General features: G+C 39.9%; 7 protein-coding genes across 8 annotated transcripts; 4 read left to right on the top strand and 3 right to left on the bottom strand.

Moving 5' to 3' along the window:
- Positions 1-39562: 39562 nt before the first annotated feature.
- On the bottom strand, positions 39563-41660 carry LOC138604978 (perforin-1-like). Its single transcript, XM_069677027.1, has 2 exons — positions 41125-41660; positions 39563-40987 (listed from the first exon to the last, which is right to left on the bottom strand). Exons 1-2 carry the CDS (start codon positions 41658-41660, stop codon positions 39814-39816), a joined length of 1710 nt encoding a protein of 569 aa, XP_069533128.1. The 3' UTR covers positions 39563-39813.
- Positions 41661-44840: 3180 nt separating this feature from the next.
- Positions 44841-46938, bottom strand: LOC138604947 (perforin-1-like). Its single transcript, XM_069676986.1, has 2 exons — positions 46403-46938; positions 44841-46265 (listed from the first exon to the last, which is right to left on the bottom strand). The coding sequence occupies exons 1-2, from the start codon at positions 46936-46938 to the stop codon at positions 45092-45094; spliced, it is 1710 nt and encodes a 569-aa protein (XP_069533087.1). The 3' UTR covers positions 44841-45091.
- Positions 46939-50117: 3179 nt separating this feature from the next.
- Positions 50118-53705, bottom strand: LOC138604943 (perforin-1-like). The gene is made up of 3 exons (XM_069676978.1): positions 53640-53705; positions 51680-52215; positions 50118-51542 (listed from the first exon to the last, which is right to left on the bottom strand). Exons 1-3 carry the CDS (start codon positions 53655-53657, stop codon positions 50369-50371), a joined length of 1728 nt encoding a protein of 575 aa, XP_069533079.1. The 5' UTR covers positions 53658-53705; the 3' UTR covers positions 50118-50368.
- A 3593-nt stretch (positions 53706-57298) lies between these two features.
- Positions 57299-58583, top strand: LOC138604990 (myeloid-associated differentiation marker homolog). Its single transcript, XM_069677044.1, has one exon. The coding sequence runs from the start codon at positions 57556-57558 to the stop codon at positions 58459-58461; it is 906 nt and encodes a 301-aa protein (XP_069533145.1). The 5' UTR covers positions 57299-57555; the 3' UTR covers positions 58462-58583.
- Positions 58584-59431: 848 nt separating this feature from the next.
- On the top strand, positions 59432-92522 carry LOC138604845 (testis-expressed protein 2-like). Of its 2 annotated transcripts, none has more exons than XM_069676868.1 (13): positions 59432-59578; positions 60121-60224; positions 76026-77583; positions 79045-79245; positions 79546-79876; positions 80310-80557; positions 80820-80987; positions 81661-81760; positions 87203-87329; positions 88404-88511; positions 88855-89064; positions 89526-89646; positions 90465-92522. In XM_069676868.1, the coding sequence occupies exons 3-13, from the start codon at positions 76051-76053 to the stop codon at positions 90612-90614; spliced, it is 3297 nt and encodes a 1098-aa protein (XP_069532969.1). In that variant the 5' UTR covers positions 59432-59578; positions 60121-60224; positions 76026-76050; the 3' UTR covers positions 90615-92522. The 2 variants fall into 2 exon arrangements, with proteins under 2 accessions (XP_069532969.1, XP_069532968.1); XM_069676867.1 differs by having other exon boundaries at positions 88398-88511.
- A 426-nt stretch (positions 92523-92948) lies between these two features.
- Positions 92949-112648, top strand: ccdc40 (coiled-coil domain 40 molecular ruler complex subunit). Its single transcript, XM_069676774.1, has 19 exons — positions 92949-92960; positions 93399-93556; positions 95797-95890; positions 96378-96550; positions 96880-96963; positions 97335-97554; positions 97978-98135; positions 98229-98351; positions 99390-99511; positions 99859-100102; positions 100465-100647; positions 101100-101345; positions 101476-101689; positions 108811-108980; positions 109068-109159; positions 109570-109690; positions 110498-110686; positions 110779-110937; positions 112190-112648. The coding sequence occupies exons 2-19, from the start codon at positions 93404-93406 to the stop codon at positions 112445-112447; spliced, it is 3003 nt and encodes a 1000-aa protein (XP_069532875.1). The 5' UTR covers positions 92949-92960; positions 93399-93403; the 3' UTR covers positions 112448-112648.
- A 3904-nt stretch (positions 112649-116552) lies between these two features.
- card14 (caspase recruitment domain family, member 14) lies at positions 116553-129813 on the top strand. Its single transcript, XM_069676741.1, has 20 exons — positions 116553-116873; positions 117388-117525; positions 117618-117943; positions 118921-119079; positions 119227-119346; positions 119758-119883; positions 120919-121068; positions 121163-121285; positions 122337-122437; positions 123096-123151; positions 123365-123425; positions 124226-124442; positions 124532-124658; positions 125675-125915; positions 126064-126127; positions 126212-126332; positions 126466-126630; positions 127085-127203; positions 128155-128270; positions 129404-129813. Exons 1-20 carry the CDS (start codon positions 116660-116662, stop codon positions 129609-129611), a joined length of 2952 nt encoding a protein of 983 aa, XP_069532842.1. The 5' UTR covers positions 116553-116659; the 3' UTR covers positions 129612-129813.
- Positions 129814-144179: the final 14366 nt, after the last annotated feature.

Raw genomic sequence — 144179 nt, 5'->3', positions numbered from 1 at the left:
CACACACATGAAGCACGCTAACAAGTAGCCCATCATATCTCTTTTATTAAAGAAATGGAGCCTCTGTTATAATCTTTTGTTTATCTAAAAGACACTTGCAGCAGCCAGCCTCTGCCAAAACAACAAAAAAAGTGCCTCCTGGTGCATCCCAGATTGTCTCATTTACATGCTGTAACTTCTTATGTCAATAGTCAGCCACTCCTCGTTCAGGAGTCACCGGGGTTTTCTTGATGTTGGACAGTGTGTGAGCTGCTGTGCAGTCACAGAGGCTAAGTTCTCTGTCATTAGCCAGTAAATACCAAGGACTGATATTCACCAGTATAGTCCACTCATAGTCAATACTGCTTATTAGGGAGACATAGATTATAAAATAAGATAAAACTTTATTAATCCCAAAGGACATGACAGTGCCAGATAGCTCCAAAAAATACAGTACAATACTAATAATACAAAATGCAAACAACAACACAAATGTAAGTGAATATATAAAATGTATAATATATGAGTTAATGCAAAAGAGACAGTGCCTAACAGAAAAAACAATATTACAATAGTAAGAGCTTATATTGCACAAGATTATGCATTCTATAAATATCAACATGAATACAAATCTAAATATGACCAGAAAAATATTATTGCACATAAGGAACACAATATAGCCAGATATAGAAAAGTATTATTGCACATGGTAAAAGATATAATATAGCCTACATAGAAAGTGTTATTGCACATGATATCAGAAGTTGCATATGGTGATAAAAAGTCCTTTCATGCTCCATTTTTCCTCCTGCTGAACGGGGAGGAGTTATAATAATATAACAGTATAGTTATAATATGTCTATCAAGTGTGTGAATGTTGACTGTTTCCTACGCGAACCCATCCAGCTAACTCCTTATCGTGTACTTGAATGCAGCATTTTTGACTGACAGGATTTCCAGGAGATGTTGACCTCTCCAAATCCTTTTCTGCTGACCTCATGCAACCATCAGGTGAAGCCTCTCTGTGCAGTTCTGTCACGTTTACAGAGACGTGCAGACTGTCTTTAGGAGGTTACTTCAGGTCACTGTTGAATCTGTTCTCTGTTTCTGTCATACAGAGGGTGTAAGAAGCTTGTGTGGTGACTCTTGGGATCCTTAAGAGCTGAAGTTATAAGCAATGTAAGCATTTACTTTAGCCGTTGAGGATTGTGTAAAGTAACATATAATATGTATATGTGTGTAAATGAAATGAGGTATTGATCACATTTTAAAGGACTGGAACTATCCTGGTGAATATTGTGCTGTGCGTGAATTTAATAACTCAACTTACAAACAAGTTATTTTGTTGGCATTAGCCACTTTAAAAGTTCTCTAAGTGTCACATAAAAAATAAGTCTTCTCTCTACCAAAAACATATTGTCCCAAGATTTTACCACACCCTTATTTTCCAAGACACTACCATAGTTTACTGTCAAATTGCTGCCTGTATCTGGTGGCATCTTCACCACATAACCCTAATGTGGTGTCCAAAAGTAAAAGTAGTATGTTTGCAACTGAAGGGAAAATCCTCTGAGATTTCCAAAACACAACAAAATGTTTTTTACATTTATGTAGTCATATTCCAAAATGAGAGAATTGTCTTTGTTGTTACGTTACCATACTAATAACAGATCATTTTTGTGTGACCCAGCAGAACTTTCCAAAGGAACCCACTCCCATTCACCCACAAACTGTGCCTTGGAGACGGTGTACAGTGGGTCCACTGTCAACCCGACTGTGGGTAGAGACTGTTTCACTTTTCAGTCGCTCACATCCTCCTATTGTATTCACACTTTCAGATTTTTGACCAAAATTTCCTGGCATGTTTACCATGTTTACTCTGCTTTCATCGCGCCACGATCAGGATGTGACACTGCCGTGACTCTGTTTCAAGGCGTCTCCTCAGCTTGAAACCGTCATCGTTGTCACACCCTGGCGATCTGTCGCTCAGCTGCACGCGCGCAGAGCTTGAAGATATTCTCTTCAGAGAGCAACGTGTATGGGTGTGTGTGTGTGTGAGAGTGTGTGTGTGTGTGTCTGAGAGACAGAAAAGGGGGTGCTGGGATATGAAGTAGAAGGGCTTTTATCAGCCTCTGAGTTGGAAGTCTTTGAGGGCCTGCTTAGAAGCTCAGCATTTCTTCCATTGTTCTATTTCCATCCCTCGCTTCGCTCCTGTCACATGTAGAATTACAAAAGGCCTCCTATACCCCCCTCTTACCCACCCATACCTCCCCCCTCACTCATATCCCCTTTTCCCCATGTTCCAACGTCAGAGAGGCATATAACCCACTTAGATTATTCTCAAAATACTTCACAACTTTACAGTGTTCCCGCCGCAAATTGGAGTTCAGGCAAAGAACTGGAACTGGAAAGCTGAGGTTGTGAACTTCTTTAGGTTTGAAGCCAAAAGTGGATCTTTTGATTTAACCCCTGTCGCTCCCTCATGCAGACACGCAACACTCCTGTATAGTGTCGGTACACTGTGCCGCACATTATGGGCAGTTATAAAACACCTCACATGCTCTCCATCTAACCTGAGGGGTGGGTGGAAGGATCCTACCTGGTGTCTGCATGTTATCCTCGGGCAAGACGCCGTGTTTACTGTACACGGTAAGGTGAAATCCTATCACAACCAGCGCTGCCTCCGTCTTTCTTTCACACACACACACACACACACACACACACACACACACACTGATATCTGAGACCTTGCCTGCAGGCCTGCACCCGCTAACAGGTGATGCCGATGTGACATCTCAGCAACAAGAGACGGAGTCCCTTCCTTTGCTCTTCTTTCTCTTCTTCTATTACCCCTTATTTTTTCCCTTTATCTTGTCTTAGCTCCTGTGCCTCGTCCTTCCCCCTCTTTTTTTTGCTTTTTTTCCCCTTCTGCCCCTCTTGTCATCGTCCCATCCCCCTCATTCTGCCCTGAGGTACACTGCAACTTCAGGTTTCAATAGTAGACACAGGAAAAAGAGGATTAGTTGGCCATTTCCCTAAACATAAACTGCAGCAGGTGCATTGGAAATCCCCCCTGTCTTGCTTTTGTGAAGAAGAGATCATCTTTGATTTTTGAGACACATCGCCTGAGAGCCTGTGAAACCAAGCTATGAGCCAGGGAATGCAAATGGAGTTATGTCTCCGTCATTGATACCTACTAAACATTAACTGAGAGTCGCCAATGGTGTAAAAAGCTCCTCCTTTCAGCTGATCCTCTGTCCGAGGTAATCAAATATGACACCAGCTTGTGCAAACAACGACGTGGCCATGTTATCCGTTTCATTTTCCTCCTCCTCTCCCTCCCCCGGCTACTTCTGTTTTTTCATCTCTCCACCCGAGATAACGAGAGGTGATTTCAGACCGTCCGCATTCAGATGCTGTCGGAGAGCTCGTTCCTCAGCGTGTCGGCGTGTCGTGTGAGAGTTCAGGTGTGTGTGCGTGTGTGATTATGTGTGTGTAAGGTGAATAAAGGTATCATTGTTGTTTGCAGGTGTGTGCTTGTGCCAGGCAGGCTTCAGCGGAGGATCCCGAGAACAATGACACTCTGTTTGAGGACACACCTGAGTCAGAGAGGGGAGGTGAGAGGGCGCGATCGCAGGAAGATTACACAAGAGCAGACTTCATTAAACCGGGGGGGGGCATTGGTGTGAGGGAGGGACAGAGGGAGGGGAGGGAGAGATAACAACTTGCAGGAACGTGGAGGGAGGGATGAAGGAGGGAGAGAGACAGAGGGGGTAAATACCAGGAGGAGTTTGAGACACAGGCTGGAGGGTTAGATTCTCAAAGTAAATCGAACTTTGACGGGAAACTTATCTAAGTGTATGAGGACAGAGACTTCAAGGTTACTGTGGATGCACAGCAGGTGCAACTTCGTACTGTCCTAAAGAATGTGAAGCCACAGTCGCTTGTTGTTGGGACATGGTGTAGCATGGTGCAGCAGCAATCTCAGATCCCAGTCTGATGACGATATAGCCTCTGGGGACAGCGGTGAACATGCCGGGCGGTTAGTGATTAACGACTTCCTTTTCCGTGTGCTGCATTGTTGACAAAGAAAAAATGATTTACTTGTAATTAAGGGGTCTTACCTTTGCAGATTTCAACATCATGACGCAGATTAGTAAAAAGTAGACTTTTAAAATGCTCGCTTGTTGATCGTCAGATAGCCGCTGCTGGGAGCCGGGGTCATTACGGCACATTATGTTCCGCCTGCTTTTGCTCTCCACACGGACTGTTTTTCCTGCATACCCTGCAACCTGCTGATACCTGGTCAATATTACTCGGACTACAAGTGTAGTTCAAACAGAAACCAGAACACTTGCCGTCCCGGAAATCAACATCCCTGCCTACAGACTCTACATTTCTTTGTAGAATCATAGAGATTAGTGCAGCAGTTGACAGAAGGAAGGAAGGAAGGGAGGGAGGGATGGATGGATGGAAATACTGTTGTTAAGGCAACCACCAAATCACAGCTGTCATTAACCTAACTGTTATATTGTCTACTGACAGAAGGCCCGCCTCTCCTTTCATCCGATTGGACAATGAGAAAAAAATGTCCATGACGTCGGGCGCTTTTCTGCTTTGAGTTGAAATTTTTTCAACTCGAGGCGCTCAGAGCGTTTCCTCAAAAACGTGAGGCGCACAGAGCGGAACAACGCGAGGCGCTCTGCAACGCCAAAGCAGCGTGCAAAAAGCGTCCCTCTCATTGAAAACAATGACAAAAAAGCTGCTAAAACACGTTCTGTCCGATCGAGCTTTTTTAAAAAAACACATCTACGGCCAAAATCTGCTTCTTTTTCTGCTGCATTGTAGATTTTTCTTCTTATCTAGTTCCACCAAGAGCAGGATGGGAAATAATCTCAGCACAAATGTAGTTGTAGTCGAGTAAATACAGTCAGAGAGTAAATAAGTGTTCACTGTGTTGACTGGCTACTTGTAGCTTTATGTTTCAAGGCTTTTTTAAACTCTTTTTATTCATAGTAAAATGAATTTCAAAAATCTGTTAAACAACTGGAAAAGAATGTCTCATAATTCTTAATGTTTTTGTGAGTCTCTGACAAGCTGTTCGTTGATACAGGCTTTCAGTGGTTACACCTGTAAACTGGAATGCACTCCAATTTATCCATTAATACCAGACACTGTCTTTACAAAGATAATGATGTGCAGTATTAATTGCATATAATCAAAATAAAATCTAAAAGAACAATCTGTATGTTTCTGTGTGTTCAGTATGTCTGTATAAGCCTGCATCACCCCCTCATTAAACTCAGGTAAAGCACATTTATGTAACAGCAAAGATGAACCCCACCACCTCATCTATCCGCACTGTGGCTCTGCTTATTCTATATTTATATAAGGTGAATGAGGACTGAAGGGAACTTCTGTGCAGGCGTCTGATGTTGGACGTCCATCCACAAACAGCTGCAGGGATGTAAACATGGAGAATGTAGAGCAGCAGCTCATAAATGACAGCTTTAAAATAAGAGCAGGACTGCTGGAGAGGAAGACGGGACGGAGGGAGATCGTATCAGAAGAGATGAGTCACGGTCTATAAGGGGACGCAGATATCTCCTGCTGAGCAGCTCTGATGATATGGAATCATAGAAAGTACTTCATCAGCAGTCTGTTACAGGGTTATTGATATTAAGCGGTGTTGACAATAAACATGTTGTTCACCACGACAGAAGTCTTACATGCTGCACATGCTTCGCTCAATGACAGGAGGTGACACTGTGTGAGAGGGATGAAACAAAAAAGAGATCATTTCTGCATTATGTACTATATGAAGAAAGTTCAACGTATCCAGGATACCTCCTTGTTATCTGCAACCACTCAGAGCAGTCACACAACAATGGTTATTTTGAGACAAGAGGCTGCGCTCCATCAGGACCAAAACGTCCCCCCCCCCCACATGACATGGACTCTCATCCTCACTTAACATTACAGTAATGTCAAGTCTTTATTCAGACTTATACTTTACATTAACGCACACTGGACTTATATACTGTATATTTACATTGTACTCTGTGTTTAATTTCATACTGGTAAATGTGGCGCCACCTTCAACTTGCACAAACATGTGCACAGGTGCATGTTTTGTATCATATTGCTTTTTTATATCTTGTTCTTGTTGTCTACATTTGATCTTATTCTACTTAAGTTCACTGACTGTTAAATAGCTTTTTACTCATTTTTATTCTACTTCTGTGTTTATTGTTCTGCCACCTAACACCAAGTTAAAATCCTTGTGTGTGTGTAAACCTGATTCTACAGGGTGAGTCAACCCAAGGTTTTCTGATCTAATAATGAATGTATTCATTTATAAGGGCAGTGTTTGCATAATGCAGGACAGCTGGCAAAAAGTCACTGACTGTGTGAGTGCATTAGTTATCAGGCTTATAAGTACCCCACAATTAAGGCAAGAGTAGATCTGACTTAAATCATCATATTTATGTGATTAAATCAGGTCGATAAATATATGTAACGGTGTGTTTGATTCTTTTATCCTTATTTTTTACGATCATCATTGTATTATAACAACTTGGAAGCACAAAAATCTGCATGATTTGATCTTATAAGTACAACAGGTACTTGGCTTGATTGCTAAAATCAATCTTAGGATAATATTTGTAAAAGCACAATAGCACTCACACATAAAGTCGTCAGGGAGAGCTGGAAGAAATGGTTTTGCTCATTTCTCTGCACAACAACTTCTGGTATCAGGCGAAATGACCGGTCAGTGCTTGTACACAGGTTGAGATGTAGTAGATAAGGTGTTCAGCATATGCTCACTTGCAGATGTACTATAATAATACAATAATAAATGAACCACAAGTAGCCCTGAAAAACCCAGAGTAGACCTGATGTTACCTCACCAACCCCAAATCTTGCTTCCATGTACAGGCCTGTGTTCTCTTTAAGATCATTTGAGACATCAGTCAGGCAGAGATGAATTCCCACGTGTCTTGTGGCATGTCGAGTAATAATAATAAGGTTCTTCAGAGTGTTTAGCACAGCTGGATTACAAACGATTAGAGAAAAAAGGCTTTTGTCACTAATTTATGACATGTTCACTGTAAAGTTTGATACGAAGGAGGAGAAGTGGTGACAAGACGACAAAAGAAAATTGCATTGAAAAACTTGTGTTGAGAGTAATTTTTTCTCCCCATCTCCCTTCCCTCCTCAACCTCCCTCCCTCCCTCCCTCCTCACCCTTCAATCATCCCTCCCTCGCTCCTGTCTCTCTTTCTGCAAAAGTTCAGAAAGTCAAAGCATCCGTACTTTCACACAGGATGAACGCTGTTTCTGTCTCAACTCCTCAAACATGAAACGCAAATGGTATGTAAATGTCGTCTTTGATTCTGTTTAATGTATCGGGGTTACAAGGTGCGGAGAATAAAAGAGCCTTCTCCTCTGTGCCTATAAAGCATTACGCTACACCTTTACAGGACAGAGGACCCCCTGCTGCGAGGATAATAGGAAAAAATTGTTTTGCTATGAGATGAAGTGATAAAGGGAAAAGTATGATTTTTCAAAGGCTTCGCCGCTCCTCTCCAACACCCTCCATGCGTTCCTTCTGGAGAGCATGAGAGAGAAATAGTCGAGCGCTAATTGAGTGATTGCTGATTGTTGAAGTGTTCATCTTTGATGTTTTTCTCTTTTTTCTGCTCATGTAAATGAAACATCAAGAAAGTGGCAGATGTTTTGCAAGGAATTAGGATGAAGTTGGAGTTTGAAGGAGGATAGTTTGAATGTCTGAGTGCGTTTCCATGGATGTGTGTGTATCAGTGGGCACGCTGCACCTAAATGAAGGTGTGTGTGTTAAAGAGGAAGCAACAGACAGTTGACCCATGTCAGCTAGAAGTTCTTAGCTTAGTTTACAGCAGCGCTGAAATAGTACACAGATCAGGATTAACTTAAAGGTACCAATAGATTATTTGATATGATAAACTTGTTAATTAAAGTCGAACAGAAGATTACTCATGAGTAATATTGTTAACACTGAAATTCATGACAGAGATGTACAAAACAATAATAAAAACATGTAAAGCTCCTGTGAGGAGTTTTTCACTGGTTAGGAAACAGACTGAAATTAATTTCCTCTCTATGAGCTACAAAAGCAAACCAAAGCATCAGCGACAAGAATGATTATTTCTAAATAGTTATTTAAAATCCCTGAAGCTGCTGGCGGGGGGTAGGTGTCAGACGAAGAGATTAACTGCATGCTGCTTTTGTTTACATTATCCAGGGCAGAAATGTAAAGTGAGTGATACATATGACTAGCCAGCGTGCTAATGAGAATGCTAACAGCAAAAGGGATAATGTCCATCCTTCGGTTCTCTGATCCGTGGTTGAGACTTCTTTTTAAGCTGATTCAGTTCACTTTAGCTAGCAGACAAAGCTAAAGGCTAATAGGGATGCATGATATTATCGGCATGTTATCGGTATCTGCAGATTATGGCTTAAAAATGACGTATCGGCATCTGCAGATACGTCATTTTTCTGCCGATATTTTCCGCCGATAAAACAATCAAAATTAAAAACTATCAAAATTGGCAAATACCAGCATATTGGATATCAGCAAAAAAATCCAATACCGTGCATCCCTACAAAATAATGAGACATTGTGGTAATATTGCATGAAACAGGTGCCTTATTCACTCAGTGCTGTAACACACCACATTGTCCATTTCCTTTTGGGACACTAATGCAACATTACAACACATGGAAAGCATCACTTTACGGTGTCTGCAGTACATCCTCACACTCTTTACTAACACACAGTAGAGACTCACTTCCACTAAACCTGCCAGAGATATCACATGTATATGTTACCGAAAAGGCTTTTTTCTTTAAGGGGAAGGCATGGCCGGTAAAGCTAAGCCCCTTTCACTCATGCACTCCTGACATTTTCCTGACAATTTCAGGGCCGTCTGACCCAGACATTACCCAGAGTTGCCCTTTCACACATGTCCCTCACAGCGGCAGTTTATTTGGCGACTAACACACTAACGTGTCTTTTTTTATCTGTCAAAAAGATCGTCATCCATGATACTTAACAACGCACCTCCATCGCACGCTGCTCACCTGCTGCTGTGGAAACGAGATCACGGGTGAAAAAGTAAAACGTGCAGCTCATGATGGATGTAAACAGAGCAGACGGGAAGGAAGAGAGAAACAGAGAGAGGTGCTTTGTGCAGGTACAGCAGGTGAAGGTGTGTGGGGAGAAAAAACTGAAGAGAAGCAAGGTGAGCAGATTAAAGTAAACACATGGTGGAGAGGAATGAAGCACAGTTATAAAGGAATTACAATATAACTTTTCTTTAAATAGGGTGACGTATTGTTCGCTGCAATAGGCCTACGCCCGCCCCCTCCCTTCCCCTGTCACTCACTCACTGTGAATGTTTCTGAGTATTTCCTGCTGCGTTCACACATCGACTTTCTCCCGACATGATACTAGGTCGCCGGCAGGAGAAAGTTTGCGTTCACACATGCAGCTCACCCGGGTAAAGTGCAAACATGTTCAGGAGTGCAGTGCATGTGTGAAAGGGGTTCTAGACCGACACAGACAACAGACACGGAGCAGCTGCAGGTGGAGTTTGAGTTTGCTTTCCGAGACTTCCCAACAGATAAAATTCTGGTTCTGTTCTCACAAATATTTTTTGAGCTCTTTTGTTGTTAAGATAAGTCGGGCAGTCGGCAGGTGTGAGTCAGATGGGTCAGGTCTGTGGCCAGCAGTGACTTCAACACTTCACTGTCATCAGTATCATCATTACCTGGGCCGGGATGGAAAGAGAGGTGGGAGTGAGTCACGCATGTGCAAGTCACAAGCAAGTCTCAAGTCCTACACTTCAAGTCACAAGTAAGTCCTACAGTCACTGGGGTGAGAATTAAGCAAGTCATGTCGAGTCATTGCTATAAGTCAAGAAAGTCAAGTCATTACTCAGCTCGAGTAAGTCACAAGTCAAGTCGTATGAAATTCTAATTATCTACACCAATCATTTCAAAGAGATTTGTCATGAAAAGTTGAGTTTATTTTCAACATAACTCCTCCTAAATAAACAATTAAAAACAAAACATCTTCAGTGATTCTCATTTGTCATTGTTGTCCATTTTAACCACTTCGATGCACAGACCCATGCAGTGACCATAATGCATTATAACGTTGAGGTTATGATTGCTCTTGTGTAACGTTAACATTAACAACACTGGCAGCAAAGGGATTGTAAACAGAGCGGGGACAAAATTAAAATGATTGTAATTGTGTATTAAAGAGTCGCTTAAAATGAGAGAAAGGGGTCAATGGCGTCACGAGAGGAGTCACGTTAACATTTCAGCTGTAACCATTTAGTCATGAGCATGCAGCTCTGTAGCCATAGCAACATGCCTGCATTACGTTAGTTTACCTGGTGATATGGCCCCGAATCAGACCCCCGACTGTCTTTTTCAAAAACATCTTCTCAATAAAATCCATAATTGAATCGAGGCTAGTCTAACACAGCTTAAACTTAATGTTAGCTTTCTAGCTCACGCTTGACCAGCTGATACATTTTCTAACAGACACAGGTACGTACCTTTTGAAGTGACGTATAAAGTTTGATGTGATGGCCGTCGTCAAATATTTTCGAAGCACATACCTTGCACACCGCCGTTCTTTTCTTTTTATAATCATCCATTACATACTCCTTAAATCCAAATGTAATGATTTGTGCTGTAGCGCCTCCTGCGCTGGCTCTGCTGCTTCCTGTAGGTTCCCAGGTTTGTGCACACTGCACTTAGAATCACCCAATCATGTTTTACAATGTAAAAATGCAAATATTTAATTGTTAAAAGATCATAAGAGGTCATGAAAAGTCAAGTCCTTACGAGTCATCTGTCTCAAGTCTAAGTCAAGTCTCAAGTCATTAATGCCAAGTCTAAGTCAAGTCAAGTCTTTTATCAATGTTAGTCAAGCAAGTCTCAAGTCCTCAGAGTCCCCCACCACTGGAAAGAGTACATAAACATAAAGATAGACTTAAATGCTCCATTATTGGGAGATATTCACTTGTTACAACAGCTCAAAGTAAAGGACAAGGGTAAAAAAGTGATAGATAAAAGGACAAAATACTGAAAGGGATAAAATACAATAATAATGACATTTATAATAAATATGTACACCTTTCACTTATTAATGGAAGGTTCTGTTTTTGCACAGAAAAAATGCACAGTGTGCAGCATGTTGATATGGTATATAATATCAGTAAAATACTGCGGAGTAAAATTACTGCACATGAAAAAGTAATTGCACAGTATGGATGAGGTGATAAATATGTAGAAATATGTACTAAACCATGAATATATGCTATATTATGCATAAAAATAATTCCAATGACAGTGAAATATATCATATATGTATTTCCTTTGTAGTTGGAAACCATGATTAACCTGAGAAACAGCTGCAATGTGACTGGTGGATGAGTTACAGAGAAGTATTGTGATTAGACAGTTCTGCTGCTGTTATAAAGTCTGACTGCAGGTGAGACGAATGATCTGCGGTAGCGCTCCTTCTTGCAGAGTGGTTGTAGCAGTCTGCTGCTGAAGGAGCTGCTTAAGGCCCCCACATTAAGCAGGGGGTGAGAGGGGTTGTCAATGATGGATGTTGGTTTTAATAACTTCCTCCTCTCACCCACCTCCTCCACGATGTCAAGGGTCAAGACCGTCCAGGACAGAACAGTCTGTCCTGTTTCTTCCCATCACTCTCAGAAGTAAAATGTCCCGAATTTACTGTGCTACATTTTTACGATAAAGGGCAGAGCTTATTAGCATTATTAAGCTACAAAATTAAATAACCCGTTTGTGATGAAGAGACAGTTTGAACTCAACAGCAGCTGATGTTACACATATAAAACACACACCATGAAAACATCATGTACTGCACAAACACACAAACACACCCACAACACTCTTCCTTGCAACACTGACATCCCTCTCTGGAGAGTTACACCCGTCACAGTGAGTTTGTTGTTGTTCTCACCTGTCTGAACATCATTCTGTGAATCTCGAGCTCTGCTAAGTCCTTCAAAATCTGCTCTTGGTTCAACTTCTCTGCTCATTCATTGTCAATGCATAAAATAACCGGTCCACTCAGCTTCTCAGTCCCACTGCACTCTTCCGAGTTCTAAAGCATTTTGAGCTGAAAGATGCTGTGCAGTCACAAAGCAGGGGTTACTGTCAGAAACATCAAAATCTCAGTGAAGATAGAAGTTCCTTAGTGACTGCAGGAAGCACCTGGAGGATCCGCTATCATCATGTTAGCGTTTAGCATGTTACCCACTGCCAGCATGTACCTGTTGGTCACAGCATCAAGTGGGTGTGTTCTTTGGGTCACTTGATATGCTCAGTGAGAGGTGCTTTGAAGTAATTAATTATTTAGATCAGCGGTTTTCAAAGTGTGAGGCGCGCCTCCCCTGGGGGGCGCCAGAGGACTTCAGGGGAGGCGCAGCGTGAGAAAAACGAAACCAGAAAAAATAACTTGAACTTAACATTTTCTGCTTCGTTATTTTTATGCGCAAAGTCTATTTCTCCCCGCTGCTGCGCGTCAGTGAAGCATAGAAAGCCTTTTAATGCTAAGTAAACACATGCCAACAACCAAGCGATCCATGTTAAACGATGTGATCGTTCCATTTCCACCAACTTCGCTTTCAGTTTCCTATTAAAGTTATTGATCGGCTCGATGAGCAGGCAAGATTCATTTAAAAGAGCAATCAATATGTACATTTCCTCAACATCTGGGTTAATCAATCCCATCAATTCATTCTCATTGAACTTCTACAGAATGTATGCACAGTTACGAAATAAGGGTAGTCGGTTGCAAAGTTGTCTTCTTCTACTGTGTCCAACCCCCCCCCCCCCCCCCCCCCCGGGAATTGCAACTACCATTGGCTAGTTACAATGTATGATTTTACTTTTTGAGCCTGTTCTCAGTTTATCTAATGAATTGTGAAGGAGTAATTAATAAAAAAATGTGAAGTAAGAGTGGGGGGGGGGCGCAGCTGCTTTTATGGTCTTTCTGGTGCTCCAGTGACACCAGCTGATGGAAAAGACTACACAGGGGAGGGGCTCTGATTTTCTCATCAGTGCTGCACTCCAATTCAAATAAAAAATATAGCTTCCTATCCAGCTGTGATTCTGGTTTAGTACAATACAATGCAACAGTAAACAGTAAAAGATGGCTGCCTGTGGAAAATATGAATATGCAGGTATTGAGAATGTGGCCTGTGCATTAGAAAGATGTATAAAAGCAACAAACAATTTCAACAAGTAATTTCTTTTCAGAAAAGGTATACTAATTATGATCACTTTATTTATACAGCACCTTTTACTAACATGAGTTTGCAGTGCTTTGAGCAACAAAGCAAAAACAGGAAACTCATTAGGCAGTGGAACAGAACCCAAACAACATTAGGTACTACATAATAATATATAGGTACAGTCAGTATGAAACTAAACCAAGAGGACAAAGGAAAAAAATTAAAGAAGAAATTAAAAAAAGAGATGGCATAAAATAAAAGCAAGTCTATAGTAATTGGCTTTAAGAAGTGATTTAAACATGTCACTGATTCTGCGGCTTTATCTCCTCTGGCAGGACGTTCCAACGCCGGGGGGCCCTGATGGCAACAGCACGGTCCCCTCTGAATCTAAGCCTCAACTTTGGGACGACCAGATCGGACCCACCTGAGGATCTAAGGCTGTGAGCTGGCTCATAAGGTGTCAACTATTCTTCTATGTAGCTTGGAGCCAGACTCAAACAAGCTTTAAAAGTTCAATTCTCAAACTAACTTGATGTTGTCTGTTAAAACTGGTGAGAAGCATTAAACACAAACAAAGTGGTACAGTTTTTAATGTCATAATTTGTAAGCATACTGTATACATACATGTCCACATATGAACAAATTCAGTGCATGATAAAACAAATAACTAGCAATGATGTACAGTTTAAATACAAAAACAGCTAAAACATTCAATGGACCACAGAAGGAAGTCATCAATGAAATCAGGAATCATTGTTTTAGGAAGTGGTCAGACAGGTATAAGAACATGCAGAACAAACTAAGCCAATGCAAACATCAGAATTAGTTGTTAGCTGTAGTTGACCTACGAATCAGCAAAATCAGCAAGAAGGAGGAGGACAGCAGCAGTCCAACCAACAGAAGCGTTTTTTCTGCATCAGCCTACGAAAAGAAGCTTCTCACTCACTTTTTAAGATAAATGATGCACTTTTTAACTTCAGAATCATTGATCACTCAGATATCTGACCTGTGTGCCCATTTCCAGAGAAAGAGAGAGGCAGAGATGTATTTCATCTCCCCAACAACCACATCATGCTCCATGAAGGTTACATGCATAGAAAATTGAGAATAGTACTGTAACCGCATCACACTGACAAAAACCTGTTCTATGGAAGTAACTATGCACTCTTTGATGTTCCTGTTCAACATAAACGCTAATGTCTCACAAAGACATAAAAGAGCTCGTAGAAGACACAAGATTTGCTGGTTTACCATCAGTAATTTAGCACCGCCTGTTTCCACACCAACAAAGACTGCATGTGACTCGACTGGCAGGCCTGATCCAGCTGGGCTTGACAGCAGAGCACACATGAAAGAAAAGGATGGAGGGATGGAGCGGTGAGAGCAGGGAGAAAAGCGAGGGATGAACAGAAACACACACTGGGATCCTGCTGTTCACAGCGGCAGGTGCAAAGGGAGGGGGGGGGGGGTACAGGCGGTTTTGTGGAGAGGAGAAAGAGAGCGTGTGAGGGGGGAGTGGGTGGGGGTGACATATGGGTAGCATTCACTGAATCAGACTCAGTGCCTATAAGCCAATGAGATGGAGTCCCTGCATGGGTTCCAATAGATGGAATCCCTGTTTGATTTTGCACTACCATGAGCCGTTTCATTATGATCCACTGAACTCTGGTGCTCTGATGACGCTCTGGACTGTCAGAGGCAGCAAAACCAACACTGACAACAGCAGGAAGGCACACACTTAATCGTCTGCTGCCCGCTGCGTGGAGGTAAAAAGCGGAGGCAGCAGCGAGTGGCTGTGGATTGCAAAGACACATCAAGAAATACCTTTTGACCGGGCTGAAGATTATAAGTGCAGCTTATTCACATAGCTTGCAATAAGTCTTTTAACGCTACCTGGAATATGTGATCCATGTGGCCACAGCAGTCCCCTCGATGCCTGCTTCCTCCTTTCTGCTGGCTGAGGCGGTCACACCCAATTCTGCATGCAAGGATCCAACAATTTTGGGAGAAAAATTGCTGTTGAATCCTTAAAATCATTCAAAGAAAGCTACACATTCCATCTTTAAAGCTGCTAGAAACCCAAATCCACAATAGTCTTCTAACTATGTAACTATGGGTCTTATGTACATGATAGTAAGCATCTTAAAAGTATTACAAACTAGTTCCAATGCAAACTTCGTACATTTTCATTGAAGTTTCTGTAAACTTTGCTGATGTTGGGTCTAGGCGTGGCTACTCATCGTATTTGTTACGTAATGAATTCCAGGATCCAATCACAAGAGAGGTCGCATGTATACAGCCAGCGCGAGCATATGTGAATTTTTGCTCGTGCATGGGTTCCCTCTTTGTGCTACGGCTTCCTCCCACAGTCCAAAGAAATGCTCGTCAGGTTAATTGGGGATTATCAATTTGACTTTGAAATGTTGTCTGTCTCCATGTGTCGGCCCTGTGATTGACTGGCAATCAGTCCAGGGTGTAACCCCGCCTCTCAAACATAACATGTGGGATAGGCTCTAGCCCCCCCATCACCCTGAACTGGACAGGTGGTATAGATAATGGATGGATGGACGGATATCAACGTTCAGCAGGTTATGTCAAGTGTCAGCAGTGAAGTAGTATGGCTTGGTAATAAAAAAGCACGACTGAGCCAACATTTAGCATCGCATAGCTTTGAGAACAAATAGGGGCATCTCAGCTAACTCATCATGCGTATACTTACGGGCTGCACTGCGCTTACTGTCACACGCCCAGTTGCTGTGCAGCCAAGCCAAGTAGATGTCAATCAAAGTCTGCTCGGCCACGCCCAGTCAGTCTGGAGAAATGCAAAGCTGTTTTATAAAGAAGGTGTTCCAATTGTCATACGGGTTTATTTCCAGCCGAGTTGTGTCGCTGCTTAATGTGACTTGAAACTTTAATTTGTGCATTTTTACAGTTTGAAGCCAGATTTGTGTGGATGCTCAGAGTGTTTGAACTCTAGTCTTCTTGTTTTTTCACATTCACATGAATGAGGTGCATGTAAAGTAACCAAGGGCAACCTTTTTCATTGCTTCCTGTTTTATTGTGCCGTAAAATAGCATAAGTAACTGACTGAACCAGTGCTAACATCTTCTGCTGCACTCCCCAGAGCTAGCTTGTGCCCTAACAAAGATTTTTCAAAAAAAAACCCAGAGTAGGGGAGATGGAGCGGGGGATATATCAAATTACAGTACATCAGTCTCGAGGAGAGGCATCTTTTTTGAAGACTGGGCGTTGACAGACAGCGAGAGAACAGGCAAGGGAGGATAGCTGAGGATCTCTGCCTTTGATGAGACATAACAATATCCAAATCCCCGACCGCCTCTTATTTAAGTTACTGAGGACTCTAAAAAAGGGAAGTTCTTCCAAAGTCGCTCAGAAGCTTGTGCGCTTTAGGTGAAGGGAGGGAATGGAGGGAGCAAGAAGTAGAAGGGTGGGGGAAAGAAGATAATGTTTATGCATTAGATTTTCAAAGCACTTTTTTCTGCAAGGAAATTCAGATTCAAAGGTGTACTTCTTGCAGGAAGATCTAAAGGATTCTTTCTCCCTCTCCCTGTTATTGCTTGAGTGACAAAGTCTCTCTGTAGCTTAGCCAGGACTTTGTATGCACATGGTAACTGAGCGTGAGTAGGCCCTACATAGCTACAGTACATCCACCAAGGGGATTGAGTGATGTGTAAGTGTGTATTTTATATATAATATTTTTTACGCTCAAACTACACATTTGACATCAAAGAGAACAGTAACGCTAAAGTAACACCTCGGCTAGGCAATCAAATGCTACTGTTGAAGTCGAGTCAAGCACCCTGCCGCCCACAAGCAATGCCTCTGTGCTCACAATGGAGCCTGAACTGTGTGCCCGCGCTTATCACTCCAAATTCAAACTCATCGGAACAATATTAGCTGAGACTTTTTCTAAGTGGAAGTTTGAACTCCAAAACTTCAGAGGCAGAGCACTTTGAAAGAGCTGAAGGAGCGGAGATGAGAATGCGAGGATGTGTGTATGTGTGTGTGTGCGCGCTCGTGTCGGATAGTTGCTGAGCGAAGCACTCGTACATACGTGTGATTAAAAATTCAAATGAGCGCCTTTAGAATCGATGGAAGGCTTTGAGGCTCCGTAATGAGGCTGATATATGAAGTTTAAACATTCGGAGCCGCTGGAAGTGCCACCGTGGAAAAAGAGACAGAGAAAGGGGAGGGAGGCAAAGAAAAGGGGAAGATTTGTGGCTTTGATGAAGGGATATCACCGTGGGGCATGGCTGGTTTGGCTGGCGCTGGATGGTGCTGGGATCCGGAGCGCTTTCAGAATGTTTGCAACGTTCCCCAAGACACCATTTCCAGCAATCCCCTCGCCAACAGTCCAGGACAAACTGGGAGGAAGGAGGGAGAGAAGCGGAAGAGATGCAGAAAGCGGAGAAATCATGCAGAGAAAGAAAAGTACATGGAAGCGGGGAGAGAGCGGTACGATGGGATAAGGAGGGAGGAGAGTGGGGATAAAGAAGGTGATCTCAGAGGAGGGGAACAATGAGAGTGCCTGCTATCCGTTCTCTGTATACACCTATCAATCAGATACACACACACGCACAGTGACACATGTACAAACACACACTATAGCACAACGGGGACAGAAGGAGAAAGGTAGTTCAGGTTACTTTGGGACCAAATTTGGATGTGGTCTCACACACACACACACACACACACACACACACACACACACTGTTCTCCTTCTATCTGTGGAAGCAGTGGGAGTCTAGTGCCACTTTGAACTTGCCTACCATTAAAAGCCTGACAGAGTTTTGAAGAGGCCTATTGAAAGGGAACCTGTGCATTTATGATGTAAATGTATTTTTTCCAACCCTTTCTTCTTTCCCCCCCTCTTTTTTTTATTTTGACAGCCTTTGAAATTTGTCATATGCACATCCAATTTAACAGCCAGAGGAGACTTCTTTGGCCCCCTTTCTTTCTTTTTCGCAACAATCCATTTTCATATCAACTTGAAAGGAATCGGCTGAATATTTTTGCTTGATTTTCTTTAATGTGATCATCACTGTTTCAGTCGCTCAATGTGTCGGAGTTAGATTCTTTTAGTAAGGTAATTTTCTGTCAGATTTACTCTCATAACCGACTCTTCAAAGGGGGGAAAACAAGAGAAGAACAACAACATCTGCGGCGCTTGTGTCTCGTCTCTCTCTCTCTCTCTCTTTTTAAACCGGACGTTTCGACCTTTCCTTTAATTTGTGGCACATGTCCCCTTTAACTGATCTGTACTGCAGGGTCAAAATAACATTTGAAGATAATCTTGTCTTTTATCCAACTTGCAGCCTCAGATAGAGGCGTTTCACTGTGTTAAACAGCATAGATGGTCTGTTAATTTGCCACAGGCTGTATGTTAAGATAATAACAGTGTATGTAGGATAACTTTAATGTCTGTGCTTGGGTAAACATCCACCAGTATCCATGCTATTTATATTTGTGTTCGATGATCCTGCACCTCATGATTTACGTCAAATGGTAATGTTCATGATGGAGGATGAAACATGTAGCACCTGTATGATCCTCATGTTTGTGATGAAAACTTCTTCCATCAGCATAAAGCAGAAAAATGTTGTTTTGACCCATCAACACAAAGCGATCTCTAGGCTTTAACCCTCTCCAACACGAGGATTTATGTACGTAGATGTAAGTGTGAGGAAGCTTCCAGCTGGACGCAGCAGTGGTTAGACCACAATTAAGGCATGAGAGTGAAGGGGGGGGGTTGAATGACTCGACGTGGGAGTATTTGGGAGGGGGTTCACGACAGCTGGAGGCCGACTGCTCCTCCGTGCTTTCCAACCTGACATCGAGTCCCCAACAAACAGCAACGCACACACTCGAGCCAAGTTTAATATGCATGTAAAATACATATGCAAAGGTGGCTCACTCACATACGTACACAATTATTAATTACAGGGCAGCTCAGAAAAGTTCAACATTTCTTAAGCTGCGTTCAAGTCATATTAGAGTATGTTGATATCACGTCAACACCCATGTATTAGCTCCGACTGGGAAACTATCTGACTTGGCATTTGATAATAAAAAATTTTTATCAAGGGATCATCGCCTAATATAATTAACCCTTAAAACTAATACACTGTAATTTATTCCTCACATGACCCACTCTGTAATGACACGTCATCCTTCTCATCCAACAGGACACAAACGCATCATTGTTCCAGTAAAACAAAAAATGTACCTAAAATTCAATATTTTAGCTTGTTTTTTATTTCCACCCTTCATATTCAGTGTTGTGTCAAAGGTCTACTTGTGTATGCCTTTTTGTAGTGATGTCAGCCCGTTTTGAAGTGAATGATATGATGTGTCCTGAGGTGTCTGTAAAATCTGTGGGTAAAATCTGGACAGAATGGGGGTTTTTTTCAGAGAAAAAGTTTTTCTTTTATTCCGTTGGGAACCCAAGTATACGATAAATAGGCCTACTGCATCAAAAATGTGAAACATTCAGTAAGACTTCGAGGATGCCATCATCTCAGATTGACGCCTGCTCCCTTATACATTGCATCAAGACAGCAGCACATAATGTATTTGTACAAGCAGGGCTGGCATATATAATAGTATAGTGAAGTGACATTCTCTGAACAAGTAGAGCGACACTTTTAGACATAAGATACCTATTAGGGCTGATGTGTATCTTACTTCACTGGGGACCACCTATAGGTTGAGAAAGACACTTCGTGCCATATCCTTCACTTATTCACTCACACACACCCACACGCTGTGTTGTTGTGCCCATTCGTGGTGTCTGAGTCTTAATAAAGCCTAATCCCCGCCGTGCATCCTCTCTCTGTTCCACAACTCCTGCTGGTCGTCTGTCTCAAGAGTGCCGTAATTTACTGTCACAGAACTCCTCAAACCGGCCACCACACAGCGCGCTGAGGGGGACGGGAGACGAGGTAACACAGATCAGTGTCAAAAAGAAGGGAAAAAAACATCCCTACTTCCCCCCCTCTGGAAAAAAAAGAATAAAGTGTTAAAAAATAATGGAGGTGGGGAAAGAAACTGTTTTTCACAGATTCAAACACACACAGCGGTTCGGCCAGCTTTGTTTAGGGTTTTTTTTCAGAGAAGAGAAAAGGAAGGGGGGAAAAATTGCGAGCTGGTTGTCAACAGTTGAAGCTGCAGCCGCACCTGGCATCGCGCAACTGGTCTTTGATCACTTGTCGAGTGAAATTCCGCCACTGGATTAAAGTGAAGGAGGGGGCACCCGAGGGTGGGAGGACTAGAAAAAGTGACAAAGAATCAAAATAAAGAGAGGACGACTTGTCTGAAACGCAGCTCCGTGTGTTTTGTGCCTTTAATGTTGCATTCACTGCCCTGTTGGCTGTAATTAAAATCAGCATGAATTGTTGAATTTGTCTAAAGCTAACTCGCTTAATTCAGGCTCTTCTTACTGCACACGCTTTGTGTTTGGACCTGCATGCAGAGATGTTAATGTCACCTTTAAGAATACAGAATGTTAGTGATGACTCAGGTAATGAAAGTTAAAATGTGCTCACCCACATAATAGAGAAGTTAGAAGCTGATAAAGAGAAAGATGGAGGCGATCAAATCCAGATACATCGAAACTTCCTCTTGAAAAGAAAGTAAAGCTGCTTTTCCACACAGCACAATATTGACTCTGTTACTAGTACATTCTGGACTCCCTTTTCCACTACAGTACCTTCTGGTTGTGGGGTGCTTAGCTGAGCATCATAGCGATGCCACATGAAATGACACGTTGAGATTTGTGTCACATGGGTTTGAGGTTTTTTTTAAGGTGACTCAAACAAAAGCAGGAACCTATACGATTAGTAACATTAATATGTGTTATCGAATCGGCAATCCAAAAGCAGAATGCAGCTCCTTAACAACCTCAATCCAGCCCTTTAATTGAAAATGATTAGGAGGAGGGGCTGCATATTCAAGCTGTCATTGGGCGAGAGGCGGGGTACACACTGGACAGGTCGCCAGTTAATCACAGGGCTGACACATAGAGAGAGTCAACCTTTCACGCTCACATTCACACCTACAGGAAATGTTAGCGTCACCAATGAACCTAACAAGCATGTCTTTGGACTGTGGGAGGAAGCTGGAGGACACAGAGGGAACCCACGCATGCACGGGGAGAACATGCGAACTCCACACAGAAAGGCCCCCTACGACCTAACCTGGATTCAAACCATATAGTAGCTCTGTACGCGACCATGCTAACCACTGCACCACCATGCAGCCCCATTGAACAAGTTTTCTTCCAATAAAAAACTCCCTCAGTGTTTATGCAGCCATTGTTCAAATTGAATGTTCTGATAGTAGAAGTATATAATATTGCCAGTTTCATCCATTAAGGGGTTTAGGTTAGGTCATTTTTTCCTGTATCAGCATGTAAAAATATATTACTTTGATTAAGAACTTAAAAATCTTTAACATTAGATTTTAGTTTATCCTGTCAGACCTGATCATGCTGCCATCATCAGCTCTACATTCCATATTAAAAACATCTGTATTCTTCAGGTTTTGCGATGTTTCCTTAAATTTAAATAGGCTCTGTATAGTTTGAATATTCCTCTGTCACAGTTGCCTACCCTGTGACCTCCCTTGTGACCTCCTCATAAAACACACTGTATTGTATGACAGGTGACGATCACACACTGTTGCCCTGCTGTGTGAATGTAAAGCACCAGTTAAGACCTTCTTTCAAACATGCCAGGACATCCAAGCTAAACTGTTAGCGATACCGAGTTAACACCTAGCGTGGGAGCCATGACAGAGCACCATTGCTTTGAATGGTGGGAGCGACCTTGAGCGAAGCACCAGGAATTCCCTCCACTTGACAGCTGGCTCTCACGTACGCCCTTGACTTAGCATGTGCTAATGCTGTCAGAGATGTTTGGGAAGAGGACTGCTGGCATGCTAATCTGCGCTATGTTTGCCACAAGGCTAAGCTGGGCTGTTCGTGGCATGTACAGGGAGGTGTTGACAGTAGTGCTACCAGTTGTTCATCCTGCACCGGGGTGGTACTGGGAGATGAAAGGGACCGAAGATTTCCCAGGTTGCAGTGGACAGCAACAGCAACTGGGTGAGCCGATGGTGGGAGGGGCAGTAGTCATGGCAGCTGTTACGATGGTGATATCACCATGGGGGTCCCCCAGCATAGTACATGCAAGCTGTCATATAGCTACACAGTTTCAGAATATGAGGGTTTGTGTGTAACAAAGTCTTGGCCTCTTTACAGCATTTTAATGAGGTTTTTTCACATTAAACTTTCAATGTGATGAAGAGCTTTATGAAAGGAGTCACAAAGTTGAGCTAAATCAATAACTCGCAGGTAATATTCAAGCAAAGGCACAAACAACACTTAATGCTATGTGAGGTCTGCAAACATGTTTTATTCTTTTGTTATTTTTAGACGTAATTCAACATTTAAAGATCCAAATAAAGATGGTAATTGGACCTAATTGATATCGCTACAGTTAATAGTCTACTGTGTTTCTTGACGAACATCTTTGATTACCAAATCTTGACACTTCATCTCTCCACTGGTCAGAATAACTTTATTTCTATCTTCAGCCGCTCAGCATTATAAACATCAGCCTAACACACTTACTAATCTGCTGTAATACTTTTAAACCAGACACTGATTATAAAGTTGTACAGCCTCTATTTCAGCTAATGCTAACATTTATTTAAACTAATAATCTTGAAAATTTGTATTTAAATAAATGTATGTTAAGTCACTATCTATCGCTGAAAGAGGTAACACAATGGTGATTAAGCCTATGGCCCACTGATGAAAGCCTTTGCATTTGCAGTGTATAGTTTGATTATGGACTGGGTGTCTGTGGCGACATTGGCGGAAAATAATCACAAGCGTTTTCTATCACCCAGCAGTGGTTGGTCTGCCAGAGAGGGTTGGCGGAGCTAAGCAGCCGCTTTTCCGGTCTCTGCTAGTGTTGCGAGTAAACTGTATTTTGTGTAACAGTACAAGGCACTAGATTAAATAGACACAAACCAGAAGTGTAAAATATTTTATTGTGTATTAATCTTGTGTGTCTTGCAGCTTCAGGTGGAGATGATTTGAGGTCAGCCTGTCAGGACGAGCAAACATTTAGTTTGCTAGTTTCATTTAGTCAAGTGGGGCATACTATTATTTTGACATCAACAAATGTCTGTTTGAAGTTAATGATTAACTATTATAGGATTGGGCAATAGAGTCAAGTGACTTGGTCAAATCACTTACCTCTTTGTTTCCTCTCCAGGCAGGGTTACCTCTTTAGACAATCATTTAAAGGTTCCGGGAGAGACCATTGAGGGAATTGGTGTAGGGGTGTTTTAATAACCTAAATATGTTGTTCAGGCTTTCTAGTCTTATATAGAAATGTGTAACTGAATTAAAGTATGCTGATTAATTGACGTTATTGTACAGAAATATATTTGTAGATATTTTTTTTGTACAACTTCTGTATAATTAATGCCAGTGGATCAGTATGTTACACTTTAAAGTGTAGTGGCTCAGGGGCGTACCCAGTAGCAGGCTATAAAAGGCTGCCATTTTCCAATCACGCTTGTTACTGTGAGGACCATGCTGCCTGGGTCCACAGTGTGAAGGATGTGTTGTCATGTATGCATTTCTTGTGTTGGTGGAATAAAACCCTGGGTTGGTCTGCACCTGAACCTCTGCCTCCACCTCCTGCTGTTGAAATCCAGCCACTACACGGCCATCACAACACTGAACAAACAAAGAAAAGATTGATGACTGGACATACAACTTAAAAAATGAGTGAAAATCCAAGTGTCAGCAAGGAAAATCAACCGTTACAACCGGAGCAGACCGTGGACGTCACACATGCGGGTTAGATTTAAAACATAACACTTAAATGCCACATTAAGCATGAATGGGGTGATATGCAGATGTGATGATGTTTTGCAGATTTCTGATCAGGTAATTTGCACATGATCAGCAAGAAAAATGATTTTTCTGTCCTGTAGAGGTGTGTCATTCCCTCTGCCTTAAGATTCATTTTCCAGGAAGACAATCAGCATAAAGACAACATTAAACGATGCCAGGACTAATTGAACCTCAAGGAGGAGGAGAGAGGAGAGAGAACTTTTATCAACTGTCTTCACAGTCACCAGACTGGACACCCACTAATCACATATTCAGTGACGATATAAGAGAGAAAATGTGAAAATGTGTTGCAAGAGGGCCTAGATGGAGGTAGAGAAGTAACTCACAAACATGTAAAATCAATAAAAGTTGTGTTACAGGCAGATAGTATTAACATATTTAGGGAGCTTTTTATGTCAACTTTAGCAAAGATTTGGGCTTTATTTAAAAACAACACGTTTTACTGTGAACAAAATTCACTGATAGTTAATGTTCAGACTGTGACTGTTCAGACTTACCAAATGTATTTGTATGGTCCAGCAGATGGCAGCATTCACCACTCATGAACCATCAGTGTGCTCTTATTGTGAACAGGTTGTGAATATGTAGAGCTGTGAATGTTAGAACCATGATGCTTGTAGGTACGAGTCATTCAGAAGAGCTCCTGGTTGTGACATTATGGTTAAGTAAGGTCTTGAATCGTGTTGCATTAGAGAGAGAGGTCATTGTGTTCCTGCCCTCAGTGTGGTGGACAACGGGGTGGACAAAATCATACAAGCACCTGTCAATATAATGTAGTCTGACAGCATCACAAACTGTAGACTCAAAAATGACCACACAGTTGAATAAACATCTCTCTTAAACAGAACATTATATGGTTAGATTTAATGCAGTGAGCGGTGATACATATGAGAAACATGAAGAGAGTGTAGGGTTTGCTACAGAGAATGTTCTGGAATTTCCACTGCTGTGACACTGTCTCATCCTATAGCGCACCAGCAGAGAGCTCCATCACTCTGTCCATTACCTATACCGCTTATCATCGCAGGGGGTGGGGCTGCAGCCACTTTCCAGCTGTCATTGGGTAAGAGGCGAGGTACATCCTGGACTGATCGCCAGTCAATTACAGGGCTGACACTGACAGACAGACAGACAACCTTTCACACTCACATTCACATCTACGGGCAATTTAGAGTCCACCCAATTAACCTGACAAGCATGTCTCTGGATTGTGAGAGGAAGCCGGAGAGCACGGGAAGAAAATGCAAACTCAAAAAACGCCACACCCCTACGTCTGAAACGGGACTCAAACAAGTAACCTTCTAGCTGAAAGGCAATAGCGCAAACCACTGCTCCACTGTACAGGCCATGCACTTTGATTAGTAACGTTCATCTGCATTTAGTACAGTCTAAATTACAGGCCCTTTTACACGTGGACATTTTGTTATAGAATGAAAAGCTTTGACTATTCCAGTGACCTAGACAGGACAAGGTGATGGTCATCCTTTTAGTTTAGAGAGCCCGCAATAACTTGTTCTACCTCCGCTGCCAGCTCAAAGGCAGAAAATCACTGTCCAAGCATTCCTTTCATACAAATAACAGAGGTTGACCCTTAAACTGAAGCAGCTTAATGATATTCAAACATCATGTATTTTATTATTTACACTTGTGATGTTCCTACTGTGAAATGTCAAAATGTCCCACTGAGATGTAAAACTCAAAACTGTGTGTTAGCCTCGGTCCTGTCACTCTGTTCAAGTTCTTCCTTCAAGACTGGTCTCTAATCTTGATCAAGTGTTCTCTTTCAGAAAGCATCTCACACACAACAAAGGCAAACAGGCCTCACAGACAGGACGAACTTATTCTGCAGGACAAACTGAAGCTGAAAGTGTATTTGAAATTTCAGCTTTTGTAAATTTGATTTTTGTACTTTGGCTTTGCCATAAATTAAACTGTCTGCAGTAGTTGAAGGTCTCATTAGTAACATTGAGTACACTTTCAGTTGTGCAAACCAGCCAACACATGTCCCACCTGTAGTCTTCTTGTTTCTCTGTCCGTGGTTATGTACTTTAAAAGCAGCTCATATAAATGTCTTCATGCGTGTGCAGTGGTGCATGGGTGTGGTAACCTCTGAAAGCCCTCTCCACCTCGCCTTGGTTCCATGGGAACCTGTGCGCAGCTAATCCTCCTTTTGGCTGGAGAGGGCTTCTCCAAACAAATCATCCAGCTCTAAGACCCACTGCTCCTCAAGTGGGCTCCTGGCTCTCTTTGCCAAGCCTCACCAAAAAACCTCTCTCCTTTCTTCTCTCCTTTCTCATATGCTTCACATAAAACAGCTACCTAGCGTGAGGCAAATCCCCTCGTCTCTGTCTCTTTTCTTCTAGGAGCGAGGGAAGGAGAGAGGAATGGGGTGTGGATAAGCCGGACCAGCAGGAGATTGTCAAGTTGAAGAACTAAGATGACCTGTTTTGGAAGAGCGGCTGATTCTGAATAATGGCTGCTGGTAAAGGGGTCATTGTTTGATCGCAGGCGGGAGGAAAGTGAGGATAAGGGGTCGGATCCCAATACTTTGATGTGGCTCCTTTTGGTGTCCTTAATTCACATCAAGAACCATCTATTTACTGTATCTATCTATCTATCTATCTATCTAATCGCACATCATGCTATATATTATATCTACTTTAACTGTTATTTATTAGAGGTAGCCTTTTCAGATCTTACTGCTAGTCTATGTCACAACTTGTGAACTGCAATAATAAAGCCATCCCTCTTTTACTTATCCTTTATGTTCAGGGTTGTTGTCTTGCTTGCAGTCTGCATTGTTTTCCTCCAGAATTTATTTGTACTTTGCTGTTGTATTTGATACTCCACCCTCACAAGCCCTCCAGGTACAGCTACAGAGGAGCTTCTAGACAGCTCTGTCAGGCTTCTCACAGCGAGTTGTGCTGAACAGCGTTCAGTATGTTTGGAAAGCTAAATTGTGGCCTCATCAAACCAAGGAACCACATGCCCAATTAGATGGCTTTATTTCCCAAAGTGTGGCCTTCTCTGGCCTCTCTGCCATGAAGCTTGGACTGTTACAGCACCACAGGAAGTAACACACATGTTGTATGAAAAGTGTCTCCTATCTCCTTCAAAGTTTCCACAGGTCTTAAAAGTATGGTATCTCCCATCAGTGCACTACATCAGGGCCGGCTTGAGGCATAGGTGATATAGGCAGTTGCCTTGGGTGGGTCACTTATCGTCATGGTCATGGTACTTGTTTTGTGGAGGGGGCACCAAATCCTAACCTCACCTAATGTCTGGCCCACATTAAAAGATTTTTCAAATCTTAACAGACGTTGAAAATGTGAGAGACCCCACACATGACGATATATAATCATAGATTTAACAGTTTTGTTCCTATAGTGTGTGGAGGGCAACAATTACGCCAAAAACACCACACAATAACAGATTCCATTCACCAACAACCAGAGTCCCGACTCTCACAACTGAATTCACTCACAAAACTCTCGCGGTCAAATGGGACAGAGTAAACAAACATGGCGGACAACGGGCAGGAAGAATTGATGAAGATATCCTTTTGACTTTTTACTGAAAATTCAGGAAGAAAAAAGAACAAACTGTGGATGAAGTGGGGGAGACGGCATGACCATGGGCTTAACATGTTACTTTATGCTCCCCGTTTGCTTTTGTCGCCATGGCTGCGGTTGTTGTGCTTCCTTCTTCAGTCAGCTTGCTCCCCCATGGGCTTGTTTGGTTCCATGTGACGATCCACAGACTGCGTGCTTGGCTGTCATCGAAGTTCCTCCCACACAACAGGATAACGAATCGTAAATATTGAACATGTTTAATATTTACGATTTGAAATTGGTGCGACCACGACGGCCTTCCAAGCAGATTGGGGAAAGTAAAATCACTCTTAACAGCCCTCACACCACAGGAACATCTGGCTTGATCATCTTTAAAACCATCAAAAAATCGGGACATTGCTTACGATTGACGGAGGGGGGGAATCGGGCCTGATTATCTTGTAGTGTGTATCCTGCTTAAGGCACCAAAATGGCTACAGCCAGCCCTGCTCCACACACACAGACTTAGTTTTGAGGCCTTCACTGGACAGATGTACTTCTTTGCAGTATTTTTTTATTCAGTCAATCCAAAACGGCACATGTCACTCCACTGCTCATATCCCTCCGATGGCTCCCAGTCGGCGTCGCATCAAATTCAAAACCCTGTTGCTTGCTTACAAAACAGCAACAAAAACGACTCCTGCCTACCTGAACGCCCTCATCCAGGTCTACACTCCGTCCCACACACTACGCTCTGCCAATGAAAGGCGCCTGGTACTCCCATCACAACAAGCCCTAAGTCGCTAACTAGACTCTTCTCCTCAGTAGTCCCCAGGTGGTGGAATGAGCTACCAAACTCCATTCGGTCCGCAGAGTCCCTTTCACCTTTAAGAAGAAGCTAAAGACCCAGCTCTTTATGAACACCTCTGACCTTAATGATATTGATGCTATTGTTGATGATGACATCAAGGATGTAGTTTATGCTGACTAGGATTTTCATGATGATGATGATGATGACTATACTGATCTTGTTGATGTTGCTGATGTTGATTATTATTTTTATTTTTTTTTAAATGCCCTATACACTGCCTGTTGGCACTGTGGTGGCAATTTTCTGATGACGATACCATTGAAGTTCTCAGGGAAACAAAGTTGTCTTTTGTTGTCATTTAATTGAAGAATATTAAAAGATGAGTAAAAGCATTTAACAACTCGAGCTGGGTCAGACCAGTACTACACAGAACACAGCTGTCTAGCTGACTGACACAAAATCAAGGTTCACAGAGTATGTTATACATTACAGAATGAACTCCTTCTCACAGAGACAAAGTAAGGTGTTATTGTTATGACTTTAGCTGAAGTGCCTGACTATCTAGAGTTTATCCCTTCCCCTGGAGCTCTCAGCCCAGACAAGGCCACCAACTATCTCTCTAAGACAGAAGGAGCAACAGTAAATTATGCACAAGACCCTGGAGAGGAGTAGACAATACATATCCTTAAAATTAACCTTAGCTGATTATACCATGATTATTGACTCTATAATATTAAAGAAATTTAAACATATGAGCAAACAGGTTAACATAAAAATGTCCTTCACAGGCACCAGTTTCTGATCGCACTTGAAGCTGTTTGTTGGCACTTACTCTCCCTCCTGTCTTGATCGTTGCTTGTGTTGGATTAACTCTCAGACGTACATCACTATGGACAAAAGCGTCTGCTAAATGAAATTGTAACATTAGGATGTTGCCACCATGGCCCAGACATAGAACATTGTCACTTTGAGGTCATACATTGCCTTGATATTACATTCTTAGTGTAGAATACCCCAACATTAACTGCAAACTGTTACTTTATTTCAGTCAAACTTTATTCATCAGTTGTCTGTGTTGGCTCCAAATCACTTGACATATTATTGAATATGGCACTTTTTAAACTTATTTATATCAATTTGAAGATATTTTTTAACCATAACATTAAAGATTCTTTATGTACATTGAAAATAACCTAATTATTTCCACAGGGATTTAGTGCATCACAGGAAAACATGAGAAACATGAGGAAGTGCTTTACAGTAAATGCCCAGTGGTCATCTGTCACACTTGATGATAGCTCTTATAGCAGTCACTGTAAATTGCAATCGTGGATTAAAATCAATGACAGCCATCTTCAGAGAGATTGCTACATGGCTCTACAATGATGGAACTCTGTTTCAACAACATAAGAACAGAAAAGGTAAAGATATGGTTATTTGTGCTGCTCTGAAAGGTTTCACATGGGCTTTATTTTGAAACCATTTCTTGAATATATTTAATGTGATAAATCATCACTCCAAAATCAGTATTGATATTGCATTTAACACGTCTGACTTTGTTTGAGTAATTTACCTTGAGATGCAACAAAAACCCAAATCTGTCAAACCACTCATCAGGCTTCGGTCGGTACAACAAAATGGATAAGATGTTAGCATGTATATATATGGTCACTTCATGTCCCGGTAAGTACATTAATGTGTTTTCTTGTAAATTATTATAAATTATGAGCTATTTGTGCTTTATATTGTGTGCTTCTTTCTACCTCTACTTAACAGAATTGTACAGGGTAATGTTCTTTTTCATCAAGCAGTCACAAGTTTCTCTCCACGTTACTCTCCATGCAGAATATATATATACGTATATATATTTGTTTTTGGTTTTTTTTGATTATTTATTTTCTGAAAGGTTTCAACGGAACAAGTTCTTTGAGGCAATTTTGCTGCAAACACATCTGTACGGTAGGACTTCCCTTTGTTATACGTATTTTTACCCTGTGGTGTTGAATATTTCTTCCACCTCAGCACCTATTGCACATAATACATATAACACATAGTGCATGTTTGCTACAGAAATGGTATTCTGCACATAAAAAGGGGGATTGATAACTTAATGACAAACAGATTTGGTGTCCTTGCACTTGCCTCTGAGTTCATAACATGAAAGTGTTCTCCCCCTGCTGCTGCTCATCCAGTACTGCAGGCAGGCTTCCATTTCTGCATGAATATTTTGTCTGGAAGTTGCAATTCATATTGTTGCCACAGAGGGGCACTAGCTTAATGCAGAAATGACTCGAAATGTGAGATGTTTTTGGAACAGCTGTTAAACATCAGTACTCTCTTTTGGCAAAAGACGTGTGAGATCAAAACTTTGAATGATTCAATGCTTAAGAATGCATTTTTAATTTATTTGTATTATCATTTTGAAGAAATAAGTTAAAATCATTATTTTTTATCATTGGTATTTTTTTATATTTCACTTTCAGATGCAGCCTCAATCACAAACCAGCAGACCAGCAGTTGGAAATGAATACAAACCCTCAATGCACACATTACAGCCATATTTCAGTAGTGGCAGGTTACCTCTGTTTATCAGCTCCGTCAGTCTTTGTAGAGTGTGTCTTCTCCCTTCTGTCAAAACTGAAGTTTTTGAAGTGAAGCTGTGTGACACGAGGGAATTGATGTATCCTCCGTCTATTTATAACAGACAGAGCAGGTGTGCGGGTACACAGAGGCAAAGTGATTGGTTTGGATCTTCAGAGGACTTGCCTGTGCCCTGTGAAATCATGAATGCACACAAACATACACACATACATTCATCCCACAGGACACTTTTTTACAGTGCAGCTGCATGCATGAACGCCTATATGTAGGCAATGCACTCCCATGCATGTCTACATTCAAAAAATATATGATGCAAAGGTTGCTGCTGACACCCACACAGATATCCAAACACTTATTTCAGTCCAAGCAAGTCAAACATATCTCCAAGTGTTCAAATAAAAAGTGAGAAAAGATGCTCGTCACAATATCAGCTTCTTCTCCCCTGAGGGTAAAACAGGTCCACACCCACAACCACTCAAAACATTCCACAACATCATCCCTTTATACAAATGCATTATAGTTTCCAACATCATGTTAACAACTTTTCAGACAACCTTGTGTGACCTTTAATGTCTCCAACAGTGAGGTCAGGAGAATCTGTAACCGTAACCGCTTATAACCAGAACATCAGACAAAAGAACAGCATTTCTTACGTTAAATGTGGGTGGAAGAAAACTTTTTATTGTGGTCATTTCAAGCTAACTCCAGAGAAACTGTTGCAGTCTCAAAAAGGAAGCAGACCTTTTGCAGCAAAAGCACTTCAAAGAGATTCTGATAAATGATAAGACAATACAGTTTCTCTAAGGACTGGTGTCATTGCTGGTTAATTTTCTTGTTTTCATGCCTGTGAGCTCTTCTGAAATGAAAAATTTCAGTCCTGAGCTATCATTAGATTAAAAAGAAGTCAAATGCATCACCCTCACCTGAAACTGGGTCCTTGTTTCTTACCAAATATTCAGTTCACTCCTGTTGCTTAATGCTTGTGCCTGGTAACAAACCACAAAAATTAATGTGTATGGACTCACGTGGTAATGTACAAAATCAATATCAGATCAGAATTGTTTAAGGCAGGATTTAAATAGCCCCAAGGGAAGAACATCAGAGCACCTGTCCCCCACACTTCTTAGTTGATAGACAGGAAATGTATTATTATACAGCACATTCTCAATCATAACACAACTTTGTCTGAGCAGCAATGTTTTAATTGATAAACAAGGTATATCACATTTCACAGACGTAACAAAGATTACAGAACACCCATTGGTTTGTGGACTATCAATGTGAAGCTTCAAGTTTGGAGTATGAGAGGAGCAAGGGGTTAGCAAATGCTAAGTCACGAAAGCTTAAGAATTATTCCTAAGGCTAATTCTTTATTCAGACAGTTACCAAGCTAAGCTAACAAGCCAGGTAGAGCCGGAGCAGACATTTTGTCAAGTGACATTTAAGGCAAAGTATTAAACACTTGTAACCATTTAATGCATTACAAAAATGTCGTCAGCACACTTGACAGTGACATGCTTGCTAGCATTGTGCGACCTGATGAATATAAGTCTGCTCTCAGTCTGAATCAACTCAACTCAAGTCTAAAGAAATATCTTTAGACTTTAGCATCTAAATGTTCTGCTTAGTTGATCAGTTGAACTTGTTTGGAGCTGATGTGATTTAGTACTTTGTAGTTTCTATCTGTGGAAAATAAACAAAACTATGAGCTTAACATTTGAGAACCTTCTTCAGTATTTATGCAGCCGTGTATGAAATCTAAACTTACATTTTTTCCATGTTGTCCTCTAAATTAAGATAAGGATTCTACTGTACTTTTAAAATAAACATTATTTCAGCTGTAAATTTGTCCTTCAACTTAATGAATGCTTGTCCTTTATCTTTGAATTATACAAACACAACCTGCAGCTCACTTTAACACACATGTATGGTAGGAAAAATCAATATCTCAAGCTTTTGGCTCCCAGTTTGTCCAGAAGATGGTGCCGTTGACTTGACTATAGATATGACATTTCCGATGGAGTCTCGGTTGTAGGAAAACAAACTTTCTCAGACTAACAAAACTGAAAAAAAAAACAAGCGAAAATGAAAGTGTGCACTTTATAACCAAAATGTAGGGTGAAATAAAAGACAGGGCCTGAAGGATTTATTTGCAGACTGAAAGTCATTAGCTCCACTTCTTCACTTTGCTTCACTTAGTTGAGTGAGAGTGGGAGGCTGGTGATCTTATCTGTAGACATTGAGCAGAAACTATGGTGGGAGCAGCTATAGTCGTCGTTGGTGGTCAGGTGGGATGAGTTGGGCTTATATATGAGGGGGTCAAAGGGGTTTTTAAGACTGAGGTTTGGCTCACCAGCTCTTTTATATGTAATGAACCTTTTACTTGATCATTACCACTGTTCCTTGATAATGGTGGCAAAGGAGTTATCACAAAATTGCATCCAGTGGGTGGTCAGGAGCTGAATTACCTTGCAGAGCAGAAATTTTCCAGAGAAGGAAAGACTCCACCTCCTCCCTCAGCCTGCAGCCATAGTATCACTTTTTATGGCAATGAAGACTTAAAACAGGTTTAAAACAAGGCAGGTAGGATTAAAAGATTAGACATTAAAAGTTTACTTTGTCTATAGGCAAAAAAAAACCATGTTTGTTCACTGCTGGTAGATAGTCAGCAAGAAAAACTAGTTAAATAGGGAGCAGCGAAACAATATTTTACTGAGAACAGGCAGAGGTCATAATAAGTGAACAAGCTAACAGGAAGGCAGTTGTTACTGGCTAAATGCTGAAGCAACATCACCATGGAAGCAAAGGAAGTGAGCTAGTGTGCGGTATTGACACTCTACTTGTGAAGCCACAATATGCGGGTAAGAAATGTTCCTGGCTGGCAGAATTCACATGAAAACTCTATTTATCTATGTAATGCATGAAGACGCATTACATAGATAAATGTAATGTTGCATGTTGGCAACATTCAAACATCGATAGCAGCATCGAGTGTAAAAACACATCTCTCTCATTCATTTCAGCGAGGTCAGACCTTTGCAAAGGAGGGGTGCAAGGCCACAGGGCTCTGAGGAGAACAATGCAGGTCATGAGTCTGAAAAGTTGAACCTGGCTAAACCTCTGATGCTATACAATGAGACATCCTTCCTGCATGCAAGTGCATATTCCATGTAATACAATATTAATTTATTTATTTTATGGTGCGTGCAGCCTTTTACAGAACCTGAATTTCCCCCTGGGGATTAATAAACTATTTCTGATTCTGATTTCTACTGTTAAGCTTTTTCTGACCCAAGCAAAGTTAAATTATAGCTGAAGATCATTTTCCAGTATTATGCACTCCTGTGTCAGAGTATTATAAACTGCTGCGCAGATCTGTTCCTCAACCTGGGCTTCCTGGATTAAACAGTTTCCTTGTCTGAGTGGTATACCTAAAGAAACACGTGCCGACAGTGAACCCCCTGCTGTGTCTTACCTCGGGGCTGATTTCAGCCTGGAGGCTAAGTACTGAGAAAAACATGTAGAGAATTGTGCAAACAAAACTCCATTGAGGCGAGATTTCTTTTTAAAAATGGGAAGCTCACAGTGTGGTCAAGTAGCTTTAGATTTAAATCATATTTATTTTGCAGGACTTCCTTTTTGCGGTGCAAAAGAAGTGTCAGTTGTGAGCATGGTTTGTGACAAGTCTTTAGCGAGTAGAATATGTAGATTGTGAGACTTCCTTTTTTTTGCAAAGAAGCCGTACCTTCTTGCAGGCCCAAACTATCTAGCCACTAAATTTTAGTTTTTATTTCCAATATCCAAAAACATGCAAGTAAGGTGAATAAAACTTTTTTTAAAATGTAGATGTAACTTCATCTTTTTGAAGTGTTATCCCTGTGACTTCTTAAGTGCCTTCAACACCATCCAGCCCAGGCTACTGAAGGAGAAGCTGGAGGACATGCTGGTGGAAGCTCCCTTGGTCTCATGGATCGTGGACTACCTGTAGTATGTCATTTACAAAAGTTCTCAGATGACACTGCCATCGTGAGATGTATTGAGGGTGTACAGGAGGAGGAGTATAAGGGCCATGGTGGGGCGGTTTGTGAGGTGGTGTGGGGAAAATCACCTGCAGCTTAACGTGGGGAAAACAAGGATGATGGTGGTGGACCTTGAGAGCAAAAATACCTCTTCTTCTCCAGTCTGCATCTGTGGGAATGACACGGAGATTGTCAAGTCCTACAGGAGCCTGCGTGTTTACCTGACAGGCTAGAGTTGTCCACCAACACAGACACTACAGGAAGGGCCTGAGCCGGCTTTACGTCCTGAGGAGGTTCAGTTTCCTGGGGTGCAGGCATTACAGCAAAGGACTCCAACAGACTGAATAAACTGATTAAGAAGGCTGAGTTTGTTGTGAGCCTGCAGCTCGTCAGGAAGACTGGAAGAGGTGGTTGAGGTCAGATTACTGGAGAAACGTATGACTATTTTGGACAATGATTCCCACCCTCTGTATAACATGCAATCTGAAGAGCAATTTTAGCCACAGACTCCTCCACCCCCGCTGTTCCACAGAAAGATATACGAGGTCTACGTACCTCAATCAGACTGTACATCACATCTGCACATGCCGAACCTATTTAGTACATCTGCCTTGACAACTTAAATGTGTTTATATATATTTATATCTATTAGGTTATGTTTGATATTATCATATTATATTATAATATATTCAATTGTGTTATATTTTATCTTGTATATCATATTATAACTATAAATATTAATGTTATCATTATTATTACTTAAAATTGACTTATCATTTATATATCTTTCTAGTGCCTTTTTGTAGATATACATACACTGAACAAAAATATAAACACAACACTTAGTTATTATCGCTGAACAATGTTATCAAGTTATTTTTTCTTAAAGTTCTTTAGAACTTTCAATTCACGGGCAACAGCTCTGGTGGACATGCCTGCAGTCAGCATGCCAATTGCACACTCCCTCAAAACTTGCGACATCTGTGGCATTGTGCTGCGTGATAAAACTGCACATTTTAGAGTGGCCTTTTATTGTGGCCAGCATAAGGCACACCTGTGCAATAATCATGCTGTCTAATCAGCATCTTGATATGCCACACCTGTGAGGTGGATGGATTATCTCGGCAAAGGAGAAGTGCTCACTAACACAGATTTAGACAAATTTGTGAACAACATTTGAGAGAAACAGGCTTTTTGTGTACATAGAAAAAGTCTTAGATCTTTGAGTTCAGCTCATGAAAAATGGGAGCAAAAACAAAAGTGTTGCGTTTATATTTTTGTTCAGTGTATGTATATATATATATATAGTATATGTATATATATATACTTCATCTATCCGATAGACTGGTGGGGGCTGCGTGCACAACCCTTGTCAATGCATGCTGGGATGGGCTCTGTGTTTAGGAATAGCACAGAGCCACAGTTCACACGTCCGACTTCACACTTCAGCCAGTTCTCAGCAGAAGTTGACCAACATTTACTCTGTAGTGACATTTGGTCAGTCTGTAGCTTCACAAACCAGTTGCAATGTTGGCTAAAAACACATTACAGCTGATGTAATTAACAAATTTCAGCACTGTGGTTTACTGGTACCGTGGTGTGAGAATAGCTGATAATCATGGGGACATGACTTCTTCTTACAGATAGTTGGTAAAAATTATTTAAAAAATATAAACCTCACTAATTTGTATGTGACTCAAAGTTTCTCTATTCAGTTCAACAAAAACGTTTAAAATACCAAATGCACTCAACAATATAATAAATCAACACATTATCTACTGAATATGACTTCTGATTCTGATAACTATGACTCAGAATATCTAGGTTATGACAAAACCATTTTGTTCATAGTTGAGAGTTGGCCTATTGATTGTACAGGCAGCGGTCCAAAAGAGAGATCTGTTCTCAAATTTGATGCTGGTGAACACAAATAAGTAATGAAAATAGAATCAGACGCTGCTTTATGATACAGTACATAATGACAATGCTGATGAATTAAACACCTCTGGCCCAATTTACTGGATACGACACAGTCCCAGAAGTCACAGAAGAAGGCGACTGAAGCCGCCTGCGACTGCCCCCGGCCACAGAAACTATGTGCTTTCAGTTAAGGACAAAGTAACCCTCAGACAGGCAGTTAAAATGCAATATTTTTTAATGGAGCCTGGAGTGAGGAGGATGAAACTCATCAGCTCATGTGTGACTGAATCGGTTATATTTCTTAGCAGCTCTTCAGTTGTTGATTTTATGTATTTTAGACCTTCAGCTCTCAGACGACAGAGCGGTTTCTGTCCTCTGAACGGAAGTTTGAGCAAACATCTGCTGCCAGCGAGCAGACTGATCTCAGTTTAAAACTTAAAGCAACTCAAATAAAGTTAGTTCCAACTCTAACTTTTGACTGAAAATTGTTTCAATGTTTTATATAGATATAGATATACCTCTACCATCCTTCATGTTAACTTCAAGTTCATGTGTTACTGGTTTCCTCAAGAACTAAGGCCCGACTTTGGTAAAAAAACAAAACAAAAAACAGTAATTAAATCAACTGTTTCTGAGGGTGGCACAAAGATGGTGGAATGGAATAATTTCAACACATCTTAGTGCTACATGACATCGTGCTGGTCTGCAACCCTTCAAAATCCCTGATGTTAGAGATTTGAAAGAGAGAATTTCAAATGTTAATCAAAATACAACTTTTAGAACTTGATTACGTTGTTCATAGATAATAACTAATGGGTTATTGATCACATTTTTGATGCAACATACTCAAATCTGATTATCATAAACACATTTCAAGTGATGACATGATAATATATTGTTTTTAGTTTTAATTAACATAAACTTTGATTGGATTTTATTACATGGGTTGTATCCTGTTTACACTCACCAAAGTTACGCCTCTATGACGGATCACAACACTTTTCTCTGGAGGGGTGCAGCTTTTGCTGGCAACACTGGATTTTGTCTGTCAACCTAAGGACGACACACTGTGCACACTTGGTGTAAGCTTCTCCTGTATACAGTGATAACAGCTTTGATGACCGGTTGATGTCACTCAAACACAGATGAATTGCCCCTCCTCCAACCTCAGCACATAAAACTTGTGTTGTTTTCAGTGAGCAGCACTGGAGCTATCTGCTCTTCAGACATGTAGCCGTTAGCCTTCACGATATAGATGTAAGTTCTGTGCTACATACAACACATATCATAGCTTATCTTTTCCAGTGAATCACAGCTAAATGTGTACGACTTGGAAAGGCCTACAAAAATAGCTGACTTTTTTATTGTCTTTTATTTTATTGTTTGTTTCTTTTGACTTGTTTTTCAACCCTTTTATTCAGATGTCTCTTCCTATATTTGGGTTTCTGTTCCTCATACTCGAGCACATTTTATGCATCTTGTGCATTTCCTTTAGATTGAACAATGTCACCTTGATGAAGAAGAGTTTTTCATTGCAATACACTGCAGATTGTATTTTTTATTGCATATCAGCCCTGTGCTGCGAGTTGCTCTGTATCCAACATGTTGAAGTGAAAGGTCAATTAAAAGTACACTTGTATTTGAAATACTTGATTGAAATATTTTTCAACCTCAGCCTACAGCTGGAACGTCCTTTAGACTTTCAATTCTTTTTACTGGTTTTACCAGATGACATCACCCCTCTCTGTCTCTCCATTGGCTTCCTGTTAGAATTCAGAACTGGTTTCAAGGTTTTTACTGATTTTACACTTTTAAAGCACATCTTTGTCAGGCCTCAATCTACATAGCAGATCTAGAACAATCTATAAAGCCTCCTTGCAGCCTCAGATCCTCAGACGGACCCTTCTGTTCGTTGTAAAGAGGAGGCTTAAATAACTTGTTATTTCTATAGACTTGTTTTTATGTCGCATTACAACATCATCCTTCTGTCCTTTCTTTTCTGTGTTTTTTTATCTTTCTTCTCATTTAAAATCTTCTCTGTACCCACATTTTTTCTTGCTCTTGTTTGGTCTTTCTGTTTGGGTTTTTTTGTTCTTGTTGTTGTTATATTTCCTTCTGAGAATCCTGCTTTTCATTTGTCTGTCAAAGCAACTTCAAATCAGTATTTCTCAAGTTGCTGTATAAATAAATGTAAACATTCTTATGTATCACAAATGATTAAAGAAAAAAATGTTCTAGGGAAAAATGTCCTAGGACACATACTCAAGTCTATCTCAATAGCAGCTGATTTGGAATTACTACCTACAATCTATGAGATCTTATGCATTTCCTTTTACGCAAAAACAACATCATTATACATCATAATTATTAGTAGTAATTAATAATAGAGAGACAGACACAGGGTTGTCTTTGCTGATGCTTTATTAGCCGAGAAAGAAAGAAGCAGAAGAAAAAATTGATTATTACAAACATCGCTCACAAACACAAATTTGCATTAAATGTGACAAATTAAAAACATATGTAATGAATTTTGCAAACAAATCAAAGAGAGATAAAAGTAACAGAGTAAAGATGCTTCTAACTACGTGCCAGTTCATTATAAAATCCGATCCTTGTTCTCTCATCAACCAGCCATGTCACAGCAGCACCTGACCTCAACCTGACTGACTCATCCATTTTGCGTACGTCTTCCCCATCTCTCCGCTGAGGACCCCGTTCCTGGTGTAGAAGACTTCGGCAAGAGAGGATCTCATAGGGGAGGGTGCGTACTCCTGACATTGGTCACCACTAAGACTTCCTGCACACTCTACTACGTAAGTGAAGAATAAGGTACCATGATTGAGCATGCAAGAGTCTCTCACCGTCCCGCTACGCAGATCAAGTGAACATTTGCCAAGCAGATCGCTGTTCCAGTAAGTGTCCGCATCGTAAACACTGAACATCAGTTTGTTTTTCATGTTGATGGTGATGGGCCCAAATTCAAATGTCTCCGGCCATTTAGGGTTGTCATTGTTACTTATGATGACTGTGCGCTTATTCTGATCGCCGTACTTCACCGTGACTGAACCATCAGTCCGAGTCCACCTATCACCATTCAGACTCTGTGCATAGAGCTCGAACACTTTTAATGTGGCGAGCCCTTTCCCAGCAGGACAGCAGTTTGACTTGATATTCTTATTACTGTTGCAAACACAAGCACAAGGATCCCTTTTATTGGATTTGTGCCCAATCTTACAGGTTTCTGAACATTTCTTCAACACTGCATTCTTTTTGATGTACATCTCCACCTCTCGCTTGAGCCCGGCCCTGGCAGGATGACCTATCTTCAGTATGGTGTGCAGAGGCTGTATGTTGTATTGGACCACATCAGGTATGCTTTTCAGTGATTCCACCCAGCTGTTATATACAGCAGGGTTTGATAACCCATCAAAGAGATCAGCTCCTTTAATGCTCCCCCCTACAATCTTTGTGTTGCGCTCACTAAACTGGCTGCTAAAACTCTGGCTATGGTCTAACTTCTTCTTCGCTGCCTGACAGTGTTCAGTCATAGCACTGACTTTGGCAGCGGATCCAAAGCAAACAGAGGCCTCGACTGATAAACAGTCACTGACTTCAGTTGCCGACAGTCCACTCATGGTTGCCTGGCAGGTTTTGACAGCAGTGGTTGATTTTACTTCCCCTCCAAGAGACACCATTGTGATGTAATGCGTGCCATACGTGTCGATAAGTTGCCGATACAATTGCTCTGTTTTAATTGAACAGGGTGGAAGTGAGTTCACAGCTGATTCAAAGTCATGACTTAAGGTAGGGTTCGTTGCAAGTCTGTAGCTGTGAAGCACAAGATGAACATTCATAAATTTCAGTCAATCCAATTTATCACCGTTCATATTAGTCGCTTTATGCAGAATTACTGTCTACTATCAAGAACACACAAAGCACACAAAGCAAGTTTAACCACTACTCACCGGTAGAAGCTACAGTCAACAGAATGGCTTACGAAGGTGTAGTGGTCCTGTTTGGACTTCTGCATGGCAAAGGTAGATTCTCTGGAGTGGGAACCTCCAAAGCCAACCCCAAGAGTGGCAGGGCCGGGCACCGGGAGTTTAAGGCCAATTTTCCAGTTATTGGACACTGATGATGTGGAATCATTGACAAGAGTTTCAACCGAGTCATAAACTGTACTGGAGACCTTTGAATTGCACTTGGGAAGGGCTCTCCAGTCCACCACGGTAGCTGGGACCTTCTGGGTCTCTCCCTTCATGTAGGTGTTTCTGTACAGCTTGCAGGTGCCATTGCCAAGCATCCATGTTTCAGTGTCGATGACAAAGGCACCTTTGCGCTCCATTGTGACGATGTCGAACCCTTCTCCGGCCAGGTTGTAACCAGGGACAAAGGGAGCCTTTTTACACTCCTGTGGTGTACCCAAGAAGCTCACACTGGATGCCAGACACAGAGGACTGCACGTGCAGCACAGGAGCATGAGCTGCCACAGCTCTGCCATCTGTCGTAAAGAGTTGGAAGAAGACAAAAGCAGGTGGACAAAGAATCAGCCAACAGTTTTAAACTAAAATGTCTGAGTGAACTACAAAGCACTAAGCTATAACCTGTTCATTTAAAAGATAGCTCTACTCAAATATTTTAAGAGAACTGCATTTTCTTTGCCAATTTTTTGTTTTTTCTTTTAAATAAATAAAATGTGACTTCACCCAGGGGGAGTGGAGAGAGTTGTATATTAATAGTATGATTGGTAGTTTGATTCTCACCTCCTTCAGTCCAAAATGACAAAGTGAACTTGGTCAAGCCAGCCAAAATTGCTTCCGAGGCATAGCTGTTGGTTTGTGAGGGAGTGTGTGAATGGCTCAAAGTAGATCCACCTCACACGGCTTCATCAGTGTTTCAATGTATGTGTGAATGGTTATGGCTGTAGTGTAAAGCACTATGATGGATCAAAATACCTAAAGGGCGCTACATAAGTGCAGTCAATTTATAATTTATCCACTGCTGCAGCAAAAAAAGAGCAAAACATGAACTCCAAGAGGGTGATTTTTTTTAGCGATTGAGTAATTATGAACAAAAATTGACATACGTACATCTCAAGAGGAGCATACCAACTTCCTGTGTCAGTTTGCAAATGCATTTCACTTCAACTCATGAGAAAACAGCCTCTAAATGTTGGCTTTTCAAATCTACACAAGATGCAAAATTTTAAGACATTTCTTTCTTTTTACTGTTTGACGACACTCTAGTACAGCAGCAGTGTGTGCCTGTTCCCACACCACATGAACGTCACACATTTGGTCTTCACGCTGACCCATTTCTCAGTCTCTTGTGGTCGAACTCATTAACTTGAATGAAGAAGTTGAGCTGAGTTGATGTACATTTATTAAATATGGAACTCTTGCAGTGAAATAAGAAGTTGGACCAAATATTTAATACCCATTGTTGTATTTAGATAAACGAGTTTGCAATTAGGTTACTTTCTTTACTGCAAACTATACATACCATGCTGGACCTTAAAGCTCCTGTGAGGAGTTTTTCACTGCTCTTCAAACAGATTGAAATTAATTCTGATTATTCTATATGACCTTAAAAAGCCAACCAGACCATCAGCGACAAGATTGATTACTTCTATAAAGTTGTTGTCGCTGGTGGGGGCTAGGTGTCGGACAAAGCTATTAACTGCACCTTGCCTTTGTTTACATTTTCCAGGGAAAAATTTAAAGTGAGTGATACATATGACTGTTAAAGAAGCAGGATGAGATTTTCTGTTAAAAAACAAAATCAGCAAAGAGATAAGAGGTACGGCTTTGTCCACAGGGGGTGACAAACACAAATAAATTACAAGGCATGAAGCTATAAACTAGGATGAGGTTTAATTTAAAAGATAACACAACTCAAATATTTTCAGAGAAGACGGTGTCTCACCGTGACTGTTGACAGCATGCTCTGCTCAGGAGCTCACAGTATCTGTCTGATGTTATAGTATCACTGTGGAGGTGGAGTCCTGATGACCCATGTGATTCTCACACATTTTATTTTTAACCATCACACCTGAAATTAAGGTGAGAGATTAGACGGGGAAACTGTTGAGTGAACGCATTAAAGTCTCAGTGAATAAAATATTAAAATAATAAAATAATTTACAATTTTCAAATCTGAATTATAAATGTAAACATAAAATGTAAGTTTTTCCACAGTGTTGTGATTAATGGTTAGAGCGTTTAATAATCTACTGCTACATTTCTGCATAAATTGGCTGCAAACAATATCACAAGATGACATTGTTTTTAAGGACTTTCAGGTGAGACTATGAAATGTTGTGAACAGACTCTTCCTACTACAACCAACCATTACTACTTGACATGTGCCTAAAGCCTTGTGTCCTAAATCCTGAAGTGTCAGTGTGTTAAACTAGAAGTATAAAATGAATCATTAAAAACATGTGTAGTACACTGGTGGTGCTTTAGTTAAAAAGAATGTTTGAGTGTTTTTTGTGCAGAAATGTTCAAAATACTGACATGGGAATATGCAAATATGTGAGACAGTAATTCAAAACATTTGCATTAATGTAAGGCACTGAGACAGATGTGTAACGTCTAATGGGGATATAAGAGTCAGTGTCAGGGGGCACTGGCCTTATTGTGTTGTAGTTATAGACAGTAGTTTGTATTTCTGGGTTACCATCCATCCCTCCCTGACACGAGAAGCGATGGAGTTGCCTGAAACTTTAAACTTGCTCTTGTGCATTTCCTTTAGATTGAACAATGTCACCTTGATGAAGAAGAGTTTTTCATTGCAATACACTGCAGACTGTAAAATGTGATTTTTTTTTATTGCATATCAGCCCTGTGCTGCGAGTTGCTCTGTATCCAACATGTTGAAGTGAAAGGTCAATTAAGAGTACACTTGTATTTGTATTTGAAATACTTGATTGAAATATTTTTCAACCTCAGCCTACAGCTGGAACGTCCTTTAGACTTTCAATTCTTTTTACTGGTTTTACCAGATGACATCACCCCTCTCTGTCTCTCCATTGGCTTCCTGTTAGAATTCAGAACTGGTTTCAAGGTTTTTACTGATTTTACACTTTTAAAGCACATCTTTGTCAGGCCTCAATCTACATAGCAGATCTAGAATAATCTATAAAGCCTCCTTGCAGCCTCAGATCCTCAGGTGGACCCTTCTGTTCGTTGTAAAGAGGAGGCTTAAATAAGTTGTTATTTTTATAGACTTGTTTTTATGTCGCATTACAACATCATCCTTCTGTCCTTTCTTTTCTGTGTTTTTTTATCTTTCTTCTCATTTAAAATCTTCTCTGTACCCACATTTTTTCTTGCTCTTGTTTGGTCTTTCTGTTTGGGTTTTTTTGTTCTTGTTGTTGTTATATTTCCTTCTGAGAATCCTGCTTTTCATTTGTCTGTCAAAGCAACTTCAAATCAGTATTTCTCAAGTTGCTGTATAAATAAATGTAAACATTCTTATGTATCACAAATGATTAAAGAAAAAAATGTTCTAGGGAAAAATGTCCTAGGAAACATACTCAAGTCTATCTCAATAGCAGCTGATTTGGAATTACTACCTACAATCTATAAGATCTTATGCACTTCCTTTTACGCAAAAACAACATCATTATACATCATAATTATTAGTAGTAATTAATAATAGAGAGACAGACACAGGGTTGTCTTTGCTGATGCTTTATTAGCCGAGAAAGAAAGAAGCAGAAGAAAAAATTGATTATTACAAACATCGCTCACAAACACAAATTTGCATTAAATGTGACAAATTAAAAACATATGTAATGAATTTTGCAAACAAATCAAAGAGAGATAAAAGTAACAGAGTAAAGATGCTTCTAACTACGTGCCAGTTCATTATAAAATCCGATCCTTATTCTCTCATCAACCAGCCATGTCACAGCAGCACCTGACCTCAACCTGACTGACTCATCCATTTTGCGTACGTCTTCCCCATCTCTCCGCTGAGGACCCCGTTCCTGGTGTAGAAGACTTCGGCAAGAGAGGAGCTCATAGGGGAGGGTGCGTACTCCTGACATTGGTCACCACTAAGACTTCCTGCACACTCTACTACGTAAGTGAAGAATAAGGTACCATGATTGAGCATGCAAGAGTCTCTCACCGTCCCGCTACGCAGATCAAGTGAACATTTGCCAAGCAGATCGCTGTTCCAGTAAGTGTCCTCATCGTAAACACTGAACATCAGTTTGTTTTTCATGTTGATGGTGATGGGCCCAAATTCAAATGTCTCCGGCCATTTAGGGTTGTCATTGTTACTTACGATGACTGTGCGCTTATTCTGATCGCCGTACTTCACCGTGACTGAACCATCAGTCTGACTCCACCTATCACCATTCAGACTCTGTGCATAGAGCTGGAACACTTTTAATGTGGCGAGCCCTTTCCCAGCAGGACAGCAGTTTGACTTGATATTCTTATTACTGTTGCAAACACAAGCACAAGGATCCCTTTTACTGGATTTGTGCCCAATCTTACAGGTTTCTGAACATTTCTTCAACACTGCATTCTTTTTGATGTACATCTCCACCTCTCGCTTGAGCCCGGCCCTGGCAGGATGACCTATCTTCAGTATGGTGTGCAGAGGCTGTATGTTGTATTGGACCACATCAGGTATGCTTTTCAGTGATTCCACCCAGCTGTTATATACAGCAGGGTTTGATAACCCATCAAAGAGATCAGCTCCTTGAATGCTCCCCCCTACAATCTTTGTGTTGCGCTCACTAAACTGGCTGCTAAAACTCTGGCTATGGCCTAACTTCTTCTTATCTGCCTGACAGTGTTCAGTCATAGCACTGACTTTGGCAGCGGATCCAAAGCAAGCAGAGGCCTCGACTGATAAACAGTCACTGACTTCAGTTGCCGACAGTCCACTCATGGTTGCCTGGCAGGTTTTGACAGCAGTGGTTGATTTTACTTCCCCTCCAAGAGACACCATTGTGATGTAATGCGTGCCATACGTGTCGATAAGTTGCCGATACAATTGCTCTGTTTTAATTGAACAGGGTGGAAGTGAGTTCACAGCTGATTCAAAGTCATGACTTAAGGTAGGGTTCGTTGCAAGTCTGTAGCTGTGAAGCACAAGATGAACATTCATAAATTTCAGTCAATCCAATTTATCACCGTTCATATTAGTCGCTTTATGCAGAATTACTGTCTACTATCAAGAACACACAAAGCACACAAAGCAAGTTTAACCACTACTCACCGGTAGAAGCTACAGTCAACAGAATGGCTTACAAAGGTGTAGTGGTCCTGTTTGGACTTCTGCATGGCAAAGGTAGATTCTCTGGAGTGGGAACCTCCTAAGCCAACCCCAAGAGTGGCAGGGCCGGGCACCGGGACATCAAGGCCAATTTTCCAGTTATTGGACACTGATGATGTGGAATCATTGACAAGAGTTTCAACCGAGTCATAAACTGTACTGGAGACCTTTGAATTGCACTTGGGAAGGGCTCTCCAGTCCACCACGGTAGCTGGGACCTTCTGGGTCTCTCCCTTCATGTAGGTGTTTCTGTACAGCTTGCAGGTGCCATTGCCAAGCATCCATGTTTCAGTGTCGATGACAAAGGCACCTTTGCGCTCCATTGTGACGATGTCGAACCCTTCTCCGGCCAGGTTGTAACCAGGGACAAAGGGAGCCTTTTTACACTCCTGTGGTGTACCCAAGAAGCTCACACTGGATGCCAGACACAGAGGACTGCACGTGCAGCACAGGAGCATGAGCTGCCACAGCTCTGCCATCTGTCGTAAAGAGTTGGAAGAAGACAAAAGCAGGTGGACAAAGAATCAGCCAACAGTTTTAAACTAAAATGTCTGAGTGAACTACAAAGCACTAAGCTATAACCTGTTCATTTAAAAGATAGCTCTACTCAAATATTTTAAGAGAACTGCATTTTCTTTGCCAATTTTTTGTTTTTTCTTTTAAATAAATAAAATGTGACTTCACCCAGGGGGAGTGGAGAGAGTTGTATATTAATAGTATGATTGGTAGTTTGATTCTCACCTCCTTCAGTCCAAAATGACAAAGTGAACTTGGGCAAGCCAGCCAAAATTGCTTCCGAGGCATAGCTGTTGGTTTGTGAGGGAGTGTGTGAATGGCTCAAAATAGATCCACCTCACACGGCTTCATCAGTGTTTCAATGTATGTGTGAATGGTTATGGCTGTAGTGTAAAGCACTATGATGGATCAAAATACCTAAAGGGCGCTACATAAGTGCAGTCAATTTATAATTTATCCACTGCTGCAGTAAAAAAAGAGCAAAACATGAACTCCAAGAGGGTGATTTTTTTTAGCGATTGAGTAATTATGAACAAAAATTGACATACGTACATCTCAAGAGGAGCATACCAACTTCCTGTGTCAGTTTGCAAATGCATTTCACTTCAACTCATGAGAAAACAGCCTCTAAATGTTGGCTTTTCAAATCTACACAAGATGCAAAATTTTAAGACATTTCTTTCTTTTTACTGTTTGACGACACTCTAGTACAGCAGCAGTGTGTGCCTGTTCCCACACCACATGAACGTCACACATTTGGTCTTCACGCTGACCCATTTCTCAGTCTCTTGTGGTCGAACTCATTAACTTGAATGAGGAAGTTGAGCTGAGTTGATGTACATTTATTAAATATGGAACTCTTGCAGTGAAATAAGAAGTTGGACCAAATATTTAATACCCATTGTTGTATTTAGATAAACGAGTTTGCAATTAGGTTACTTTCTTTACTGCAAACTATACATACCATGCTGGACCTTAAAGCTCCTGTGAGGAGTTTTTCACTGCTCTTCAAACAGATTGAAATTAATTCTGATTATTCTATATGACCTTAAAAAGCCAACCAGACCATCAGCGACAAGATTGATTACTTCTATAAAGTTGTTGTCGCTGGTGGGGGCTAGGTGTCGGACAAAGCTATTAACTGCACCTTGCCTTTGTTTACATTTTCCAGGGAAAAATTTAAAGTGAGTGATACATATGACTGTTAAAGAAGCAGGATGAGATTTTCTGTTAAAAAACAAAATCAGCAAAGAGATAAGAGGTACGGCTTTGTCCACAGGGGGCGACAAACACAAATAAATTACAAGGCATGAAGCTATAAACTAGGATGAGGTTTAATTTAAAAGATAACACAACTCAAATATTTTCAGAGAAGACGGTGTCTTACCGTGACTGTTGACAGCATGCTCTGCTCAGGAGCTCACAGTATCTGTCTGATGTTATAGTATCACTGTGGAGGTGGAGTCCTGATGACCCATGTGATTCTCACACATTTTATTTTTAACCATCACACCTTAAGTTAAGGTGAGAGATTAGACGGGGAAACTGTTGAGTGAACGCATTAAAGTCTCAGTGAATAAAATATTAAAATAATAAAATAATTTACAATTTTCGAATCTGAATTATAAATGTAAACATAAAATGTAAGTTTTTCCACAGTGTTGTGATTAATGGTTAGAGCGTTTAATAATCTACTGCTACATTTCTGCATAAATTGGCTGCAAACAATATCACAAGATGACATTGTTTTTAAGGACTTTCAGGTGAGACTATGAAATGTTGTGAACAGACTCTTCCTACTACAACCAACCATTACTACTTGACATGTGCCTAAAGCCTTGTGTCCTAAATCCTGAAGTGTCAGTGTGTTAAACTAGAAGTATAAAATGAATCATTAAAAACATGTGTAGTACACTGGTGGTGCTTTAGTTAAAAAGAATGTTTGAGTGTTTTTTGTGCAGAAATGTTCAAAATACTGACATGGGAATATGCAAATATGTGAGACAGTAATTCAAAACATTTGCATTAATGTAAGGCACTGAGACAGATGTGTAACGTCTAATGGGGATGTAAGAGTCAGTGTCAGGGGGCACTGGCCTTATTGTGTTGTAGTTATAGACAGTAGTTTGTATTTCTGGGTTACCATCCATCCCTCCCTGACACGAGAAGCGATGGAGTTGGCTGAACTTTAAACTTGCTCTTGTGCATTTCCTTTAGATTGAACAATGTCACCTTGATGAAGAAGAGTTTTTCATTGCAATACACTGCAGACTGTAAAATGTGATTTTTTTTTATTGCATATCAGCCCTGTGCTGCGAGTTGCTCTGTATCCAACATGTTGAAGTGAAAGGTCAATTAAGAGTACACTTGTATTTGTATTTGAAATACTTGATTGAAATATTTTTCAACCTCAGCCTACAGCTGGAACGTCCTTTAGACTTTCAATTCTTTTTACTGGTTTTACCAGATGACATCACCCCTCTCTGTCTCTCCATTGGCTTCCTGTTAGAATTCAGAACTGGTTTCAAGGTTTTTACTGATTTTACACTTTTAAAGCACATCTTTGTCAGGCCTCAATCTACATAGCAGATCTAGAACAATCTATAAAGCCTCCTTGCAGCCTCAGATCCTCAGGTGGACCCTTCTGTTCGTTGTAAAGAGGAGGCTTAAATAAGTTGTTATTTCTATAGACTTGTTTTTATGTCGCATTACAACATCATCCTTCTGTCCTTTCTTTTCTGTGTTTTTTTATCTTTCTTCTCATTTAAAATCTTCTCTGTACCCACATTTTTTCTTGCTCTTGTTTGGTCTTTCTGTTTGGGTTTTTTTGTTCTTGTTGTTGTTATATTTCCTTCTGAGAATCCTGCTTTTCATTTGTCTGTCAAAGCAACTTGAAATCAGTATTTCTCAAGTTGCTGTATAAATAAATGTAAACATTCTTATATATCACAAATGATTAAAGAAAAAAATGTTCTAGGGAAAAATGTCCTAGGAAACATACTCAAGTCTATCTCAATAGCAGCTGATTTGGAATTACTACCTACAATCTATAAGATCTTATGCACTTCCTTTTACGCAAAAACAACATCATTATACATCATAATTATTAGTAGTACTTAATAATAGAGAGACAGACACAGGGTTGTCTTTGCTGATGCTTTATTAGCCGAGAAAGAAAGAAGCAGAAGAAAAAATTGATTATTACAAACATCGCTCACAAACACAAATTTGCATTAAATGTGACAAATTAAAAACATATGTAATGAATTTTGCAAACAAATCAAAGAGAGATAAAAGTAACAGAGTAAAGATGCTTCTAACTACGTGCCAGTTCATTATAAAATCCGATCCTTATTCTCTCATCAACCAGCCATGTCACAGCAGCACCTGACCTCAACCTGACTGACTCATCCATTTTGCGTACGTCTTCCCCATCTCTCCGCTGAGGACCCCGTTCCTGGTGTAGAAGACTTCGGCAAGAGAGGAGCTCATAGGGGAGGGTGCGTACTCCTGACATTGGTCACCACTAAGACTTCCTGCACACTCTACTACGTAAGTGAAGAATAAGGTACCATGATTGAGCATGCAAGAGTCTCTCACCGTCCCGCTACGCAGATCAAGTGAACATTTGCCAAGCAGATCGCTGTTCCAGTAAGTGTCCTCATCGTAAACACTGACCATCAGTTTGTTTTTCATGTTGATGGTGATGGGCCCAAATTCAAATGTCTCCGGCCATTTAGGGTTGTCATTGTTACTTACGATGACTGTGCGCTTATTCTGATTGCCGTACTTCACCGTGACTGAACCATCAGTCCGACTCCACCTATCACCATTCAGACTCTGTGCATAGAGCTCGAACACTTTTAATGTGGCGAGCCCTTTCCCAGCAGGACAGCAGTTTGACTTGATATTCTTATTACTGTTGCAAACACAAGCACAAGGATCCCTTTTACTGGATTTGTGCCCAATCTTACAGGTTTCTGAACATTTCTTCAAAACTGCATTCTTTTTGATGTACATCTCCACCTCTCGCTTGAGCCCGGCCCTGGCAGGATGACCTATTTTCAGTATGGTGTGCAGAGGCTGTATGTTGTATTGGACCACATCAGGTATGCTTTTCAGTGATTCCACCCAGCTGTTATATACAGCAGGGTTTGATAACCCATCAAAGAGATCAGCTCCTTGAATGCTCCCCCCTACAATCTTTGTGTTGCGCTCACTAAACTGGCTGCTAAAACTCTGGCTATGGCCTAACTTCTTCTTATCTGCCTGACAGTGTTCAGTCATAGCACTGACTTTGGCAGCGGATCCCATGCAAGCAGAGGCCTCGACTGATAAACAGTCACTGACTTCAGTTGCCGACAGTCCACTCATGGTTGCCTGGCAGGTTTTGACAGCAGTGGTTGATTTTACTTCCCCTCCAAGAGACACCTTTGTGATGTAATGCGTGCCATACGTGTCGATAAGTTGCCGATACAATTGCTCTGTTTTAATTGAACAGGGTGGAAGTGAGTTCACAGCTGATTCAAAGTCATGACTTAAGGTAGGGTTCGTTGCAAGTCTGTAGCTGTGAAGCACAAGATGAACATTCATAAATTTCAGTCAATCCAATTTATCACCGTTCATATTAGTCGCTTTATGCAGAATTACTGTCTACTATCAAGAACACACAAAGCACACAAAGCAAGTTTAACCACTACTCACCGGTAGAAGCTACAGTCAACAGAATGGCTTACAAAGGTGTAGTGGTCCTGTTTGGACTTCTGCATGGCAAAGGTAGATTCTCTGGAGTGGGAACCTCCTAAGCCAACCCCAAGAGTGGCAGGGCCGGGCACCGGGACATCAAGGCCAATTTTCCAGTTATTGGACACTGATGATGTGGAATCATTGACAAGAGTTTCAACCGAGTCATAAACTGTACTGGAGACCTTTGAATTGCACTTGGGAAGGGCTCTCCAGTCCACCACGGTAGCTGGGACCTTCTGGGTCTCTCCCTTCATGTAGGTGTTTCTGTACAGCTTGCAGGTGCCATTGCCAAGCATCCATGTTTCAGTGTCGATGACAAAGGCACCTTTGCGCTCCATTGTGACGATGTCGAACCCTTCTCCGGCCAGGTTGTAACCAGGGACAAAGGGAGCCTTTTTACACTCCTGTGGTGTACCCAAGAAGCTCACACTGGATGCCAGACACAGAGGACTGCACGTGCAGCACAGGAGCATGAGCTGCCACAGCTCTGCCATCTGTCGTAAAGAGTTGGAAGAAGACAAAAGCAGGTGGACAAAGAATCAGCCAACAGTTTTAAACTAAAATGTCTGAGTGAACTACAAAGCACTAAGCTATAACCTGTTCATTTAAAAGATAGCTCTACTCAAATATTTTAAGAGAACTGCATTTTCTTTGCCAATTTTTTGTTTTTTCTTTTAAATAAATAAAATGTGACTTCACCCAGGGGGAGTGGAGAGAGTTGTATATTAATAGTATGATTGGTAGTTTGATTCTCACCTCCTTCAGTCCAAAATGACAAAGTGAACTTGGGCAAGCCAGCCAAAATTGCTTCCGAGGCATAGCTGTTGGTTTGTGAGGGAGTGTGTGAATGGCTCAAAATAGATCCACCTCACACGGCTTCATCAGTGTTTCAATGTATGTGTGAATGGTTATGGCTGTAGTGTAAAGCACTATGATGGATCAAAATACCTAAAGGGCGCTACATAAGTGCAGTCAATTTATAATTTATCCACTGCTGCAGCAAAAAAAGAGCAAAACATGAACTCCAAGAGGGTGATTTTTTTTAGCGATTGAGTAATTATGAACAAAAATTGACATACGTACATCTCAAGAGGAGCATACCAACTTCCTGTGTCAGTTTGCAAATGCATTTCACTTCAACTCATGAGAAAACAGCCTCTAAATGTTGGCTTTTCAAATCTACACAAGATGCAAAATTTTAAGACATTTCTTTCTTTTTACTGTTTGACGACACTCTAGTACAGCAGCAGTGTGTGCCTGTTCCCACACCACATGAACGTCACACATTTGGTCTTCACGCTGACCCATTTCTCAGTCTCTTGTGGTCGAACTCATTAACTTGAATGAGGAAGTTGAGCTGAGTTGATGTACATTTATTAAATATGGAACTCTTGCAGTGAAATAAGAAGTTGGACCAAATATTTAATACCCATTGTTGTATTTAGATAAACGAGTTTGCAATTAGGTTACTTTCTTTACTGCAAACTATACATACCATGCTGGACCTTAAAGCTCCTGTGAGGAGTTTTTCACTGCTCTTCAAACAGATTGAAATTAATTCTGATTATTCTATATGACCTTAAAAAGCCAACCAGACCATCAGCGACAAGATTGATTACTTCTATAAAGTTGTTGTCGCTGGTGGGGGCTAGGTGTCGGACAAAGCTATTAACTGCACCTTGCCTTTGTTTACATTTTCCAGGGAAAAATTTAAAGTGAGTGATACATATGACTGTTAAAGAAGCAGGATGAGATTTTCTGTTAAAAAACAAAATCAGCAAAGAGATAAGAGGTACGGCTTTGTCCACAGGGGGTGACAAACACAAATAAATTACAAGGCATGAAGCTATAAACTAGGATGAGGTTTAATTTAAAAGATAACACAACTCAAATATTTTCAGAGAAGACGGTGTCTTACCGTGACTGTTGACAGCATGCTCTGCTCAGGAGCTCACAGTATCTGTCTGATGTTACAGTATCACTGTGGACCCATGTGATTCTCACACATTTTATTTTTAACCATCACACCTTAAATTAATGTGAGAGATTAGACGGGGAAACTGTTGAGTGAACGCCTTAAAGTCTCAGTGAATAAAATATTAAAATAATAAAATAATTTACAATTTTCAAATCTGAATTATAAATGTAAACATAAAATGTAAGTTTTTCCACAGTGTTGTGATTAATGGTTAGAGCGTTTAATAATCTACTGCTACATTTCTGCATAAATTGGCTGCAAACAATATCACAAGATGACATTGTTTTTAAGGACTTTCAGGTGAGACTATGAAATGTTGTGAACAGACTCTTCCTACTACAACCAACCATTACTACTTGACATGTGCCTAAAGCCTTGTGTCCTAAATCCTGAAGTGTCAGTGTGTTAAACTAGAAGTATAAAATGAATCATTAAAAACATGTGTAGTACACTGGTGGTGCTTTAGTTAAAAAGAATGTTTGAGTGTTTTTTGTGCAGAAATGTTCAAAATACTGACATGGGAATATGCAAATATGTGAGACAGTAATTCAAAACATTTGCATTAATGTAAGGCACTGAGACAGATGTGTAACGTCTAATGGGGATGTAAGAGTCAGTGTCAGGGGGCACTGGCCTTATTGTGTTGTAGTTATAGACAGTAGTTTGTATTTCTGGGTTACCATCCATCCCTCCCTGACACGAGAAGCGATGGAGTTGGCTGAACTTTAAACTTGCTCTGTTAATTATTTATTATTTCAGCAGTAGTTTCTTTGTATGTCACTTGGTTGGTCCACAACTTTGGTTACCTGTAGAATATCGCAACAAATATTTAAAGGACTGTCATGGAATATTCAGAAGATTAATCTGAATGACTTTTCATCTAACACTGTCTGACGACCCTCCAGTACAGCAGCAGTTTGTGCCCTGTTCCCACACCGCATGAACCGAAATGTCACACATTTGGTCTTCACTCTGACTCATTTCTCAGTCTCTTGTGGTCGAACTCGTTAACTTGAATGAGGAAGTTGCGCTGAGTTGATGTACATCTATTAAATATAGAACTCTTGCATGCAGTGAAATAAGAAGTTGGACCAAATATTTAATACCCATTGTTGTATTTAGATAAACGAGTATGTCATTAGGTTACTTTCTTCTTGTGCTACAGTATGTATACCCAACATTAGCTGCAAAGAAATCATGATGGACCTTAAAGACACAGTACCAGTTTTATTGCTTGATTACACAGATCTTAATTCCAGTTGTTCTGACATTTTGTTTCATGTGGAATACAAACAGGAGAAACGTAAGTGAAGTAAATGTCAAACTAAATTTAAGTAAAAAACACAATTGACAAAGAGACTTCCTGTCACGTGATAGAACTGAGCTCTGTCCTAGATGCAAGTTTGCAGATGCACACCACCTAACAGACACAGTACAAGCTTTAAAAGGTTATGACAACCCTACGACAACACAACAACCAAGATGTTACATAACTGGTCTTTTTTCACACTGGGTCTCATGGGGTTGGACTCTTTTACTGGTTTCAGGCAGCTTGATTTTCATTACATTTTATTATTTATATATTTTAATAGAATTTTTATTAGGATTAAAATTCTATATTCCAATAAAATAGTAAAAAAACATACAGTAATCCCATGTAACACACAGCAATGAGAAGTTTGTAAAAGACAGCCTCATCCGTTTTATCCAAAGGTCCAAACTGCTTGTGCTTAGTAGTTATTATAGGCTGTCATTCTTTAAAGCTTCAGTGAGCTGATAGTATATTAAAGGCATTTCAAGCAACGCATGTCACTACTATCAGAGACTGATTCAAAAATGTGTGCCTCAACAAAATACAAATGGATTTTTTAAAATTAAAAATCCTACTTTATATCACAAAATATTCATTTTAGTTAGGTTAAAGTCTCGTTGAACAAGAAACTATTAGGGAAAACGCTATGTATGTTTATTCATGTACATTATGATGAAGATTTTTGTCACTATTGGAAGGTGTGTTCAGGGTACTCTGCAGATAAAGCAGTACAATTAGTTCAAAACATTTCACTGCCTGTGTTCCTAACTTGAAGATGTTCTCCCTCTGCTGCTGCTCACTCAGTACTACAGGCAGCCTTCCAGCTCTACTCAGATATTATGGGGGCCGTGAAAAGCTGTGATTTATATATTTACCACAGTGTGGCACTAGTTTCATGAAGAAAAATCCAGAGATGTGAGATGGTCACAACAGCTGCTTTACATACATACTTTTGTACAGCATATCTACTTAATTTCGAATGCCAGAAACCTTTTGTGTTTCTGTGCAAGAATTACGACATCTATATTTACATTTAAAGTTGATGGAATGACTGGAAAATGTAATTAAGTGACAAGGCTGCTGTCTGGCAATGAAATTAACATGGTGATGACGGTTGCTATATTGCATCCTCATCATCAGTCATGAACAATCTGTTCCCACGTTGTTGTTTTGTGGATTTTAAAATTAATTTTGACTGAAGGAATAAACAAGAGGAATACTTTATATATTTAAATATAAGATGATTGAATTGGAAAACTGACCCTTAACCATGGTGTTTTACTAACCATGATTGTTAGTAACACAGCCACAAATTACAGCCATTTTTCAGTAGTGGCAGGTTACCTCTGTTTATCAGCTCCATCAGTCTTTGTAGAGTGTGTCTTCTCCCTTCTGTCAAAACTGAAGTTTTTGAAGTGAAGCTGTGTGACACGAGGGAATTGATGTATCCACCATCTATTTATAACAGAGAGAGCAGGTGTGCAGATAGACAGAGGCAAAGTGATTGGTTTGGATCTTCAGAGGATTCTTTGTGCTTGTGTTGATACAGCACAGACATACAGACCACACACCAGCAACATGCTTGTCCCATGAAAACATGAATGCATGCAAACATACATTTATCCTACATAGGAAACAGTGCAGGTGCATACATACATGCACAGCCATATACATACACATGCATGAATACATTCAGACAATATATGATTCACTCACAGATATATCCAAACACTTATTTCAGTCCAAGTCAAACACATCTCCAAGTGTTTTCAAATGAAAGTGAGACAAGATGCTCCTCACAGCTTCTTCTCCCCTGAGGGTTAAGCAGGTCCACACCCACAACCAGACAGCAACACTTCACTCAAATCATCTACAGCACTCAACAACCCATCTTGCCTTTATACAAATGCTGCACAGAAAGTTTCGAACACCATGTGAACACAACCTCCGGTGACCTTATTTTATGCCTCCAGCAGTGAGGTCAAAGTAGTCAAGAAAACAGGCAGGAGGTGGCAAAGTAATGCCTGGCGAGTCTAAAGAACCTGTTCCTGCAGGAGTTTATTACTGGTAAATAAGAAAAGAAGGAACAACATTTCATGATGATCACAGGGGGGGGTGAAAGCAAGCATTGTTTGCACACGCTTTTTATATTGGCCATTTGCACCTACCTACAGGGAGATGGAAAGCACTGCTGCAACCTCAAAAAGGAAGTAGGCGAGGCTTATTTTGACGGCAGCAGTGCTGCAAAATATATTCCAGGAGACACTATTTTGAAGTTATGCTCTGTGTGAACAGGATGAAGCACTGGTGAACTCAGCAAAGAGAAAGCACGTGTTTGAGATAACTGTTACTTTGGACAGTGATGGACTGATCTTCAGAACCCAACATCCTAAATATTTTGGGAACAATACAAGCTGGCTAACAAGGCTATTAAATTGGAGGATTTAACTGAAGTAAATCCAAAGGAACTATAACCAAGGTATTGTTTGACACACCTAAGGACATCTCTTTGATACTGGATTACTCAGATACAACATTGTGACAATGCCTGTGATTGTACTTGAGGCCCGAGACTTCACCAGCGCTCTGTTTTTGGTGCGGACATGGGAAGTCTTATCTGGCTGTACCACCTTCAGTCTTGTGGCCTCGCTGGAAGATTCAGATTTAAACAATGATCTATCCAACTTCCACCCGAACACATTCAGGATCTTCTGCATGTTTACCTGGTGCTTCTTCTTCACCCTTTCACTCCTTATCCACTTCCTCAGTGTCATCCAGTTTCACAGCCTCATCCCAATATCCTGGAAGAACCTCACAGTGACTGTGGCAGTTTTAGGTGCATTGATGTGTTTAACTGCCTCTGTTTTTTTCCCTTGGATCATCATGGATAATCAAAGGGCATCACCGCGCCCTGTGGTGGCTGCAGTGGCCTCCTGCCTCACCTTCCTGGCCTACAGCTCCGAGTTCTACTTTCTACGCACCCAGGCTCATGAGCAAAGAGGCTACATGGGCAGCATGCCTGGCCTCCTTAAGATACTCCAACTTTGGGGAGGCTGTCAGATGATACCCCTGGTTGTGGAGGTGGTCCGTAGATTGCCAAGTGGAGTACACAGTTGGCAGATGTGGGTCTCTGGTGTGTCATACGGTATCTGTGTCTTCATATCCCTCGTCACACTGGTGGTGATATTAGGTGACTTTGCTGGCCGATGTTTTCTACCTTTTGACAGATTTCTGGCTGGCTTCAGTCTGATTGGGGTGTTGCTCTACATGTTGGCCACAGTGATTTGTTTTACCAAGATACTGCAGCTGAGAGACCATGGACAACAAATCCCCAATGACAGTGCAGGACTGATTATTATGGAAACAGTGGTTGCCAGTATTACATTGTTGGCTTATACAGTGGACCTTGCCTTCTCCATTAAACTGTTGTGTGACCGGAGTCACGCATGAAATTATTCTTTAAAGCTAATGTGAAGTTAAAAGTTAAATAGCTACTTTAAAATTAATGTGAAGTTTGTCATGTATAGCCATGAAAGGTTTTGGAGATAATAATGTCTTAATCAAGTGTGAAACTGAAGGGATGTTTTTACCATAAAAACATGAAACAAATGACTATGATGGCACTGTATTGTTTCAGTGAGTTCCCCAAAATGGGATTGGTTCAACTGATGCGTGAAGGAGTTATGAGACATTTATGGTGCACTTCACTTTGCCACACATACTGTAAAATCACTAGACCTAGGTTCTGTGACAGGTGCACTGACTCATAAATACTATCATAATGTGGTGCACATAGTGGCACCAGAACAGCAGTCATCACTGATAAAGGCTATAAAAATATGAACTGTTTACTTTGACGTATAATTTGGAAAAAAGGGCCACAAATTGCATGAAGAATGTATTGAAAATAGTTCACTAGAACTAAAGAGTTTTATTAGATTACATTGACGTAATAGATTTACTTCCCAAGAAGTAAAAAAAAAGTAACAAAACGACTTGATAAACTGAAAATAGCTTTTTCCCCCTCTTTTCTTGATAATGCTTTTCTTTTTTGTTGTTGTTGATTTCAAAAGCAAAGACATTTACTAAAAAGGAGCTCATCGCCACGCCTAATATTTACATCCATTATTAGAACAAAAATACCCAACTTTCTTTCATTTTTCTTGTTTCAGAAAATGATAAACCATAAATCACGATGAACCATTGAAATAACTTATTTACATTTTATACTGTTTACCTTCTCACATCTGCCTCAACTGATCTAGGCATTTAAAGTAGGTCTGTCGAAAAATCGATCGTCAAGCCTAAACAGGACGGGAAGCCAGCGATCCCTGTGCTCTGGTTCGATTACTCCGGCCTTGGTAGATTGCTGCGTTTTTGCCTTAAGGAACTGGGTCCAGTTAGTCAGTTGTCAACAGGCTAAGCAAGAAAACGAGCTCTTGATACAACTTGGTACGTGGAACTGGTAACACAAACGTTACTGTACGTTAGAGAGTTGAGAAAAGCCTTTTGACTCGTGCTTTTTTCGTTCGATGTATCCAGACAAAAATGAAGTCCCCCTGACACGGTAAGATATCTTTAACTTGTCTCGTTTTGAAACATTTTGCGAGTTTAGTAAGACGACATCGCGCAGCAGGACTTAACACCAATTCGAGATTCAGTCTGTTGCAAGCTAGCTTTCCGTTTCTTCTTTTAATAACTCGTTCCATGTAGTCCAATTTGAAGTAATATTTAAGCTAATAAAGGCGTAAAAAGTCTGTCAGGCAATGTAGTCGCTGGCTTGTTATCTGAATTGCACCACAAGACGGGCTGGTTTCACTGGTCGTTCTTAGGTTTTTGCTATTAAAGCGTCGCAAGCCTCTTTTTCATTGAGAACACTTAGCATGTTTATTAGCAGAGAGGCTACAATTATCTCCAGAAAACCCATACCTTACCTGCCACTGGAAATGCGTTATATTGTATACCATATGGTTAGGTCACAGTCTACAAACATTGTACACAAAGGCGACCAGTGTAACTACTTATTCTCCAGGAAGCAAATACTCTAATTTATGTTTGTCATCATGTTTTTTATTTTTACATCTGATGAAGCATTTCTCCCGTTTATAGTGTGCTCTTCAGAAGCCCCCTGACCATCATCGACATGTGAAACTTGACTCTCCAGCAGGCAGATGCAAGTCCCAGGCTGGATTGAATGGCACTGAGGATACAAGGTAAGCACTTTGCCAGTAAATTTGAACTCATTATTGATCCATTTCCTTGGTGAGGGCAAAGTCTAGATAGACAGAGAGAGAAGGGAGAGGGGAAAAACAAACCGCTGTGGAGAATAAATGTCAGTGTAGGAATACACTAAAATCAGTTTAACAAATGCTCTCAAGGATTTAAGAAACCTTTATACCATTATCAAATCCACATCAAGTGATATTCCTGATATGAAGGAACACAGAGAAGCATGTGGGGTATTTGAAAATACTGTGTTCTTCTTATCGGATGAGATAAGATCATAACTGGAAAAAGTAGGTTTACTTTGTTTCTTTCTTTGTTAACCACATACAGATGCAGTGATGCTGGTCATGCATGAAACATTTGAAAATGTCTCTGTCTGAAATAAGCTCTTGAAAACCTGGCCTCTACATGACTGACTGTCCATTAGTTTTTAGAAACACCACAGAACTCAGGCCTCAAGCTACAGAAGAGACCTATTTTTTATTCAAACTGTTTACAACCTTAAGGCTTCCCTTCATGGGGGCCTACTGTTACACTTCAGGTCCTTCAGGTAAAAGCCCTGAAGTGTGGATGGTTAAAGTCAATAGCAGCAAGGTGTTTTACAGGTTTCTTTGCACACATTGACCTCAAGGTATGTTTAAAATGTAAAGTGACTTGCTATGCAGGGTTTCTATTCATAATGACCTACTCCCATTTACCAAGTTTACAGTGGTCTCGCTTATGTTTTTCTCCTCTCTGTTCTTATTATATAGCATGTAACTGTCTCCTATGTTTACAGAATAACCTCAAAGACACTTGCAGGTTGGAGATCATTGTTTTTAAAGGGTATTTCAACAAGTTGCATTAGCGTTACAGGGGACAAGGCTTTAACTGCTGCCCTTAAGAAGGCTGTTTTTGGGCTTATTATTTTGGATGGATAAACCGGCTTATATATCTTGGGGCCAAAGTCATGTAATAATGTTTTATTCTTCACAAAATCTCCTGAAGGTTTCTACACTCCTATACCCAAGTCCTACACCTAAGACCATATTTTTATGGTGCTATTGGGTTTCTAAATTCCTTTCTCTCTTTCCTCTTCATGTTATCTATCACATGATCATTAGCAGGTCTCAGCTATATTGCTAAACTATTTTGTTGATGACTCTTGAACTTCTACAGTATTGACTTCAACATTTTATTGCAGTCTTTCCTCATTTCTTTACTCCGGCAGATGATAGATTTTCAAGTCTTGCTTGATTCAGATAACAGCTGCTTTATTGTTAAGTCAATATTACACAGTACATGGTGATTTGGTGAGTTTCAGATTTGCATGAAACAGCATGTAGCCGGCGTTGAACAATAAAGGACTTCCTTTTCCGCGTGCTGCATTGTTTACAGAAAAAGAAACCGTTTTTCTTGTGATTTACTTTAATTAACGGGGTCTTGCCCTTGCCAAAATTTCAACATCATAATGCAGATTGCTAAAAAGTAAAAATGAAGCTTTGTCAGGTCTGTCCTCAAGAGGAGAAGAAAACTACTTTTAAAATGTTCATTTGTTGAACTGAGGTCGGCTCGATCATTTCTGATGCATTCGATGAAGTTGGGAAATCCGAACGCTGAAAGGCTTTCGTGACACCGCGTCAGGGAATTTATCTCAAGTTGAATTTCAGATCTAGAACAGATTGTTAGCTGTTAGCATGCAGATGTCTGTTTTAAATAGAATAATAAGAAGCTACATCATCATCAGATAGCCGCTGATGGGAGCCGGGATGTTATTACGGCGCATTATGTTCCTGCTTTTGCTCTCCAGGCGGACTGTTTTTCCTGCATATGCTGCAGCCTGCTGATACCTGATTGGTAAATATTACTGGGACTACAAGTGTATTATAAACGGAGTTGCCATCCCAGAAATCCACGTCCCTGCCTGTAAATAGAGATAAGATCTTGTGTAATGTGACTACTGTCTATACTGAGAATTTTCTTTTAATACTTTCACTCTTTTTTTCTGAGTAACAATTCTTAAGACCTTCTTCATGGTGGTAAGGAGCAATGGCTGAGAGAGAAAAACCGGACAAGAGGCTTTATTGGATATTCCTTGTTGGTTTGTTTAGAGAGCGGCAGTCTGGTCTGCAATAAAATATTGAAACTAAGGCTGACATAAAGACCAACATTGTCAAGTAATTTGCAAGTTGGCATTCACACTCGCCAAGTATGCTGTAATGTATCATGCTATCTTTCTACAAATTTCTGTCCAGATAAATGATTCCATGCAATATGCATTTATTACTAACATTTAGACCAAACCACAGAACCACTAAAAATAAGACGTACCAAAAGCCTAATACATCATGTGCTTACAAAGGCATATAATTCATATATATATTCTGCACGATCAACACACACACACACACACACACACACACACACACAGAAAAACAAACAGCTTATGTTGAGCTGACGATAAATGCTTTCAAGTGCAGCAGTGCAGCTACGTCATGTTTTCTTGTACAGTTGGCTTTGAATGAATACGGATTTCTATAGCAAGAAGGCACATTTTTCTTTGTTGTTAATCAGGGATTATTTCATAAAATCTGTTGATGATGAAAATATCAAATAACACTGTTGTTATTTATTACCTGACATCTGTCACAGAGTACTGACAATTGGTAGACATAATGAGTTTAGCTGTCACGTTAGAAAGGAAGAGTGACAGCAGAAGGTGTGAAATGAAAAACAACGACAGGATTTTAATGCCTCTGAGAAAAAGAAAGCGGTTAAGGGTTTGAGCAGCAGGTGCCGTGACCTTTTGCTGGTGTTATTTTTCCACGAATTGAGTGCGTCATGTTAAACTTTCACAGTGAGACAAGGAACATGTGCTGCTTATCATCCTCTGAGAAGAAATTAGCCTACACCCCTGTTGACTGTACACCTGTTCAAAGCTTTGACTCATTTTATGGCCTTCCAAGTTCTCACCAGGCCTATTTTTATCATACTAAAATAAAGATAGGTTTGCTACTTGTGTGATCCTCTTTGGGATAGCTGACGAGGAATTGACATGAAAATTAGACGACTTTGTACTTACAGTATTTTCAGTCATTTGCTTGAATTGATTTCACAATGACCTCATTACAATATTGTTCAATGGGATTTTAGTAAAATTTTTATTAACCACATACAATATTGTACCTCACAGACCTGTCTTTACAAAGTAAAATGGATTTAAAATGTTTGCCTTCTGTCATATGCTGAACTAATTTGGCTTTTGGTTTCAAACATGTCACAGTTTTCAGGCTTTTACTCAAGGCCTATTTGGATCAAATTAATACAAACCAAGCCTCCTCCTCTAACAACACAGCCTTTTGATTAAATTAAGAAGGGTTGGTTAGTGCCTTGCTTCAGGGTTACCCTTAGCTTATCAACCATAATGTCATGTTTCCTAGTCAACATGTAGACAAGAGTTGTTTTGAGTATTACAATTTCTCCCCCTTTTTGTGTTAAAGATGGAAAGTGTAGACAGCCTTTGTACATAAACATAGGCCCAGCTTGACACAGTTAACAATCTTGACAACATTGCCAAGGCAGTAAGCTTCAACTATTGTCACATGAGTGTGTGCTTGTGGAGGTAACACACTTTTTATTGGAGCAATGTCCAGAGCTTTGTTAGACATGTGATCTTTCCAGAATTCTACTTAAGGGTGTGTCTTTGTTAATCTCTATAGACAATTGTGTTGTCTGTCAGTAAGATACTGGCAGTGCAACATATTTACATCATTTTTTATACTTGTTAACTCAAGAGGACATGATCAGTCTTCCTTGTCTGTAATAAGGCAATGTAAGCTCTGTCATTCAGAGTTCAGGGTACTCATAAGGCTTTTGTTATGTAGCTACGATTTCTTCTCATTCATGCAGGGGCCAGCATTGTTGGTGTTAGAGACAGGTGCTGCTCCCTCACCAATCCCTCCACTGAAATAATGACTATTACTAAGACATCAGGAGAATGTTTCAGCCTGCCAGCCGTCAACATTTACTGGCCCTTCTTCAGGTGCTGTCTGCATTGTGCACTGACAGTACCATTCATCTCGCTACTGTCATAATAATCACTTGTTACCAGAAGAAAGAGACAGAGGCAAGGTGGGAGGTGGGAAGATGTATAAAAATAGCCTGTCTATAAATATTACTTCACTGTTTCTCACTTGAAACTGAGACGAGGGCAAAAATGCTGAGGAAAAAAAACAATAAAGATGTGTTAGCATCAGTGAATTCATTTTCTGTGTTAATTTGAGCCCAGAGGAATAGTGCTGTCTTTTTTTTTTGTAAGATTAAAGCCACTCCTTTTGAATATCAAGCAGTCATTCACCATGATCTACAGACATAACGCAGACCATTTCAGTCTCCCATGAGCTGCTGTCACACTTGATAACAATGTAGTCTTTTGTCTTTACTCTTTTGCTGAGAAATACTTCCCCAATTCTTTTCACTTTGTTGAACACTGAAAACAATAAATGTAGGATTACTGCATTCCAGGCCCAAAGTTAAGTGTCAGTTATTGTTGGTCAGGAGTAAAGCCAGAAGGACATGGGATTTTTAAGAAGGATACCAATAAAGATTTTAGAGGGGAGAATTCACAGATTACTGTTATGGCAGCTGATGCATAGTTTATTTTTAAACTGGACTGAAAAAAAGAACCTTGTTTACATAGATTTTGCTCTGATATTACTCTTCAGAAGTAGTCAGAAGGCGGCTTTCTATAACTAATAACTTTATTAAAGACTACGTAAAAATGTATGTCAACCAATTCTTGTGCTGCCCACTTCCTGCTCGCCTGTACTGCAGACAGCTGACTGAACTTTAAACTATGGATAAGAAACGCGTTCTGACAGACTCCCCAAGCAGTGATTCCTGCACTATATGTTCTGTATAAGAAGTTTACATATCGACCTATAGCAGGAAACTACTAATATATATTTGTAATAGACTCATATCAGCCAAATATTAGTCAGACTCTAGTCAGGAGTTCACAAAGATGAAGATATATTGGACGGACAATCATATTATCCATGTTTTTTTTCTGTCATTGGCTGTTCAACATTCTGGCTTTATGGAAATGAATGACATTAATGAGGCTGTTGACATTTGGCATGTACTGGAATCTGTTTGAGGAAACAGAAGAGTCTTTTTGAAAGCAGGAAGTTGGTTTTTTACCATTCTATGTTCGACCAGATGTTGCCAGCTGGGCCGACAACTGTTCTAAATGACTGGAAGCACACTGGCTTGGATCCTGCACCAACCAGTGTAACTGAGTTGGCTTGAAGGTTTAGTTTCATTCTTACTTGTCTTGATGGGTGCCCATGAGATACAGTTAAACTGCTGAGTGTTTAACCTCATCATTTCATGCCATATGTTTTCTTGGAAATAAAAACCATAACTAAAACAAGAACCAGGCTGCGGCCTTACATGAGAGCATGAAAAGAGGGCTGCTCTGTCCTGATAGTCTGTCTGCAAATTATGATTACACAGTTGACCTCTTAAGTGATCTTCTCTGTAATGAGTCGTTTTTTAAAGAACTGAACATGTGACTAGCTGCTTCAAGGTTATTGAATAGTAATTGGAGTGATTCTGATGTTTAAAATAGCAATTGGACAACTTAAGTACAAATTGAGAAAACACAATTTAATAAAAAAATAAGATGTTACATGTCTGTTTTGAAAACTATTCAAGTGCTGTAAAAAGTAATCAAAATTGTTAGATGTCATATGGAAAGAGTGTGTCTTATGTGGAATTCCATGTGAAGGCCCACAGAGTCAGTACCTGTAACCAGAGCGCAGAGGCAGATCTCTGCACTTGATCTATGTCACAGGTTTGTCAGCCAAGGAGTTCATTCATAAGTAATGGTGGCCTGTTAACAAGGTTAAGCAGTTAAGTGAAGAGTGCATTATTAAACATGAACAAAGTCTGGGTCAGTAAAGTGATAGGGTTTGAAATAAGCTGAACCTTTCAAAGTTTAAAGTTCAAACACACAAACACGGCCTCTTTATGTTCTTTGTAAGAAAAAGCAGTTATTACTGTACAGGGTCTGAGTTGTGCTTGTGTAAAGCCAGACTCTGTGTTATGAAAGGCTACTGTTAGTCTCTGTGTTCTTTTTCACTTCCTAGCCTCAGTGGTCCTTCTGTCACATGCTCTCCACGAGCCAGTGTGTTTTCACTGTTTTTCTACAACAGCTGAGCTATTGCAGGCAATAATTGAGCAATACAACTATCCTGATGGTCATTTGACATCAAGAATTAACTCTTTCAAATCTGCAACAGCGTTGTCATCAGAATATTTAAATATTAGAATGAAGTGGGAAAAAAACGTGTATTTGAAATAGGAAGTTATTGTATTAGGCTACACGTATCTGTGTTAAGAACAGGAAGCTATCTTCTAAAAGCTGCAGGGCACTGTTTTCTACACTTAGTTTTCTTTTACTTTCATGATGACTGAATATTATTTTTAGTGCTTCAAGGATTAGTTAAATAATTGACTAACTGGTAACTATTCAAGCAAGAAGGCAAAAACTCTCTAGTTTCAGCTTGTTAAAGGTAGGGTAAGTAGGTTGGTGACATTTTTCTTCACATCCCAAAAGCAATCGGTAATTCCAAAGCTCTGACAGAAAAATATAAAAAATAAAATAGTCCAGTCATTTCATTAGGACTGAATGGATAGTTAGTGATGACAACATTGTGCTCACTACTCTCCCCAAAGCTCTGTTGTTGCAATGATTTCAGCAATGCAATGATTTCAGCTTTTTTTTAAATTAATTTTTGAAAAAAAGTAATATTGCATACTGTTTGCCACAATCCTCTAGGATTCTGAAGAATTGTAACACAAATTTGTCAATTAATTTCAACTGTTAAATCAAGAAATGAAATTATTATTATTTTACCTTACCTGTTATTTAGACAGTATTTTCACAGTGGATCTCGACTTGCATGTTCTAGGAAAATCTATAAATAGAAATATCAGACTTTTTGGGATGCCTTGTATAGATGGCTCTAAACAGGTGCAAAGTTCTAATTAGTCAGCAACATTTCAGGCCAGTGATTTGACAAGATCTAGCCATTGTTTAATAAAACTTACCTGGGGAGGTACATGAAGTCAAACAACCTTGCACAAATAGTCACATATTTCCAAGAATTAAGGATTATGAGCAAACTTGAATTTATATGCAGAGAATGTGGGCAAGAAAGATCTAGGTTGTGATTATGATCAAACAAGGGTTGGGTTAAAGTAGGTTCATCAGATGTGCTGTTACATCAGTATTTCTCATGATAACAGGTACAGTGTAAACCTGCAAATAATGTTGAGCAACTATTATGTGGATTTCTGGTTGGATACCATTATCTGCCATTGGCATTGTTTGTTTCCTTAACCATTGTTCCAGTCCGGACAGCTGACTTGCTCAGACTTAGCACTGTCATGGGACAGAAACCTTGTGTTTTGGAAACAGCCATTTCTCAGGAACTAAGGAAAGGCTCATTATTTCTTCATGTACTTACTTTTTTTGACATTATACAACGCATGTTTTTATTTTTTGTATTTAAATTAGTTGTAATTCAAGGAAGAAGCAGCAGCACTAAAGGGGTTTTGAACAGGGATTATAATTAAGGCAGGTGATAAATAGAATACTGCTAGTTTGTCCATTTAAGTTTGCTGTGAGAGATAACAATGGCACACAGGTCTTCCAAAGTAAATAACCTTATTTTGTCAACACACCAGCTTGTTTCAATGGCAGAGTGCTTAAGTTGGCAGAGGAAGGTTAAAAGACAGGCAGTGAGATAATTATGGGCAAGGCCTGACATTTCGATCCCCACCCGTTTCACCAGTTTGTCAGCATTCCTGTGAACACTTTCGGTTCTATTCGGGCTGCAATTGTTTATTCGTCTCCAGAACATGGCATCTAAAATGACTCTGTGAAATTCATTTACCAGTTTACCACAGCCTCTTAGTCACCCAAACAGGCACATACACACACTTTTGTCCCTACTAAAGCAGCTAGGCACATAAAATTCTACATCTGCTCTACTTACCCCTCTACACTTATATTTTTACAGTTACACAAAGAAAGAGAGGCTAAAAAAGTGAGGAAACATTACACATGATTCAGTAGAAGCACATAAGGGGCCCTGTAGTGTTTAAATACAGAGAAAAACAAGTATAAAGAGCCTTTTGAAAGAAATGTCTAATGATACATTAAGCTTTCTCCAAATGCCACATTTACTTTTTAATTACAACCTCAAACAGTGGCGCATAAAGTCTGTGCAGCTATTGGATACCTGTAAATTGTCATTGCCTGTGGGGCCATTGACTGTTAGCTACTGTAGCCGCACTGTTGGCAGAAGCATTGATGTGAGCAGTGGACTGTGAGACACTTTGCAAGTCATTAGCTAAACTGTCAGTTTAAGCACAGTGAAAGCCATTACCACTACAAATATACAGCAGGATTGGAAGTGTGACTTCCTCTATTCCCTTCCTAGGCAACCTGGATAACATAAAGTGGTCTGGGATTTCATCATCTCTTCCATTGGGGAATGTGTTAGACATGTCTCTTTACGGCTATTTTTCTTGAAGCTCATGCTTTGTACCTTAGCAAGCATTCTATTATTGTCACTGATGTAACCTGTAACAGTGGTGTATGACATTTGAGATGCCACGAGGGGCCTGGCATGTGGTGTTGTATTGGCAGGAAGCAGGATGACTTGCAGAAATACCCTTATAGTGTGGTTACTGAGCTGCAAACACCGGAAACACTGTCTGCCAGATGTACTGATATTATAAGCCCTAATCCACTCAGGAGATAGGGACAGTAATGTAAGAAGAGTGGTCTCTAGTTTCATGTGTATATTTGCATATATAAAAATGTATCCAATTAACCAGGAATCAGTCAAGATTTCAAAATATTCCTCATACCTTTGTGTGGAAAATTTTGAGCTTCAGGGAAATGGACACAATATGCATGATCATTGTCTGTTGTTGACTGTGAAGGCTATAGTGTTCCCCAGGTGCATGTCTTTCCCCAAAGTCACTTAGCAACAATTTCCCTAATTGCTCTGTGTATTATGATTCAGGCTCACTCCAAGAGAGCTGCGAGAGTTGTTGACAAATATTTGATTCTTTACTGGTCAAAGGCTCTTGGGTAGTTAGCCTCTCACAGTGGATTTACTTAGAAATCAGGGGTTTAAATGATAAATAGTAAATGGACTGTACTTATATAGCGCTTTTCTAGTCTTGCGACCACTCAAAGCAGCTTTTCGCTACATGTCACATTCACCCATTCACACACACATTCATCCACTGATGGAAGAGGCTACTACCTACAGTACCCAACTGTCAATCAGTCATCAATTTCACACATTGTTGGCTATGCCACCAGGAGCAATATAGGGTTTAGTGTCATGCCCAAGGACACTTCGACATGTAGATTGAGGGAGCTGGGGATCGAACCACCAACCTTCAGATTGAAAGACAACTGACTCTACCACTGAGCCACAATAAATCTGTGAAGTAACAGATTTGTTGTTGTTGTTTTTATGAAGCAGTTTTGAAGAACCAATTTGGGCTCAAAATATTTACATTGTATTTTTTTCCAAATGTAATAAAGTACACTATTTTAAAGGGCAGATTCTACAGTTCCATTAGTCATTTGGATGCCAAATTTTTCTACCAACTTACACCTGGCTGGTCAGACACAGCCTTCCCAACAACAGGCAGATGTGGGAGGAGAGGGTTTCAGATACACTTACAGTCTGACAAGCCTTTTGTTTGATGCCTGCTGATCCCCAAAGGGCCCATAGCTGCCAGAGAAGCTGCACACACCTTCCATTAGAGGCCGCATTGCCTCATAGCCTCTTTCCGAGGGATCTCCAATCAGGGTAATTGCACAGCCAAAGCTGGTCTCAGTCTGTATCTTTTGTCAGGTTATATGAAGGTTCAACACTATTTCCCCTCATTTGACACACTCAACAGTTGTTGAAACTTGTACTGCTAAGGTTTATCCTGTATAATGGATACGAGAGCCAATATTTCCTATATAAGACTCAAAACACATGAAAGGAACCTTCTCGTTCTTTCCTGACAGTCACATCCTTAGTTCTACAATGGCCTCCCCATTCCCACCAAGGCAGTTCCAGGGGCTGGTTAGGAGCTGGTGGCTAATATTGAACCAGTTCTTTGCGTATCAACAGCGAAAGAATGGTAGACTGGTTCCAGAGTAGCACTAGCACTTTGGTTGTCTAGAACTAAGAACGGCTTACATCAGGGGTCTGGGGTGGGATTATTGTTTCCAACAGGACCAACTATAATCTTGTGAGCACCATTAACAAGAATGAACTCCACTGGTCTGTGGAGGAGAGAAACAGTCTTCTTGCAATATGGTCTCTGAAGTAAAATCGGAATATCTGTTTAACAATGTATTCTTCTATTGTTGTTAATGTGCGTGAAGTTGGTGCTAGCATTGCTGAGAGAGTGACGTACAGTTGATTCAGTGCAATCAGGACATTGATCTTCAGACCTTTTTAAGACACTCTTAAAAAATACAAGATGTTGGAAAAAAAGGAACCGTCCCTTAAATTAAATTCCAATCTTATAACATATGTCGATGGTGGTTGACATTTTCAATGTATGTATCTTGTAAATTCCTGTTTCTTTCTTTGGTGGACCCACTTCTCCTCATCTAACTGGAATTAGCAACTTCTGCTCCAGTTCGGGAGTTCCTACATTTCCTGTCATGACATTGTGCAATTAATAAACAATGGTTGTGAACTTGTATTGAACTCAGAGGGGAGGTCATCGAGTTAAGAAAAAAGAGAGACACTTCACACTGCTCATAAGACAACATGCTTGGCTCTGCGTTGATAGCTATCCACCACATTAAGCTTCAAATAGAAAAACACTAAATTTGTCTTCAAATAGAAGCATGCTAGGTAGCAATGCAGCCTTTTGGATTCATAGGACTTCACCACATTGAATGATACCTGATCCTTCTCTATGATGGACTATATATAGGCCTGAGGTAAGGCCAAGTTTATCATACGAGATGAAGTGGATTTTCTGCTTAGGTGAAACTGTGCCCATTTTTAACATTCTCCAACCAACTGACATACCTCCACCGTGTCTTCACAACATGCTACCACCTTTGTTTCGCATCCTATAATAATATCTGGACCAGTTATAACTACATAAGTAAACACACAACATACCCATGAGCTGTGAGCTCAAATCAGACTGGCGACGTAACCACTCAAGTAAAAGATGGGTGAGTTTGCTAAAATCCCATGTTTCTACTTCTTACACAGAGAACACAAGTTTCATATTGTGATATTGAGAGGCTTAATTGGAAATAACAAAATATGTAGCCAACAGCAAATAGGCATCGTGACAGAAAACACACTCTTACCAGAAACTTCCAGCTCCCTGGCAAGCTCCCTGCAGCCAGCTGCCACCTAATTCAGGTTTTATAAAGAAAAATTCTCATTTTCACTTCATGAATAAGCACTTTCTAAGTAAGGGAAAGGAATACATCGAAACGGGGAGTTAAACCAAATACCAGCTTTAAAGCCTGCTGTGCAGTTCCATGTAGCTCTCGGCCAGTTAGGACACTCCAAGAGAAACAATGCAATAAAATAGATTTTGTCCCTGAGGCTAGCTCGCGTCGCCCTTAGAAGAGACATGTTGTAATACTGTGCAAAGGGTTTGCGTAATCAATGTGTTATCTTCTCTTAACCTTTATAAAGAAAACAAGACAATTGAGTAATAGGCTTCAGAGATGTGTCATGTCCTCTAAAATGATACTGAGAGAACAAGGGGTCAGCATATTATGCCAGTCCGCTCCCAAAGCAAGTCATGTGTTGCAGCTTCACAGTGGGACAGGGTGGGACTATTTATTCAGTTTCTAGCCTTGACTATAAAGGTTCTAACCCACATACAGCAGTCCACACTGTACAGTTGTATTTTTTGTCCTTTTATATTGACTTGTCTTGGCTTAATAATTTCACTGCTACATTAATCCTAATTTCATTCATGTACTCAATACTAATGGTAGTTTTAAATACTGCTAGCAAGAAAACATTAATGTAAACAATTTCAAAAACTAAAACTAATCACATCTGCAAATGTTTTATGTGAAAGGAAGTCCACTCTTTTCATTTAGCAGATGTAATCATAACAAAATGCAATATGGTCAGAAAAACACAAAATAAAATGTCAAAATATCTGCATCCTTGTTTACAAGAAAACCCCACATGGCACCTGTAACGGTTTAGAAAGGTTATGTTATGTTGTGAGGTTTGAACATTTGAACCGTTCCAACAATAGTTTTTAATGCACATATTATACTGGTATGGCCTTATAATGCAGACTCGTAGTGACTGCTTGAAATGTACTTACATTTTAGATTTTACTTGTTTCAGACATTAGATGAATCTGTTTCATGCTACTATACAAAGTAAGACAACACTGTGTCCAATTCACTTTAACATCAAATGTTCCTGTGTTTTTAATTACAACTGCTATCATCCCACCTCACCATCGAGTCATTTTCCAGTTAATATGAAGAATAAATTCATTGGCTAAAAACACTAAGCCATGTAAAGCTGCTCTGTTCCTGGGTATGGATTGCTTCAGTATGTGTAATAGTTCTGTGAATTTCTTCTCATTAGCAGTGTTTGCTGCTTGATACAGAAGAAGTGAGCTGTGAACATGTCTCTAATTAGTGCAAAACATGAGGGTTAATGAGGCTGGCTTGCTTCTGTAATTAGCTTCATCAGCATCAATGGCCAGATTTTATTCTGTACCGTCTGCTTAGCTCAGGGAAAGGCACTGGGGAAACAAGACAAACAAGGACTTCATTGTCAATGTGTACATATACACACTGGAATTGAGTGCCAAATGTATAAACATGGCAATATACATGCCCAGTCTTTTGCTTTAATTGTTTGTTCCATTTCTTAAGTGTTAAATGAGCAGGTAGAATCAGCTGACAGTCCACACACACACACAAACAAATAAATATTAACTTTCCCACTTCATCACAATCTTAATGTGCTGTTAGCAAATAACGCTTTTTCCTTTGAGCCTAATATGTTTAAATGAAATCCATGTCCAACTTGTGATGGAGAATAGGCTCATTGTGTTGCAGACTGAAGGCTGGCTAGCTAGAGACAGAGGTGGCTGGCAGTCTGCCTGGCTGGGTAACAAGCTCACTCGTGACCCATGTGACAATGAGTGGCCGAGTTGAGCCAGTGTATGAGTGAGCCAGCATGACCTCACGCCACCTCTGTTGTCCAGACAAGACACAAGGATGCCATAGCCAAATGTCAACAACACATTTCCATAAATGCATGTCTCATAGAAGCAAAATGATGCAACGGTTCAAAAATCTAACTTAAACACAGTTATGAAGTTCCAAGCACAATTATGCAAAATATAAATTGTTTTGTGTTGTTTTATCAAAGAGGTTATTTGATTTTTGGCAAAATGCAACTTTCAAAGTGTTACATGGAAATGTGGAAATATTTTTACTAGGGTAAAGTACAGCTTAAGAATGAATTCCTTTCTGTCACAAGCTCATTGTTCAGCATTACACTGGGAAGCTTACCACTTTAAATTCATAGCTATAGATCTTGTGTATTTAGATATGGCTTTCTGGACATCTAAACTCTGATTCATGATTGATTCGGGAATGTCTACTTATTTTGTGTACACAATATCAGACCAGAGATGTGGCACAATAACATAAACATGGACATTTTACTTTACTTGGGCTAAGCTGATCTGAAAGTAGCTGTTGCTTTCACTGAAAGGTGTTTTTTTCTGATCTTTATGGCAAGCCATTTTACGAAGTTTATAGTTGGTTTGGTTTTAAACTAGCTCAGAAGAATACAGCTTTAAAGCTGTTACTCCAGTAACACAGTGTTCAGCTTGTACAAATATACTGAATGTCTATTTGCTTGAAAGTGTTCCCCACAAATTTAACATTGCACTCCTTTAATATTATCACAATCCACTCCAGAGGACCAGAGATGTTTTATTCCACACATTCTTCTTTATGTGAAAACATGGGGCCTACATTACCCAGTGAAACTCAACAACTCTAGTTGTCTTTTGTGGGTATAGGGGCATCAGTATTAAATTGAGGCTGTTTCACAAGCAGCTAAAAACTCCTCACAGTGTATTAAATTAAAATGTTAAATCTGAATTGGCTCTGTTTATGTTTTTCATAAACTGTCTTGAACTTTTTTGTTGTACTCCTATACAGTTGGGTCTGTTTAATATAATATCTGTTTGCTTATCTACCAGAGTACGTCAGACATCTTGTTGTGAAGCCCAACAATCTGCATCACTAGATGCAAGTTACAGCATTCCAAACTCAGTTTCTTAACTTGACTTTGACTGTTGTCTCTGGATGTGTGCTCTTTAAGGCTTTGTTGTAAAACACTTTGAATACATGGATAATTTATTGCTAAATCCTTAAAAAAAGATACAAAATATAAAACAAAAAAATGTGGTTTAGATGTTCATGATTTGTTTTGCAAAGTGAGAGCTCAACTACATTTATGTCACTCACAAAGTACTATTCTCAAAACCTTGTAAAGTCTTTTCCAACTGTGTCAAGTATGAGGTTTGTTTTGTTTTATATGGTCTTGATTTTGTAAGCTAAGATATGTTTTTCATTCCTCATTGAGCTTTCTGATTCTGCTGAAAAGTGGAGCAGTTTGTGGCAGGTATTTCGTAAGTCCAAGCAGGTGGTGCGTGGGATTGGGGTTTCATTATGTCTGAGTGTGTTTGTTTGTGATGACTTAAGATGCCTGTTTGCTGCTGAACTGAAGTGTGACGCTACCAACTGGTACAGATAAAACACTGCATTTGTCACAACCCACGCAGGCACACATGTAAATACATATTTTTGTATGAAAATAGCTTAAATAACATAATACAATTTTTCTAGCCTTCCTAGATGGATGGTTAGTGACTCAGCAATGTATTAACATCAAAGGTTGTCCTTTTGAAAATATGATGATGCATCATCTTCTCTTTTTAGGATTTTGGAAGTCAGGATGCTAAATGCCTTGACTAGATTTATTTTGTCATTGCAATTTAAGATACTGTAAACGGTGTTGCTAGTCACATTTTACCTGCTATCAACAAGCTTCACCATAAGATAAGGGGCCCAGAACAATCAGTGAGATTTGCTAATGTAGTAAAGAGAACATGCTTTCTGACTGACCTGACACCTGGGAACCCTACTGCCTCTCTTTATGTGCTCCCTTTTAAATTGTTCTTGTGCTCTATGAGCGATTTAAAGACTGTGTGTCCAGCATCATAGGCAAATGTTGTATATAGTTAAAGCAGTAGCAGCAGTCGCCCCCACATTTACACGTTTACAGTCAGTGTTGCTTCCAGATATACTGGATTTAGTATTTGGCTGCAACAAAAAATGTACTTATTTAGGATAAATAGATCAGTCATCGTCATGAGTAATCAGGTGTATCACTTTGTCTATAAAATGGCGAGTATAATTTCCAAGGGCCTAAGTTTAAATGTCTTGGTTTTTCCAACCAGCAGTCCAAATGCACCCCCAAATTTTTTACATATTTTCACATGTGATGAAGAACAGCTGCAAATTCTCACATCTGAGATGCTTGAACCAGTGAATCTTTGGCACTTTATAATACACAAATATTTTGGATGATCTGATGATCAAAAAATGTTTTTAATAATAATTTTTAACTTACTAGTTCAGCACTAATTTATTCTAATCTCTGCCTCCTTTGCAGACTGCAACTCACTTGGAGTACTGCAATGACCAGCAAGCATCCTAGCCATGCAGAGAGCGCTCACTCCACAGACAAAAAGCCACCCACCGTGTCCCCTAAGCTCCATGTCCAGCGATCGCTGTCGAAGGATAACATCACCATCCACTTCTCAGCTCTTGGGAAGGAGGAAGAGGAGGAGGAGGAAGAAGAGCTGTACATGACAACTGTCTCTGCTACCTCAGCAACACAGGATGACTCAAACATTGTGACAGCCTTAGAAGCAAGTGAGGAGATGTTCGAAGAGGTGCCACCGGACTCTGAAGCTGAGGTTGTCATTCCTGAATCATCCAGACTATCTCTAGTTTCTAGACATCACACTAACCGTTCACCCACGCACACCTCGTCATCGCGGCTTTTTGAGAAAAAAGGCTCATCTTCCAACTCCTCTCCTACTAAATCTTTAAGCTTTCCCTCTAGTGACAAACCCTCCCTTAGTTTGGCAAAGTCTCTCTCCTCTGACATGGAGACTCGTGAGGGGATCCCATCTGTTGCTGCTCCCACAGTAAGGCATAGGCAGCTGATGAAAAACTTTGTCAAATCTCTATCGTCAGATACATCCCAGGACACATCCTCCTCCTCCACACCCTACCGTCTTCCAGAATCGCGCCTTAACCTTCAACTCTTTAAGCAATTTACACAGTCCCGGACTCCATCTGGTCTCATGTCAGCAGCAAGTGATTCCAAAACAGCTCCTTCGTCTCCGTTAACCTCACCTGATAACCGCAGCTTCTTCAAGGTCTCCGAAGTCGAGGCGAGGATTGAGGACACCAAGCGGCGTCTCTCAGAGGCCATCTCTGAACCGCTCCAACTGCTAAGTAAGATCATGGATGAAAAGAGTGGCAGCATTTACCGGCCAAAAGCCCTCTCTGCCAGTGCCACAGAACTTTCCAACATAACTTCTATCAATGGTCACCTAGAGAGCAACAACAATTACTGCATCAAGGAGGAAGAAGGAGGTGACTGGGAGGCTGAGAGCCCCAACAGCGATGCTTCTGGTCCACCTGAAATGCATAACCCCTCCTGTGGTGACCCCAAGAGTCCCAAACCATCTTCACTGTCCATGTCATTGGACAAATGCTCCATGTCTGCTCTTGCTAAACAAGAAGATGAGGACTACTGCATTCTTTACAGTGGAGACTTTGAGACTTGCACGGACACAGACGGTGATGGTGGTGACAGAACTGATGATACTGGAACTGGAAGTCAAACTAAAGTGCCACTAAGTGGTAGTACAGAACCATGCAGTGAAGATGAATCAGAAAGTATTGAGCCGGCACCTAGTGTTCCACACTATACTCTCATTATCCTCACTGTACTGGTCTATGGGTGTTTTGTTTTACCTCTACCCAGTTACGTAGGAGGAGTGCTGCTTGGGATTGGGCTGGGATTCCTTTTAGCCATTGGTGTTGTGTGGCTGACAGGACCAAAAGCTTCTAGCCGTAGTTTTAGACATGCCAGACACCATGGGAAGTTGTGGAATCTGACCAAGTTGGACATCAAGGAACCAGAAATCTATAAGGTCAGTCAATATTTCATTCATTTATTCAACCTTTATTTAATCTCGAGAAATCATTGAGGGCATGCCCTCATTTTCAATGACATCGAGAGTACAAGTAAAATACAATAAATGAAACACACAGAAAAACAAACAAAAAAAAACAAGGAAACAAAAACAATACAAGGAATTATATAATTATAGGTAACAGGAAATGAAAGCAGAGTTCAGTTAAGAACAGTTACATTCATAGGGCAGCGGAATTTGTAATCATGTTTCTAAATTGACCTAAGGTAACCGTTGTATTGAGTTTTAATGTGTGTTGTAAGGTGTTCCAGGTGTGTGCAGCACAAAAGGTAAATGATGTTTTCTCAGTTCCTGTGTTTGCTCGTGGAATTTCAAGCATAAGCCAATCACTCGAGCAGGTTCGATAATGACTATTAGACCAGTTTAATAAAGAAGTCATGTATGATGGTAGATTTCCAGATAGAGCTTTATAAATAAATAGTAGCCAATGCCTGTCAAGTCTAACTGTTGATGATGGCCAACCAACTTTATCATGCAGGATGCAATGATGAGTGGAATAGCTGTCACCGGTGATAAATCTCAGGGCGGAATGATAAACTGAGCCTAGTGGTTTCAGAGTGGAGGCAGAGGCATGTCTATAGATGACGTCTCCCGAGTCCAAGACAGACCAGAAGATGGCTTCAGCTATCCTCTTCTTACAGAGCATGGGGACATTCAGTCTGTTTCTGTGTTCGGGGAGTCGGAGGGGCTGCTCCTCCACTGCTCGTCCGCTGTCCTCATCTACGTCAGCAGCGCGCAACTGCTTTCAAACACGTTGTCATCGGCCTCATGGACAGTCCTTGTAACACATTGCCCACAAAAGGTTTTGACCTAGTCTTGTTTGTCTTAATTGTGTTGTTATTGTAAATTTCAAATGTCACAATTCAAAATTTCAAGCTCAAATTAGTTTTTTTAAATTTCGTGTTATAAAGCAAAGTAAAAGTCATAAAAGGGCCATAAAATAATCTTCCAAAAATAAAGGCGAAGTAAGAAGTGTATTTCTGAAAGTTTTTGCACTGAAGTGACAAAGCAGAAAATAAACTAGATGTGGAACCTGGGCTTAATTTAGCAAGTGGAACTTCAAAGTCTACCACAGAAAGACTCTCTCTTATCAGTATGAATTTTCTGCAGACAGGTAACCTTTTATAGAAACACTAAACATGGGTGACAACACACTGTAAGAAGATACTCACAGTGACCTCCTTTTCTGAGCACACTTTTGGATCGTTATCTTGTCCTTGTTTGTGGTTTTTTAAAAGCACTTCTCTATTCGTATGTTGGAATAATGACACAGTGAACACACATTTTTAAAGACTTTTTCCTTTTTTAACGAAACCGTTTTTGTAGAATGATTGTTTTGGGACTTAATTCTTGTAAATGTTACTAACATGATGTAAAATTGTAATTTCGTCCCTCTAGGGCTGGATGAATGAGATCTCCAACTATGACCCAGAGACATACCATGCCACACTGACACAGTCTGTGTTTGTCCGGTTGGAGGGCTCCATCATTCGTTTGTCCAAACCCAACCACAATATTGCACGCCGTGCGACACATAATGAACCAAAACCTGACGTCACCTATATCAGCCAGAAGATCTATGACCTTACCAACAGCAAAGTATGTGAAAAGTTACATTTAAGAAGTTATTAGATTTTTTTTTTTTTTTACTTTACTAATCTTTGTGTAACTTGGTTAAAAGTAGTCGAATGTTCTCTCTTAGTACATTTACAGATGTTCTAGTCTATATCAGTGTATTCCAAGACTAGTTCAACACATTTTAACATAGAGGTTAACAAATACTTCACCATAGATATAGTCGTCTGTGTGTTCAATTAGTTTTTAAAAAGGCATGAATTTTTTGGAAAGACGTTGAAACTTTGTTTTGACTCAGGTCTGTCTGTTTTAATCCTCTCCTAGGTATATTTAATGCCTCAGAGCCTGGCCAGGAAGCGTGTATGGAACAAAAAATACCCCATCTGCATTGAACTCGGCAAACAGGACGACTTTATGTCCAAGGCCGAGGGTGACAGGTGGGAGTCCAGTGAGAGCCCCAACACGAGGGACAAAGGAGAGGGCACAGGAGGAGCACAGGATCGAAGGTGTTCGTCTTCGTCCAGCAGAGACCTGACCCTCTACTTGTTTGGAAGGACAGGGAGGGACAAGGAGGAGTGGTTCCAGCGGTTTCTAGCAGCCTCCAAGCTCAAGGTGGATTTGAAGAAGGCTACAAGTGTTGCGGCATGTAAGAGCGGTAAGCAAAACTGATGTTTGGTCGACAATACTTTTGTGTCCTACAGTTAAGGGAGACAATTGTAGGAGAGTTATAGATTAGAGGGTTTTTTTCTGAATTGATTTTTTTCAAGATATATAAATAAACTATACTGCCAGAGTAATGTTTAAAAGCATGTATTTCTGATCTTGGAGAAAACAAAATGCTCCCAAACTTAGGCAACTTTCAAATCTTCGTTAAAAACTCTGATCTCTGCTGATCTCCTATGACATTGATAATTTGTCTTACCTATTGCATATTTATTGCCTTTATTGCATTTGGGTTTATACAACTGCACTGATACTTTATTTTCAGCATTTTATTTCATTGAATCCACCTAAAGTTTTTTTTAAGCATAGAAATAGATAAAACGAAGTGCAACATTTAATTCCTCGCCTCTTTCTGATGTTTGTAGTGCCCACAGCTCTGAACTCTCACAGTCGCAGCAGCAGCCGCAGCAGTCTGGATGAAGCATTGACATCTCAGCCCAGGTCAAAGGACTCCTCAGCCTCCTCAACAACAGCAGGCAGTGCCAAAATCAAGCCAATACTGGACTACAGTGTATACATGGCCTCCATACTGCCAAAACAGGCAGCAGTCAGCCCTGCAGCTGCCAGCCCTGTTCCCCAGAGTCCTCAGAGCAGCCCAGGGTCTGATAAGAAGGTAGCATGTGCTAAACATCCATTTATTTATTTCCTTTCTTAAGAGACAGACTTATCATCTCTTTGCAATGTAATCTTACTGTATTACCATATTTGTAACTGCAAAAAACAAGTTTAATAGTGTGGATTATCCTCTTGAAGAATATATAAGGGTACAATAAGTGGTATTATTAGGATTATATTGTTTAGAATCACGCAGAGAGATATCCAGTTTATATTATTTTCTCCTAATGTCTATGTTAACTAGCCTGCTCTGTCTTTAGCTTCAGAGCACCACTTCAGCTCCAGTGCAGCCCAGTGGGGAGGAGGAGGAGGAAAATGTTGCCTGGGTGAATGCAGCTCTTGGCCGGGTCTTCTGGGACTTCCTGAGTGAGCCCCACTGGGCTGAGCTGGTCTCCAACAAGATTCAGATGAAGCTTAGCAAGATACGGGTGAGTTGGACAAGGCGCCTCACAACCTTTCACTCTAAAAATTTTCAACAGTTGGACAAGAAGAAGCTAAAGTTGAGAGTGGAGATGAAGTGATTAATTAATCGCGCTTACCTTCCTGCTGAAAACAAGATGTGTCAAGCATACGGAGAACAGATAAGCTCTCAAAATGTCTGTTTGTTTATCTGTCCACTCTTTGAAGCTGCTCTTCACTGGGTTTGGAAGCAGTGGGAGAAACACAGGAACACCTCATCATTTAATTCTATCACTTTATCTTGTTTCTTTCTGATCCACGAAGACCATTCAGTGAATTGTCCTATTTTTTGTGCATAGGACTTGGTTGCTTTCTTATTGCTGTGCATTTGAATTAATTACTTGCATCATGATCATGACAACCCTCGTTAACCCACAAAGGACTAACGTGTAGACAGGTCATAATGAGGTGTTGTGAAAAGACAAGGTGTTTCATCCATCGTACGTATATGCATGAGTTTTCCTGTGTTAACTTTTTCAAGCTGGTATTCTTTATACTCTTTGTAAGATTTAAGGTTATATATTACAGCCTAGGTTTTTTTTCTCCAAACTGATTGTGTCATAATCCTCCAAATCATAATCTGCACATGAATGATTCATGTACAGTGTGCTCAGCTCAGATGTATGCCTTTTTCTTTTGCAGTTGCCCTACTTCATGAATGAGCTTACCCTGACTGAACTGGACATGGGCTCGGTCACTCCCAGAATCCTCGGGGCATCCAAACCTTCCATTGACTACAGAGGCAAGAGAAAAATCAAACGCAAACACACAGAAACACACACACACACACACACACACACACACACACTCGGTGGTTTCTGCAAAGAGATACTGCCATAACTGGTTAGTAACAGTATTTGTTTGGTGCAGTGAGATCTATGTGCTATATTCTCTGAAGTCTCCAGCTGTTGTGCAGTGTTTGCTTGTGTGCTTGTGTTTAAAAGTACAACACCCCTACAGCAATCGCCTGCAGGTCGATTAGCTTTGTACATATTAGAGATAACAAAGATAAACAGGTGGTAATTTGGTCTTGTTGTCTTTTCTAGATGTGTTTGTGATAGAGTTTACTCGGATACAGTGTTTTCCCCGGGAAATTGGTTAAATGGACTGTACATATAGCGCTTTTCTAGTCTTTGCAACCACTCAAAGCTGCTTTTACACTGCTGCTTTTACATTGACCCATTCACACACACATTCATACACTGCTACGTAAAGTGCCCAGCTGTCAGTCAGTTATCACATTCATACCCGTTGGCTAAATTGGGGTTCAGTGTCTTGCCCAAGGACAATTCGTCATGATGGAGCTCGGGGTCCAACCTCCGACCTTCCGATCGAAAGATGACGGACTCTACCACAGACGCCCCCATTAATTAAGGTGTTGAGCTTGCACCCTGCCCATCCTTCTGAGTACATATGTGAGGGTGCATGCTTAATGGGAAAGGTTACAATCGCCTCGATTCCGATCAGCAATGCTGGGAACACAAAACCTGTGTTGACACACTAATCTCCGCCCTCTTTCCGGCGTGATGGCATGTTCTATCGGTAACTTCTGCGACTCCTTGTTGTCTCGGTTACAAATTCCGCCCGTCTCCACATTTGTCGGTGCCGAGTTTGATAAACAGACTGAATGAGTAATAGATACAATTAACACCGTAACCTCTTAACTGTGTACTAACCCTGTTTTGGGCGCGTTTTTGTGCTGTCAGACAGTGACGCAGCAGAAAACAGACTGACAGTAGTATACTCCAATGACAAAGGGAACAGAGACAATCAGCATTTATAAGCGGGTCTGTGAATGAGATGAGCCGGAGGTGATCCACGTGTACATTATCAGAGTTATCATGCCGTGCGGGTAGGAGACAGACATTGGGAGAGGAGCAGATCTGTATGTGTTTCTCATGCTCTGTACCTGGCTCAATAACGTTGTGATCTGTCCCTATTTCTGCGCACAGTTAATAAAGACAAGAATAAACTTCGTAGTGCATATGTTTCACTGATAAACACAGATCTGTAGAGGAGCATCAGGCTTCATGATCAAACAAATCACGTCCATATCACGTCATCATTTTTGTCATCTCCAAGCTACTTTATATGACAATTCTGTGTTTAACACATGAGGGGCGGTTGGCTCAAGAGGGAGAGACGTTAGATCCCCAGATTGTCCAGTTTATATACGGAAGCGTCCTGGACAAGACACAGGAGTGTGAATAGGTAAATGAGGGGAAAATTTTACAGTGGTTTTGATAGACGCAGCCAACATTGCTTTACATGGACCAAGAATTTAGATAAGGTAAAGATTGGATAAAAGATTAGACAAAACACTCTCCATAAAAACTGGGCTGGAACTTACTGTGGAGTAAACAAGACAAAGCTTCTTAAAAGCAAGAGGCATGCCGCATTTCACAATTTCCATCCCTCGGTAAACAAACAGCTTTACTGCTCAGAGGTATAAACACCCTTCACAGAGTGCAAATGGCTTTAATATATAAATATGTATGATGTTCCTTTTAATGAATACGTTCCTTCCAGTATATATAACACCTTATGTATTTTAAACTTTGACAAAGCTCTAAATCTAGTGTAATTAAAGACCTACACAGACAATTTTAGACAAAGTCTTTTGAAAATCGAAGTAATTTATTTTTTCTAAATCTTACAAACGACTGACTTGGACATTGTATGTTATGACTGGACGTGGCTCCCAGTATTTCTCTAGTCTTCTTGCTGTGACTAATAGGATCACAGTACTATGGCTGTGTCTGGATGACTGACATGCTCTCTTTCCAAAAAAGCAGCTGCTCTGGACAGTGTGGTTTTCAATGAGGAGTAAAGACTGACATAGTCAGACTGATATGCTACAGTATAAACCGTCAGACACTATAACAACCAATTAAAGTCCACGGATTAATATAACACAGAGTAGGCATTGCGTCATCATCCTGTTCTGATTCATTGCTTGTGGTGAGACTTTCATGTACATGTGAAACAGCATCAATATTACGGAACTGTCCAAAAGGAACAAAATACAAACAAAACAGTAGAAGTGAGAATATGTTCTCTATCAGTCTCAAAAAGTAGTGCTTCATCAGTAAGCACATTCAGAGTAAGGCCCGTGCATCACGCTGGAGCGTAACATGCACTTACACCCACTCGGATTGTCAGGCAGTGGTACCCTCAAGGTTAGAGAGACATGCTTGTTACTTGGCGAGCTCTGAGCTGGTTCAAGAAAGTGCAAAACCCTTTCCTCCACAGCTGCTCCTAGACTGTCTGAACAACATTACCACTGTTCAGAGTTCAGGGGCTTATTGTTGTTTACTGTACAGTCGCAAGTGTCACATAAAGGCATGTTTGCTTAAATAATATGAATGACTCAACTCTACAGAATGTGTTATATACTACAGTATATTTCCACAAAAATACATTGAAAAATAAACTCAAATTGAAAGCTTTGTTTCCAGAAGTATAACCAAGTATGATTGGTTAGTGAGCTGTAAGCTGAGTACAATACAATGCAGCCCTAAGCACGTTAGCAGGTTTTATGGTTATCTGTGGATCGGATAAATCGAGGCTTAGCTATGTGAGGTTTCAGCTTTGTGAGGGACTGTAGATTTGCAATCACACAGCTACATGTATTTTGCCTAAACTACAGCTAAAGCAAGCTATGTTGTAGTTTTGATCAGTACAAGCCCTGTACATCATTTTCAAAGGAACCTTCTACGGTTGTTCTGTAGTGCGTCAGCATTGAGCTCTCCATCCCTTCATACCATATAGCTTTTCTCATGATCCCTAACATCCTGCGACAGATCCGTCTCGTCATCTGTTTCATATGTACAGTCTCCAACTCTCTTCCCCTGCTTTCTCTTCCTCTTGCATTCCCTTTCATTTCATCTTCCTCTTTGTGTCCTTACTCACACTTTAGTCTCAGTGTGTCTCTTCCCCCCCCTGTGTTATGAGTCACTGACTCATTTTTATCACCACAGCACTCTCGTAACCCTATAATCAGAGGAGGAATTGATTGCATCTCCAACTGAGAGGCCATTTGTTGGAGCAGTTCCAGGCAAAACACACCTCAACACCCACTTCAAATAAAAACTGTGTACATGCTGTAGGCCACCATTTTGTTGATGTTAATAGGTCATCATTATTTATTGCCGTCATTCCTTTAGAAACTGCATTATGTTGCCAAATGTTTTGATTTCTTTCGAACAGATTGACACTAGGCAGTCTGGATCTTCCCCTGTAGTCTAAAGCAGCAAAGGGTCTCATTTTTAGACAGGTTTCTTGGATGTGAAAGAAAACTATAGAGGTTTATGCTCTAAGTGAGATAATTATTATCCACTTGGCCAAGATAAAAGAGAGGCTTCTCTTGATGTTTTCTATTGCTCATACTACATTCCTCTTTCTTGCTGTGTGTTTTCATGATCGATAGTCTTCTACCTTGTTTTGTAGTAAGAAAACTTTCAGTGGAACTGGTCGGTTTAGTTTCTCTTCAATTTTCCACTGGTATCGCAGTGCTTGCGTCTCAAGTTCTGCCTTTGCCTCGTCTCACCCCGCTCCTTCCTGGAACAAGCATGCTGAGTGCAATGGATCGATGAATCTCTCCTGCTGTGTATGTGTATCTCCTCAAGGAATTTTCTCTGCATGCCTGTACATTTGTGTCCATGCACATTGGTTTTTGCATACATCTGCTTTGTGCTCATGATAATGTCTGTGTGAAAGCATTTCTTTGTGCGACACATACCCCTCACTCTTCACAATACGCTTTCACTCCAATTAAGGAAGCACTGCACCACTGCTCCCAGCAGCTTGCACTGGGGCTCTTCTATACTCTCCTCAAACAAACCCAACCCAGCTGGACACAGTCTTTTTAATCCACCAACCCACTCAGGACAGGTGACTAAAGCAATGCCCACCAGGTTCAGCAGACTCAGCCATTTCACCCTGTGTCTTTGTCTATTTTTACTATGTGCTTTTTCAAACCCTGTGACTTTTTTAACATTCTGTTTTTTCCCTTTAAGTTATTTTTGCCTGCTTTAATTTTTCTGCGACTTTGTTTCTCTTTCTGTTTCTCTCTCTTTCTCTCTCACACCGGGCTCTTTGCATTATCACATCATTTAGCACAATCAGCTGGTGAGGGTATAATCTCAGTGCTGTTTGCCTTAGAATATAAATCTTGATCCTATGTATTCTATTTTTTTTATGTAGACAGGTAGTCTCATTGAGAGATGGGGTCCCATTGTCAAAACCCGGTCACCTGGTTCTTTACTCTGTCTATTCATGTATCCTGTTGTCAGGAAAGCTATCTAAATATAAGAAGCTGTTAACTAAATGTTGCACCATATTTTTGTCCACATTTAACAGATTTGTGCATAATATACATGCGCATGTGTCTTGGTTTGAACAAGGTGTTTTGTTTTCCCTCTCTCATTGTTCCTTTTTCATCCTTTGCCCTTTGCCGCCTCCCAGTGGTGTAAAGAGAAACAGCAACCTGTTCATGGTTAGATGTGTTTTTTTGTCTGCAAGATCATGTGATCCTGTGTTATAAAGAGAAAAAAAAGTGTGTAGCATGTGTAGTCTGCCCCATGTTAGTGAGACTGTTTGTGTAATCCAGATTACAGGAAGTTCGGTACAGCAGAGGACAAAGAAATAGAGAGTGAAAGAGAGAGAGAGAGCACTGTTTATGCAGCCAGTTCCCCCCTGCTGATATCAAACGGGGGCTAGGGGGGGAGATTGCGTGCTCCCCAACTGTTTCTCATCGTTCAAAGGACCTTGTGATCTACTCCTTCACAGTCTTTTTCGTCTTCACAGAGCTATCAAGAAAATAAAATCTGTTGGGGTCCCCACTTCTGGGATGCTTGGAGGAAACAGTGGCTTCATAGAAAGGGCAATACAGCAAGGCAAGAATCTAAGTACTGAGGAAACAAAGGAGTAAGACAGAAAGAGATTTAACATGCAGGAAAAAGGAAGTGGCCTAAAGTGCATTCAAGATGAGATACAAAATTTGTCAACCGTTTTGCTGTACCTTATGTAACATAGCCTTGCATGCCTATACAGTGACATGAGCGTGGAGTACCTGATTTACTGCATTTTTGGCTCATATCCTCAAAATCTCCCCCTGCGTATAGTTTCACTTCTTTTATTTAGTCTCAGATCAACATTTCTAATGACAACTGTGTGCTTTCAGGTCTGTGGTTTGACCTGGAGCTCTCCTACAGTGGTTCCTTCCTGATGACCCTGGAAACCAAGATGAACCTCATTCGCCTGGGCAAGGAGGGAGAAAGCGTCCGCCTAGGGGAATTTGGCAAAGATGGGTAAGACAGTCAAAGTCCCTCATATGAAAGTCACATTCTAGAAAAGCCTAAAAGCATTTTCACTTGCTTTATATAATGCCTTTTCCCCCTCAACCTCACATTAAAAGGTATACTTGTCTCTGTGAGATGTCTGTATATTCTTTCTGGCTCACACTTGGTGTTCTATATCTTTGCTGCCGTTTATACCTTCTCTTTTCTTTCCTCTGCTGTTCCCTCTCTGCCCTCTGGATTCTGCCTTTATTCGGTTGTTAATCGGCTGTATTTCTGCTCGTGGTGAGTGTTGCTTAATTTTCAAAAATGTTTTCCGTTCACCTCTCATTCTTTTGTTTTGTATGTCTACAGTTTTGTCTCATTTCATGTTACCACCTAAAGCTTCATCTCATCAAGTCCTACTTTCTCTGTGTTTATCAGTTTAATCAGTTCTCAGCAATGAAGATGATGGGAATATGTTGATATTTGTCAGGGCTCATACAGCAGAGATGCAAAGATCATACTTTCTAAAACTGTGTTGATAAAAGCAGAGCCCTGGAAAAACCTCCACCAGGGAGCTTGCTAAACTACACCTGCCTCCGATGTCATGTCTTGTTCAAAATCGTCAGGTTTGAAATGTAGACTACAGACCCAAAGATTTTTTTAGACGATCCACCGGTATATTCTCATCATATTTTGGTTTTCTGTACCGCTCTGAGCCATTGCCTGCAGTGAAACGATAGTATTTCACTCCAGCGTCTCTCTCTGGGCCGTTCCTTTGAGAGGGAGAGGCGCAATGCACCCTGGGTGTTGTAGGAATATAGCATGGACGAAACCACAAGCTGTTTAAACAACTTTCTCCACAGCTATGGCGCCAATTTTAATTATCGCTTCTATCAATTATAGAGAACACCAGCTTTGACTGAAAGTGGCTTTTTCCAGGTGGCAATTTCTCCTTTTAATCAGTTCTTTCTCAAAAAACTGTATCTTGAGGGTTAACATTTGTGTATATGGCTTCAATTACAGGCTTCAACCCTAATATCTTACTTTCTGTGTGTGCTAACCTTAACTATTTTGTGTTTGTTAATGTGTGTCCAGATACAGGCCACGGACTTACTGCCTAGCTGATAGCGACGAAGAGTCGTCCAGCGCGGGCTCATCAGATGAGGAAGACTTCTCCGAGCTCTCAAATGACTCTGCTGGAGCAGAGGGGTGAGAAAAAGTTTTCTCTCTAAGATCACTTCTCAAAACATTTGAAGGAACAGATGTAATTAAAATATTTTAATTGCTAAATTGGTATGGCCAATTAAACATAGTGCATGGTTGTATTTGTCCAGTGTAAGACAGGATTTTCATTTTCATTGCGACAGAAAACGTAACCGTCTTAAACAATATTTTGGTAGACTTGGCCATTACTTATATCACTTAATTCTATTGACAACAAACGAATACATTTTTTGCATAAAATTAAAAAAGAATCATTAGCTGTGATTTTTAAAATGCTACTCTAAATTAGTTCTGACTTTAACCTTCCTTTCTTCCTTTTCTTGAATAGTTTTGTAGGAGGCCACAAGCCCAGTAAGATAATGCGCTTTGTGGACAAAATCACCAAGTCCAAATACTTCCAGAAGGCCACAGAAACAGAGTTCATCAAGAAGAAGATGGAGGAAGTGTCCAACACTCCTCTCCTGCTCACAGTGGAGCTGCAGGAACTCCAGGGAACGCTGGCTGTCAACATACCCCCTCCACCCACTGACAGGATTTGGTACGTGAAGGATGTGTTGTTTTTCTTCAACATTTTCTTAGAAATGCTGTGCAAGTGAATTTCAATGTCTCATAGAGAGACAAAGAGTCACATCATCGCCAGCTCTTTCCCATGGTTGGAAAACACAGCAAAGTCTGTTCATGGCATTGTTTCTAAGATTGCTCTTAATTAGCCAAATTCCACTCTTATTTCAACAATTACATGGTGACAAATAACATACCTTTGTTTTTAGATACTGAATACTTTATGTAGAACTCACACAGAATGTCTGTATAAGGATAAGGATGAAAGACTATAATTCATTGTAATTAGCATGTGGAATATTGGAGAAAAAAAATTATATCACTTTGTGCAATACATCACTGCCCTCTGCTGGTGGTAACTGTACTCTGTGTTGCTACAATTTCTTAATTTGTAAAACTTTAAACATCATTTTTTTATCTTGGCCTTTTTTGTTGCAGGTATGGCTTTAGGACACCGCCTCACCTGGAACTGAAGGCACGCCCTAAACTTGGAGAAAGAGAAGTCACTCTGGCTCATGTAACTGACTGGATAGAGAAAAAACTGGACCAGGAATTCCAGGTATTCATAAGCACTACAATCTTTTTAACTTCTATTGTTCAGAAACACAATGCCTTCCTTCAACATAGTTGTTTTGCTAAGACAACTAGCAAGACAAAGCAACAGAATAAAGTTAAAGAATGAAGACAAAATAGAAAAGAAATCTGGCTACTCTCATATCCATTTTAAATATTACAGCCAACAGTAAAGCCTTTTTAAGATTTAAGTCATATGCCATCTGATATTTATTTCTTTTAATCCTGGTATTAAGCCTAATGGACACCTATTGGGACACTACTTGATCATGATACATATTTGTTGCTAACTTGCTGTTGCAGAGGGCACATGATGGAATGAATGACGGTATTGTATGCAAACGGGCGTACGTAATGCTGTTGACAAAACAAAATAAGTAGTAGTTCCATGCCGGGGTCAAACTGAAAATATATGAATCCAAAGTGTTCATAATTACTTAGACTTCTTGCTTAATATAAAAAATTTGACTTTTTTTTTAAAGCATATAGCTTGTTTGTGAGCGGTTGAAAAAAGCTCCTATCGGCTCAAGTCACACACTTGTCCCTGCTTCTAATAATGACAGAAGCCCAATGATTAAGCCATGTAATGCTCACACTACAGAGCCTTGCAGCTCCTTTACAAAACAAAAAAGCCCCCTTCAGTACTCAAATAAGCCTAGAATGGTCTTTAAACATTTTAAATGAACAGTTGCACAGCAACTATAATGTGCTTCCCATTTGTAATTCCTAGACATCACGTGTCAAGAGTACTAAAAACTGATAGACTACTCACTGTCCATCCATCATACTCTCTCCTCTTTTTAGAAAATCTTTGTAATGCCAAACATGGACGATGTATGGCTGTCTGTCATGCATTCTGCCATGGACCCACGCACAGCCGGCGGACCCTTAGTTGGCCCCACAGTGGACCTGGAACCTTCCCAGCCAGAGAAGGACAGCACCAGCCAGCCATGAAGATTGTTTACAGTATTTCATCAAGCTTATGAAGTCTCAAAACCGGAACCGGAGCCAAAGTCAATGGGTCACACGCTACTTTAATACAAACACATTCCTGTAGTGAGTGGGTTTCTAATCCACATTAGGCAGACCACATGAATTTTGAAGAAACAAGGAAGAGCTGATCAAGGAAACACTAAAGACAAACTGTTGCTTGCTGCTCTGTTCAGTAGTATTTATCTTGCGAGGTGATTTCCTTGTGAAGAACTTGTATAATGGGAAGGACCTATTGAATAGGGACTGATAAATGAAGAATCATGTGTGTCTCAGAGTAAGGATTGGCTTAAGTTAATAAGGGGAATATATGATAATATATATATATATATATATATATATAAAGAATCGAATGCCAGAAAAACATGTTAATGTGTAAGCATTCACCAGATACCTTACAGCTTGCAGATCATTTTGCTCAGGCTAGAGAGTGAGATAGAGCATTGTTACCCCATAATTAGAGAATTACAGTATGTGCAGTGAATGGTTCATATTGAAGGATTAGTGTGTGATGCAATTTTCATTGTAGAGAATGTAGAAAAAGTGTTACCAGGTTTAAAAAACTGTATTGAAAGAAGCTCAGATACTTGAGGTTATTTACTATAAGAAACCTTAATCCTTAAAGTGTCTTTATGTCAATGGTTTTTGATCAGGTGACAGTTAACAGTATTCATTTGTGCTGTGACCACAAGCTGAACACCTTACTTCATTTGCCAAGACCCCTTTTTTTATGCCAACGATGCCCTTATCCATGTCTTCATGGAAATGTTGCTTAGGAGCAAACATACATTGTCTTGGACAAGTGTAATTCCGTATGAAACTCTTCTACAAATGACAAAAACACATCACAATAAGTGCAATGACAGAAACGCTGCGTAGGCTTTAGTATGATCTTGTATGTATATATAAAAGTGTATGTCTGATGAGAAGTATGAGGCCTAAAACACGTCTAATGAATGTATGAATGGATAGTTTTGGTTGCTATGGTTAATGTATGACAGAGTTTTCACCTAGTCACATTTTGACTGTGGTATGCAAATTATTGCACAAATATATATTTTTTTCCTTTATGATAAACACTATCTCATTTTGCATATATTTCATGTCCAGATGTGTCAAGAAATGGTCATGTTTATGGAGTATAAGGTGGTGTATTTATCTTTACATCATTTATACTTAAGGGTGTTCATGTTCTTTTGACAAGGATGTTGTTAGAGATGAATTTACATGACCAACTTTGATATGTGACAGTGCTTTAAAAAGACTCCATACTGTATGTACAACAATTGGATAAAGTTATGGTATGTACTGTAAAGTAGAGCAAATTTTGCCAAGAATGTATAGCCTTATCTAGAGGTCCCTTTTCTGAAAATACATTTTTAACCATGTCATACATCTATTTGAACCAAAGTCCTTTGATTAGGCCTGTGGTATCAGATCTCTCGCTGCTCAAAGGTACGCACCCTGAATTGATATGACTTTGTAAGGTACTATTTACAAATGCATTACAATAATGTCATTAACATTGTTTACAGGAATTCTTCCCTTGTTTTAATTTTTTGCTCTATTAGGACACTTAAACACTGTACTGCAAAATGGATTTGTTTCTGCTTGATTGTCTCTCCCTTTATGCCTTGGTTGCTATTACTTTATGAATGACTACATGAGATGGGTTGTGGTTATATTTTTGTCTACTTCTTTGGAATAAAACAAATGAATTAAGATGTTCGAGGATATATGAAGACATGCCATGATTTGTATCTGTGAATTATTAATGACTTTTTAAAATTTCCATGACATTTAAGGCCAAATTCAGTGATTATGTGTCTATGCCTTATTTATAGAGCAAAATAAAACTGTCAGTGAAATCCTTTTTGCGTTTTGCTTAAATTTTGTGTTATTAATTGTCAAAAAATGTTATGTTACATAAATTATGTAAATAATCTTCTATTCATAGCCCTGGTAGGTTATTAATGGGTTATAATTACTAATGAATTGAAGTAGTGTGAGGTAGCTTAAGTGCTAAAAATGCACTACATTTAATTATTTATCATAGTTACAATATCAACCAAGAGCTATAAGCCGGTAGAGAATTCATTACATTGAATGAATGTGGTCTTGTTGAGCGAAAACCATTCAAGACATGTCAATATTCACTAAGTCCACAGATAAGCGCCCGTATCAAACACATTTCATCTACTTTTAAGTTGCCCGAGTGGACCACATCTTCCGGTCCGGAACGATGAGCACCACACTTTAACGGAAGTTTGCGGTTGCCTAGTAACGGCGTAGGCTGATTGTGCTACGGTGGTGAGTATCCATGGCGTTGATGTTATTAAAATTCGATGGAATTATTAGCAATGTTTTATTCAGATATATGCTGGGGTTTTTTCTTCCTTTGTTACATAACTAATGTCCCTCAGCCTGACCTAAACGTCTACTATTGTAACTTTCGGTTAACCTCTGTCTGAGCTCGAATGGCCGCTTAAGTACGTTAACCCAGGGCTCGGGGCCCATAAATGAACCGTTACCCCTAAGATAGTTAGCTGTGGTTTCGCTAATTTGAGGATTTGATGGCAAATCCCAAATCCCATATGGATAACTTTGGCTACAGTATAAATTGAAACTATAAAAAAAATAGTACAGCTATAGTATGCTTATCTGTTTAAAAGGGGGCAGTGGGACTAACGCTACCTGTTAAAGGTATGCTTATGCAACTATCTTCAGACCACTTGTTTGTCATCACAGGTGTAATGCAGAGCGCTAGTGGGGAGGACGCGGCGGTTGGTGGAGAGGAGGGAAGGATGGAAAGCTCCAGCCAAGAGGAGAGGGACAGCAAGCTGCCGGATGGAAGAGTTAATACTGCAGAGGAGTGTGAAGTGACTGCACAACCTGTTCAAAAAGAGGTAACCTGTGTCAACTGAGGAAGTCTGTACTTAAGTCTGTTAGGTCACTATCTACCACTGAATGAGGTAACACAATGGTGATTGAGCCTATGGCCCACTGATGAAAGCCTTTGCATTTGCAGTATATAGTATTATTATAGACTTGACGCGTTTTCCATCACCCAGCAGTGGTTGGTCTTCCAGAGAAGGTTGGCGGAGCTAAGCGGCTGGTTTTCCAGTCTCTGCAAGTGGTGCGAGTAAACAGTAATCTACTATGGCTGAACAAACAAAGAAAAGATTGATGACTACAGATACAACTTCAAAAATAAGTGAAAATCCAAAGAAAAGGAAAAAAAATTCAACCCTCAGATGAAAGCAAACAGTCTAAAAAGGAAAGTGACCGTCAGCGAGGAAAATCAAGAGTTACAACCATAACAAAGAGAGCCAAGCATAGACGTCTGGTTGAATTGGGAAGTGTACTCCTTTGGCTGCCACATACTGCCAAAGGTGCCATTAAAGAGTGTGAAACTAAAATCTTTGAGACTAAATCTTACAGTGTACTTACAGTGTAGGTACAGGGAAACAGTGGAAACTTCATTATACAGCCCGCAGCCCTCATCTTACTGGGTACTAACAGAGTAAGCACAGTGTAGGTATAGGAGAACAGTGGAGATACTTAGAGTAACTAATTTCTTATTTTCGCTAAAGTAACCCGTAAGTATGTAAAACCTCCAGAATACTTACAGTGCAAGTAATTTGTCCTTTCCTCTAAAGTAACCCGTGAGTACCTAGTACTTACAGAATAATGAGTATAAGTAATTTCTCATTTCTTTAAATTACACTGTAGGTACCCAGTACTGACAAAATACTTACAGTGTAACGTTTTTGTCCAAGCCTCTAAAATTCCTAGTTGTTACTCCCTTACTCCATTATACCTACATTAAAGAACAGATACATATGGCGATATTACATGCTGTATTATAAAGCGTTACCATGTTTCATTTTGCACTTTTTACTCTTTTATCAAATCCTTATGGATTCATGTGGATTAGGGATGTGCACTTTAACCGGTTAACCGTTAACTAACTGTTAAGAATTTTAACCGGTTAATACTACCAGTTAAACAGTTAAATAAAATGTAATTGTTTTTAATATATATATATATTTGGGAAACACACCATTTGTTTTTGTTAGCTGAGCTAAGCCTGAGAGGAGACCAAAATGAAACTAGCAGTTAAACAGTTTAAAAAAACTGGAAAAAAAAAGCTTTGTTGCATGTCTCTGCTCCTGGGACATCACGGTACGTCTGACCCCACACACAGCATGTCGTCAACATGTTGCTATTTCTTCAGCAAAACCAGTAGACAAACTGTCCTACATAAAAAGAACTGGTGTAGGCCTGGCCTTTTTTATTTTACATTTCCATAGCCTGTTGTTAAGGTATTAACTGTTTTTTAAGCAGAAACGAACTTAACATTTACGCACGAGGCACAGCATCGTATCTCATTAATTATTTAAAAACTCCAGACACGCCTCAGGACCGTACAGGATCTTATGTTTATTAAAGTTCTGTGTGCTTATCATCAAAGAAAGGAAGGCTGTAAATGTTTGTTTACTTATTGTTGCTGCTGGATCACATGACTGTATGCTCACTTGCGTGCATATTTGGACGCTGGACAGTGTATTAATATCTGTGGGCACGATTGTCGGTGCCACAGGTAGCTATAACTTTGTGTGTGCTTTTGCAAGTATTAGGGAGAGCACGCATCAGGATAATCGCGTATGATGGAGCTTGTTGTCGGTCTCCCATAGTCTTCTGGCTGTTCTTTATAAATCAGACTTTTATCCAGTCCAAAAAGTACATTTTAAACTTGTGGGTTAACCGGTTATTAACAGTTAAGAGGGACGGTTAAGTGTTCTAAAAAAAAATCCAAATGCACATCCCTAATGTTACATTTTTCCATGTGTTGTGATATCGTGCCTTTAGTATGTGTGTATATTATAAGTTAACAAGAAATCTAATTGATTATAGTGTTGCACACAATGTCTGTCCTGCAAAACAAAAGATCCCATAACACTCTAAAATGTAGACATACACTACCAGTCAAAAGTTTGGACACATTTTCTCATACAAGTGAATGGGAAAGTGTGTCCAAACTTTTGACTGGTAGTGTATCTTAAACTACACACTGTCTAAATCCTAATCAGTGTCATAGACCTTTTATACATGCTTTCTGTCTGTGTCCTGGTGTGGCTTGCAGAATCAGCCAGGACCAGTGCCTGATGTTGTGACACCCCAGCCTTATTCTGACCGCAGTGGTGCAGATGAATACTCTCCTGGAGCCATACATTCAGGTCAGTCACACAGTAACACTCTTTGGGATTCGCAATTTGTTGTAGTTGTCCTATCCCGAGGAATGGGCAAGTGTAGCACAGAAATCAGTATAAATTAACTACTACAGTAAGAAGTGCAAAACAGCTTCTTAAGGCTGGTTTGCTGAGGATTCCCTTTTTCAAAAGCTCTTTCTGTTGTTTTAGACTAAATACATGAAACTTTTATTATCAAATGGCAAGATACTTTGCCATAAGATAACAGCACCTTAATTCACTTACACTTCCTGGTGATAGTTACTATAAACAAGGAGAATAACATGGTACAAAAGCATGGGTCAGTAAATGGAGATAAAATGCTCATATATCCCTTTGGAAGACACAATCAGAGAAAGACATAAGGTACTTCCAATTACATATTTACAAGTTCTTTATCACTCATGATTCTTCATCATTTTTAAAGTTAGATATTTTGATTGCTTTAAGAAGGTCCTTTTTGTCTGTTTTTCAGTGCAGGGAAATGTTCCTCTGGTGCCGTTGATACCTCACCTCTTAGGCCTTAACACATCCGAAGAAATGGAGGATCAGGATCCACTGCCAGAAGAAGAGGAGGAGGAGGAGGAGGAGGAGGAGGAGGAGGAGGAGGAGGAGGAGGAGGAGTACATTGTTCTTGACCCTGAACATGTCTGTAGCTTCTCCTTCAATATTAATCAAATCAGTACTTCTAAGAGAATAGGTTTAGTCTTCTTCTTTTTTTTAAACAGAGTAATGGAAACAATGTCACTATGTCTAGTCTATAGGTGCATTGGTAATACTTAAAAGTAAGCTTGTGCATTCCAACAAATATAGAGTGGGCAGAAGTATCCACTCAGCTGTCTGAAAGATATGTAAATGCTACACACAATGAAGAGTTAGTTTGAAGTCATAGACATATGTACTACAATTGGTTCATAGTCATAAATTCATAGTTATCTAACCCACTGTAATTATATTGATGTTTGATCTGTTTGCAGGATCTGGTCAGAAGGCAGCAAGCTGCTTTAAGCAGCCAGCTCAGAAAGCAGCTGGAGAGGATCAACCTGAACCTGAAAGAAAAGGTTGGCTACTTTTCTGTCAACAACAAATACACATTGTTTTCTGCTCCTTTCTGTTTTTTTCTCGTCTTTGCTCCATTAGTTCTCAAATACACATACACTTAAAGAAGCAAACATCCTGTAGTCAACAAGCAAAGTCAGGGAACATTTCCGACTTGGCACGTGGAGCATCTCAATACGTCCAGAAGATGGTGCTGTTGACCTGTGTAGACATTAGAATTGCACTTCTTTATTCTGCTCTACTGTCGCAGATGAAGCATACTGTCTACTCAACCAGCATAGAAATATTAACAATATGAAAAAAGGTATACAAAGTCAGAGATTATCTGAGAGTCTAATAGAGATATTTTATTCCCTCTCTTTCACTACCCCAGCTTGCAATAGAGAAGGCAGAAGAAAACGACATAAATGAGGTAGGGAATGAGTTGTTCAGGGTTCAGGAGCAGCTTGCCAGATTCCAAACCAGGCTTGAAGACCATCATCATACCAAGGAACGGGCTGAAGCCAAACATCGGCAGGCACAGGATCAGCTGGGGGTGATGAAGGGCCAGTATTCTGGTAGTACTAGCCAGAACAGCGAAGCCAAGGCCAATGGTGAGACTGACTTGCATTTAGTGGTGTTCCAGGGTTCAATGTTATTCTGCCTGTCCATTTACTATAAATAACAAATCTAACAACACTGAAATAATATGTTTTAATTTCCATGTTTGACAACAAATTTGGAAATCTGAGAAAATATTTGTAAAGATAGGTCAGGAAAGTGACACAGATTCAGAAATGTGTTTTAAGAAGCCATGTGAATTTCAGTTTTCAGTGTTTGTGCAAAATATCCAATGGTTAAAACTTAATTAAAGTGATTTAATATGTCATCATTGTTACTTCCTCATGGACTTTGAACACAGCCTTTAGTTTGATCCATTGGATATATAGTACTGTTTGAGCAACAGCAAAACAGCAACAGTACAAGTCCACTTAATGCATTGTGTCAATTTTGATTGCTGTGTATCTTTTCCATAGTGTCCCGGCTACAGTCTGAGTTAGACAACCTGATGCTGAACCTAGTCTTCACACAAGGAGTCAGTGAAGATTTGCACTCTCATGTAAAAGCTTTGAAGAATGCCAGAAACAAAGCAGGAGCTGAGAAGAACCAGGCCGAAGAGCAGAAAATGAAGCAGGTGGACAGGGCACATTAAAAACATGGCAGGTTTTAAAGTTGTGACCTTATAAGGTTAATTTGTTATTCATTGACAATACTTCTTGATCATCAGGATTTGTATGTGGGGCGTCTAACAAAAGATATGGAGAGGCTGGAGGAACAGATAGCCATGTTTGAAGCCCAGGCTAATGCTCAATCAGAAGAGACACAGGCAGCCAAAGAGGCTCTTTCTGAGGTGAGTATAGTATGGCACAAGACAGCTATGACTGTTAGTTGAAAGTGCCTTTCATCACTAAGAGATTACTATACATTCATGTGACTATTAAGAGTAAAATAATATGGACATTATTTTTTTGTAATTTGTAAAGATTAAAGGATCACTCGTATATTTTTTGGCCACTTGGGGGTATGAATTAGCTGTCATAAAAATATTGACAATTTGTTTCTCATGGCAAACTTGTTAGAAAACAGTTGACTGTTTACATTTTCACTGTAGTATGTACCAGTGGATATAGAGCAATATTAGCATTCATTTGGACTTAACAAATAACAGATGTAAATCCCATATTCCCTCCCATTTTAAGCCTAACAAAAAAATTTTAACCAAGTTTTTCACAGTCTATGCACTTAATTTGGTTGGATGATACTCTGTGTTACTTTTAAAGTTACTTTTTTTTTTGCTGAAAAGTCAAAAGAAGAAGAAATAACAGTATATATGATTATTATGACAGTACAGTATTGATGGACTTGAGTCACTCAACCATAAACAACAAAATTTAATAATAAAATAATAAAAAACACCAGCAGGAAATGCTGTTGTCCCTTCAGAACAACATATTGTTCATTTGTTAAAGCAAATGTAAGCCTCTAATGTTCTTTGCAAATTGTTAAATCTAAATCAGACTATATGCATTACATTAACGCACACTGTGTTGTCTGTACAATGCACTATTTGTCATTTTATACTGTAAGCTTTTGCACTCACCAATATCCTGCACATCTGTACAGTTTTTATGTTACACCTTTTGTACATATTTTGTATTCTACGTATTGTTTTTTATAGTTTTAATCTTATTGCCTATTTTTTATCCCATTCTATTTAAGTCTTTTATTTATTTTATTCTAGTTCTGTGTTAATTGTTCTGCACCAAAACACCAAAACAAACTCCTTGTATGTTTAAACCTACTTGGCAATAAACCCCGATTCTGATTCTGATTCTAAGAAGTATCTATACAAAAACACTCCTGACATACTACTCTTGTTTGTATGCAGGCTGAGATGGAAATAGAGTCTCTGGCCATGGCTCGTAAACAGCTGCTGCAGCAGTGGAGCTGCAGCCTGTTGGGCATGAGGAGGCGAGATGAGGCCTTCAGCGCCATGCAGGAGGCCATACGGTGAGGATGAGGACAGAATAAATTGTGCTTTTTCTAACATGTAACTGATGATATCCCTGCTCAAGACATGCCTTATAAACAGCATCATGGGGATGATGCGTCTTTGCAGTGAGGAATTTTGGTTTGCTGTCTTTAAGATGATGGAAATGAAAACCAAGATTGGATTTGCTTTGATAAAATGTGACTTTGGGGTCACATATTTCAACAAATATCACATTGTTTAGAAAATATAAAGAAAATACAACACAGTATTTGAAGTAGACCCATTAAGAATTTTAGATTTAGATAGAAAGTTAAAATATATTAAATGCAAGTGTCTATTTATTCCTGTGTTTTGTTTCTCCAAGCACCGTCAAGCACCAGGGGATATTGCTGGATAGAGAGATTGAGGCCTACAAGAAATCCGTCACAGAGGAGCAAGAGTACAACGAGACACTAACTATGCAGCTAAAATGGTCCCAGATGGATGGTGACACCTCCAAAAAGCAAATCACACAGAAGCAAGGCCAGCAAGAGGCTCTGCATGCCCACTACAGCACCTGCGTCCGCACCCTGAGAGAGACTGAACGCACACTGGCCAGGCTGTCTAAGGTGCTCTTTTGACAGCTTTGCACCCGTTTGTACAGAGAGGTGTCCTCTTGCAATTAGAGATGTAACCACACCATTTTTCCTACCAAATACCAATTATAATATCTACACTTGGTTGATACTAACCAATCAGATACTAGTGTCATTAAAAAAAGATATGACACTGGTGGAAAAAAATACCCCACTGTTGCTGTTTGTTATTGTAACATGATGATTTACCTAAAACCTAAAGATTTTGGGGAACTAACACTTAATGGTATCAGATCTTTGCATTGACTAGCATAATAGCAAACACCTTTTCCTTAATTTTTTCTTTCCCTCTGTAGCCATTCCTCTCTCCAGCTCTTTTTTCTTTATTGCTTTAGGAAACCAGCACCCACCAGGTTGAAGTCAACGATCAGAGGAGGCAGTTGGAAAAAGAAAATGCTGTGCGTCTGGAGTTGGAGGACAAGATCATGACTAATATGCAGCAGAAACTCACCCACAACAAGGCTGCCAAATACTCCCAAAGGCTTACCAGCAAGATAGCAACACTAAAGAGGGAAAAGGTAAATATGGGATTTAGAAAGAAAAAGCATTCAGAATGTTTGAGGCTGTTAAATATTAAATATAAAAGGTTAACCATCAATCAATCAAAATATGCAGAATCAACACTGACAGCAAATGTCTGTCCTCTGAAGTCCTTTTTCACAGAGTCATCACAAGTGATCATCTTGTCATTTACATTATCATATTATTAAAAATATCATTATTAAAATTATTATCATATTCTTAGATTTTTAGTGTAAAACTGGACCTTTCTTAGTTGAGTTAGCAATTATTATCTTTCATTAGACGTCCCTAACTCCCAAATACCCCCTTCTTTCAAACTCTTTCAAACTCCCAACCTGCAGTTTGTTACAGTAAAAAAAAAAAAGTCTTCAAAATGTACAATATGATAATAATTAAGATGCATAATAATACTTTTCTTCATTGCTTGACTTCTCTCCCTCTCCTTTAGATCTCTCAATTGTGGCAGCTGGAGAACAACATAGTGGTGGTGGAACTGGAGAGCAGCGAAGTCAGCCAACATCTGGACAGCCTGACCCTCACCCAGGAGGCCCTTGATGAAGAGATTGCAAAGTACAACAAGATGCTGACAACTAACCAGGCAGAGATTTCCTCCTTTGTCATACTCATTGGGCAGAAGCAGGCCATCGTTGCAAACTGTAACAAAAAGATTGCACAAATCGCAGCCAGCACTGGGGTGAGTTATTCTAGGCAAGCAGTAATTCCTCAACTTCTTAAATGTGGAATATAAATCCTGAACAACAATTTTAATGGTCAGTTATTAACACCACATGCTTTCTTTGTGATTTTTTTGCTATTATTCCCAGCATGAGGACCTGAGTCCTCTGCAAATCAAGATACATGCATTGATGGCTCAGATTGAGGAGTTGGCGGTAAATATCGAGAGTGTCAAGCAGCTCTGGATGAAACGGCAGGGGATTCTAATAGGACTGACCCGGGAAATAGAAGCCAACAGCAAGGATATGCTCAAACTACAGACAGAGTACACAGGCATGCAGCAGAAGAAAATATGCCTGGAGAGTAAGTAATGTAGTTATAAAGAAGCACACATATGAAAAAATAAGACACAAAACTAATTTTTAAATATTTGATCAAATCAGTCTGACATCAAAATTGTATTTATTGTAAAACCATTGCAAAAATGCAGTAATGCAGTTCTCTTCTCGATCCCACATAAGCTCGGGATTCCTTCACCGTATGGAAAAATAATCAGCTTAATTCCAGTCACTTCCAGGTCTGGATAAGTATGATAAAAGTAAAGTTTGTGTTTTTAGGCGATTGTACCAACATTGTTTTTTTCGTATGTAAAATTGAGAATTTCTAAAAATGATTTGATCGCACACACAGAACATTTATTGTAGTATCCATGAATGCAGAGAATAAACAAGGCTAGGCAGATGCTGTACAAATTAAGTTAACTAACCAATTTTTAAACCCATTTTCAGTGCTCATATATAAAAGACACTAAAACATTTAATGGATACAAAAATATAATATTATATAATTTATACCCATCAATCCATTATCTATACTGCTTATTCTGCTCAGTTGCACGGGGGGCTGGAGCCTATCCCAGCTGTCATTGGCTGAGAGGCAGAGTTCACCCTGGATTGCTCGCCAGTCAATCCCAGGGCTATATAGTTTCTATGTTAGGGGAAAATAGCATAAATATGGGTGGCACCAATTTACTTTCTCGTCGGGCAGAGATGTCGGTGAGGACTCAAGATCCATAATTGCTAAATGGGAGTTAAAAGGGCTGGTCTGACAATCCCAAATATTGTACCTGGTCGGCTAAAGATTCTGAGGTGGCAATTGTAAGCCATATGCAAGGGTAAATGCATTGCTGTGAATACTTGGCAACATATGAGCATAAATAGTCAGAATTTAACATACACATTAACAGTTTGATTTTAAATCCATTCATTTTCAGAATAAACATTACGCTATTTTTACTGTGGTATGAAATGTTATTGGTGCAATCTACAGAATTATGAAAATTGGAGCTTTGAAAAGTAAGGAATACCTTCTTTTTTTTTAATACTTGATTTTTGATTTTTTTGTATTTGTGAAAAAAAAAGAAGAACAACTTATTCCCTCTAAAACGAAGTCAATGATACAATAATAATAAAACAAACAAAAAATAATGCAAAAAGAGAATACATTAAACATATCTCCACGTACACATTTATATACATAAGCATACACATACATACTAATGTAGATACATATACACACACCTAAGTGCACATTTATGTATCTAATAAGGAAGAGACCAACACACGTCATGACATAGACTAGACCAGGGGTTCCCAAACTTTTCCATGCCAAGGCCCCCCAAACAGCATTAGCTTCTGGCCGGGGACCCCACATCCTCACCAAGCAATTCTCGGACAATGTCTTTGGTAGCTGGTAGAATCAAATCCTCTCCAATTGTGTGAGGTTTTTTAGCACGAGCAATGTGGTATGAGGCTAAAAATGATGCCTTCAGGGCCCGCTCGGGCACGGTAGCTTGCTGTGTGAATGCAGCAGATTGCCTGACCAAATGCTCTTCTTTACGTCTGAAGAAGTCTACTGTTTTATCGGCCTCTGCCGGATGTTTTTGCATCAAGTGACGCTGAAGTTTCGTAGGTTTTAAACACTCGTTTGAGAGAGTCTCCAGACAGAGGACGCATTTCGGGCAATCATGGCCATTTTTCTGTATTGCTGTGAAGCCATACTTAATGTATGCTGCCTCATGAGAGTGAGTTCTGCTGAGTTCTTAGGTTTTTTTGCAGCAGAGTCCTCCATGGCAGGGCTGTTGGTCTGCTCCTTCGGTCTATTTGTTGTCAAAAACCTGTCCATTTTGCTCTAGCTAGCTACACGCAAGCTTGAGGAGCACAACCGCCATTATGACGTCGTTATGACGTCGTCATGCCGAATTTGCAGCTGAATTTTAGAATCTGAGATTACGGCAGTTTACATGTTGTACGGTTCAGGACAAATGGTTATTAAAAAAAATACAATTAAAAAATAAAATGTTTTTTTTGGGGGGGGGGGCTTTTTTCTCCAATTTTCTGAGGCCCCCCTAGCGCCCCCTGGCGGCCCCCCACTTTGAAAACCACTGCTTTAGACCATGGGCCATAGCTCTCTAGGTCCTGCGACCAGGTTTTTGTGAGCAATGGCTGATTTCTTTGTGCTTCCTCAAGTTGCAATGACCCAATATTGTGCAGGACCCCACCTACATCAATACGCCCACAGGCGTACAGATGGGTGCAAGTAGGATACATTTGCTTCCTACAAATTTGGAGCACTCTACAGAAATTGACACTTTTTCAGTATGAGTGCTGACACTGAAACAGGAAAGGCCTTCCTCAAACTGTTACCATAATGTTGGAGCACAAACTCTGCTTTGGAAAATATAATTGTGCTATAGTATTTCGACTTAAAATGAAAGCTGAGGCACTGAGGCAGCTGTAGGCCAAAAGTATGTGGACAGGAATAAATTACATGGTATAATGCAAAGTTTTTGAATGATGAATACAATCAATCAGAGCTGCTGCCATCATAAATTTGGCAGTTTTGACCAGACAATCAAAATTATACTTTTTCCCAGATTTGCCACGTTGTCATAGAGAACACATCACATATTAGTGCAGACCCAAGCTCTCTGAGATACATCTGAAAACCAAAATGAGGCTACAGTAATGCTGTAGTACTGATCATTGTAAAATGATGTATTTATACATATACACAGACAGTCTGCATAAACAGACAGCTGTAGCTTCGACAAAACAGAATGATTTTTTTTTTTTTTTTTAATGTTCACAACATTTAATACATGCAACAGAAAAGATGGGTTGGGATGGGGTAGGGGTAAGGGGTAAGGGTTGGGGGTGAAGGAGGGGTAAGGGGTAAGGGTTGGGGGTGAAGGAGGGTTAGCAGGAGGGGGGGTGGGGGGGTTGTGGACGGGTGGAAGGGTTAGGAAGAAAGGAGTGGGTAAGATAGGTAGGGAGTTAGGTTACAGAGGACTGGGTGTCCCACAGTTGTCACATGACTCAAACAAGCTGCAGGGTCACCCTCCTGACTGTTGCAGTCAGTTTGCACCCCTGTTCTTTTTCTTCCTCCTCTTCTTCTTTGCCTTCTTCATCTCTTTGTTATTTGTTTCTTTCTCTTCACTCCTTTCCGTCTCCTTCTCCAACATAACATTTTCTTTGCACTCCACTTTTTCTTTTCCCTCTTCCTCATTATTTTCTTTCTTCTGCTTTTCCATCTTTTCTTTGTCTTCTTTTATCTTCTCTTCATCATACTCCTTCACCTCCTCTTCCACATTCTTTTCCTCTTGCTTCTTTTTTGGAGCTTTTGTCTCCTCACTCCTCTTCATCTCCTTCTCCTCCTTTTCTTTGTCTTTGTCTTCCACCTTTTCATCCACCTCTTTCTTCATCTTCTCTTTCTTATCCATTATCTTCTCTTCTTCATCTTTCCCCTCCTCTTTAATTTGTATCTCTTCCTGTTCCTTTCTTGCTGTTTTATCCAACTGCTCCTGCTCCTTCATGACGGTGAGCATCTGAAGAGACAAAAACAGTATTTTTTACTGCCCATCTGAAACCACCTGTAAGAATACAACAAGTCAGTAATCTGAAGTGAAACACTGAGCTGAGACAGCATACCTGCAGCTGGTTGGCCTTATCAATGAGGCTCTTCTCCAGAGCATCACACCTGCTCCTCCACTGCTCCTCACTTCTCCTCAGCTCGTTGTCCTTTTGGGCCAGCAGGTGCAAGGTGTCAATGTGGGCTTTGGTTCTAGCCCGTCGCTTTTTAACCTCCCGTATGAGGAGGTCATCTTTTTCTTTGACCTGCTGCCGGAGCTGGTTCACCTCCACCTGTTTATGCTCTAACAGAATCTGCTCCTTCAGAGTTTTATTTTCCTCTTTGAGGGACTTTATCTCGTTGATTGCAGAGTACAGGGCATCTCTCAGACCCTGCACAACTGCATTAGCAGATTGTGGCTGGGGCTGCTGGGGCTGCTGCAGCACTGCAGCCGGTCTGTTTGGAGCATAAAAGGCACCAACATGCATCTGCCCAAAAGCCTGAAAGACAGCAACATACATATATGTAGTGGATGGATGGGAAGAAAAGCACAACCAGTGTGCTTATTCACACACTGTGTTTAGGGACAGTACCTCCTGGAGCACTCAACAGGGAGCAATTTAAATTGAGACATATTTAACCAAACCAGAAATCTCCACAGCATATAGAGTATTGGCAGTGTTGACTGTATTTTCTGTGTTTTACAAAGTTATGAAACAAATTCTGCAACATCTGTTTCTGTTAAGTTTGTTTGGAGTTAAGTTACAGCTGCAATAACTGCTTTAAGTTTTAAAACACTCACTAATGAAAACTGTACAGAAAAGAGGCTTCCTTAAAATATGAAGACATTGCCTTGTGAGGCATTTGGTGAAAAATGAGATCACCAAGAATTGCGTCTTGGTTAAATTAGACAATCTTACCCAGTTTCCTTGGCTGAATCTTCTGTCCATGACGGTACAGTTAAGGTGAAGGTGAGGCCGGGAAGATTACAGTGGTAACAGTTAACTCAACAGTTTAAGCACAGTTCAACTTGATATTGTCCAAATATCAGGACTTTTTAGAGTGGTAGATGTAAGAAAAGTTTTGGTTTGCAATAGTTGATGGTTTGTTTTCTAGTAAGACAGAGAGGTACTACTCAGGTCTGTTGGTTGAACGCAAATGAGCTTTCAGTATAGAACAGGCTGCATTCTAGATCTGTCCATTGTGATGCAACATTCTAGAGGAATTATGACGAGGGAGCATTCTGATCATGTGTTCCATCTCCTCATCATTCAAAAAAAGCTTGCAAGTTCAAGATCATAACTTTCAACAATAATGCACTAATATTCTATTTTCACAGGTCACAGGTACTGAATAGACTTTTGCTCTTGAAAGTAACAGGACATAATGGAGATGACACCCCAACCTGCATTACCACTAACATACCTGAGGCCTTAGAAAAATGTAACATTTAAGAACCCTGTAAGTTGCAAAGGTCCAAACTTTGAAAATGATATTTTAAGTGTGAGTGTGTTCTATGTGTCTATGTTCTCTGTTATCATAGAGATAACAAGACAATACACTAATCATGGGAAACTGCGAGGAATGCTTAGGTTTTGTTTACCATGTCCATCAGTCATACACCGGCTGTCCACAAACTAAAATCCAGGTGTGGGTATTTTACTGAGCAGCATTTCTCTGTTAACCAAGTAACTTCTAAAACATGCAACAGCTTCTCTGACAATTTTTTATAGATAGCAATAATCAAACGTATGACTACTGCAAAGCCTGGGCCTCTCTTTAAAGTGGTGAGGATGATACAAAATGGGTGTGCAGGTATAAACGTAACATAAAACATATCCAGGTCTCTGGTCATGTGGTAAAGACATACACTTGTCAATTTTTTTTTACCAAATACATTTTAGCATAAAATTCTTTACTGTATTAGTCCATGCTGAAGGGAAGCATGACATCAGCTCCCAGTTTGACACAGTTCACACAGTATATTCTTAAATGAATCATAATGATAAAACAAATGAAACACAATTACAATGGCATTACCATTGAACAACTCAACTGTCTCATGGTGGAACAGCTGAGTCCTGATGTAAATGGAAGAAATGTTTAAAATAAGCTTCAGGTAAATTGGAAAGTGTCTCCATTTCAATATTAGCCACCAGAATAGATGGTAGGCCTATAAATACATGGTCCACCCAAATGTCCCACCCACCAAATGTAAAAAAGCAAATGTGCCAGGTGCAGGCCCTTGCGCCATGTACTTTAGACCAGGGGTTTCAAAACTTTTCCATGCCAAGGCCCCCCAAACAGCATTAGCTTCCGGCCAGGGACCCCTAAACCCACAGACAACAGAGAGTGGGACAGCGTCGATTTTTTTTGGCAGCATCCTCACCAAGCAATTCTCGGACAATGTCTTTGGTAGCTGGTAGAATCAAATCCTCTCCAATTGTGTGAGGTTTTTTAGCACGAGCAATGTCGCATGAGGCTAAAAATGATGCCTTCAGGGCCCGCTCGGGCACGGTAGCTTGCTGTGTGAATGCAGCAGATTGCCTGACCAAATGCTCTTCTTTACGTCTGAAGAAGTCTACTGTTTTATCGGCCTCTGCCGGATGTTTTTGCATCAAGTGACGCTGAAGTTTCGTAGGTTTTAAACACTCGTTTGAGAGAGTCTCCAGACAGAGGACGCATTTCGGGCAATCATGGCCATTTTTCTGTATTGCTGTGAAGCCATACTTAATGTATGCTGCCTCATGAGAGTGAGTTCTGCTGAGTTCTTAGGTTTTTTTGCAGCAGAGTCCTCCATGGCAGGGCTGTTGGTCTGCTCCTTGGTCTATTTGTTGTCAAAAACCTGTTCATTTTGCTCTAGCTAGCTACACGCAAGCTTGAGGAGCAGAGCCGCTTGATAACAACCGCCAGGTCGTTATGACATCGTCATGCCGAATTTGCAGCTGAATTTGAGAATCTGTGATTACAGCAGTTTACGTGTTGTACGGTTCAGGACAAATGGTTATTAAAAAAATAAAATTAAAAAATAAAATGTTTTTTTGTTTTTTTTTGTGCTTTTTTTGTTTTTTTCCTCCAATTTTCTGAGGCCCCCCTAGCGGCCCCCACTTTGAAAACCACTGGACTAGACATTAGTATAGGCCTGTAGTTGGACCAGTTTTAAGTTTACAGCATGTCCACAGTTGCTAGAGGTAATGTTATTAGGTATGTGATATATTATATATATATTATATATTATGTGATAATATCCATTTTGATATGGAGAGGGGGAAATTTGACTTCCAGGTTAACACAATCCATTTTCTGTAAACAGCAATAGCATTGTCGATGAATTTTCTGGAACTTTTATTTAACTGCAGGTTTGTAATATTTCCCAAGAGACAGACTGGTGGATCTAGTGGTATTGGAGTATTTACAATTTTAGCTACAGCAGAGTTTCACATAGATCATGCCAAAAGGTTGTGATTTTAGTACATTGCCATGTGTAATGTTCTAAAAAAGTATGGAATTCTTCACATAGAAAAATGTGTTGTAACCCTGATGAACTGATATTGAACCATCTCCAAACCCACCAGGTCAGGTTGAAGTAGAGCATCGTGACGAGACCGAGCTGGAGAAGAATGCAAAGATGTTAAGGGGAGACCTGCTGAAGCTCAACACCCTGCTCAGCAAGAACAGACAGCTAAGCGTGGCGCTAGAGCAGGAGAATAGACTGATGGAGACCGACTTCTTGCACAGACTCAAGGCTTGTTATAACTGATTTATTTTTCATGTTGTACTTTTTTGGCAGTTATACTTCTTAAGGATTTTAAACATGATATACTGTCTTTAGGAGGCTGAGCGGGAGTCTATCGGGATGCAGATGAAACATGAGAAGACCCAGGAGGAAAAAGAGAGACTCCTCAACTGTCTGCTCGAGGTTCAGTAAGTTACATCTACATTCTTTTCTTTTTCACCATGAGTTTATGTATTTCTATGTCTGCATTGTAATGAGTTAACAAGGAAATGTATTCTTACTGTTCTTCATAGTTCCTGTCTTTATTCAGACAATTGATGATGTCATATTGTTATGGTTTCTTGTTACTTTAGATAACTGCTTAAAAAACAGTAACTCTAGGGTACTTATTTAAATATATAAACATTTAAATATAGTGATTAATATGAAAACATTTTACATCCAATTAATGTTAAAACAATCTGTTGAAATTCATTTTTACAGTTATTGGCAGCTAATATCAGTCAGGTGCATGCCTTAGTTCTGTTTTTTACATACATTGTTTGTTGTGTGTCTGTGTGTGTATGTGTGTGTGTGTGTGTGTGTGTGTGGCCAATAGGCGGCAGATAATGCTTTGGGAGAGGAAGATCCAGCTTGTAAAAGAGACTCGTTCTGTTGTGGACATGGAGATGGGCCAGGGAGACATGCAGGGGATGAAGACTGAGATACACCGTATGGAGGTAAAGCCTTGAGCACATGATGTTTATACCACTGTACTGTGTAATATTAAGTTGTCACCTAGCTGTTTACTTTTGGGTGTTATGATGTACACAGGCAGTCAAATTTAAAGGTCCCTTTGTGAAGACAGAAATGTACCCCTAATTCCTTCTGAACAGTAATTTGTCTGCTAATCTTTCACCTGTCCTATACTCTAAAAGACGTATACGTATTATTGGGAGAGCCCGCAAAATGTGTCTGAATTTCAAAAAGTGAAACATATTTGGAATAAAAACACTTTGCAAACATTGTTTTACTGTATTTGTGCTGTAGAGAAAATTAATAGGATCATATCATCAGTGCAAATGTGTTTATAACAGGTTTCAACCTTTATTGCAGTGTTGCAGAGAACAATGGCGTTTTTTAATTAGTTTTGGCCTTTTACGTTGAATTATATAGTTTTATATATTTACACATCTGCATAATATTCATTCCAATTTATAATAAGAAGAAGTCAGGCATACAAATAATGTTTTTTAAAATGCTGCTTCTTAGGAGCTCTGTAGATGTTTCAAACTGTTTTTTGTGGGGGAACTTCATCATCTAAGGAACAAAAGGGCTTAAGGATAAAACAGCATCCAAAATAATATTAGAGTACTGGGTTAAAGAGAGAGTTACAGAGAGTGAACAAATTGAATGGCTGAGCCTCTAGAGTAATTTTATAAAGTAAAATCCATCAGACATCGCAGCATTTTTCTGTGCTTTGATGTATGTTTTTGAGCTTGTTTAAAAATCTGTTGATTCCATCCAGCATGTGTGTTTCTGGGCAGGTGCGACTCAACCGGCTGATGAAGCAGCAGAAGCAGTTGCTTAGAGAAAGTGAAGACACAGTGGCAAGAAGGGAGACCATTGTGCTGCGCAAGGAGGCCATGCTCCACAGTTCCGTTAGAACGACTACAAAGGGTGAGCTGAACCGTGTCATACAGGGCCTGCGGCACAAAATCCAGGACACACACAAGGTAGGAGATTTACACATTGTATTTCTATATTTGTGCATGTTCCTGAAGCACAATGCACAATCATTTTGTGTGCCGTATGTATATTTTTTTAGCATGTGGCCAAGTATGAGCAAGTGATCAGGGAGCTACAGGAGAGCCAAGAGAGTTTGAGTGACAGGCTCACACAGCAGAAGCAGCAGCTGGTAGATCTCTGCGGCACCAGCTACGTTTTGGACCCTGAGTTTGTCAATCTCCAGGACACCAAAGACAGTGTAAGGAGCACGTTTTGTACTGTGTACTGCATTACAACAAATGAGTTCTTGCTATCATGTAAATTGACTGTGAATATGCTTAAAAAATGCTGTGTTGTATTTTTATTTTATTCCGGCTTTTACTTATGTTGTGTGTGTGACTGACTCTTTGCCGTACTGCCTCTTCAGTTCACACTGGATTTTATAATTTATTTTACAGTACTTTAAGCACTAGCTGAGGTAATCATCAATCCGTTGACATTTTTCAAATTATTCTAAGTATTAGGCATAGACTGTATAAAAAAATGGACGACATGACAGCTCCCTAAAAGTGAGGCCAAAACATTGGCTTCAATATACTGCTGACTGGCTGCAGTAAAGCCCGCCTCCTTCATGTTAACAGAAAGGACATGAGTCTAACCATAAAATCAAAATACACGGCAAATACATTTTTCTCAAACACAGTTTCTGTCATTATAGTTAGTTATTATCATGCTGATTTATGTACAAGTGTTCATTTTCTTGACAAATGTATTTTTAATTAGTTATTTGATGCTGTAAAAAGGATGATTGACAGCTCTGTTGACAAATACGGCTCCTGCAGCCGATCTGTTCCGGATTAGCAGAGTAGAGGAGGAACGGTGAGAGGAAGCATAACTAACACAATCACTGCAGTCATTGAAGTTTCCATGTCTGTTAACATTACCTTCAGACCAACACAAAAAACAGCTGTTCTCCTATAAAATACGCCGGCGTGCGGGATCTTTGCCATTTTTTCCCTGGTAATTTAAGTGTATGTTTTGGTTAGCGGAAGTGGCTACAGCAGCTCCACCTGCTGATCTCTACAGCGCAACTCTGGCTCCAAATGACATCAAATGTGAAAATGATTTCTGTACAATGAGACCAGATTGGGACGCGTCGTCCATCTATATACAGTCATTGGTATAAGGCTACAGCCCAAGTTTTGTAAACATAGTTGTTAATGGGGTTGTTTACTTAAGTAATAACTTTTTTGTCAAGGTTTTCGACTGAAATATACTCGCTGTCTTTTGCAGGTATTACAAAGGGGTTGTGAGAATGTTTATTTAAACATATTTCTTGGTCATGTGGACATTGCTGTGGATTTATTGAGCTTCCATTCATGACAACTACTCCCACGCACTTAGAATACCAATAATAACTACTAGTTGTTTGTTTCACCTTCTGGGGCACTGTGGGAAAGCTAAAGCACAAAATATATCCACACTCATTATCTACCCTTCTCTCCCTGTAGAACCTGGCCCGCCTAGTGGCTCTACAGAGCCGGACCAAGAAGCTGCAGGGGGTGAGCGGGGGCAGCTACCAAGCCTTATCCACCAGTGAATCCATCGGAGCCGCTCTGCAGAGCAAGATGGAGCGTGTGCACACTGCAAGCGCCATCCTGCTCCGTGTGTGTCAGGAGTTCCCCCAGCACCAGGGGGCACTGCGCAGGCTGTTGTTAGCACTGGCAGCACGTGCACAGGCCCTGGAGCAGGAGACGTCCGGAGAGTGAAGGAAGGATGTAGACATGACAGTGAGTACAGGAGAAGAAGTGTAGAGGGTGGAAGGGGAGGACATATTAGGTCAAGATAAGAGGGAAAGATTAGATTACAGATGACCTTATAAGAATGAGAGGTGATTTATTTTATTGTTTGCATTTTTTGTCCTTTTACTGTAAAACTGATTGTGAAACACTGTAATAAATGAAGATTTATTGGAGACTTACACAAGTAACTAAATCCTTTATAATGTGTGATTTATTTTAATCCCCTTATTTGTGGTTTTGTGCCATTTAATGATCAAAAGGTTAAAATGTTAGTAATGTCCTAAAGGGGTATCAAGATTGTTTCTAACATTAATGCAGCATTAATATAAAATCCAATTTTATAATTCCCTTAATGAATAACTTAAACTTAGCATAACTGTAGACTTAGCTCATACACCTTTTGTTGTACAGTTACTGAACCCAGTGGCACACAGCAGCACATCTGAGCTCTTTTCATCTTTGGCTAAGTCAGTGTCATATTTCATAGACGCTTAATCCCTTACTTTCTGCCTCATTTTGTGTGTGGACAGTGGATTTGAGCATGCTGTAGCAAACAGAGTGTGACAACCATTACATACTTGGACGCTGTCTCACCTGACATAGAGATGGCATGACACTTTGACTTACACACAGTAAGCTTTAGCTGACTTGTTGGAACTTTATGATTGCATGTAATAACAGGTAAGCCATCAGAGCATGGCATCTTTAGTATCTTTTCATTACCAGAGTGAAATTCATCGGTTTGGTCCTGTTCCATAAAAGACAGCACCGGCATATTCACAATGGGTGGAGATGTTTATACATACTCTGCTACTAAAAGAAACAAATCACACCAGTCCTGTTTGACAGTAGCGTTTAAAGTCCATTCACTGTAAACAAGCGCTGTGGCAACGTGTTTTGCATCATGACTGCATTGCAGAGCATAGAAATCAAAAACATATCCCACTTGTCCAGTACCTGCCGGCTTTACAGAGCTGGCCAAAGGAGCAGCAGGCCGTCACTGATTGCGGAACACGTGCATTAAGTCAACTGATTAAAAAAACAAAACACAAATGTCACACTCCTGCAAGGGTTGCCAACAAGCCATATCCATACAATGCTGTTGAACCGGCTCTTCAGATTGCATGACTTCCGTGAGCACAATCTTGTACCTTCACTGTCAGGACTTTCCACAGCACCTCTAGGCATCCAAGGGGGGTTTTCTCTATGTTCCCACAGTCATATGTTCAGTAACAATATAGGAGATTGGTAAGAGCTACCTTTTCAATTTTTCAATGCAGTATGTACGGTAGAATTCTACTTAGCCACTGTAGAGATATCACTATACAGTCTAGCCCGCAAATTTGAGGGGGTAGTGTTACTTAGCCCAGTAACATATGTATCCAGGGACACATACATTGAACATTCGACCTTTGGCAAACACATTGCTGGGAACATCAAGTCCTATGAAATGTTCCCAAATGTCATGTAAAGAGGATATTGAGCTGGGAAACATAAAGCCCTGAGAACATGGATATGCTCCCACTGCCAACTGTAACTGGCAGCATGCATGCACAGTCCCTGGAGCAATGCAAAACAAGCATCTAATACAAAGAACACAGGGTTCTCTTACCCAAGCTCTCCCTCGCACTCCCATTGCTGTAACTATCTCTAACAAACCAAACCAATACTTGCTAAGTGGATGTGAGAGATGACGTCTCCCTGACCTACAGTACTTGTACTGGAAGTGCTGTGGAGGATATCTTCAGTGTACTTTTCTGTAGAGTACAGTGATATAGCAGCAAAACAAAGAAAAACGTGCATGTCAATGTAAACAGCCCTTTAACAGTTGGTGTCCTGTTGAAGAGCCGCATTACTATAAGCCACATACTCTCTTGAACTTTTGAACTATTTCTTGATCGTAAATAACGGCCATTTTAAGCTGTTAGTCAGCTTTCCCATCTTTCAGAATCTCTTTCTCAGATTTTCGGGAGACTTGTGATCCGTTTATTGAAGTATAAGACAAAACTAACTCCTTGTCATGTAAAGGGCTTACTGGTTTCAGACCAGGTTTAGCCAATAGCAATGTTCAGTTGTTATGATTGGGTTAATCCCATTATTAAAAAGTCCTTCATCAGTGGCCGGCACTGATTATGGCACGTGGTGCATGAGTGCTCTCAGTCTGCCGTTCAGCAAAAGTTACACAGTAAGCCTTAAGGAGCTTAACCAGATAGAACATTCTCCACTTTACACAGAAACCTTTGCAACATTGCCACTGCAACTGCTTGTTGAGCTTTCCCTGTTAATTGTCTTTTGAACTGAAGATTATCTGTGCTTATCATTAAACATATATAACATATAACATATTTAATAAAGTTTATATAAGGTTTATTAAAGTTGAGCCTAAACGGCATTTCGAGAGTATCTAGCTTCCGTATTGTGACATATTTCCGAGTGAAACAGGACGTGCAGGCGGGACATATCATTGGAGGGATTTGATTTGATCGTTGAGAAGTGGGCGTAGACATACGTTCTCCACAGCGCAGTAGCTAGCTAACTGACCGAGCGTTCTTGGTGCTCTGCGGCTAAATGTTGCAGATTGATTGGTTGAAATTGGTTGGTCCTAGCTTACGTAGGCACACGTGATATTTTGTTTTTCAGAAAGAAAAAATGATCGGATTTTGATACGAAGAAATGGATTTTCTGTATTTTTTTCAGCCTATATTGTCAAATAGATGCACAATATTACCGGGGATGTGATCTAAAAGGATTAAAATGACATTTTTCATTTCACCTCTTCGAGGTGGATAACTTTTATGTTCTATTTCTAAGTTTTACTTTCCTGCTTGCTCTGCAGCTAAATATGTAGGAATGTAACATACGAGTGTATATTTTTTTCTGGACAGACTGATTACTGCAAATCGCATTTTTTATTACTGATCTATTTTCCTTCCGTATATTATCATACGTGCTCTTTGGGGAAACCCCTAGTTTTCAGTAGCCCTCACTGTATGATATGAGTGAGATAAGCAAGCTTTGTATTGTTGACAGAGGCTGGTCAGGTTACAGAGTATACTGGAGGAGTTTTGTAGATATGATGCAGGTGCAGGAAGATAATATTGTGTTTAATCCTCTTACGTGTTGTGAACTTATCTGTCACTTGTCAGGGTGTTACGAACTTGAGAGTTAATGTCTATTGGATGACTGCCTTGTAATTTTCAGTGAGTTGCTGTTTCCACAATTGTCATTTAATACTACATCTTGTGCGATAGCTGGGACCGTGTTTGTTATTTGTTTTTTTACAGTTAAATGATATTCTTTCAGTCTGTTTGTTTAACTTATCATATTTTCTGTAACTGGTGAGTTCCCTGGATTCCCTGCATCCTCTAGGGTCTTTATGCCAGTATATCATTTACAGTATGTTGACATGAAGGCTTCCATTTGTTTGCATACATTTTTTCCAGTAAAGTAAACACTAAGTTTACAACCAAAGGGGCGAACAGTACGACAAAGCCGAAGCCATGCCAGCTACACCCCCCACTTAATTTCCCGTCTTTAACAGAGAACTTTGCACGTCATAGCTCTCTGTTTGCTCATGTAAGAATGTGTGTTTGCTTTACTGTGATTAGGAATTATTAAGGCAAACCTGCGTGCTATCTAATGTTTCTGTGTTAGTCATTGTTCATCTACCACCTATGGCTCGACTTCATTCAACAAACACATTATGCTTCAGTCATTTATATAGTAAGGTGGGCATTTATGATGTGATTAGATACGGAATTAGCTTGTGAAAGCAAACAAACTTTATGAAGCCACCAAACACATGATTGGAATGAGGCATAATGGTTTTTGAGTGTGTGTTTGTCTGAAATATGATTGTGTGTAAAGAGTCTGTGTTTCAGCTCTGTTTGTTCCTGCAGCAGGGCAGTGGCCTTGTTGCACTATACTCAGAGGGCTTGTCTTACAGGTTTTCATACACACCCACACATAAACACAGACACATGCTTTGACACAAACACCGATAGGGCGTGGAAAAAACCTGGTCCTGTTATAGTGCTCTTCTGCCTCTTCCAGTCAGCACTGCTGTTCTGTCTTCCTCCAGGAATGAATCTGTGACAATAGTCTTTGCAGCATTCGGTGTGTGTTTGCTCTAGCTGTGTCCACTGACTCAGAACGAAGCGGCTTTTTTTCCAAGGAAGGATGGCAGGGGATTGCCTTACTGAAGGTCCAGACCTGAGAGAGATGGGTGAGGAGGAACTTTGGGAACTGATAAACGACAATCGCCACCGGATCTCCCTTGAAGCGCGGCCTTGCATCTTGATCCCCTACCTGAGGCAGGCCAGGGTGCTCAGCGAGATGGACGAAGACGAGATCCTGTCCTGCCACAACCTCACCAACCGCAGCATGAGAACCAGTGAGATATCAAACTTCACTTGTTGCTTCTTAGATTTAAGAGAAAGTTAAAAAGCCTGTCCACAGGGTTATGGAATTCTTTAGTCTGCCTTAAGTTGTAGATGACAAATTGATTCAGGTTTGTTTTCTTTTACGGCACCTGAATTGTTTACACTGACTGTTGATTCTGTTGTCAAGAAGCAGAGGAAATTCCAGCTACACTTGAGTGCTAAGAACAACTATTTATTACTTAAACCAACACTTTGTTCTGTCTATTAGAGTTGAAAGGGTATTGGCCAGCTTATTGATACATTTCTCACATTTTTGCTCATTTTAATTGCAGAGAGCTTTTGTTAACATGCTTTATCTTTTTAGTGAAATGAAAAGCAGTACTTTTACATTTGAAATAAGACATTTATAGAGGAAACAGTTCTTTCTCCCTGTTGGTTTGATCAACTATTTATGACCTTCATATACTTTGAGTACAGTATTAGTAGAGCAAGAGATAGTATTTTATTGTCCTCTACTGTTTCCAGGCTATATGTTAGATTTGCTGAGAAGCCAGGGTAGAAATGGCGCTGTGGCCCTGCTGGACAGCCTGATGATCCACTACCCAACCCTGTACACCCAGGTCACAGGACGGAAACCTAGCACTGAGCCTTCAAGATTCAGTGGTCTGTGACTTTAATTCTTCCTTGATTTTGAGGGAATATTCTTCTCCTTGTTTCACCTGCTGTATTTCTGACCTGCATTGCTCTCCTCGCAGGCCTGATAAAGTACTCTGAGCTGACGGAGTATCTGGTCAGGGCAGTTACGGGGATGCAGAAGGAGCTCCAGGAGGCACGACGTGAGGCTGGCAGAATGAGTGCACGCTGTGCCTCCTTGGAGTCAGAGATTGGGCAGATAATGGGGCAGGAGGAGAAGTCCAGATGCATTCAGTCTGATAATGAACGCCTGCGGAGACACTTGTGTTCTTTGCAACATGACGTCACCAAGCTGAAGGATGAAAAGTGTGACTTATACATGCGCTACACAGCAGCCATCGAGGAGAAATCAGCTGTGAACATGCGCCTCCATGATCTTAACCTGCAGGTCAGTGTTCAGTCACTACAGTCTTGTTGTCGCCTTAGGAAACTCCTACATACATGGAATGAGTTCCTCCTCCCTGAAACACAACGCTGTGATCTCAGGGGAAAGTCCAAAAAGGTTAAAGAACTGAAATCTGAGCATGGTAGTTGATGTTGATTTTTGAAGATAATGGCACTTCACTATTAACACACTGTGTGAAAACTGTTGTATAAATTCCTTTGTGGCTTTTTTAAAGCTATTTCTGAGAAGCAGAAGTGGAAATGGCATCACCTGAGTAACGCTGGCTTTCCACACATTGTCCAGAGTGTCATGGACTGTGTATAAGTTGACATAGCCACCACTTTTTTGGCCGCTGTTTTTCTATGCGGGGGAAAAACCAACAACAATCCTGACCCACATGGACGTGCCGCAAAAAAAAGGAACTCATGAGTTAAAGCTAAGCAAGCAAACAAACCAGTTATGACAAGCGCTGACAGTGATACCTGGTAATTAATGGTGACGTACTAATACTTAGGATTTCATTACAGTACTGACTTATTAGATAATCTGGAAGGACTATTAATTGCATAGTAGCAAGATGGATGGATGGATGGATTGACTTGATTGATCCCAAACTGGGAAATAGTGAAAATAATATTTGCAAGACAAAATTCTCAAAAAAGCACCAACACCACAAACACAGCTGAGTTGTCAAGTTCAGTGGCTTGTAGCTGAGGTAATGTCAAGCAGCAAGTAGAACTCACCTACATAAAGCCTTAATATAATTTAAACAGGTGATTTATAAAAATGCTCCCCTAATACAGTTGTCAAGAATCAGGGAATGTGCTGTAGAAATCAAGCAACTATACCAGCCTCCTGGGGATTGACTCGTTTTGGGAGCCATCACAAATAAATGTTTTAAACAATATTACAAGAAAATCAATAGTGGAAATAATCCTTGTAGCAGCCCCTTTAGAGTTGTTGTTCTTATGTGATGACAGGTGTATCAGCTGCAGACAGAGCTGCAGAAGGCCCAAACAGAGAATGAGTTCCAGAAGCGACGTTCACTGAGGTGTGCCTCTCTTGCTGACAGTCCACAACTGCAAGAAGAAGTCAAGAGTCTGCGCTACCAGCTGGGGAAGATGGAAAAACTGGACCCAGTAAGAATATTCAATTCTGTCTTATACTACAGATTATTGTGGAATAGTGACAGCCCTCACTCATAATAACGTAAAAAAAAAAACATAAGACACTTGTGTCTTCATGTCTGAGTCTCATTTTCGGTCTGTGTGTTGTGTCTCTGTCAGGCTCGTCAGGACATCCTGGCCCAGGACCTAGCTGAGGCCGTAGACAGCCAGGTGGAACTTGCAAAGCAGCTTGGGTGTTACAGAGAGGAGAATGAAAAGCTGCTCAAAGAGAAACAAGGGGTGTGTAAATGTTACTGTCGTCATGAATCAGGAAATGTCATTCAAATTCAACACATTTCCATGCTATACACTGCTTTTGATTATCCCACTGCAGAGCCATGACATGCAAAAGCTGTGATCAGAGGAACATTTCTCATTTCTAGTTTAACATTAGTTCCTGCACCGTCGGTTCAGTACTCATATAGTATACATTATTAAAAAAAAAAGTAATACAACAATTATCATCAAGCGGTTGTTCAATGGTAATACCATACACATATACAGCAAAGTCCATTTCAGACAACTCATAAGAACATTTTTGTGTGCAGCCTAGCAGTACATTGACTTGCTCATCAACTCCTGTAACTCTGTAATATATCCCTGAAACACTTGAGGCCACATTTGATGTAAAATGTGTTCATTTGAATTCAGCTCTTGGATCAGAAGGAGTGCCTGAGCCTCCAGGTGCAGCAGCTGACCCTGGATTGTAACATGCACCAGAAGAAGAGCACAGTGATCCAGAACCAGATGAGAGAGCTGCAGGCAGAGAGAGACCAGGTAAGGGACTGCTTACAATCCCATCACTCAGACTTTCCTGTCTTTGGTGATCACTAATTCTTTTTATGGCTTTCTTGGGACTAATCTTAAATCCCATTATATCCTTTTTTTCGGTTTTTGTCTAAATATCAAGCAGTGACAGCAGTGCTGTTGAGAGGATAATATGTCATCTCTTGGCTCTATATTGTATATATTTTTTATATTAGTTTTCAGTTAAATTGAGTCCTCTGCAGGAAAATCTTTTTGTCACTGAGCAGTGTTAAAGTTAACGTTCACACTAACAACAATTACAGAAGCGTCATGTATTGTTACATTTCGCCTGTGGCTGTCATGTGTGATTCATCACAAATCCAGTTTCTAACTTGGTTTTAAATTGCTCCTGTAAACATCATCGATGCCTAGAAGAATGAAATGCACAATCCGCCCACACCCTGACAAATTCTCAGGTGGTGACAGCAAGTCTCATAGCTGCTCCACTGGAGCGGTGCAGTAACCAACCACTCAAGACTGTGAAAGACTCGACAGCTTGGTAATAATACATTGGAGCAATTAAATTTGAATAAAGGTTGATAAACACCAGAATAGCCTAATGCTCTACTATATTTGTCATGTTGGATGAAAGCATTATGACATGTGGAAATAAAAATGAGGATTAAGCCAGTAGCTTCAAACTTACCACCACCCTTTTTTCCAATTTTAAATTTGTTGCCTTATGTAAGACTTTTTCTTTCCTGCATCAGAAACAGTGAGAGGAATCTGACATAATTGCTATTCCAGCTAGGTGCCAGCTAGATGCCACACTGACAACATCCTGCACAGCACAGGCTTTATTGGCAGGGAACTCAGCACCTATGATTCTGATCCCTGACTGAGACATATGTCTTGACATATTTTCAGGTAGAGGTGGGGCATGACAAGTTGAACATGGTCATGATCATGTCATTGTGGTTTCTACATGCATGTTCTCAGTTGATTCTGTGTAAAATAAGTACTGTATTTTATTAAGTAATTATGAGCGGTTCCCTTTGTTTATAGGCATATCTGTCAAGAAACGAGGCCCAGGCCATGATCGCCCGCGTCCTTGCTGAAAAGGACACCCTGAGGTGTCAGCTGGTGGAGCTCCAAGAGCACGTCTTCAGCCTGCAGGCCAGCCACAGCCCCAGAAAACAACAGAGCAGCTGTGATGTAATTTCTCACACGAGCACAAAGCATCACACATATGAACACAACACATACAGGTATGATGATGTTAAAGCAGTGATCTATGTCTTTCTGAAAGGAGACTGGGGCAGAATGGGAGAGCCCAGGATCCAGCTTTGAAGATAACCCAGTCATGCCGAGACGTAGACTTCGACGTATGGACGCACTCAATCCCATGTCAACGAGTCCCTGCACTCCAGAGGTGTGTGTGTTTTTCTGTATGAGATGAGCCAGTATTATATTATCAGGGCTAGATACTGAACAGTAATTTGAGAACATTAACCATGTATTAATTTTCATAAACTGAGATCAAATGCTTTGTCTGATTTCTTCAGCTTTTTTCTTATTCATGGATCAAATATTTTCTGATCTAAATCATGACTTGTACTTTTGTTTTACTTTTATTTAGTTTTTGTACATTTGCATGTGTTTCAGAATATGGCTGTGAATTGTCGATATCTTTGTCATTTTCAACAATACCGTGAAAGACCAAAACCACCGATGAAACAATACAAAATCGTAGACATAGCCTATGCCTGGTATATCATTTTCCACTGTGCTCCATTCACGCCCAAAAACTTGAAGTAAAAAAAAACATCAACAAGCCACACCGCTGCACAGGGTGACATGTTCTTTAAGCAGGATGAACAATGGCACTGTTGATGTACCTCAAGTACTGTTGCTACTGTAGATACTTACTGGCTTAAAGAATGTGGGGCAAACTGAGACTGAAAATCGTCCCCAAGAAATAAAACATTTTCTCCAAGCTGTTTGAGGAAATGAATTTTCATTTCCTGTGCATTCACAGTAGGAACCATTGGGCTTAAGAGCAAGTGCCATAGGTGGGAGAGGGGAGTCTGCATGTATTGAAGATGGAAAAATACATTGATGGTGATGGTCTTGTTTTGCGAAATGAAAAAATGGTATTCCTCACTAAGTAATTGAAAGAGGTATAGATGGAAGAAGATTTCAAAATATATCCCTCCTCTGATTAATATGTCCTTATACCTATCACTAAAACTGAAAGTTTAACTTTATTCTCAATGTTTTGAATTTAATCTCAAAATGCAGAAGAAAAAAAATCTTCTGGCCCATATATTCCTGCGTAGGTATTGTTTACACATCTGAATAAAAAAGATCCAATAAAACCTTTTCAAACTGTAGATTGGATAGCTGCTTTTATCAGTCAGTATATTCATAATGTAAAAGATCATTTTACCTGAAACAGTGTGTATCTTTCTATGTGTGAACAGTGTGAAGATCCTCCAGCGAGCAGTATCCGGTCTAATAATGCAGAGCCCCCCTGTCCAGAGTCTCTCCGCAGAAGGGAGGAAGCCCTATATACTGACAGCTGGTGTGTGTTTCTGCATCAGTATTACAGTATATTTTACTGCATGACTCATTTAAAAGTACAATATTATTACCAAATGACAAAGCAGTTGGCAGTTAACGCACCAGAAAGGATGACGTTAAGGTGTCATTGAACTCTGCATTCCTATATGTTAACAGAATGGCAACACTTTCAGGTGGATTATCAATTTACAGGAGTAAAGAGGGTTTAACTAGGATTAGATCATTCAAAAAAAAGGACGATTAAGAATAAGTTACAGTAGTCGTGAAAGCTGCCAACAGCAAGTGTTGAGGAACAAGTCAAGAGAGTTTTTCTACAGATACACATTCCTCAGTTCTGATTGCTCAAAGGACCTTTTGTAACCCAATGTTCAAAGTGAGGACAAAGGATTCAAACCTGTCATTAAAAGGCTATAATAATCTGTACCAACCAAACCAGTCCCTGGGTTAGGAACAGCAGATAGTTCTGTCACACTTCATACCTCTTTATTAGATTAGCCTTATTACTTCTTTAAAGTACTTTGTAAACATCTTTTTTTAAAGGTGCTGTATAAATTAAAGTTATTATTATTAAAGTAAGCTTAATTTAAAGCACTTTAAAAACAACATTATCAGTCTGTGTGGACATGTTTTTTTAGCTGTGTTATTTTTTTCTCTTGTAGCCTGGAAACAGCCGAGACTGATTCTTTATTGGACGGCTATGTGTTTATCCCGAATGGTATGTATAGAAAACACATGAATTTTCATTGTTTAAGAGAGTGTCTGGGCTTTTGTATGTCTGTGTGGAGGGGAGTGTCTGGCTTGACCTGAATTTGTTATTGTTCAATGTTAAACCTTTTGCCAGGGCTGTAAAGTGACACATTAACTCTGGGCACATTATTTCCGGGAAAACAGCCTTGATGCCAAATCATTAAACCACTCTTTTGTTTAGTGGGGAGTGAAGACAAGCACACACCTAGGCTTTCATCTGCTAATTGCTCCAGCAATGATGGGTGAGTCGATCCACTGGATCAACATTGTTTTAAATAAAGATTTTATATTACAAAGCATTTTTTATAGAGCCAACTGCAGTCAACCTGATAGCAATATAGAGTAATCTGAGTAATAAAGATAATGAAATGTAATAATCAATAAGCAGCAAGGATTCATTTAAACAATTTTAAAATTTTAAGAGCAATGAGAAAGTTCAGGAGTGATACTTTCTATGTTATGAAATCCAGTACACTGGATTTAAAATATAACAATTATTGAGGTCAAAAAGCTGTCACAAGAGACTATTCCACCAATTTAGCATTCAACTTCTCTGATTAAAAAAAAGTGAAAAACTGATGCAGCTGAACCAAAGATATGTTTTTCATAATTCAAAACACGCACCACATTGTCACCACTGCAACTGGACCCCTGACAGTTCTGCATATGTAATGCTAATAGCGGCTAATGTAGCCCCGAGCCTCTAGTTTCAAGCTGATGATGAGCAGACTGCAGAAATTTTCAAATTTGTAGTCTTTGGGTCCAAAAGATGTGGACTCAAGTGACATTACTATTATTACCAAACATGCAATATTTTTGACTATTCAATTTAGTCACCTGACCTCAGTCCATCTTAACAACTAAACATGTGTTTCATGGCAGAACATTGCCAGGGAAGATAAAAAGATTATTATACAGATATAAAAGGATTTTTTACTTTGCTCAGATAGAAGTCATATCTTTCTTTTCTATTTAAGGAAATGATGATCCTTGCAATAACCAAACTTTGCTTTTCTTCTTCCCCTAATTACTCTCACACCAGCCTGTCAAGAACCTCAGTACCTCCTTTCCTCATGCGTTCTCGTCCAAAAGCAATACGCGTCAACGGCCGTGTTCTGAGCATTTCTTTCCAAGGGGAGGCGCTGCTCAGTCAGCTGGAAGTGGTAGGAGGCAATAAGACCGGAGTGTTTGTGCACCAGGTGACAGAAGGTAGCGCTGCCCACACTGTTGGTATCAGCCCCGGGGCACAGATAGTGGAGGTGGGTCTAAGTGTGTCTCTGATCACTACAGTAATTCTAATCCTTTTGCCTACTGTAAAGGTTTTTCTCATATTACTGTTAATTTGCAGGTGAAGTGTGAGCAGAACCATAAAGCTCTGAGGATGGTGTTGGAGGATTCCACTTTAGAGGAAGCTAGATGGGCTCTCGGCCAGGTCACAGGCCTCTGTCACCTCTCCCTTCGGCAAAAGCAAGATGGTATGACACAGAATCCACATAAAAATGTTTTGCGTCATGTGTTAAAAATAAATGTTATCATTCTGAAGTATATCAGATTATATCAGATATTTCTCATGATAAATTGTGCTCATACTTCAATTCCAGCATGATCAAATAACATAATGATAATAAACAAAATGCAGGAACAGAATCATAAGGCAGGACACACATACAATTAATCACAGTGACTGTATCTTGGCACTGGCTGGATTGAACGTTTATGGCTTCAGCTGATACAAGGCATCCAGGAAGTAGATTGTCTCTCTTGAGATTAGAAGGATAGCCAGCTGCTACGTAAAACAGGACATAATGTTGATCAACATGCTGTATTAGCGTTTTTGTTTTGCAGCATTAGGAGGATTAGGCAAGAAAATTGTGAATAAATCGAGAGTCGCTCCATTACTGTTCTATTAAATGCTTATATTACCTTGTTTTTGCATATATTGATAGAAATCCAGTTTTGACCTGACCAGTGCTAATGCTTTGCACCTATTAACAAAATACACAGGCTAGGTGAGGGAAGCAAAAGTACCAAAAGTTTTAACACATCGTGAGGATAGATGGAGCCATGTGTCTTCTTCAAATGGATTATAGGATTTTTTTTCTAATTGGTGACAGATTGCTAAATATTAAAGAAGAATCCAACTCTTAACAAGGGTAATTACTTTTGTATTCACAAGCAATTTGGAGCATATGCAACTTGGTTTTGTACATCACTTACATCAGCCAATTTTGTTGTATTTAATGCTCTATTAAGCCTTACTATCAGGAGAGGATAGCATTGTTGGCCAGTCAGTCACAGATCAACAGTTCTTCTTGATGAGTTTACCAGTCGACTGCAAAAGAGGGAGGTACAGCATGGTAAATATTTAAATCTGAAATCAGTAGGGAAGCTACTGTAATATGACTCCAACTGGAGTCACAGTGTACAGCAAGTGAAGACTTTATAATATAAATATACAATAGCTTGAATTACAGTGTCCTCTGCATTTCAGACTATGAGGTGCTGCTGCAGCAGCTGCAGAGCAGTGAGACGTCGTCCGGAGACTCTTTTTACGTACGTGTCAACATGTCCCTCTCTGCTGGCCAAAATGGAACCCTGGCCGTATCCTGCAACGACATCCTTCATGTGACCAACACACGACCCACTGGCACCGAGGACTCATGGCACGCCAGCCAAGTTCATCCCTGTAAGCTACTGGACCTCCAGAGCGGAATTGTCCCCAATTATTACAGGTTGGTACACTGAGAAGGAATAAAGACAGGATCTGTTCAGTCACTCGCAGTCAGCATGAGAAGAGAGTCAGGATCATAGAATACTTGTAAGTGAATAAAATCACTGCTCACAGTGCTGGAAATGTCTGCCTATTCTCTGATGACACAGGGGACAGCGACTTCTGATTCATGCTATTGAAGAAATGAGCTTCCAAACAAAGACGTCTCAGAAGGTAAGAATAATCTAAATAACAGACACACACTGACACCTGGCAAAAGGGTCAGTATAATAACTTAATATTCCTCTTCCTTACAAGTCTTGGCGTATGGTGTCCCAGACTAAAAAGAAGACAGTGAGGATTGTTAGTACTGGGCGACAGGGCAGGAACCCACTCTGGGTCAGCGTGGAGGATGAAAAGACCATAAGCACAGACTCAGGTGTTGTACAATGGTCACAAAAATACAACATCATGCTTAACTGCCTCTTGAAACTGTTATTTGATGAACATTTTTATAGTTTTTTTAATTTGATACATTTTCCTTTCTCACAAAGTATGTTATTCTTGTGTAGGTGATTCATCAGCATCCAAAACTTGTATGTCCCTCATGCCCTACACCCTGGTCACCCCACACTACCCACCCATCTGTAGGCCTGTCCTGCTGCTGCCATCCGTCCTTGGCCGCATACTGGATAAGAAGCTTGCAGGCTGGCAGGGATTCCAGCTCTGTGAGCCTGGTAAGAAATACTGGGTTGTTAAAGGCTGAAATAAAAACCTGTGCATTTATATTTCATATCTGTTTCTGCTGGAGCATATGCCATTGAAGACGTTACACATGTTCTGCTCTTACAGATAAGTCTGTTTGAATTGACCGATCACGTTTGTCTGTTGCTGCAAACCAGGAAGGAAATAAATCTTGTGTATAAATAGTAATAAAAACGATAGTGGCTATAAAAGCAGTAAATGCTGTCCAGTACTCTGCAATGATATGGTGAAAGATCATTACAATAACAAGTGTATTCAAGAGAAGAAAGTGTCTCAGACATTATACCAAATTCATCAAAGAAAATGCAAGTACTTAAAAGTATGAAAGAATGAAAATCTACATAATTCTTGTTTGTAAATAATAATCTTAACATATGACTTTATTTATGTTATTACAAAATACCTCCCTTCCCACCTTCTCTACAGAGGTGCTGAGCTCCAGTGAGCATGCCGCCCAGCTGCAGAGGTCCGAGGTCCTGGAGGAGTGTGAGCAGGGAAGAAACTGCTGCTTCACCCTGCAGAGTGTAGAGAAAGTTATGAAGAAGGTCAGAACATTTAACTTAAGATCTTATGTTAGGACCCTATCAGTGTAGGCTATCCCAAAAAGTGAAGTATGGGGTTAAGTAAATGAGGTTGTCACAGAAGGTAGAAAGGGAACACAATATTTAGCTGTTAGGTTAGCTTACTTCTAAATACTCTTAAGCAACAATAGCAGTGGGGCTCTATAGATAACAGTTTTGTATGATTGGTTGGTCAAGACTGTATATCTCAGCAGCTACTGGATGCATTGCCATGACATGTCTGAGAGACATCCATAAGCCCCATAGGATGAATGCTAATAACTTTGTTAATCCAGACTTTTCCTCTTGCGCCATGGTTTCGTGTAGGTTTCTTGAAGCCATTGGTTTGGAAATTTGGTCTTAGACTTTTCACTTGGAACAAATATCTCAGAAATACATCCATCTGCAGTCAACCTGAGGATTTTGTCTACAAGATCAAACAAAATACCTCAAGCTAGCAAGTAAAAGCAATGCAATAATGCTTAAAAGATGGCCACAATACAACAGGTTACTACAAAATAACCAAACACACACCTGAACACATATCAGAGGGGTCCATTAGAACTCAGTATTCTGTTGTCACCTGTATGTTGTTCTTAGTGCATGTGGGATTAAAATTGAGCCCTTTATCTCCAGCACCATCCTCTGGTCAAAATTATATATTTTTCCAAGACATTATTATAGTACCAAAAAATAAACTACAACCTATATTGTTCCATTAGCATTTTTATACTGCCCACCTCTATCTAACAATGTAAAACTGTAATTATAGTGTTGCATCATACAGCATGTTTATATGCTGATATTTATCATTTTCTTTGATATAAAGTTTCATGGCAAAAGAGTACTTATTTAAATTTAAACACTGATATTAATGCTTGTTTAAAAAATATTTTTTTAATCTATATTCTATGTATTCTTTTCCTCATTGTACAGGGGATTCACTGTGTGCTGCCAATGGGTTTGGACTGTGTGCGTCGGCTGCACCGGGCCCAGATCTTCCCTATTATCATCTTCATTGGCCAGTCAGCACGCAGTGCACGTAAACTGAGGTAAACTTTCCTCGTTCTTTCAAACACAAACACTGAAAGGGCTCACCTCATTGCTCATGACGCTGATATCAGATTTAGATAATCTCTTCAAGCACTCAGGTACAGGAATGTGTACGCAGGTGAAACCGATGACTCCACTGGTATCTGCCATTGTTGCACTGCTTTAGAGACTGATAGACTTTGTCCTTAGATTGACATTAACAGCCCACATAGAAATCCCAACACACATTTTATGATTGATCATATGCAGTAATTCAAAGTATTTCTTGGGTCACTTGCTGTCTCTATTTATATTTTAAGGCTAAAATGTTATTTTTCCTCATTGTAAACAAAAGAAAAAAGTTGTAATGCTGTGTAAAAAACAATTGCAGGCATCAGCGTCAGAATGAGTGCATATTTACAAAATTAGATCAGTTTGAGTGATTGAACTGTTGTAGTGTTTTCAATTAATTATATGTCAAATTGTCTGTTTTACTAACATTTTGTGTCCCAAATTTTTCACAGTCAGGGTTATGTTTCGTTAAACAATTTATCTAGTACTTTAGGGGCGCTGGTTTACCTCAGTTGGTAGAGCAGGCGGCCAGTGTACAGAGGCTGCAGAAAACCCACAATGTATCTTTTGCTGCAAACCAGCAGGTAAATTTCAGCTAATATAGTATAGAATATAAGAAGGAAGGTTTTTTCCTTTAGTCTATTCCAGTAGATATGTTGTCATTTACATTCATCCTACCTTTCCCTGAATAATGTTCAACCACTTAAATAAGCCACTTAAATGTCGAGTAACCAGCATGACTACAGCAGCGCAAAAACACACAAAAAGGGTCATGCTCTCTTGCAGCTGGAATGTGTTCTGGTCTATTGATGCTCCTATCACTGGAAAAACTGGTATCTCTTTACTGAAATATTTTTTTTTTGTTGACAGTTCAAACTGAGAGAAACCTGTTCCCTCTGATCAAAACCTGACCTTTAATGTTGATGTGTTAGAGAATTGAATCTGAGTCAAACTCAGTTGCGGCTGTAAAAGAATGAACTGATATGAGATCACATTTTCTCTTTTTGAACTGTCTCTATCGTTATTCAGACAAAACAGGAAACAGAAAATTATCTTGTACTTATTACTGCCCTCTGTCCAGGACAAGGCTGCATCGCCACAGCCAATCAGAGGAGCAGCTGCTGACGTGCTCAAGGAGCGAGGAGCCGCTGCTAGACAAACTGCCATGTCTGTATCACAGCGTGGCTCCAGACTCCTGGTGTGACCAGGCCTCCCTGCTCACCAACCTGCGCACCATCATCTGGGAGGAGCAGAAGAAGATCGTGTGGGTGGAGCCTGACTTGTGGTGAAGCAGAGGACAGAACAGATAAGGATCTTAAGAAGACAAAGAAATTATGCCAATAACAATATTTCTCAAAGAGCTTTGAGGTTGAATGATGAGTAAATACTAAAGGAGTAGAAAAAAGCTTTACAAGAAATATTGTTGCAAATGTGTGTATGTATCTATGATACTTATGAGTAACTTGGTGAAGGAAAAACTATAGGCTATAAACTATATTTATACAAAATGTATGAAGCTGTAACACTATCAACTGTTTCCAGAAACATGTTCTATGTTATGTTGCCTCACTTTTAGAGGCATTTGTTTAAAACAAACACTGGTGTGAGATGTGAATTAAAAAGCATTTATCATTAAAACTTACTATAATGACTCGTTATACTGTACCTCTGTACCTCTTTCACACTATGAGGGATTTACTTTTAAAAGCTGCTGTAAAAGAATTGTATGGCGATAGGGATCTTGTTACTTTTCTTCTTTAAGGGAGATCATTCCAATAACCCTTCTTCATCTTTCTCTTTTTCTTAGTGATGCGTAAACATGCCTCTTGACTTCACTGTCAGCTTTTCAAAAGCTGTCAATTGCATCCCTCTTATTTCTCTGACCTGTGTCAGCAGATTTTGTAATAAAGTATAGCTTAATCATTTCTGTTTACAATCTTTTCAGAAAAACATGATCAGCATATTGGCAGACTTCCCAGCATGCATTGTCTCAGAGTTATACTTTCCAGACATTGTACTTGTTGTTGTTTAAGAGGAAGATACATAATGGAAACTGGCTGTGTGCCTGTAACATGTTGATATACTGTAGGTCAGGGTTGTTTCTTCTCATAATAATGAAAACAATACTGACCATTTTAAAAAATGAGGATCAAATTTAGTCGCTACCTTAGTGCACATACGCAGTATATTATATTGATTGATTGGCGTCACTTGAAACTGCTCCACAAAATGTAATTTAACTGAAACTGGTCCTAAAGTATTACCTTAATCCTAATTATTAGCTTAATGATTACGCTGTCAAAAATTAATTAATTCAAACCTTTATTTAAGCCTCGTTAATGTCGAAAACGTTGAGGTTTCCCTCATTTGCAATGATGTCGAGATACAGAAAATGACACAATTAATACAACCAGAAACACAATACTTAATAAAAACAATTGCAAGATCTAAGAAAAGTAAAGATCTGACTCTTCAAAGTAAAAAAGTGATTGGAAAATAAATCTGCTGGACACTGGCTGGAGCTGCCAAAGTAGTAATAATTATGTGTTTTGCATTTCTGAAATACTTCAGGTGGACTCACTTTAGACTTTAATGTGGAGACAACACAAAACAAAGACTTCATGGCTAATATAAAATACACAATTTAAGGACAAATCTGACAAATGCACATGTAACTTTGAAGAATAACAAACATATATGTATTATTCTTTAAATGATACTCTCCATCTGGACTATCTTAGTCACAGAACCGGCTGATAATGATCTGAGGATTCACAGCAAAATGGATAACTCACTCACTTTCCCTATCGATCAGACGAACCCAAAACACAGACAGAAAGGTAACATATACTGAGCATCTGATTTCTGAAATATTCTGTAAATATTCTGTAAATATTCTGTGTCATGAAAGGCTTTGACAGAACACATCCCATTTTTCTCATTTGTGCATAAATCTGCAGCTTATGGGCCAGCTGCATGCGAGGAGGGCAAGAGTGTGTTGTTTCCTGGAAAGACTGTGGCCTCTAAGATCTGCGTGCCTTCCACATCCGTATTTAAACCTCCCAGTCCTTCCCCTCATGGACATTTAGAACAACTGGGTGACTACCTGCTGCTGGATGTGTTGGAGGCAGAGCAGGAGGACCCACCAAACACTCAATCTTCCCATGGAATAAAGGAGAAAACTGGAGCACAGAGAGCTGCTGCACGAGCAGAGGCCCCACAGTCCCCTATGTACAGAGATGCAAAGGGAGGGCATGGCTTTCCCTGAGGTCACGAGAAGAAGAAACAACAGCAGGACAGGCTGTCAGATCCAAAGAGTTTGCCAGTGCAACACTGATCAAGAAAATACCTAATTGTTGGGCAAATGCATATTTCTCTTTGAATAAAATCAGTTAATGTATCAGGTGTTTGTTTTTAAAGAGGCCTGTGGATATGAGGCATACATTTGAATTGACATATGAATTGAGTAAATTCATTAGATTTCTTATAGCATGATGGAAGTAATATTTTTAATTTTTTACATGCAACACAGGACTATTGTTTCTATTTCATTTTAACAAATAATCTAGGCTATTACATTAATTAACAACTTGGATATTTTTCTGAAAATGTCTCTGGTAGAATCAATTTAGGGCTTTAATGGGAGAGTCAGCGCGTGCGCAATTAATCATTGCGTCACCTCAAAACAGAAACAGGCACATTTTGATATTATCACGAAAAAAACACAACGAGCAAATATCTTGGGCCTACAGCCTGTCGATTATCATGTGTCTAAAAATAGGTTTAAATTGGTAAGTGACGATATTAACGTCTGAACTCACAGCAACGTCTGGCAGTTTCGCCTAGCAAGAGCTGCCTCGAGCCTCGTGGACAGTTTAACAGGTGAGACACAGGAGATAACTGCTAGCTTATTCCTCTGCTAGCTTACAAGGACTGTGTTTCTTCTGTATTTTTTGAGAATTCGTGGAAAGGATTTGATAATTAATAGCTAACTGTAACTACAAACCACTAAAGTGTTTTTTGTCCCTCTCGGCCACCTTTAGTTTATTCCTTTAGGTAAATTACGTTTTGCTCTCAGGCTCATACCTCTCTGCTACAATAAGAGGCATTTAAGAACCATGGTACTGTTTTCTATTTCTGTCCCATGTTGGAATATTATAGCACACGGCTGCAGTACACGATAACAGATAGGCCACACTTCCTCTTGAAAAACTGGCATAGTTAAAGTGTTTTAAAATAGTTCAATGCTTTACAGATGCTTTAAAGTGAGAGTGCAATGAAAGCTGTTAGGTTGCCAAATTATGAGGCACTTGATTTTTCTTTTTGAAAGATCATTTGTGTCTGCACAACCTGGCAAACTAAAACTTTCTTTTTCTTTACATCATTAGAGATAATTACTAATCTGTAGATGATTGATACAAACCATATTCAAGTCATTCATTAAATGTATAAACCTTGTAAGTATGCCTTATGAAAAAGTGGTACCACATGGTGGTAAAAATGACTCATTAGATCTTAATCTTCCTCTAATCACTTACAGTTTTGTACAATTTATTTGTATTTTATGGCGAAAGGAGCTGCCATGACCATTAGTGGCCACAGGGGGGAGGCAGAGAGAAATGAATGTGGGTCAGAGGGAGTGGTTGGGGGAGGAAAACATGGTTCCTACTGAGAGAGGGAAGAGCAGGGAGGGATGAGAGGGGACACTTTGATTTCTGACCACAAGCCCACAGCACCACTGTCTTTCATCAGACTGTCATGCTGTTTCATTGGCTGTTTCCCAGCTCTTGACTTTGCTGCCTGTGTGTACTGAGCGGCAGAAAACAAGGATAATCAATGCCCCCCACTCCCTACACTCCTACTCCCCCCTTTTTTATCTGGTGGTGATTATTGACTGGATCTGAAGGATTTTTTTTAAGACTTCCACTGAATCAATTTCCTCTCCTGGAAGACGTTTTTGGCTCCATCAGGGTCCAAAACCCCCAAACCCTCCCTCCTGTTGCTGGGAAACCACTCCAGTGATTTGTGTGTTGTCAGAGTGCATTATAGACAGTGACATGGAGAGAGAGATAGAGAGAGAGAGAGAGAGAGAGAGAGAGAGAGAGACGGGGGAGAGAGAGAAACCTTGGCTGTAGAAAGGGGGAAGCGCGAGCAAGAGAGAGGAGGAGGGAGGGGGTTCAAGAATAAAAATGATTACATGCACATCTAGTCTGGCTCCATTTCTCTCTCTCGCACTGTCTCAAAAACACACACACACATACACACTCAGCATACTGCACTGTAGGGCTCGATTAACATGCTTTGATTCCCCTGTCTGTCTGTCTCTCTCCCTCCCTCTCTTGCTCGCTCGCTCTCCACTGGCATGTTAACTGGGTTGAGTTTCAGCTTTTAGGATTAAAGGAATGAAGAATGTGTTTGGAACCAAAACTGAGGAGAATGTTTGATGTTTAATTGATAGAGGTTGGATGTCAGAGCAGAAGGCTTGTTAAATGCTATTACCCTAAATCACAAATTGCCTGTCTATGTCTGTGTGTGTGTGTGCTCACATACGCCTGTCTATGTCCCTATATGTTTGTGTGTGTTTTTGTGTGTGTCTTGTCTGTGTGAGTCAGGAGCCGTGTCTTTGTGTTCTGTAAGTGTGAATGATTTCGCACCAGGACCAGAAACGCCTTCTTCTGCCAAATTCCTCTCTCCATGATGTGAGAGTAAAACTGCCACGTTAATTAAAAACAATAAGGCCATCAGGAGCTATGCTCTACTCAATATGGGGACACCCAAAATGTTTACTGGTTAGTTGCAATTTGTGGAATTTTACTGGCCCAGTGATGGAAAAAAATGCTTTATAATGAGAGGAGTTTCCTATATTTTGTCTACTGGTGACTAGGGCAGGGTAATATGGCCTAGTACTGTAATACAATTTCAGATGTTTTCACATAATCAATTTTTAAATGTAAGTCAATATTGTTTTGCTAATTCTGTTTGCTTTTAAGGAGGTGCCACATCTTCTCCCTGTTGGCTGTGTTCCTCTGTTTGAATTGTTGGAATAAATTAGTTGAAGAGCAAAGAGAACTTGGCTGACAAAAACCTTGTTTTAAAAAAACAGCAGAATTATTTTTAAATTTAACCACCAGGGGAAAAGATATGTTACAAGCACAGGTGTAAAACATGCAAGAGTAGAAAAAACACAGGAACTGGAAGTTACAAATTATTTGCCCACTTTAATATTTGCAAGTCATATTGTTAGCGCAATATTGAGCTATGCTTTGTCTCAAATCAAATCGGCCTTATTTCCTCCACGGCTCACCATGGGGGTAGACTCAGCATTAGAAACACTTCACAAAATATAATGAAACAATTCAACAGCAGGGCAACCTCAGACGTGACCCCTCTCTAAAACATTTGTAACAAAAACTGAACGTTATTACTTTCATAAACCTGCAAGTGTGTGTATGTGCTGCAACAATGGGGACAATGCTGCAGGCCAAAAAGAAATGCCAAAAGAGAAAACCACAAATCAATATGCTCCAACAATGCCATCATTACCTGCTACATTTTCACAGTTTTGTTGCAGAATGCAATGTTTGGATTTGATTATACTATAATTAGTATGTAATGATTTCCCATCCCTGTTTCCACCAGTAAGCAATAAACACCTTTGCTTAAATCCACTCGCAGCCATGGTCTCCTCACACAGGTGTTTTCACTTATTTAACCTGTTTAGAGCTCTTTGCGTGGGCCTGTATAGAGACTTACTCCTGGCTGTATCCAAAATCACTCTCTGTTTACTATAAAGAGCTCTGTATTTACCGTGCACTTGTGCTGGGCGATATTGCCAAAATCCTATATCCCAGTATAGGATTTTTCATATCTCAATAACGATATATATCACGATATATATCATGTTTTCTGGTAATTTAACTAATATGGTAAATCCTTTTTTTGGATAATCCTGTGTAAATTAAATATTTGACAAATAAAAAGTACAGAACGTAAAGCATTGTCAAAATGATGTAAAAATAGCCGTAAAGCAGTTCTGCTGCTGTTTTTGTGACATCACGATAGAGACGATAAAGAGAAACACATACGATAGACATTTTCATATTGTTTTAGCAACATATATTGGCATATTGCCAGTCCTACTGTGCACCATTTAATTTGAGTGTACAATCTCACAGAGATGTCAGAATTACAGTAGTGGGATTCTCCAACAGTGAATGATTGCGCAAAAAGAGAATATTATTTCAGACAAACTGCCTGATACTGTTTGACCTCATTGTGTGGCACAATTAACACTTTTATCTCTGTTATTGGTACATAAAGGTGACAGCCCACAGCCCCATCAGCATCTACCTGAGCAGAAGTAAACTCGGCTATGATTGAAAACACCTGTGCGAGTGTAGTGGGCCTTTAAATTAGAAGGTATACGTTTATATATTGTGCTTATGTTTAGAACACCATCCAATGTCAGAAAAAGAAATACATTTTTTTGACAATAATAACAAAGGTAACTAGATGTTTAATGGCAATGGTGTCTATTTACACACTGAGCAGACACAGAGTAAAGTCCATTGGGAGTCATGTTACTTTCCACCTGCAGTCATCAGTAACCACTCAAAGCTCTTTTTTAATCTTTTTAATACAGCACCTAATATAAATAGAAGATGCTCTTTCTTTATCAGCTTTGTCATTGGATGCTTGGTATGTAATGTACAAAAGGTTTTTTCATAGCTAAGCACCAGGAAACTCTGGTTAGGAGATTATATGAATGACTCTTGTTGCTGAAAAAAAGCCGCAAACTGCTGCTCATATTTGTGTAATTTCTTAAATTCCGATTCAGAAGCAACAAACACAAATTATATCAAAGTTGTTCTTGAATTATGCTAAGGAATAAGCTTAAAGCTCTTTCTCTTTCTGTCTCTCTCTCTTGCAGAGTGCTGACCCTCCAATGACCCGGCATGGTGTGAAACACTCACACAGGAGTGACTGCAAACCCACGTGTGAGTCTCTGCAGGCAATCACCCGTCTGTCTTTCACACACACTCACACTCAGTGCTCACCTTTAGGGCAGCCCTGCCTCTCTGAGTACCAGCATGGATTAAGCCCTCATGGGAACTATGCTCTGTCAACACTTTCTTCGTACATCAGTGCTTTATCAACATCTTATCCAGCGTCTATCATCAGAGGTTTGTTCTTGAAACCTGAAGACATGCACGTAGCCTTAAAGCACAGCCCAGTGTTCTCACATTGTATCATGTTTACCCTCACGTGTGAGAAGTAAAGGTCAAGTGTTATATTACAGCGACCATTAACAGACACCTAAAACATGTCTGCAGTGAAAAAATTTGAAAAAGTAGGACTCAGTTTGAAGTGTAATATTGTGTATTTGTGCTCCTCTTGTTATCGAAACAGTGATGTTATTGTAGCAGTCTACTTACCTTAGCATTTAATATGGTGTCCAAGGACTAAAGAAGAGTAAATACTTGTATAAATGAAAACATAAGTATTTACAATGTAAAAGGGCTAGAAATATTACAGCACAAGTGTAAGAACAGATAAGCAGGGGTTTTGGTTTAGCTCTATTGGTAGAGCAGGCGCCCCATGTACATAGGCTACAGTCCTCGATGCACTGATCGCAGGGTCGACTCCCGGTATGCTGATCATTTGGTGCATGTCATCCCTCACTCTCTACTTCCCACATTTCATGTCTGTCTTCAGCTGTCCTGTAATCTTCAAAAAAAGAGTGAGAGAGACGAGAGAGAGAAGTGCTACAGAGAGTGATGGACTCCTTTTGACTTAGCAAAATCAGAGATACTGAAGCCTCCATGAGGACTCATGGTGTCGAGAGAACAAGATAAGGGACAACCTACATCAACAACCATAACAATATGTTTCTAGACTCAAGAGATCTCTTGGCAATTAGTCTCTATTTACAGATTGTTTACAGACGTGTGGAACTGGATTTTGTTATTGGAATTGTTCTGGTTTGTGTTTGTAGTGTATTTGTATCCTGAGTAGTATTGACCAATTACATGTCAGCAGGCTTTGGTTGCATACAGAAGTAAACAGTCCATATGGAGAGCAACAATCCTCTGTAATGCCATCCTGGCGCCCATCGGCGGTTTGAAAATGGCTTCTCATAATTGCTGTTTAAGTGAACAAGGGAAGTTCAGCCCTGTTAACATCACTTAGCTTCTACCACCACCATTCATTAAAGCATTAGATACTATAACTACTACCAACATGGCCTAAAGTTTACAAGATGCTTGCTGCTTTTTTCAATATATTATGTTCTCTAATTCTCTCAATGCTTTTGATGTATGTTTACTTTGTTCTTAAGGCATCTTAATTAGCTCAGTGAGATGTGTGTTGCTGTGTATCTGTTGCTGGTTTTGTTCATTTTCTCTCTAATTCTGCCACATGTAAAAAGGGACCTGAGGATCTGTTGCCCATATCCTTAATATTTTATCATTTATGTAAACTTAGTCAGTGTTTAAATTGTTAAAACACACAAAATACAAAATATTCACTATATATATTGATATAGCTTAGATATCTAAGCTGCCGTACTAATAAAAGTACTTATTAGGATAAAAAAACAGCTGTTATCTTGTATTAAACTAACTGCAGGAATAATAGCCCTACAAAGTCTGAAATACTTCTTATAGCATATCAAAAGGAAATCTGAATTATTTCAATAAAACTTTACTTTAAACTAAAATATTACTGCAGACTAGTCATAGACCAATAGATTAATCGGTTGGCCGATTAATGATACTTTGACAGAATCGGCATCGGCCGACATCTGTGTTCACAAGGCCGATTAAACAAAATATGTCTGCATACACAGGTAGCCTCGTCTGTGCGGCTCACTTGAAGCATGCGCTTCACGGAGTCTGCTGCAGGTACTTTGTCTACACAGTCTAAACTCACTTCCCATAACAAACCTGCCAGACGTCAAATGCATACGTCACACATAAGGTCACCGTTCTTAAAGGGGAAGCCTCCGCCATTAAACACCTAAATGAACAACAATAACTACAGTAATGTTGTTTATTTATGTTTTATGTAAGTTTACAAATTTTCGTTCTCTCTCGAGTGCACAAGTGCACAAAAACTTTATTTTTCATTTACATATATTAATTTAATTTGGTTAATTAGTTTTTGACTACCAGTGGACATTTATTAAGTAGATATATTTTTTATCTAAAATAAGTGTACTGCAGACAGAATGCAGATCTACTTGCTGATAATGCAGACAGCAGTGTTAAATAAATGTTCATTCAAGTTTAGCAATTCTGTGTCTCATTTGTTATTATTATTAAATTGTTGTATTTTATCAAATGCAAAATAAGCAACAACATGATATCGGCCTCATACATCAGCCATCGGCTGCCCTGCTCTCTAAATATCGGCATCAGCATCAGCCACTGAAAAACCCATATCGGTTAACCACTACTGCAGACTGCAGAGTGTGACAGCAGACTTTAATATCAGTACGAGAAGATGCACGGTGAGAAATAGATTCACTTTCGATCTGCCAAGACAAGCTCAAGTTTTTGTTCGTAAAAAAAGGGAGTTAATGTTTGATTTGTAACACAACACATTTGAATAATAACTGGTTATAAAAAAACAATAGTATCTAGAAGTTTATATGTGGTATTTGAAATGAAAGGTTGATAAAAATAAATGAAAAAACAGAGCAGATTCCACCAACCTCACTCTCGCCTCCCAGACAATTGGAGTTGAATCTCACTCAGTTGTCCTTCTTTGCTCCCTCACAGTCAAGATAATGGCAAAGATTAAACATGTATAATAAAAAACCCTGTTTCCTACATTCAGGTGCAACAATGTCAATTTTAGTTTTTTCGCTCAATTTTAAAGGACGTAAAGAGTCAATAACAGTAAAGTAAAATTAGAAACTACTGTATTCAAAAAACAAAACAAAGGAACAGATTATATTCAGTTACTTTTGATGCCAACATTATACGGCCAAAACAACAGTGAATGATTGCATCTGTTCATCGTAAGACAGGAGACATCAAGCAACCCAATCCATACATAAAATATCATCTTACTTCACAAATACATGTGTAACTTCTGTGGAAAATGTGTTCCTTTAATATTTTTGATGAAGATATATTAAATCCCCTGTGAGGAGTTTTTTGCTGCTCATGAAGGACTGCTTTGTCCACAGGGGGCGCCAAATTCAACACAAAGCAAAAGTTCCTCACAGGAGCTTTAAGGATAAAAACGTAACATTATAGAAATGGGCCAAATATATATACCATTAGGCATAATAAAATAAAATGAAGCCTAGCCTTTTGTAACATCCATTACTGTCCAATTAGTTAGTTGTATTATCTTACAGTGATTTATCATCTCCTATGCCGGTGTTATGATATAATTGTAATGTTAACCTTCAGTCTTACACCTGCCAGGAGGGATGAGGTAACCGAGCCTTGGGAGGATTAATTTAGAGCTGCTGTTGCTATTCCTCATTGACTTACCATGTATGTTCATACACACACACACACACACTCACATAGACAAACACACATATATTTCATTCCGTCTCTCCCCTCCTCTCAGTCTACCCCCCATCACCCACTCTATTCTCTCCCTCCATTCTCTGGCTGACTGGGAGGGTTGAGGCAGGCTGGAAGGCTGTGAGTGGAGCCATTGTGCCCAGAGGTCAGAGAGAGTCAGGGATGCACAATGCCAGGGTCAGAGTCACTGCGGTGATGGCCCGACTACTTGGCAGCACCATCTCACTCAGTCGGATAAACCACAGTCAGGAAAAGAAGGTTTCAGGCAAAAAGAGTGAGGAGAAAGAGGGGTGGGCACCCAGAGAAGAAGTCTCTCTTGAATAGTGGAGCAGTGAGGGGTGCAAAAAGAATGAAGACAGGATATAAAAAATGTATGACGTAGTAGCTGGGATATTGGAATAGAGAGAGAGTTGAGAAGAAAAGCAAGAAGCAAGAAGTCGAGGCTGTCTAATAATGACTGTCACAGACAAATACTCCTGGAGTTTGAAAGGAGCAGCCTGTCGGTGATATCACACAGGAAACATCTTGGAATTAAAAATGGGCTCCATGCTTGGCTTGGAGGATGTTTTTGAGGCTGATTTTGATGGAGAATCAAAGCAAATTTCATATTAACACAAGTTGAGTGGAGACATTAAAGCATATATGATGTTTTCTTATTTAGTCTTTTATGTCAAATATTCAGACTGAAAATCTTAAATCTAAAATCTGTTTAACACTTCAGACACATTCGGCATGAACCACAGCATGATCAGTAGAGTTGGTGTGGATTGTTGTGTAGTAAAGAGGACAGATATGTAAGATGAAATCTCTTTAATTAAGGCAACAAATGCTTTTTTTATCCGACACGATATTTCTTCTTACCAGGCATTTTTTTACTTCAGCATGTTGCTTGTTTTGAGCGTTTTAGCCTTAATTTTCATGATTATATATTCCAACTTGTTACGCTTTAAACTACAATTAGCATAATTATAAAGCAGTACGGGCGGTACTAAACAGGTTTTTGTGAAAGTCAGAACTTCCTATTTAAGACATCTTACGATCCAATAAACGAAAATATAATGACAAAACTGTATTCACTGTTCTTTCATCATTCTTACCCCTCAGCAAAGTGATCATGTATTCCTGTAGATGTACAGAAGAAAAAAGTCTTATTTAGAAACAGTCATTTGAAGAGTTAAACGATTCTGTTACATCCCCAAGATGTCTTTTACATAAGTGTGGCAAAGAAGTGTTTTTGCCTGAGATTAATCTCTTTCTCAAAGCAAGCCAATCTCATTTGAGGCAGTAGTACATGTCAGGATTGATTATTTTAAGCATAATATGCAAGTTTTCTCTGACAATTCCAAGACTTATTTCCAGACCATTGCAAAAGCCCCGGATGCTAAATGTAAGGACATTATTATTTATTATTATAATATCATAATTATGATTATTATTTTTAAACCAGATATTTTCACTTTTTTTTTTTTTTTTTAAGTGTGTTTAAGTGACATTTTCTTGTCCTGTAGGTGTATATTTTTTCTTATTACACATTTTTTTGTGGTTTTAGAGAACTGACTTTTTGCAGTGTGTGGGTATGTCAGTGTGTCTATGTGCCTGAGTCGGGGGTCTTTCTTTGTCTGCCCGTGCATGAGTTGCCTGTAACAGAAATTGCTAACATTGAGCACTGTTATGCAGACAGATATGCTTTCATGTCTTGAGAAAGTCTTTCGATAAAATGTCAATGTTATATTCGATAATCATATCTTGTAGTTTACGGCCCATCGCCACTGAAGCGCTAATGTGTTGGTCTCGAGCTCTCTCCAGTCTATAAACGCAGCCTCGGCTGGAATAAGCACCATCTATTAGCTGACCTGCTGTCACCCAGCCAGAAGACGATCGATACTCTCTGATAATGATGTCATTTAGTCACAGTAAAGCACAGATAATGACGAGACTGCAGGTCTCCTGTTATTACCTCATGTCATGGGTTTTGTCTTAAAGACGGGATCAACCTGTACATGAACCCTGTCATGAACGCGTAGGGGAGTCTTACCCTTCAGACAAGAATTAGCATCTCATCGAAGAGTGTAAATTCAGTTATATTAACACAGCAAGGAGAGACAAACTGAGATTACATACTGGATTTTTGCTGGTCTTTACAAAAAAAAATGCTGTTATTTGTATCTTTTATCAGCCATATTCTTTTTTTTTTTTTAAAGGGGCCATATCTTTTATATTCTCATATTTTGCATGGGTTTAATGTTTTTGGGTATCCTGTCTGTTTGTAATTTAATTGTCTCATAAACCATGTTATGTATGTTTATTTTTATACAGCTGATAATTTACATTCTGAGGCAGTAAACGTTCTTCTGTGAAAGTGAAAGTGGAAACTCCATAATTCCGAGTTTTTTCAGAAAAACTTTTTTTTTAAATGTAGCCTCTGAAATGGGCCTTTCAGAACAGCTGCAGGTTTCTAAGTAGAACCGTGCTTTAGCTGAAATCGACCAATCGTCATTCAGCGTCATTCACCTCAGGCTGGTGTCTTGCACTAGCTTGTAGTCAAGTTGTTGATTTCAACTTGCATGTCTGTTGCTTCCTGGTGATTCTGGCTCGTACATATAAGGCTGAATAACCGACCCTAGAGCAGCCATGTTTTCTACAACTTTGGAGTGACAGTGCAGTGCGGCCGCTCCCCCACGTTGGGGAGGGGCTGCACTGCACTGTCACTCCAAATACTGTCAGCCAATCATTCGTGCGTTTCAGGAGTTTTCAGGAGGAGGATAATTAAATTAAAATATGAATACAATTTTTAAAATGAAACAAACTTTACCAAAGTGATTCAAAATTAGAATAATAGAAATTTGATTGTATAGCTAAAATATGTCCCCTTTAACCCTCGTGCCAGCATTGAATTCTTCAAGGTTCAGGAATAATTCATATCTATACAAAACGTTTCAGCTGAACTGATTTTAGATAATACTATTTGTATTATTTGTGTAGTAAAAAATGTTTTAAAAAGCGTCCACATACTCAAATCTGTGCAAAAATCTTATTTAACGTGCATGCTTGCAAGTCAGTTGAGCTTATGTGGCCTAGCATCAGGGAGATTGTAGTCCTAAGTATAATGAACTACAAGTTAAAGACACAGTCTATGGAGACAATCAAGAAACACTAAGTATATCGAATATACAAATACATAATAATTCATAATACATACAACAAGACTGAATATGCAACAATGCTATGTAGACATCAGGCTCAACTGATTGACATGTGTTCTGCATTAGGGCTAATCAAGTGATGTTACCTTTACCTTGTACACTGTAGCATCCATTTGTTACCTGTTCATGCCTTGAAGAAGGTCTCTGACCGAAAGCTTGCAAATTAAATACGATTTTTGCACAGATTTCAGTGTGCGGACGTTTTTTTCATTAAATTTACTTTTAGCTCCAGCACCTTAATCAAGTTTGATACCGGGTGAGCGGTGTTTTTTCCTATATTATTCATGTAGTAAAATGTGTGTGGCTTGTTGCTTTTGCTTAATACTATATGTATTTTGTATGCATTCAATTTTTAATTAAATTAGCCAAATAAATTTATTTTCAACCTGGGGTAGGCAACTTTGGAGACATTACCAACAGGGGGCTCGAGGGGGCTGACCCAAACACATGAACAAGCATGCCGCACTACTTGTGAGCAGAGCTTGTTGTCCTTTTTACCAAACTACCTTTCTCTGTCATTCCTATGCGACTGGTCAGCTAACTTTAGCTTGAAGACCTGAAACAGCCACAGATACCAGATTTTTTTTTTTTTATCAGCGCATTTGATTTATTGATCGCTGCTGGGATTTCATCAAATCTAATAATGTGTCTGAGATAAATTGTCTATACTTGCTTTAAATACCAAAGATGAAGGTGCTTGAAGAATTGGCTCTAGTCACACTAATATTTTTCTGTAATCCTTGCAATGATTTACAAAACATTTACATTTTTAACCTGAAGGATTTTAGCGCTGTTTGTAAACCTGTGCAGACCTAGTCATGAAGAAATGTAGCAGTGTGCACTGGCGAGCTGTATAGGATGTATGTGTATGTGTGTGTGTGTGTGTGTGTGTGTGTGTGTGTGTGTCTGTGTGTGTGTGTGTGTGTGTGTGTGTGTGTGTGTGTGTGTGTGTGTGTGTGTGTGCAGGTGTGTGCATGTGTTGTAAATTCATGCTGAGGTGAGGTCTGAGCCTCAGGTTGATCCACGGTCGATCTGACAAGAAGCACAGGGAGTCAGAATCCGCCTCCAGCCAACTGCCCCCCACACACACAAACACACACACACACTT

The sequence above is a fragment of the Semicossyphus pulcher genome, unplaced genomic scaffold (genome assembly GCF_022749685.1).
Source record: "Semicossyphus pulcher isolate SPU_LCO1_2020_fin unplaced genomic scaffold, fSemPul1.0.p SCAF_27, whole genome shotgun sequence".
Lineage (NCBI taxonomy): Eukaryota > Metazoa > Chordata > Actinopteri > Labriformes > Labridae > Semicossyphus > Semicossyphus pulcher.
The sequence above is the reverse complement of the archived record's forward strand: the minus strand, read 5'-3'. Positions and strand labels throughout refer to the sequence as shown.

Coding starts and splice junctions, on each gene's coding strand:
- LOC138604978 (XM_069677027.1), bottom strand. CDS start 41,660: ATGGCAGAGCTGTGGCAGCTCATGCTCCTGTGCTGCACGTGCAGTCCT. Junction 40,988..41,124: donor GTTGACTGTAGCTTCTACCG/GTGAGTAGTGGT, acceptor TGTGCTTCACAG/CTACAGACTTGCAACGAACC.
- LOC138604947 (XM_069676986.1), bottom strand. CDS start 46,938: ATGGCAGAGCTGTGGCAGCTCATGCTCCTGTGCTGCACGTGCAGTCCT. Junction 46,266..46,402: donor GTTGACTGTAGCTTCTACCG/GTGAGTAGTGGT, acceptor TGTGCTTCACAG/CTACAGACTTGCAACGAACC.
- LOC138604943 (XM_069676978.1), bottom strand. Junction 51,543..51,679: donor GTTGACTGTAGCTTCTACCG/GTGAGTAGTGGT, acceptor TGTGCTTCACAG/CTACAGACTTGCAACGAACC.
- LOC138604990 (XM_069677044.1), top strand. CDS start 57,556: ATGCCTGTGATTGTACTTGAGGCCCGAGACTTCACCAGCGCTCTGTTT.
- LOC138604845 (XM_069676867.1), top strand. CDS start 76,051: ATGACCAGCAAGCATCCTAGCCATGCAGAGAGCGCTCACTCCACAGAC. Junction 79,877..80,309: donor TGTTGCGGCATGTAAGAGCG/GTAAGCAAAACT, acceptor TGATGTTTGTAG/TGCCCACAGCTCTGAACTCT. Junction 80,988..81,660: donor TGAAGCTTAGCAAGATACGG/GTGAGTTGGACA, acceptor TTTCTTTTGCAG/TTGCCCTACTTCATGAATGA.
- ccdc40 (XM_069676774.1), top strand. CDS start 93,404: ATGCAGAGCGCTAGTGGGGAGGACGCGGCGGTTGGTGGAGAGGAGGGA. Junction 100,103..100,464: donor CACTGGCCAGGCTGTCTAAG/GTGCTCTTTTGA, acceptor TTATTGCTTTAG/GAAACCAGCACCCACCAGGT. Junction 108,981..109,067: donor ACTTCTTGCACAGACTCAAG/GCTTGTTATAAC, acceptor TACTGTCTTTAG/GAGGCTGAGCGGGAGTCTAT.
- card14 (XM_069676741.1), top strand. CDS start 116,660: ATGGCAGGGGATTGCCTTACTGAAGGTCCAGACCTGAGAGAGATGGGT. Junction 122,438..123,095: donor GCCCTATATACTGACAGCTG/GTGTGTGTTTCT, acceptor TTTCTCTTGTAG/CCTGGAAACAGCCGAGACTG. Junction 127,204..128,154: donor TAGAGAAAGTTATGAAGAAG/GTCAGAACATTT, acceptor CTCATTGTACAG/GGGATTCACTGTGTGCTGCC.